The 144179-nt window shown below is 38.5% G+C and overlaps 1 protein-coding gene across 14 annotated transcripts; it reads left to right on the top strand.

Moving 5' to 3' along the window:
- Positions 1 to 21432: 21432 nt before the first annotated feature.
- On the top strand, positions 21433 to 85229 carry EFEMP1 (EGF containing fibulin extracellular matrix protein 1). 14 transcript variants are annotated; one of them, XM_063789064.1, is made up of 13 exons: positions 21433 to 21823; positions 22599 to 22639; positions 22791 to 22967; positions 23091 to 23178; positions 27272 to 27320; positions 27488 to 27874; positions 63788 to 63910; positions 67668 to 67787; positions 68790 to 68909; positions 70490 to 70609; positions 74429 to 74552; positions 74637 to 74832; positions 78309 to 78939. In XM_063789064.1, exons 4-13 carry the CDS (start codon positions 23098 to 23100, stop codon positions 78468 to 78470), a joined length of 1482 nt encoding a protein of 493 aa, XP_063645134.1. In that variant the 5' UTR covers positions 21433 to 21823; positions 22599 to 22639; positions 22791 to 22967; positions 23091 to 23097; the 3' UTR covers positions 78471 to 78939. The 14 variants fall into 14 exon arrangements, with proteins under 14 accessions (XP_063645134.1, XP_016804050.1, XP_016804049.2 ...); XM_054677885.2 differs by lacking the exon at positions 22791 to 22967 and adding an exon at positions 24678 to 24752 and having other exon boundaries at positions 21705 to 21823; XM_063789065.1 differs by having other exon boundaries at positions 21708 to 21823; positions 22847 to 22967.
- Positions 85230 to 144179: the final 58950 nt, after the last annotated feature.

The raw sequence follows: 144179 nt of genomic DNA on the forward strand, positions 1-144179 counted from the left end.
AAGAAGCAGAAACACACTAGGCCTCTTAAGGCCTAGGCTCAGAACTCATGTCTTTCTTCTCATTCTCTTGGCCAAAAAAAGCCATGTGACTAAAGCCAAGAGCTGGAGAAGTATCATCTAACTTTACAGGAGAAACTTGAAACCGCATGCCAGAGGATATGGTTACAGGGACGGGTGACAAATTGGGATCAATAATACAACTACCACAGCATGTGAAACCATGTACAAAAATTGCAGATGTGTAACAGCAATTAAATAGTATGAAATAAATAAATGTGAAAGACAAAATTGTATATCTTTCAGGAATAAACAGAAGAATATCTTTATATCCTCAGGGTGGAAAAAGGCTTTAAACAAGAAATCAAAAGCACAACTCATGAAGTAAAGCTTGATAAATTAAAGAACAACATCAAAAGATATCAAAGGAAATGGAAAAAATAACTCACGAACTGAGAGATGGCATTTTCTGTGGGGGTGTGTGTGTGTGTGTGTATGTGTGTGTGTGTGTGTGACAGAGAGAGAGAGAGAGAGTCTTGCTCTGTTGCCCAGTCTGAAGTGCAGTGGGAGTGATCACAGCTCATTGCAGCTTCAACTTCCCAGGCTCAAGTGATTCTCTAACTTCAGCCTTCCGAGTAGCAGGGACCACACCCAGCTAATTTTCAAATTTTTGTAGAGATATTTTTATATTGCCCAGACTGGTCTAAATCTCCTAGGCTCAAGTGATCCTCCTACTTTGGTCTCCCAAAATGCTGGGATTACAGGTGTGAGCCACCAGGCCTGGCCAGATGATATTAGACCATGGTCATTGACTGGGTTTATATGCCAATGAGGCATTTCTGGTTTACCAAATTTATACAAATCTCGCTTTAATTGATAATCACAGATGCTGTAATTTAAGACCTCCAGCTATAGAGCTTTCATAGTAACTGCTGATATATTACGGTAAATCATCTGAAATAACCAACTCCTGGGAGCACAGCAGAGAAGGAGGAAGTGCCTCTGAGAGCGACTCTCTCCCAGCCTTTTTCACACATAAAACTGACTTAGGATTAGTATCCAGAATTTATGAAGAATACCTTGGAATCAGAAAAGAAAAGGGGAAAACAAACAACCCAATAACAAAGTGGTCGGTCCAAAGACATGAAAAGGCATTTCTCAGAGGACCAATAAATAGATGAAAAAGATGCTTGCCTAATCAGTAATCAGAGGAATGCAAAGTAAAACCACCATTTTACAGCCACCACTGATTTTAAAGTCTGAAAATATCAAACATTAACAATAATGTGAAACAACAAGAACTCTTCAACACTGTTGGTGTAAGTATAAAATGATACAAGCCCTTTGGAAAACAATTTGGCTATTTTTAAAGAAGAAAATATGCATATCTTATGAGCCAGCAATTCTAATCCAGGAATACATCTTTTGCACATATGTGTAAGAAAGTTTATTGTTGCATGTTTGTAATAGAAAAAAACTGGAAACAACAGAATGAATAGTGATTTGACCATAGAGTATAATAACATGCATGCATTAAAAGGATGCATCAACATGGATGATACTGAAAGGGTAATGAATTTCCAAAAAAAAAAAGAAGTCGCAAAAGAATTTGTAAGATATGATTCTAGTTACATATAGTTTAAAAATGAATAAAATTAAATAATACATTGCTTAGGAATTATCTATATGTGGTTTCTAAAACAACAAAGACAATAAGAACAAAATTCAAAACATCTATTATCTCTGGAGAGAACAGGAAATGTGATATAATAGGAGTTCATACAGGCTTCAAAGTTTTGAAAATGTACTATTCCTAACCTGGGAAGTGAGTATAGGGTTACTTGTTTTATTATTATTCAAAGAGTATATGTATGTTATTTATACAGTCTTTTGTATAATTGATATATTTAATTTTAAGGTAAATGTTAAAAGTTTAAGCTGTATATAAAAATATTACAAACATCAAGACAAATGAAAAACTGAAAAATTTTTATATAATGTCTAATAAAGAGTTGTTACTTTTGAAAATTCTACAAATAGATTCAATAGGAAAATAGGCGAAACACTGAAAAAGATCACCCTTAAAAATTACAGCTATACAAGTAAATATATGAAAAGGCATTCAACCTAGTAATTAATGAAATAGAAGTCAGACCAACCATGTATATGAGTAAGTATGAGTGATGAGTATGAGTGAAAATGGCTTTTGCCATTTTCAACTGTGAGAATATTTTAAAAAGAAGAGTATGGAATGAATGATCACTCATACTCAGGAGGAGGGATTATCCACTGGTGTAGTATTTCTGGGGAACAATTTGGTGAGATAGCAAAAGCCTTAATATGTGCTTAATAACCTAGTAATTATGCTTCCAGAAATTCATTCTATGAAAAAATCAGTTAAATGCATAAAATTCATGTATAAGAACAATGATTAGAAAACTCTCTAACAGTATAAAGTTGGAAACGAATCTTCAATAATTAGGGATTGGCTAAATAAATTATGGCAATCTACACATCACATTACACAAGCATTAAATGATAGCAAAGATATGTAATTGTGGAGAGGAAAATTTATTGACAATAAAGAAAAAAATTGCAATATAATAGGCACAGTGTGATGACATTATTTTTTGTTTGTTTATTTTTTAGAGACAGGGCTCTCACTATGTTGCCCAGGCTGGTCTTGAACTCTGGGCCTCAAGCAAACCTCCTGTCTTGGCCTCCCAAAGTGCTGAGATTACAAGCGTGAGCCACCATGCCTGGCCTCCACTTTAAAAATATATATATTTATATGGATAAATAGATATTAAAGGATGTATTTCAGAATGTTCGCGCTTGTTACCTCTGGATGGTGAGATTTGAGATGATTTTAACTTATACCTTTTGGCTTGTCATCATCTTCTGCAATAATCACGTATAAAGAATAACTTTTGTGATGTTAAATATAGTACTTAGGAAAATAATATTGTGGGTAAAAAGTATCAGAAAATACAACTTTTTAAAACTTCACACTTGTCTTTAGAGTGAATCTGGCACTTTTCAAAGGGAAGAACTTGAGGCTCAAGAAGGATTGTGGAATTTCAGAATAACTACAGAACATAATGAAGGTTACCAGTGAAATGATTTTTAAATGCCCTAGCATCATATGGCCACAAATTAATATAAAGGAGCCAAGAAGTCATAAAAATTAAAGTTCACTATCAGGGAAACATTTAGAAAATCTGCAGAAATTTAGCAAATTTTAAAAAAAGTTATCTAGAGTTCAATGATGGCATGTATTAAATATGAGCACCCTAAATATAGAATGAGGAATTATTCTAAGTTATAAATTGGTTATACATTGTGCTTCCATAATGGGAGTTTGATGTATCCCTTGATAAGACACTGTTAATAGTGTAATGAGAAGAAAAACAGAAGGAACCTAAGATTCTAGGGAGATTAGTAATAGGACCTATGGACTTTCACTACCAGTTTATTGTTTGGAATTCAGCCTAGATCAACAATGACTTAGAATTATAGCCTGCACTTCATTCCCAGCAGCTGCATGGTCCCCTGCCCAAAGAAAAAATATTCAATCCAAAGAGCTACCTACCAAGGTGGTTCTTCTACCAGTACCCCACAAACACTGTAGAAATAAAAAGGTCAATCCTGACTTTTGCCCATTCTCTAAATAACTACACATATGTGAAAAGAGGAAATGAGGACATGAAAAATTTGGTGTGGGTAGCATAAATTCCAAGTAATACAATCATCAGTTTTAACTTTTCACACGAGTGTTGGTAACTTTTCAGAAAACCATTCAATGAAAATGAAACAATTTTCATTCTAAACCGTGCTGTAATTAGAAGACAAACCTGGTCAGTTCAAATACTCTTTTTAGAGGTCATTTCAAATTTGATGCCCTACCATAAAAAGTCCAAGCTTTCTACTGCATTTAAACCATGGCATAAACTCCCCAATCATTAACTCCCAAAAAGTATTCCCACTCACATATTTTATATTTCCATAGCAAACATTTTCCCAATTGAATTAAAAGTTTTTTAAATCAGATAATGAACAATCATACTGCAACTTGCTAATAAACATTCCTTAAAGACCCAATTAGTTGAGTCCATTTGACTCATGCTGGTTTTTTATTCAGAGACTGAATTTATGTGGTTGAGACCTGTTCTTTCCTACAGATATGACTTTGAATGGTGATTGAATAATGCAAAGTACACATGGCTAGGATCCCAAAATCTGACAAATTGAGATTATTGCTTGTAGAAATTTAAATTCCAGCTGAGAGCATCTCACAGTTCCCAAGGGCCATCACGAACTGTTATTTATCCATGACTAACTAAGGCAAAATTAGAAGGTAGGGGATTAGGGGACAGGGGTGGGAGGTTATTGGAGGGATAAATCTGTCAGCTATTTAGGGTAAATATAACATTCAGAAGCCATTCTTTCAGCTATAAAATGATTTGGTAAATTTCTAACAGAAGACTTTTTTTCTGGTTATTTACCAAATACAAAGACCTAAAAAAGTATTATAGAATAACATTATAGAGTGCCCTCAAAAATTTACTGGTTTCAAACCAGTATCCTACCAAACTTCTCAAAAAAACTGTATAATCAGAAAAGAAAAGGAAAAAAGACAAAATCAACTAAACCTACTTAAAAGAAAGATGTTACTAAAACTAAGTAGATTTTGCCTGACCCCGGATGTTGACTTTTTATTTTTTTCTAAAAATCAGAGCTCAAATTTGAAATGTAAAAATGAACTGTACTTGGAGTATCGAGTGCTCTTTAAAAATAAAAATATTGCTGGGAGAAATTGGGAGGAGGTAGTTTAGCAGTCTGGAAAAGGCCTGTAACAAACAACAAACCCTTTCCAGGCTTCTAGAAAGCATTCTGAAGACCAGGGACCAGCCTGAAAATACAATCACCACACGAGGATTCAACTAAACATACCCTTGGTTCTATAGAATAACACGACTCCATTTAGGCAATATAAACACTTTGATGGCTAGGCAAAAAATGGGACGAGCGGTTCTTCAGCTACTCATGGATGGCTTTAGAATAAATGAGATTCCTACGCTGGTTATGTCTACCACAAGCCCTCCTCACACTGAGTATTTCAGTGACAAAATCAGTCTTAGGCTGTTTGTGTGACAACAGGTAGCTGGGTCATATAAAAAAACTACTCAAGGGGATTTTTATTGAATGTTTTATGTTTCTTTTTCCCATTACCATAGTTAATTTGGCCCCATTTCTTTCATTTTATTTTGTCTGGACCCTTCCTTTCTTAAAAGGTTCATTTCTTGGTAATCATTCAAATCTACTAACAAGATTCTGATTAGGGACAACCAGTGGATTTTTGGGTTGTCTGATGCCCTCTTAGGTGGAAAACAACAAAACCCTTCTGGTACAAAAAAGTAATCTAAAATGTGCCAAGGTAATAAATTGTCATTCATATATGCCAATAATGCCACAGATGGCTCACTCTTAAAGAGAAGTATGCCTGGAGTCCCTTTTCCTGTGTGGTCATGGACGTGCCCTGAGCCAGCCATGGCCTCTAACAGTTCCCTCTGACCAGAGGCACTTGACTTTAGGTCCAGTCTCTGTGAAGTTAAGTTTCTTCAGGTATCAAACAGACAACGCTGACCATTTTAACAGTGTATATTGACCATTTGAATAATATTATACACAGCAAAGTTGAACACATTCTTAACAGGCAGGCTCAGAGTCTCAGTCTACAGGCCTCAGCTTCCTTGCCTGCATAATGCAGATAGTAGAAGGTCCCACCTCATAGCATTGCTGTGATTAACCGATGCCTAGCAAACAGTGAGCCTCAAAAATTGTGGGCTCTTCCCAGATAACAAAGCTATGCAACAATAAAATAAATTAGTTATAGGAATTTCTTCCTTTCTTGGTTTTCAAGAATATTCTCTACTGGTTAGCACCTGTTGAAAACTTAAATATGTTTCTCCCTTCAGCAGTCGACGTCTGTTTTCTTAATAAAATTCAAAGTAGAAGCATTAAATAATTACCTGAGATTCTCTAGGCATTGTCTGTTATGAAGAAATCAGGGCAGACCTAGGTTTTTATGGGTTTGAAGCATATGCAATTTGGAGGCCCTCTTTCTTTGTTTTTTGTTTTTTTTGTTGTTGTTGTTGTTTTTGTTTTTGTTTTTTGAGACAGAGTCTTGCTCTGTCTCCCAGGCTGGAGTGCAGTGGCGCGATCTCGGCTCACTGCAAGCTCTGCCTCCCAGGTTCACGCCATTCTTCTGCCTCAGCCTCCCGAGTAGCTGGGACTACAGGCACCCACCACCACTCCTGGCTAACATTTTGTGTCTTTAGTAGAGACGGGGTTTCACTGTGTTAGCCAGGATGCTCTCGATCTCCTGACCTCGTGATCCATCCACCTCGGCCGCCCAAAGTGCTGGGATTACAGGTGTGAGCCACCGTGCCCGGCCTGGAGGCCCTCTTTAAGAAAAAGAATAAGAGATTATAAATACAAAATTAGGTGCAAGGCCTTAGAAATTAGAAATACAAAATTAGGTACATACAAGTAAGGGGCCTTGAAGTTTCATTAACTTCATGATAAATCCACCCCAACAGCAGTTTTCACATTAGAAGCATCATCTATTAGTTGCATTTTTTAATGCTTATAACCTGAAAAAAGATAATTTGTATTGAAAGGTAGACAACATAGAACCTGCAGCACAGGTAGGCTGCTTTGCATAATATTATGAAAGTGGAATTGTTGTTAATCAAATAATTTTACATATATAAAAGAGCCAAAGAAATTCTACAGCCAGTATCTTTTATAATGTCAAAAATTCTTGCATGAAATGAGTAGTCTACTTTCAACAGTTAGATTTCTATGACTTATTTTGTTTATCGCTGTGACTATATTCTACTTTTAAGTTCCCTCAATTAGTCACTATGAGACAGAACTTCATGGAAACTTATTTAATCTCATATGCATTATAATTCTTAAATAAAAGACATTAGCCTTGATCATAAAAAGATACTTGATTTTGGAAGAAACATTTTTATCACCTAATTTTTTAAATAATAGTCTTGGAAAATAAAAGTGGCATACATTAAGAGAGAGATTTACATCTTCTTCAGAAGTGGTCCATAAACTCTGACTCTGAGCTTATTTATTTCAGGTCAGCATCCTCCATTCTCATGCAGTTAGAAAAACGATTAAAATTAACAAATGACAAGAAACTAATACAAACTATTGTGTATGATGGTAGACCTATCATTTGTTATTATAGTCAACCTATAGTTCCATACCTAATTCTGAACATTTCATGACATACCAACCTTAAATATTTCATAAATCAAACAACTTCTGGACTTGACAACAACCACTGTCTTTACTCCATCATTTTTTATTCACTCTTCAACCTGCTACACAGTCTGGTTTCCACTCCCAGTCCTCCATACACACAAACTGTTCTCTTCAAGGTCAACAGTGGCCACTGTTTCTAAATCTAGTCTATACTTTACAACTGAAAAAAAAAAATCTCCTGGAAACCCACAAAATCACCCTTTCCTGGATCTTCAACTCCATCCTCCACTATTCCCCTTATCTTGCACCTATATTTAAACAAAACCCAATACAGCACCTATACAGAACCATGCAGCCCAGGTTGCCTAGTTTAACAAATAAGGGCCTTCATGACCAACCCCAGTTTATTTCTCTGGCCTTAATTCCCATTTTCCCTTCCTTAATCTCTACTCCATTCACGACGAACTGCTTATGGATCTCCTGAAGGGTATCTGCATCTTCATGAAGCCATTTCCTCCCTTGGCCTGATTGATGGTTAATATTGAGAGTCAACTTGATTGGCTTGAAGGATGCAAAATATTGTTCCTGGGTATGTTGGTGAGGGTATTGCCAAAGGAGATTGACATTTGAGTCAGTGGACTAGGAGAGGCAGACCCACCCTCAATCAGCTGCCAGCACCATCTAATCAGCTGCCATCATGGCTAGGATAAAAGCAGGCAGAGGAACATGGAAGGACTAGACTGGCTAAGTCTTCTGGCCTCCATCTTTCTCCCGTGCTAGATGCTTCCTGCCCTCAAACATTGGATGCCATGTTCTTCAGGTTTTGGACTCTTGGACCTATGCCAGTGGTTTGCCAAGGGCTCTTGGGCCTTCAGCCACAGACTGAAGGCTGCACTGTCAGCTTCCATACTTTTGAGGTTTTGAGACTTGGACTGGCTTCCTTGCTCTTCAGCTTGCAGAAGGCCTATTGTGGGACTTCACCTTGTGATCATGTGAGTCAATGCTTCTTAATGAACTCCCTATCATGTATACATCTGTCCTATTAGTCCCGTCCCTCTAGAGAACTCTGACTAATACACCTGGATAACTTGTCCCCTAGGACTCCTCTTAGATGTTCCTCCTTATGGGAAGCATTCCCTGGACTCCCAACGTTGAGTTGATTGCCTCTTCCTTGCACTCTCTGTGTTAGCCCCATCAAACTGAGTTATAATTGCCTGTTCAGATGTTTGATAACCCCTCCAGACTGTAATATCATTAATAACAAGGTGGTAAACCCTGTGTTTTCCAAATATCTGTAGGAAAACTAAAGGCTCAACAAATTTTTAAAAAACAGACAATTGTAAGTATAAGTAAATAACACAAGTACACATACACACATCATCCAGATGATTTTACATAGACATTTGACTAAGTTTTAATTTCTACTCATAAAATTCAATTACGACAACCAAAATATATTTAACAATTTCAAATAAAATGCATTAGCAGTTAGCCAGCACATAATCACCTAATTAATTCTGATTATCAAATTAAAAGTGGTATCTCTGCATAGCAGTAAAACCAATAGTTTAATCTACATGACTGCCCATAAATAGTTTGACTATTAGGTTTTCTTTTTCACAGAATTTACTGACTTAATAAGCTACTTGAAGGTCATACAGTCATTGGCTTTATAATGATTTTATAATCTAGGAACAGTCTATTAATCAGTTTCAAATCTATGACTCAGAGCTTTCTCATATAAACCTTATTTCCACAAATTGGAGGCTAGTCAGACTTAATGCGTTACTGCTTACAAATAATATCAGAAATACACGTTCATTTTAGTTTGCAAAGGACTTTTGCATATGGGCGTGTCTTAAACATTCTATGTGTTTTAAAATCTCACCATTGTCCAAATGAAATAGGGATTCAAAAGAATAAGACACATTTGGAAATGTGTACTTTAAGAAATCTAATTGGAAAGACTAGGCCGGGCATGGTGGCCCACACCTGTAATCCCAGTACTTTGGGAGGCTGAGGTGGACGAATCACCTGAGGTCAGGAGTTCAAAACCAGCATGACCAACATGGTGAAACCCCATCTCTACTAAAAATTCAAAAGTTAGCCAGGCATGGTGGCAGGTGCCTGTAGTCCTAGCTACTTGGGAGGCTGAGGCAGGAGAATCACTTGAACTGGGGAGGCGGAGGTTGCAGTGAGCCAAGATTGCGCCACTGCACTCCAGCCTGGGCAACAAGAGTGAAACTCCAACTAAAAAAAAAAAAAAATCTAATTGGAAAGACTAAAACATATACAAATTAACACTACCACACTTCCAAGATCCATTAAGCATTAAGCAAGCAGTCTCTTCAGGTTTTTCAATATTTCAAAGAAAATGGTACCAAACTGGAGTCACAAAAGGAAGATGATAAGCATTTGTTGAAGTTAATTAACAAGGGAATGGGATAAAGGAAGCAGTTTTATTGACAATATCCTTGTGTTGTGCATTCTGTGAGATTCTTCAATGAAACCACAGCTTCTTAGCTAAGTAGACAAACCTAACTAGTCATTCAATAATTCATCCAATAAATTTTTGTTGAGAACCTATTTCATGGCAATGACACAGAAGTAGACAGGACAGAAACAGCCCTTGCATTCACGGAGTTTAGATTTAGAGGTAATGAATATCTGACAGCAGCTTATTACTGCAAAAATCAAACAATCTCTTGACTCTTAGTCCAATAGTGTGCCTTTATCATTTTACTCTGTTATTATAAACAGTTCCTCAGGGCTGGATAACTATCTTTCAAATGTATATTATGTGTCTTTTTTTTTTTTTTGAGACAGGGTGTCACTCTCTCATCCAAGCTAGAGTACAGTGGTGCAGTCATGGCTCACTGCAGCCTTGACATCCAGGGCTCAAGCAATCCTCCTGCTTCAGCCTCCCTAGTAGCTGGGACTACAGATACACACCATCATGCTGGGCTATTTTTATTTTTATTTTTTATAGAGACAGAATCTCACTATGTTACCCAGGCTGATCTCAAACTCCTGAGTTCAAGTAATCCTCCCACCTCAGCCTCCCAAAGTGCTGGGATTACAGTTGTGAACCACCGCACACAGCCTATGTGTCTTAAAGCCAGTATTTTAGACCCATTTCCAATTGGGAGAACAAACAGTCCTCAGTGCTCATGAGACTTCAATGGCTTTTCTCTCTTTCTCTTTCATTCCCAACTCTTTTTCTTGTCTGGTTCTTCCTCTAGTCTAGTGGCTAATAACACCACCGTCCACCTGTTCTCCTGAGAAAGAAACCCAAGAGTCATCTGAACTTTCTTCCTCTCACTATCTTCATGTCCTGAACAGACTGCTTCCTTAACATACCCCAGCTCTGACATCTTCTCTCCATCCATCACCTGAAAATTTCAGATAGGTTTCCAACTGCCTCTAACTTCACACCTCTTCTCAAGAATTCACCCACCACTCCCCCTACCAGCAATGTAATATTTATAACATTTAAGTCTGAGTTATCAATACCCTTTCTAAACTCTTTAATGGTGCCCATCAACCACAAAGTCCAAGCCATTCCTCAGGACCCACTAGTTCACCCTTTCCTGGATCTTCAACTTCATCTTCCACCATCCCCCTCTACCTTGCACCTATATTGAAACAAAACCCAAGTGTTCATGGTTCCCATAAGAATGTTACAATGTCGTTGTGCTTTTGCACATGCTGTTTCCTCTTTCTAAAACATCCAACCCTAGAGGGTTTGTGTGGTAAAACCCTATCTTCCTGTGAAATCTATTTATGAACATGTTTGAAAGAAGACTAAGTGAGAGAAACTCCACATCAAGCATCACTTGCTCTACTAGCCTTTGACTCCTCAAATAGAATTAAGCATTGTCCATCTCCCCTTCCAGAGACTGGGTCTTCTTTGTATCCCTCACACTCAGCTGAGGGCCTGGAGCAATGGAGATACTCAAAAAGCCCTCAAGAATGAAGAGAGGGATGAATATTATATGAGATAAGAAGCAAGAAAACGGGATTCCTGACACAGCTCTGCTATTAAATGTGAGTGGGTATGTGTCTGTCTGTCTGCCTATGTTTCAGAAATTCAATACAATAGAGGAGTGGTATTAGAGCCTTCAGCTCTGAAGTCAAATCATAAAAAGAATACTAATGGCATAGGAGGACAAAGAATTAAAGATCTAGTGCCCGTTTAATGTTTCTAGGCCTTTGATAAATATGAGAACATTAGAATAAGAGGGGTCTGAAAAATGATCCTCAGGCTGAAATATAGGAGACAGAAAACCAGCTCCCTTTACACAACTATGAAATGTTTTATTTCACTTAAACTAATTATTAAGTTGTTCAACTCTAGTTTCAAGGTTATTTGTAGAGAAAGAAGAAAAAAGGAACAAAGGTAGCCTTATTTTCTGTGACCCAGTTGTTAATTATCCCATGTAGATACAATGATGTTGGTTTAAGAAATCTGGCATTTAGGCCGGGTGCAGTGGCTCACGCCTGTAATCCCAGCACTTTGGGAGCCTGAGGCAGGTGGATCACAAGGTCAGGAGGTCGAGACCAGCCTGTCCAACATGGTGAAACCCCGTCTCTACTAAAAATGTATAAAAATTAGCTGGGCATGGTGGCATGGGCCTGTAATCCCAGCTACTTGGGAGGCTGAGGCAGGAGAATTGCTTGAACCCAGGAGGTGGATGTTTCAGTGAGCCAGGATCGAGCCACTGCACTCCAGCCTGGGAGACAGAGCGAGACACCGTCTCAAAACAAACAAACAAACAAAAAAAATCCCAGAAATCTGGCATTTCTCAACAGCTAGTAGAAAAATTAATGAGGGGATAAAAGATGTTAGGAAGGAAAGACACATAGACGATGCTATGAAAAGAAGGAAGATATAGTGATTAGGCACAGCAAGTAAGAGCCAGCATATAGCCAGAACAGCAAAACTTCTCAAAGATAATCTAAACAGAAGTCTAAAATTCACAAATATTCAAAAGCTCTTCACTCTGTGATAAAAGTTCAAAATCCTATTTTTTATCACCAACTAATAGGTCACTTTGCAGACTCAAGTATAATTTGATAGAGATAGTTATACCATGTTTTCCATTATAATTCAGACATATGAGTTTGAATTGAACCAGTGGTGTGGGCCTGCTGCAAAGTGATTTGCATTGAGAGACTTGGAAACCTCTTCGGGAAAACCCACACTTAATTCAATAATAGACACAGCTGTTGGGGAGGAGGAAAAGAAGGTAGCACCATGAACTGAGTGCAGTATCATCACCCGGATTTGTTCCCCTGGCCAAAGCATCACACAATGGTTCTTAAGGAAAGGTGCTTATGAGCCTCTAGGTTCAAGAAGGTGTTTCTGCTATTGACTATGTAAATAGTGACGTCTAATGCAACGCCACTTTGGTGCCCATGTGAAAAAGTCACATATATACATAGAATAAGTATGGAGAGTGAGAGAGAAGGAGAAAGCCAATGGAAACACATAGAAAGTCTGGAAAATATACAACAATGTTAACAATGGTTAATAGTATTAAGCCATTTTTATTATGGATGATTTTAATTTACAGCTTTATACTTTTGTATGTTTTATAAAATGTCTACATTGAGCATTTGCTACTTCTATAATCAGGAAAAAACAAATATTGCTAATGAGTCAATAGGAAGAAGAAAGCTACAGAATGTTTAGAAACATAAGTTCATTTTTAAATGTTGGCAAGTCATGGAAAATAAACTTTTAATCAAGGTGGTCATTTTTAAGCCTATTGTTATACTTGCTTAATATACTTCAGAAGAAAAAGAAGTACTATTTTGTCTAAAATATAGCTTATTCAAACTTTTTTTTAATTTGGTAGTTATTAGTTATTAATTAGCTCTAGCCCAGGATTTCTGGAAGTGTTTGAAAGAAGACTAAGTGATAGAAATTTACCATGTATGTTTAGTATAACCTCATCTTCTTCACTGATTTACATAATTCCTTAGAGAGAAAATAACTCCTTAATATAGCATAAATTTATATTCAACTAAGTCTTCACAATACACAGAGGAGGAAATAAAAACAGTTATTCCTACAATTTTCCAGATATTTAAACCAACTGTCTGGAATTTTAAGACTCAGATTAAGTTTTATTTATGAATCTGAGTGTGACCAATTGAACCATAAGCCATTTTATATCACACATGGTATGTAATATGGTCTCTCCTAGCTAAACGTTCAATTAAAAAAAATGAGGAGGATGACGACAAATATGACACCATGAAGTATCTTTATGATTTATTTTCACAAACATTTGGGGAGTATCCACCAAGTGCCAGGTCATATGCTTTTGCTCAGCAATACAAAGATAAGACTATCAATTTCAGCTCCCAGACAGGTGAGGCTTGGGCATTAGTGAGGACTGGGGCCAATGTCCTGGAAGTTTGCAGCAGGGGCAGACATAAGGGTCACTAGCCCAAGGTCTGCAGAGCAGAGAATTGAGCGACAATAATGTAAAAGGTCATCTCTAGGAGAGATGCCAGAATTAAAGCCAGGCTGGCCAAGTGAATTGTCTTACAGAGGGGGTATAAGATGAGAAGAAGACTCCTAGTAGGAAGCAATGGGACAGAAATCAAAACAGACAACAGGATTCATAGTACAGGGTCAGGTGGAGAAATTTCCCAAGGCAAAGTGCATTCTGCACGAAGCTTTGTTGAGCATATACTGTAATATGGGCTGCTAAGGAGGTAGAAAAACATAGTCCCTGCCTTCCAAAAGATCACAGCCTAGCAGAAGAGAGAGATAATATCCATTTCATTCATGTCTACTCCACCCAACAGCTCCCTAAGGGCTGGAAACATTCCTCAGTCAAATGTGAGTTGGATGGATGGATGGATGATGATAATGAAGATTAATTATGTCAAATCAACAAAGGAGGCTGTAAATAAAGAGATAGGGCAGGGAAGTGGGGAAGTGGAATGCTCCAAAAATGAGGAGTTAAGACTTGTGGTCCTACTCTTTGTTCTGCCACTTACTAGTGTTAACTTGGATAAGTCGTCTAAGCTTTAAATTTCATGAGGGAGTTGGAGAAAATGGCTGCCAAGATCTCCTTTTTGTTCTCTTTCTTTTTAATCATAAAATGAAATTCACCAATTTTAAAATCAGATTGAAAAGTTCTTTCTGATCCCAGCGTTTTTCCAAATGAATTGAACATATTCAAGTGTTTTATAACTCTTGGCCCTTTTAAAAATTAACTATAATTGAAGCATCTTCTTGAACAGAGTTCTTTACAAAACACACACACACACTTAAATCCAAGCAATTTCCTTGCAATATCTCTCTGTGGATATATAAACTTTTAACCTCTTACCTTGAATAGAGTTTCTACATTTGCCCTATTTAGTCAACAATAAAAGTCAAATATGCCATTTTTTATAAATTATCTGCTAGCAGCATATTATAAATTTCAAGCAGAAAAGTTTGTGGGTTATTTTTTAAGCCTTTCCACATTCTACAGTGAGAAAAGTTAGAAGTTAATGCTAGTTTATCAAAATAATTTATGCTTTAAATTTCCTTGAAGAGCAGAGAGAAAATAATAACATCCATTGCATTTTTAGGCTTTGGTCTCAGCAGTTCCACTGGTATAGGATATGACATACTAAGAGAAAAAAGTAACAAATCAGTCTTATTAATGCTATATATTTTTTAATTCTAAATGTCGGCAAATACAAAAATCTATGATTTTGTTTAAACCATTGTTCTCTAAAAATTAATTTAAATATTTTCAAAGATATTTTAAAATCTGTTTTGTTATCTGTAATCAGCATCAAGATATAAGATTAACTGTTCACAAAAAGACAGATGAAGAGCATTTCTGTACTTTTCATCCACTAAGTGAAGGAAAAAATAATTCAAGTAAGGTAAAATAAAGTTGGAAAGTAGAACAAAGAAAATTCTAAAAATCAACAAAATATTATGAAAATGTTCCAAATTGACAAAAGTGGAGTGATGATCCAGTTCTTTAAATTACATATTGAAATAAAATTACTAATTTTCATGGGTATTATTTCTAATTTCATGCTCCATAATACAATCATCCTGAAACCCCATCAGCCTTGATTAGCCAAATGAAGTTTCCGGATATCTAAGTTTGAAAGGAGAGAGTGGGGAACTTGTAGCTGAAAACAACAATTAAAAAAAAAACAGCTTCACATCTGTGTTCGCATCTGAAGTTGCTCTGTAAGATCTGATAACTTGTTAGAAAGCAATCTTTTTTGCAAGGCAGTGGATTTACATCATACATTTTTCTCTCTCCAAGGAAATTCTAATTACTGGTTCCAATCATTTCTGATTGATTTGCTTTTTATTCTTCCAAGGTATTCTCTGCTTTATGATGAAATCAAGCCTTCAATAAAATTCCAAAAATTTTAGAACAATTTACAAGCTCCAGATGACTGAAAGTTTTCTCATGTCCGTTTGGCATTCAGAAAGAGAGTTTCACCAAATATATTCTGAAGAAGAATACATCTGGCACTCACTAAAACAAAGTGACATACTTGAGTATGTCACTCACCAGTGACATACTTGAGGCAAATTAATGTTGCGTAAATGCAAATTTGCCAATATTCTTTGAGGCCAAAGCTGCAATCCAACCTCCATATATTTCAATGAGTCCTCTTCTAATGCGCAGGCCACCAGTCACATGAGTGAATGTTTGGGGCATATTTTAGCAATCAATTTAATAACTACACATTATCTTCTATGTACAAATTTAAAATTGCTTATGTGTAATGTGGATTTTTTAAAGAAAAGACTTAGCATCTGTTGAAGGCTTGCCTAAGTTCATGTCTTCTCTTGGCCTGATGCAAACTCCAAATCATTGACAAAAAGACAACATAGAAACAAAGAATTTTAGCCCTAGAAAAAAAATTAAAAACCATCTCTTTCAAAGACTTGTTTCAGTAATATAAAGCATATCAGAAATCCAAATGTGTATTCATCATAGGAATATTTTCATGGATAATGTAAATTCTGCTATTCAAAAATACTGAATTTTTATGCATCAATAAGAAAGCAGTCCAAGAAAATAAATAATTTAATCAACATTATTCTTGCAAGAGTCCATTACAGGGCTATCAGTAGTGAATGATCCATTTTTATCAATTCAGTAAGAATACTAGTGTTTTTAAATGAATTCTTTCTGTAAGAAGGAGAGGGTTTTTTCCATCAGTTCTGGTTCCAGCCTTGGCTTCTCCTTCAGCAGTTTCCTAGGAGAATATACTTTCACAAATCAAGTGGACCCAAATGTTGCCTGGTTTGGATACATGGCCAGAAACTGTGGGCTAATTCTGTGATTCATATCTTGGTCTCTAGCATGCCAGGGATGCCCACTGTGGGTCCCTGTTGAACACAGTTATTCTACACTTTGATTAAGCACTCTTAAGACTCAGCCACACTGATAGTACATGTTTGATTCAGACACACATTCCAAAGGATACAGAGACATAGATCATAGTGCTCAGGGTGTGATCATCAACATCTGTGAATCTCTTCTAAAATTATGACTTTGTCACCACATACATCTTCAAATCTTCCTTTTTTTTTTTTTTTGAAACAGTCTTGCTCCGTCACCCAGGCTGGAGTGCAGTGGCGTGATCTTGGCTCACTGCAACCTCCTGAGTAGCTGGAATTACAGGCGCGCACCACCATGCCCAGCTAATTTTTGTATTTTTAGTAGAGACGGGGTTTTGCTGTGTTGACCAGGCTGGTTTTGAACTCCTGGCCTTAAGTGAACCACCTGCCTCAGCCTCCCAAAATGCTGGGATTACAAGTGTGAACCACCGTGCCCAGCCCAAATCTTTAAAATCTCAGATTCCTCTGAGCTCAGAGCAATTTTAGGAAGGTGAATTTACTGCAATTTCCACTTGCATTCTGCTCAATCCATGCATCCAGTTTGAATCCATAAAGTTGGACTCCATTAAATAAATCATCCAGCAGGGTGCAGTGGCTCCCGCCTGTAATCCCAGCACTTTGGGATGCCGAGGCAGGTGGATCACAAGGTCAGGAGATCGAGACCATCCTGCCCAACATGGTGAAATCCTGTCTCCACTAAAAATACAAAAATTAGCCAGGTGTGGTGGTGTGCACCTGTATTCCCAGCTACTCAGGAGGCTGAGGCAGAAGAATTGCTTGAGCCCGGGAGGCGGAGGTTGCACTGAGCCAAGATAGTGCCACTGCACTCCAGCCTGGGTGACAGAGGGAGACTCCATCTCAAAAAAAAAAAAAAAAAAATCAAAATTTAAAATGTTTGCTCTCTAGAGACAGCATTAACAAATTGGAAAGACAAGACAAAGACTAGAAAGAATGTTCGAAAAATGTAAATCTGAAGAGGACTTGCAGGAAGACTATTTTTAAAAACTCTTACAACTAATAAGACCAAAAAATAAAGAAATGAACACAAATTTGAAATAAAATATATTGATGGACAATAAGCATACGAAAAGCAAAATTCAACATCACTGGACATCAGAGAAATGTAAAATAAAACCACAGTGAAGTACCACTTACACACCCACCAGAATGGCTAACGTTGTAAATTACTGACAATACCAGAAGTTGGCAAGGATTTCAGGCAAATTGAATCTCACATATTGCTGGTAAGAACATAAAATAACACACTCACTTTATAAAACAGTTTGACACTTTCTTATACTGTTAAACATACCCCTACCATATGACAGCAATTTCACTCCTAAGCGTTTATCTAAAAGAAAACATATCCCAACAAAGACTTAGAAGTGAATGTCCGTAACAGATTTATTCATAAACAATCCAAGTATCTATTAAGATGTAAACAAACAAATCAGGGTATATACACACAATGGAATACTACTCAGCAATAAAAAGGAATGTGTTTCTCATACACCTAATAACAAGGATGCATCTCAAGCAACATGCTGAGTGAAGGAAGTCAGACCCGAAAGAGTATTTACTCTATGATTCCATTCATACGAACTCCCACTGCAAAAAGGCTGCAGGGGAACAAGGTTGTAAACAAGGAGACCAATTAGGAGGATGTTGCAATAATACAGGTGGAAAATGGTGGTGGCTTAGACCAGAGTGGTTGCAAAAGAGGTGATGAGAAGTGGTTCCATTCTGGATATATCATGAAGGTGAAGCCAACAGAATTTCCTGAAGGATAGAATGCAGGATATCTCAGAAAAAGAGAAATCAAGGATGACTCCATGGTCCTGAATCTGAGCAAATAGAAAGATGAAATTGCTTTAACTGAGATGGTGAAGGTGGGTGGAGTAGGTTGGGGGATGATAACAGCAGTTGTGTTCAGTTTGAAACATCCATTAGATGTCCAAATGAAGATAGCAAGTTGGCAGCTGGATATATAGGAACAGTTCCAGGCTGGAGATATAAATTTGAGAGTTTTCACCCCATTTTTCTGGAAAAGTGGCTGGGAACAGGTAGAAAGAGTTTAAGAGAAACAGGAAAAACCATGTGCACAGATCTTCTTACTGTACAAAAAGTAAAGATCCATTTAAAAAAAATCTGGAGGTCATTAATGACTTGGGGGAAACACTAGAATTTTGATAGTAAAAATATTTGATACAATTACCAAAACCCTGTATACTCAAGTAAGGTTTAGGGAGGGTTGTACACCTCCCCTCTGATCTTGTCCAATACTGTGTGGCTTGCTACCAAACTGGCAATGTCTAGGTAACCCACACTGGATACCCCAGAGATAAAGAGAGCAGCTTCCACCTGATAACCTCCCTCTCCTGCAGTCGCTACCACCCTCCCACCTTGGGTCAGCAGGAAAGGAAAGGAGCTTTTCCTCTCCTCCTGAGCTCTGCCTCCTGCTCAAGGACAGAGTCAAAGTTTTAACCCCTTCAGTTTGTAAGTTTTCTCATTCATGAAATTGTATTTGGCCATTTGCTTCTTAGAAGACAGCTGCCTTGGAAGCAAGCTATTAGTATGACTTTAGAGTTGGAGCCTTCAGAGGTAACTGCAATTTGTGTGGTATGATTTGATAAAAACAGAAAAAAAGATTTTTCTCTCCAGATTCCTGAAATTCCACTGAGTATGAAAGGTGAAAGTGAAATGCCCAACTTTGAATGAGCAATATTGGAGATTTCACTAAGTCAATAAGTGAAGAAAAGAGAAGCTATAGATGAAAAAAGAAACCCATAAAAAGGGAGACTTTTTATTATATATTGACAAATTATAGTTGTATATATTAATAGGGTACAAGGTGTTATGATTTTTTAATACAATGTGTAATAATTAAACCAAGCTAATTAACATATCCATCACCTCAAATATTTGACATTTTTTGTGATGAGAACATTTGAAATTTACTCTTAGTGATAATGAAATACACAGTACTCAATTATCAGCTTTATTCACGACACCGTGCAATTGAACTTTAAAAAAATCAAACTGTTCCTATCTTTTTTTTTTAGATGGAGTCTCACTCTGTCACTCAGAGTGGTGATCTCAGCTCACTGCAACCTCTGCCTCCCGGGGTTCAAGCGATCATCCTGCCTCAGCCTCCCGAGTAGCTGGGATTACAGGCACGTGCCTAATTTTTGTATTTTTAGTAGAGATGGGGTTTCTCCATGTTGGCCAGGCTGGTCTTGAACTCCTGACCTCAGGTGATCTGCCCACCTTGGCTGCCCAAAGTGCTGTGATTACAGGCATGAGCCACTGCACCCAACCCTTATTCATCCTATCTAATTGAGGCTTACACTCTTTGACTGTTATCTCTCCATTCCCTGCAACCCTAGCCTCCGGTAACCACCATTCTACTCTCTGCTTCTATGAGTTCAATTGTTTTAAGTTACTTTCAGATACTTGAGAATATGTGGTATTTGTGTTTCTATATTTGGCTTATTTCACTGGGCATAATGTTTTCCACTTCCATCCATGGTGTCACAAATGACAGAATTTCTTTTTTAAGGCTAAATAGTATTCCACACACACACACAGACACATAAAATGGAATACTATTCTCTTTTAAATTTTGTATGCCTAATAATTCATGGTTAAAGGACAAGATAATAACTATTTTTGAGTACCCCGCTGTGGAGACACGATCTCCTTTGATCCTTGCAGCAATGTATAAGGTAAGTGGCATCATCTTCCTTCTATTAATGGTAGAACTGAAGATCAAAGAGAGTGTCTAACTTGCTTAGGGCTACATAGCCAAGTGGTGAAGCTAAACTCAGTCTAGGCTTACTTGATAGTACACTAACATTAAATGTCTAGGAGTAAATACCTAAAACAAACTGTAAGTCTTCTCTATTTACCATACAAATTATTCAAGTGAACTGCCATTTTTGCCTGGCTTGAAAGATACTTTTCAGAAGAATGGGCTCATATACACATGCACGCGTGCACACACACACACACAATGGAATACTATTTAGCCTTAAAAACGCATATATATCTAAAATATGTGTGTACATATTTTATATATATGTGTTTATATATATAATATATATTATATTTGTATACACACACACATATATGCCACATTTTCTTTATCCATTTATCCCTTGATGGACACTTAGGTTGATTCCATATCTTGGCAATTGTGAATAGTGCTGCAATAAACATGAAAGTACAGACGTCTCTTCAACACACTGATTTCAAATCTTCCCAGTAAATACCCAGAAATGAGATTGCTGGATCATATGATAATTCTACTTTCAGTTTTTTGAGAAACCTCCATACAATTTTCCATCATGTTTGTACTAATTTACATTCCACCAACAGCGTACAAGCGTTCCCTTTTCTCCATTCTTGCCAACACTTGTTATCATAAAGGGAGGTTTGAGAGACCATAAAAAAAACCCCACCTCACAATTTTGTTAGTGCAAGTTCTATTTGGCCTATTCCCAACACTAAGCACACAGTAGGTGGCAAATATTTGTTGAATGGATGAATTCTCATTTTTCTCCATTTGTGGAAGCAGACACCTCCTCAAAAAAAAAAAAATCCGAAAGAAAAGGTAAAGGAAACAGTTCTATGAATGGGGGTTAATTTACTCTCCTAGCATTCACTTATTGGGAAAAAAAGTAACAGCAGTTTCTAGAACCCTCTGGTCTCTGAGGGAGATGCTGTGTTCCCCTCCTCAGAGAAGAAGAAAACGCACTAGAGAGTGGGAGCATCCCCAAGGCTGAAGCACATCCAGGACATCACATGTCAACGTGTCCTCTCTGGCCTGGGGTCCCCGCGAGTCTGGGAAACGAGGAGCTGGCAAGGGAGGGCAAGCGGGGGCGGCAAAGAGGGCCCCTGGAGCAGGGGGCGCGGACCTCGCTGCGCTGCGCGCTCTACCGCTGGGCTCGCAACGCTGGGCTCAGCGCTTGCGCCTCCCTCAGCTCTCTCCTCCGCCCCCCTTCGCCCTCCCCCTTTCCCTCCCTTTCTCCTCCTCCTCCTGCCGCCGCGGCCGCTGCCAGACTTCGCCAGATCAGACCCACGGGGCTGCCCTCCCCTGCGCACTCCCCTCGCTGCCCGGGCCCGGAGCGCAGCGCGGCCGCGCAGGTAGGAGCCCCCAACGGGGGGTCGCCCCGAGCGAGCCCAGTACTCACTGGGCCGCGCGCGGGAGAGTAAGTGAGGTGGGGTGAGCTGAGGGGTGTTGAGTACCCGAGAACTGCCCTGGACTGTGCAGGGTGTCTCGGGCAGAGAGGGAGGTGGAGGTGTGCAGCCTCGGAATGCGATCTGTCAGCAAGTGCGAGTACTCGGGTGACATCTGTTGGGATGGGCATGTGTGTGCGCGCCGACAACCAGCCGGCAGGGCTTTGCCCATAAACGTGGCTTTGAAAGTTTAGGGGACCAGTGTGCGAGATTTAAGCCGCACCTGGATTCCATAGGAGCTGGTTAGAAGCTGGGACGCTGAGCAGCTCCAGGGGACCGCCGCGTTAGCTTGCTGTTAAGAAAGGGGACCTCATCTCCCTGCCGGGCCAGGCCGCCCGCCCGAAACTGGTACCTCGGGCTGCGGTGCGATCCCTGGTTCCGGTCCTAGGCAGCCTGAAACCGAAGGTAGCGTGTCGGGGACCCAGACTGATAAGACAAAAGAGAATCAGTCGCTTTGGGCTGCCCCTCCACACAACCTGGGACTTTTAAACAAAGCTGTGCGCAGAGAAAGGCGTGGAAATGCCACTTTGAGAGTTTGTGCTGGGGGATGTGAGAAGCTCTGAGACATGTGAGAAGGTCTAGTATTCTACTAGAACTGGAAGATTGCTCTCCGAGTTTTGTTTTGTTATTTTGTTTAAAAAATAAAAAGCTTGAGGCCAAGGCAATTCATATTGGCTCACAGGTATTTTTGCTGTGCTGTGCAAGGAACTCTGCTAGCTCAAGGTGAGTATACTGGGAAAGCCTTAACGTTCTAGAGAACAGAGTTTTGCAGCCCCACCTCCATCCCCCGGGGTGTGGGATTGGGGGGCAGGAAATGCACCGTCTCCTTTGAAATGGATTACTGTTTTTTCCTTTCGACCCCCTCTTTCTGCAGCCTGCTTTGTAGGTGCAGTATAAAATGCACGCTGAATGTCTTTTGTATGTAAACAGCGTAGCAGGATGGAGTAACGTGAAATGCAATTCTACAGCAGTTTTTACGTCTTTGCTGCCTCGTTCGTTGGCTACCGAGAAGGTTCAGGAGGGGGAGGGGAGATGAGAAAGCAGATTGGAAGTTGAGTATGGTGGAGCCTCAGCCTCTCCCACCCTCCTTTCCTCGCTTGTGCTCACTGCTAAAGTTTTGTTACTTTCCCCGCAGCAGATACTAAACATCAGTTTGTCCTGTATTTTCTTTGAGATTCACAATGTTGAAAGCCCTTTTCCTAACTATGCTGACTCTGGCGCTGGTCAAGTCACAGGACACCGAAGAAACCATCACGTACACGGTAAGGGGTGATGGAATTTGAAATAAGTACGGTTCAGCGGGATTCTGTGACAAAAAAAAGACTTTACACACCCCTGCCAGTGTATTTGGGCTATACTCTGCTGAGGGTGATAAATTAAACAACACTTCATTCATGCTTCATATCTAAGATTCGTTGTAAATTGCCCCCTTGATCCTTTCAAAAGTTCATTGGGCTCACCACCTAAGATAGGAACCAATATGTAATCATTTGTGCAAGGCTGAAAATGGGATCCGTTCAAAAACTAAAACCAAAGAAAGTTACATGTTTCCAAAACATTCAACAAATTAATGGGTGTAAGGAACTGGAAAACCTGGATTCCTACCACATGCAGATAAAACCAATACGTGCAGAATAAGACTCAAGTCAAGTAAGAACGTTAAACACCATAAAGACACATGGCCTTCTTTGTGTACATGACATACATTCTCAAGTAAGTGGCCTTTATTGAATTTATAAAGGCTATATATTCATTCTTTTTGTATAACTTGATAATTCTAATAAATAAAGGCAGACAACAGTTTATGTGTTACCAGGATGCATATCGGCTAAAGTGGTTTTAAAACGTAATGTGTGCAACTCCGTTTTGCATTTTCTAATTAGCGTCTCTGATATTTCCAAGTAATATTTGATTAGTTAGTTGCATAGGTGTAACCAATGTTTAATAAAATATTAAAAAGATCACCTGACCCCTCCCACTGCTACAAATAGTTGTGGTGAGAACAGAAAAGGACAGTACTGACTTCACTTCTGGTGAGTTTGTTTGCACCTCTGTTCTGTGTTTTCTTGTCTTTAATCAGTGTTAGGCAAATGACATTTGTCCTGGATTGGAATATGAAAAACACATTTTTCTACTGCTCCCAGTTTAAAATTAAGTAATCCTACTCGAAAGAATGTGAAAAATTTTTGAAAAGAAAACTCTTCAAAATGAACTAATGTCAATTACTGATAATAAACATTATCTCACTTTTTGGTACCACATTATCCCTAGAATGTTAGTATTCATCTGGCAAATGTTCTTTTCTGTTGTTCAGATCCACTATAAATAAAATAGCTTAATACAAATATTTTGTTAACTTCATGTTAAATGCAGTTGCTTCCTCTGCTGAAGATAAATTAAGCAAGAAAAATGAAGGCATGTGCTGTTTATCTTAAAATGAAAATGTTTTGTTATTCAGACTAAACTTACTGCCTTCTCAGGGAGCTAAAATTAAATTCACTACCCACTTTTATAATCATCTCATAAAAGATTTTACTTCTTTTCCAGTTGCTTATCTTCTATGCCCTTCCCTTTGCTAATCACCTAAATCTTCCTCATTTTTACCAGAGAAGGTTCCCTGTGGCTTAAACATGATAGTTTTAAGACCACTAACTAGGGTTCATTATTATTGTAACAAATTTTCCAGATATGATACCCTTTTGTGCTAAGATTGGGCCTATTCTCCTTTAAATTTTATATGCCTAATAATTCATGGTTAAAGGACAAGATAATAACTATTTCTGAGTATCCCGCTGTGGAGACACGATCTCCTTTGATCCTTGCGGCAATGTGTAAGGTAAGTGGCATCATCTTCCTTCTACTAATGGTAGAACTGAAGATCAGAGAGAGTGTCTAACTTGCTTAGGGCTACATAGCCAAGTGGTGAAGCTAAACTCAGTCTAGGCTTACTTAATAGTACACTGACATTAAATGTCTAGAAGTAAATACCTAAAACAAATTGCAAGTCTTCTCTATTTACCATACAAATTATTCAAGTGAACTGCCATTTTTGCCTGGCTTGAAAGATACTTTTCAGAAGAATGGGCTCGTATCCACATAATAGCCTCATAGTCCTCTTCCATATTAAAGATGGTGTCCATTCAGCTGTTTACTCAACAACTATCTGCATAAGCAATTCTCATCACTATTAAAAGAATTTATTTGTTTACTAAGAAAATTCAGTCTCCTCTTGGAGAATTTAGCCTGGGAAGACAGTGTTGAAAACTACAAAGTTCCTAAGCAAGGACAAATGATACTATTATACAGATTATACAAATTGCCAAGGAAATAGAAAAGCAAGGAGGTGATTAATGTTGGTGCCAGCATATTAGAGGAGACAGAACTCTGTGCTGGTTCTTGAAGGAAGTGATGACCTTGGTTGGATTGATCTAGAAAGGCTGAAGAGGCACCTGAGTCAGAGAGTGGCATAATCAAAAGCTAGAGCTGAAAGCACCTGAGACCAATCCAGGTGGTGATAAGGTCAGATCAGCTGGAACTGGGTAGTGGGAAGAACCCAGAGATGGTGATGTTGAGAGATCTGCAGGTCACTGTGAGGTCTCAGAGAGAGGAGCAACATAACCAAGAGCACAAGAAAGATCATGGGGTCTGTATGCAGCATGTAGAGATGCGGGGCCTTGCCTACTCATGGGCCAGCAAAAGCCTTTCTCGGTAGACATGGTAGAAATGGACACAAAGTCAGCAGAGATGGAAGGAAAATAAGTGGAGCATTCAGCACTGATGTTAAAGTTGGAATCCTGGGTTTCGAAAAAGGTAGTGGTACCTTGAACACTGTTTGGGAAACAAGAAAAAAATTAGTCTGAGAGACAAAGTGAATTTAGTTCTCGCTCCAGTAAGTTTCAGACATCAGTAAAATATCTAAATGGATCTCTGGGCTTCCATTCAGCTATTTCCTTGTCAAGCATCCATTGTGTACATAAGCAGCTCTCAGTTATATTAAAAGAATTTAAGTTTATTTGTTTGTTTACTCCACTTTTGCTCAATCCTTCCTTGGGCTTCTTCCTTACAGTGACTTTCTCAAATGAGCGTCTGATCAGATTGTTTCCTGAGCTTAAAAATTCTTCAGAGGCCTCTTATCGCCTGTAGCAACATTTCTCAAGAAGTAGTTCCTAGACAACCTGTATGGGAATCGCCTGGGATACTTGCTAAGAATTTAGATTCCAGGCCCCCTACCCAGACCTACAGAATCAAATCCTTTGGGTGGGCCCAGGAATCTTCATTTTAACAAGAACCCTGAATGATCCTTAGACACAATAAAGCTTGAGATTCACTGACCTTCAGGGTAGAATTCAGGCTTCCATTCCTAAAGAAAGGCTTTCTTGTTTTGGCCCTGCCTACCTCTGTAACCTCATCCTCCACCTACCCAGAACTCCTTGCAGCTCCTTCCCTTTTCAAAAATTTTATGCCTTTGTCACAATAGCCTCTCTTCCTAGAATTCCCACATTCACCTGGAAAAATCCTGCTCATCCTGTAAAGCCTGATTTACTGTCACCTCCTCTGTCAAGTCTTCCCTTCTGCCCTGCCATGCTCACCCATGCCCCCGGGCAGAGTCCATTACTCCTTCCTGCATACACTTGTAGAAGGCACCTGCCATCTTGCTGCAACTTGTCTACCTATCTGTCTCCTCTTCTGGTCTTTGAGCTGCTTGAGGACAGGGACAAAGTCTGCATCATCTTTGTATCCCCAGGCCCTAAAACTGCCTGGTTTCAGAAGGTGATCCATAGGCTGTTTGTTCAGTGGGTGAACTAGAGAGGAGATTGAAGCTGGGAACTGCTAGGAGGAACACCTCTGTTCCTTAGGAGCTGAAGGTAGGGAGCAGGTCAGGGTGTGAGATGGAGGTGCTTGAATGCTGTAAGAGGATTTAGAGAGAGAGAGAAGAGTCCAGGGCTGGTTGGGGGCGGGGGCGGGGGAGAGGGCGAGGAAAGAGAGAGAATTTGGTCTTTTTTTTTTTTAACATTTCCAATGTGGGAAAAAAGGCAAATTAATAAAGAGCAGTCAGAGAAGTTGGAGAAGATTAGTCTCAAAACAGAAAAGAAGATGGTACTGGGCAACTGTACCAAAAAGAACAGAAGAGTTTAGGCAGCTGATGGTTGAGAATGGACCCCCGAAGCTGTCCAATGCACAGACTTGTCTTTTGAAAAAAAAGCGATAGAATGTTAAACCACCCATCTCATCATATATCTAGGACTTTAGCACAAGGATTGTTGCCATAAGAATGAAGCTTTTAGAGTGATTTCTTAGGGAATGGACACACCAATTAACTGTCTCCTGGCCCCACCTTTGATGTTTTCTTCACAGCAATGCACTGACGGATATGAGTGGGATCCTGTGAGACAGCAATGCAAAGGTGAGCCAGCTTCAAAGACTTCCATGTGATCATTGCCTTCTGTCTCCATCTCTTGTGTCACTCTTCCTGTCCTGTCTGTGTTATACCAAAAAGGCATGAGCATTATAGTTACATGTTTGATTTTTCCCTCTTAGAAGATTCCTGACTTATTTTATTACTGACCACAGATATTGATGAATGTGACATTGTCCCAGACGCTTGTAAAGGTGGAATGAAGTGCGTCAACCACTATGGAGGATACCTCTGCCTTCCGAAAACAGCCCAGATTATTGTCAATAATGAACAGCCTCAGCAGGAAACACAACCAGCAGAAGGAACCTCAGGGGCAACCACCGGGGTTGTAGCTGCCAGCAGCATGGCAACCAGTGGAGTGTTGCCCGGGGGTGGTTTTGTGGCCAGTGCTGCTGCAGTCGCAGGCCCTGAAATGCAGACTGGCCGAAATAACTTTGTCATCCGGCGGAACCCAGCTGACCCTCAGCGCATTCCCTCCAACCCTTCCCACCGTATCCAGTGTGCAGCAGGCTACGAGCAAAGTGAACACAACGTGTGCCAAGGTAGGAATAACTTATTTTCCTAACCATTGAAAGCTTTTGCCCAAGTGCACCTCGTGGTGAGGATGATGATAATTTATTAAGGACTTCTCGCGTGCCAGACATCATGCTAAGTGCTTTGTCTGCATTATATTTAACCATCACAATATTCCTAAAGGGTAGTTGCTGTAGTTGTCATCATTGCTTTACAAATGGGAAACTGTGGCTTAGAAAGTTCATCAGTGGTTCCCAACCCTAGCTGCCCATATTTAGAGTCACTTGGGAACCTTTAAAACTTCTCGATGGCCAAGCTACACCCCAGCTCAGTTAAATCACAGTCTCTGAGGTGGGTTCCAGGCATTGGCTTTTTTTTCGGTTCCTCATGTGCGGCCAAGTTTGAGAACCAGATGTCACACAGGTGCTAAGTGCAGAGCTGACCTTCCAACCCAGGAAGGCGGGTGCCAAAGTCACAGCTGGCAAAAGTCACCGTCAGGTTATTCACTGGGAATTTGAAATTATGCTGTCAAGCTACTCTACAGATGTACCCCTTTGGTTTCTCAAGTTTCTTTTCATCGAACTTGCCACAGACTTATTTTCCTCATTCAGGAGTAAAGAAATGGGGCTCCTGCTTCTCATTACCTTGGAGGGATTCTCCCCCACTCACGTTTATATCTCTTTTAAGCTCTCATTTGACTACGTTTCACTTATATCACTTGCACCATGGCATCATCTGCCTAGGGTTTTCTGTTTATTTTCACAGAGCATACACATCACTGTGTATTCTAGAAACAGCTGTAGGCTCATATTAGCAAAGTGATAAGAATCTGGGGCTTTGAAGACATGTAGGATATTAGCTAACTGAACTGTGCTATGAGATTGTTTCCCTTTCTTCTTGGCAAACCATTTCAGAGCAGCCTGGTGTGGAGACTGTGTTACTGAAATGAGGCCATAGGAGCCTCCAGACTCCTTTCTCCCTGCCAGAGGCTGATTAGGTAGATCCCATAGTGCAGAACTCCATGTCACCACCACATACGTGTATGGCACACGTGGGCCAATGGAAAGGGTCCAGGAGTTCTTACTTTCTAACTGGTCATGTGTAAGGAAGAGAGCACCTTCCTCCCTTAACACCAAGTGTTTCAATAGAGACCACTGAGCTACTACATTAAATGTAAGATGCATTTTCTTGTGCCCTGGGATGCTGCCCCTTATTCACCCGTGTTTAGTTTTATCTTCTGTGTAAAAGATACTCCAGTTTAAATGGCTTAAAAATGAAGCAAGGGGCTGGGCACGGTGGCTCACGCCTGTAATCCCAGAACTTTGGGAAGATGAGGCGGGTGGATCACCTGAGGTCGGGAGTTCAAGACCAGCCTGGCCAACATGGCGAAACCCCATCTCTACTAAAAATACAAAAATTCTCTATGAATGGTGGCACATGCCTGTAGTCTCAGATACTAGAGAGGCTGAAGCAGGAGAATTGCTTGAACCTGGGAGGTGAAGGTTGCAGTGAGCCGAGATCATGCTACTGCACTCCAGCCTGGGCAACAGAGTGAGACTCTGTCTCAAAAAAAAAAAAAAAAAAATGAAGGAAACTTGTCATGCTCTGACTCTTATTTATTTCATATTTTGTTTGTAAGCTTTAAGTACCCCACATCAAGACCTAACCCATGTTGTGATGGTGTCACTTTTCAGAGGGTGCATCGTATTAGCATCTGTTTCGTGTTACTGTCATGAGTCAGAATTCCAGTATTGATGATGAATGCTTCAGCATCTGCTTGATATTCTGATATTGAATTTAAGGATTATGTCAAGGAGATAAAATGATGAGGTTATTCTTATACATGTATTTGGGTTAATACTGATAAAAAAAATCTTGAGTTTATTTAAGATAGACCAACTTTTAATTGTGTTATTTAGTTATATAACTAGACTGGAAAGTTTGGTAGTATTTTTCCCAAAATCAAAAAATTTTGCTGAAAAATTCTTAAGTATCAACTTTTATATACTGAATTATTTTGAATACTTTAGATGTATACTTTAATGGTACTTGGGAGAAAAAAAAACCAGATAAATGAATGAGTCATTTCCCAAAGTAGTTTGTAGACCGTCATTGACATTTATGGTTGAATTCAAGAACAATGCCCAGAACTAAATGAAGAGGTCCTAGAATAAAATATATTCAAGACTTACAACATGTATTGGTTATGGTAGAAACTGTACTGTGATTAATGAAAATAAAATGCTATTTAACTTTTCTAGAAAATATTTAGACTACCTAACAAAGTAAGTTATGTTTCACATAGTAAAACATTTATAGTTCTTTCTTCTTTGGGAATTTTTTTTAGTTATAAGCAGACTATTAAGTGCCTTGCTTATGGAATATGCTAAATACATACCTGTTGACTGTGTGCACACAGGTTATTTCCAACCCAAATTGATCTGTGTAATTCAGCCAGTTTCTAAAATTTGGGATTGGTGTCTATACCATTGAAAGCAGGGTTAAAAGTTTTTTGGAAGGCTTAGGGCTTAAGTTGGATTTCTTCCCACCTCACAGTTTTGCAAAGTGCCCATAAATGTGGATTTACTTAATTGTTGATAAAAGGGGGTTATTTCATATGATAACAACAGGATAATCTGTCTAGGGAATTTGACTAACATAAGTCGAGTCACACTTGTGCCCGTTTCTTATTGAGCTAATCAAACATGCAGTCCAGCTTCTTCTAATTGCCTGCAGATGTATGACATTCTCATTCCAGGCCAGCAGCACAAAATAATATTTTATAACCAATGTGGAAGTATGGGGACCTGTTTAGAACAATAATGTGCTCTAAGGACCTATATTATTGACATCATCATGGAGTTTGAAGAGTCTTCTGTTTTAATAAAGATCTCCACTCCCTTTTAAATGTTGCATATTTATGCCCAGTAATCCAGACACATTTCCTATGGTCTACTGGATAGAATAAATGAATCTTACAGATGAGTCTTATTTGCATAAAAATTATTTCTTTTTTCTATGTATATTTTTTAGCAGGTATAGTTTATCATTATATAACCTAAAACTCAGGACATTTTAAATGTAAGAACTGAAATCTGTACTGTGTTTCAGTCTTCAAATCAATTGTGCCTTTGAATGCACTATACCAGTCACAGATGGCTTCTAAATAATTTAAATAATACCACTAGACATTTTAAATGTACACTATTTTATAAATATATCCTTTAAATAGCTGTCCATTTAACTGTTTAATGAAAACATGATATGTTTATTCCCCTTCATGTATTTTTGGGGGTGTTTTCAGTTTTGTACAAAAACAAGGAGTTTGAAATACAACATAACATTCAAAGATCAGGTCACAGTGAGCAGGTTTTTTTCAGGTAATTTTTTGCTAAATGAGGATCATGCTGTGGGAGCCAGTAACGCTGGGAGTTTCCCATGACTGACATTATTCTTGGCATCTATAAAATGAAGATCATTTCAGTGTTACATACCTGGGGCCATGTATAGATAGAGTTTTCGAAATTAATTGTTTCCATTAGATATCATCTGCCTCAAAGACAACAGATACTCATCTACACCAAAAAGAAGTTGAATGAATGGGGAATATATTATAATCTGTTGATGGCTCACTTTAGTTTTCTACACCTTTATTGCATAGTCTCTTTCTCCTTTTTTTTTGAGACAGAGTCTCACGCTGTCACCCAGGCTGGAGTGCAGAGGTGCTATCTTGGCTCACTGCAACTTCCACCTTCTGGGTTTAAGCAATTCTTGTGCCTCAGCCTCCCGAGTAGCTGTGACTAAAGGCGTGCACCACCACGCCCTGCTAATTTTTGTATTTTTAGTAGAGATGGGGTTTCACCATGTTGGCCAGGCTGGTCTCGAGCTCCTGACCTCAGATGATGTGCCCACCTCAGCCTCCCAAAGTGCTGGTGTTACAGGCCTGAGCCACTGTACCTGGCAATAGTCTCTATATAATCTTTCTAAAGGAGATGGAGTTAGAAATCACTAGATGAAGTTGAGAAAGGATTTTTTAAAATCATATATAACTTTCTAAGACTTCCATTCCTGTATTTAAAAAAAAAAAAGTAATTTGGGAACTGACAAGAAAGAGAAAGCATTGATTGCCCTAATTGAAGAAACTTGTTTGTTTAATTGAACTTTAAAAAAATTAAAACACATGGTATTTTGCATAGCTGGTAATTAAGCCACTACTAAACCCTGTCAGGACTTACAGGCATGACTACTAACTTGGTAAAGAAACTGTGCCATCGAGAAATGAACTCAGTACGAATGCCCAATAAAGTTGATTGTAAAACCAAATCGAGTACAGTACCTGGCTTATATTGTATAAAGTATCATTGAGAAATATGAAAAAAACATACCCTAGGGTTTCCACCATCTCTGTCTACCAGAACTGTCCAGTTTCAAAACCAAAAGCTCCATGTTCCTGGAAATGCCTTTGTCCCAGGCAAATAGGATGGTTGAGCCCCTAGCATACCCATATAGCCAAATCGCCTGCACCTCACAGACAAGAGTGAAGAAGTCCTAATGTTAGAGCCATTTTTTCAGGTTGAGGCATTGCTTGTCCAGTGAGACTATTTTTACAATTTGTTTTGTACTTTCAAAAGACAAACTGCATTGATTTTTAAGTAGTTGGACAGAGTCTTTCTTTGCAGTTGTCGGGATCCCATTTGCCAGTGTGCCAATGAGCAAGTTTCTACATTGTTTTAGATGTTTTATGTGTAGGATGCCTGGACATTAGAACCTGCACACTTAGTTATGTGTCATATGTGTCATACCATGGGAAAGTTAGCAATCTTTTCACATTCCCACCTAGAAAAAATTTCACCACACAGCCAAATTAAATACTATGTTTCACCTATAAATTTTTCAGTTTGCTAAAATTTTTATTTTTTCCAACTTTCAGCTATATTTTCAATCATTTTATTTTGTCATTATTACATGTGATACAGGAGTGAATAGAACACTAAAAAATACATATTTGCCTCCTGTAAAGTCTAAAGGAACAAATTACAGTGTACATAGGGTTCAAATTTAAAAACCTCTATAGTCTTAGGCATCATCCATTTATATTCTACATATTTCTTTATAAACTTAAGGGTAACTAAACTACTCTTTTGAAAAAGGAAGAAGTTATTATCTGTACATCTACCTTTGAAAAGAGGAACTTGAAGTAACATATACAGCTTCTCAGATGCTAGGGATATCTTTCTTTGACTTCTTTCATTTTAAACTTAAGTGATCTTATATCCAGAAGAGAATTAGAAAATCATAGTGTAACCAAGTGGCTTAGATACCTGGCATTGTCATTACCAAATAGCTTTCAAACACTGCCCTTTTGTTGATTCTCATTAATGTCATTAGGGTCGCTGGCTGCATGGGTTAGTTTTGTGAGGAAATGCCTAATTTTTCTTCCATATAATTATACAGCCCAGTGAAGACCTGTGATCTCAGAAAATAGATATTTTGCAAAAGGAAGACTATAATTGAGTAAATTATGATGTTAACCTTAAAAAAAAGTACTTTAAGCAGTAAGAAAAATGGGCATTTAGCCTGCTTACAGTTCTTCATTGTTTTTAGTTGTTAATTATCTCAAGTACCTGAAAATTCTCTTAAGTTATATAAATGGATAAGAGTTGAGTTTACAGGGGAGACAATTATTTTTCAAATAAGCCGATGCAGTGTATGGAAGTAATTGATTTACTCCTAAAAAAAATCTAGCATTGTTTCATAATTTACTTTTCAATATGCTGCAGCCATTAAATTTCTAGTCAATTTATGTCATTTTCAATACGCATTTGTGAGCAGTATTTATAGGTATCTGATTCATACACAGTCAGAAAGTGTTCTTAAAATTGCTTCATAAAAATTGAACGACAACCGTTAGAGGTGGAAGGATAGAAGAGGTCAGTATGATCACTCTCCTGCAGCAGGACTATGCTACACACCTCCCTAATTCAGTGGTTCTCGAAGTGTAGTCCCTAGACCAGATGCATCAAGCATCATCAGGTAACTTATTAGAAATGCAAATTTCCCAGGTCCCACCCCAGACTGACTGAATCAGAAACTCTGGGGCCAGGACCAGCAATCTGGTTCTGGGATTATACTGTTTTAACAATATATTATATAACATATATTGTTATAATAAGACAATTAAATATATTGTTATAACAATGTAACTACATATAGTTATATAACATGTAACTATATATTGTTTTAACAATCCCATAATATGGACGCCTACTCAAGTCTGAGAACCAATGCCTTAACTTAATCTTAACTTCTGCTATATAAATCAGAGGGCAGGGTCAGAATACTTCACATGGGATATGGGAAGCAGTGAAAAGAAAACATCAAAAATATACATTCTGCCTCTAGGGTAAGTTAGTATTTCTATTTTACTTTTCTCACTCTTCTTACTGTCATCACCAATACTCCGATTCCTAAACATGGGTGGCCATGAGTCCTGATTAAGACTGTATCCCTGAACCAAGGACATGATGTATGCAATCTAAAGGAAAAAAGGACATATTAACAAGAAAACAGGATACACATCTCTATAAAACCTACAAATATGCAATCATGTAACTATCCTTAAATTGTCAGTAGGTGAGACTCTAATTTTTATTCTGGCTATGGCAATGACTGATGCTAAGTGATACCTATATCTTCTATAGGGCTCCTCCTTAAGTTCATGGCACAAACTTGTGAGATGAGGCAATGCTGTAGCGGTTCGGTTTGTGTAGAACCACAAAAGAGAAGGAGATTGACTCTGACTTTGACTGTAAAGTATCCTTCAGTCACCAAAGTGATATGAGATCCTTTCAATATCAGATGCACAGCTAACCATCTCTTTCCATTTAGACTCTGTAAATATCAGATATTTGAAGAATGTTCACATAAGCATCTTCTTTCAATTTAAACTTTATCAGAAATTTACTTCCCATCAAAGACGAGGAGATTCTTTTTAAGACTAGTTAACACTTAATCTGTGGAATGAATTTCCTCCTCCCCATTGAAGCAAGAAGAAGGAGATTAGAGTAGAATTGCAAGCCCGGGTAACTTCAGGAAAGTGCACTGGTACTGGCTCATTATTTATTTATCCAGCAGGAAGTCTCAAGCTATATTCCCTGAAATCAACAAGTCACCCCTTTTGTAAGGATTGCCTTTGCACGTGTTGAATTGCTGGCACAATTTTATTCTTTGAAACCAAAGAGTAAACAAAAATTTTCCCAATGTGTTTGATTTTACATGAATGTACAAATAAGTAATTCACACCGCATCTGAAATTCATTAGCATGTTGCTTTTTCCAGGAGGTAATTGCAAATCGCACACTCAAAATAAAACTGATCAAGAAAACTGCATTTCAAATATTGGCAAAAGAAAATGCTGTTATTGCAAAAATTTAAAAAGAATTGCAGGTTTGTAGTTTAAACTGAAATGATTTGTAAACATTTAATAAAAATGAAGTGAATAAATGACATGAAAGGAAGGCTGAATGCCGAGCTGTTAGCATAACTACAGATTAAAAGAAGAAACAGCTAATCAATGTATATAAATGTGTACTAAGTAGACTAAAAAGCTTGAGATTTGCACTAAGTCAAATTCTAAAAGTTCAACTACCTTTCAAATGATTGTACATCTATCCCATCCAGGGTAACTAAGCAGTATTGCAAGTGAAATTGATCAAATGGAACACAAAACCATTCCATTAGAGTTCAGTGAATTCAGTCAAATTTGAGAACCACTTTCTGCTGTAGCTTAATAGAGTCAAGGTAGAAGGAAGGAATGCTCATAGTCTTTAGGGAATTTGTAATAATTGTCCCATGAGTTATCAGAAAATAAAAGAAACAAACAACAGTTCAATAAAGTAACATGAGACATCACTAGAAGTACATAATGAATTGCCAAAAGTAGATGTAAAACTAGTATGTGACACAGGTAGCACCACAATTTACTAAAATACATATTTGGACAGAAAAAGAAAACGTGTTCTCAGAAATGTGGTTAAGGACAAAAGTCTGTTTCCTCACTGGAATGGGGCATTTGGGAGAGAATGATGAGGGGACATTGGGAAATCTGACAAGGAAATTAGCATCCAAATATCAGAGGAAGTAATCATACTGTAACTGCACAGAACAAGTGAGAAGCATTGTATCATGTCCACATTCCATCTGTCCTAGAATGATTTCCCAGGAGAGGTCCCCAGAAACAGTGTGTTTCTGATTGGAATGCTAGCAAGATAAGGTGGGGAAGAAAACCAAATCAGAAAGAACAATTGATGAACCACTTTGCAGAGCAAACATCTATGACTGGTTCCATCCTCAGTAACTCCACCAAAATGCTAATAAATTCATTTAGCTCTGTCTAAACATATTCCAGAACTGCATTCTGTTTTACTTATTATTGAATAGGCAATTAGTATATGTTGTTTGTATAAATGAATAGATTTTAATCATCGGAGAACTCAGACTTAAACCATCCTTGAAAACAAGCTACCAAGTACCATGTGTATATAAGGTATATTTCCCAACTATAAATGTTATACAATATTAGTGTGGTCCATCAGTAATTATTGAAAGAGACTGTTCTGTCCCTTTTAACATGGAGGTCTCAGATACCTTGTCCCCGTTTTAAGCTTATGCTACTTGAAAGAAGGATTCATAAAACCTATTCTTTATATCCTGGATTACTAGGTTTTCTGTAAATATTAGTGACTAAACAGGTTGGTGTTATTCCTAGAGCAAGACTAGTAATTGGGAACACTAGAATTCTTTTTTATTTTCCAATAAGCCATTTAACCAGGGAATGCATTTCTGTATCAAATACATCCTTTCTCAGAAATCTCATGGTGAATAATGAAAATACACTTTGGTTGGGAAAGTGTTAATATTTATGATACTTGAGGTCAGATAATCATAAGCCTGAAAAATATTTTTGTTTTTATAATTTTATTTTTAATTGAAAAATATACATATTTATGGGGTGCAATGTGATGTTTTGATATATGTATACACTATGGGATGATTAAATCAAGCTAATTAACATAACCATTACTTCACTTGTTTTTTTGCAGTGTGAATATTTAAAATCTACTTGCTTAGCAGTTTTGAAATATACACCATATTATTATTAACTGTAGTCACTATGCTATGCAACAGATTTCAAAATCTTCCTGTTTAACTGAAACTTTGTACCCTTTGATTAACGTCTCCCCGTCTCCCCCCATTCCCACCCTCAGCCTCTGGTAACCACATTTTTCCCTCTACTTCTATGAGTTTGACTTTTTCAGATTGCACATTTAAGTGAGATCATGCTGTAATTGTCTTTCTGTAAGGGTAGAAAACATTGATGTGAGCTCTCTGATACTGTGAAGAAACTCAAGGCTTTTGATGAACTTCTGTAAAATAAGATCAAGGGAGAAGGACTCTGAGCAGTCCATCTTACCTTGGACATTTCCCTGGCTAGAAATTATCCTTCTCAAATTTGTTTTTAGAATCCAAGAAAGTCACTTAGTTGTGTACAGGTGATTTAAAAGAAGAGTTTTCTGATCTTGTCCCAAAGTAGAGAAGCTCGGGGGAGCTAGATAAGTGAGAAGAAAAAGTCATAGCTCTCAGGAACCCAGGAAGAAAGAACAGAGCTTACTGAGAGCCCACTGAGAACTGTTAACTAGCTGAGACTTGAACTGTAGGTGAAATAAGAGTGACGTAGGGAAGGGAATCCAAGACAGCCATAAAAACTGCATGTGCTTTTATGTGTGCCTAGTTAAAATGAGAATCATGACAGGAGCTGGAACTGCATGTAGTTAAATCGTTGTGGGGAAGGTGGTGAAATAAGTTTTCACTCTAAACAGCCTTGTGTGTTGCAAGGAATCCAATCCTACTCCCTTGAGTGAAGCCACAGAACACAATCCAAAGTGGGAAACAACTCATGGGGTCCAACTCACTGCCCACCTTGCAGACCAAGTCTGTCACAACCCGGGTTAGGGAAGAATTTTTATTCAATGATGATGTTAGATTTCCCTTGTGAAATATTTTGCAGCAAAGCCCTCCTCTTGTACATACATTCACACCAGCATGCCATTAAATTAACATTTTTACTATTTTCTGAAAACTTATATATCCCAATATTTTCTAATATACCAGAATGACAAAGGGCAGTGTAAGTCTGTTTTTCAGAGTTTGCTGTTGAATCCTCAGAATCGTATTTTTACAATTTGTAAATGTGTGATATCAAAAGATTCCACTTCTAAAAAAGAAAAGAATATCCCAAGAGAAATAACTAAAAGACACTTTAGAAACCTGCCTACGTAGGCTAAATACCCCTTTTCTTGCCTAGTTTATTCTAACTCTTTATGCCCACACATGTGCGCACATACAGATACCTATTCAAGTACATGCCTATACACATGCATATGTACAAACATGTGCACACACTATTTTCAGTAGGAAGGTACCATGTACCAAAATGAAACTGATCATAGTTGATGATGCTTCTGAAATGACTGAATGCAGAGAGAGGTTTCCTCTCATTATTCCTGTAACATTAACACTGGAAACTGCTTTCTGAATACATGTGTTTACCTATCACAAGAGAACAGGACACCCTGGACAGTTAACTACACTTTTTGCTGAACAAAGAATTGTGTTAGATGGATTAAATAGAAAGTGTTGACAAAAAAGAAGTGAAGGTGCTGAGGTATAACCTCTGAGGCTTTGTCATCATATACTTCTGCAGCAAGATGATCATTTCATTACTAATCTTTCTCAGAGATTTGCCTGGATTTCATCCTGACCCACTATTTTATATTGAACAACTTAATTTTTGGCAAAATTGACATTTTTGATGAACTATCATTTAAGGTGGATTCAAAAATGACTTATCTGGGACTGAACTGAATCTCCAAGCTTTTTCATTCTTCAGACTTTGGTAAATTATATAGTCAGGAAGTAGTCTGAAATAGAACTCCACTCAACAAGCAAGGCAGAAAATTCCAGTCATTCATTATGAATTAAACTTTGCAGTAAAAGCTGTGGGCACCTTTTGTTAAAACAGTTCATGTCCTGGAATATCAGAAGAATCTTAATCCAGGGAGGGAGCCAGAAAAAAAAGTCCTCCCATACAAGCTGGTAAAGATGAAGGGTTTTGGCTGGGCATGGTGACTCAAGCTTGTAATCCCAGCACTTTGGGAGGCCGAGGCAGGCAGATCACTTGAGGTCAGGAGTTCGAGACTAGCCTGGCCAACATGGTGAAACCCCGTCCCTACTAAAAATACAAAAATTAGCTGGGCGTGATGGCACATGCCTGTAATCCCAGCTACTTGGGAGGCTGAGGCAGGAGAATTGTTTGAACCTGGGAAGCAGAGGTTGCAGTGAGCCAAGATCACACACTGCCCTCTAGTCTGGGTGACAGAACGAGACTCCGTCTAAAAAAAAAAAAAAAAAAAAAAGATGCAGGGCTTTGTTCTGAACTTCAATCATATGACCTCCCTCCTTCAGTGATTGTCGTGGGTCGGGGTGGGGGGTAAGCTAATGGTAAAAAGAAACTAAATGGAAGAAGGAAATTTAATTGTTGTGCAATTTAAGCAGATAATAATAGTTCTGTAAAACAGGAAAGATTAGTGAATAGCTCATTCAAAAAAATGTTAAATAGCAAAACTATTGTAAATTAGAGCTCAACTCTAAGTAAACTGAAAAATATTTTCATTGATTTTTCAATTTAAGCAGAAAAATGGATTGTGTAAGCATGCCAGAGCATTAGTTTCCAATAAACCAACCTATCACAGAAGGTTAATACACCAAATGGACTATTAGAATGTCAGTCTGTTAGAGAAAGAGCTTATACTATCTAATTTCATTGTAAAAACTTGGCTACAAACAGTATTAGGATTCTAATAGAGCTTTAAAGAATTATTGGAAAATCAGGCTGGGCGTGGTGGCTCACACCTGTAATCCCAGCACTTTGGGAGGCTGAGGCAGACAGATCACCTGAGGTCAGGAGTTCCAGACCAGCCTGACCAATACGATGAAACCCTGTCTCTACTAAAAATACAAAAATTAGCCAGGGGTGGTGGCATGCGGCTGTAGTCCCCAGCTACTCGGGAGGCTGAGACAGGAGAATCGCTTGAAGCCGGGAGGTGGAGGTTGCAGTGAGCCGAGATTGCACCATTGTACTCCAGCCTGGGCAACAAGAGCGAAACTCTGTCACACACACACAAAAAAGAATTATTGGAAAATCTGTTTACAGTATCAAAGTCAGGAACAGGCAGACTTTACACATTACCAAAAGTATTATAAACTTATTATGAAATTTTCTTAGTAAAATACATAGTTTCTGGTTTCAGATTAAAGGAAAAGTTTATAGTGACAAGAGAAAATCAGGAAGACCTTAATAAAGAAGATTACAGTAATTATTTATTTAAAAATGTGAATGGTATTTTGCATTTTCTCCATAGCTTAAAAAAATTGAGTAAAAGTCCTGAGAAGTGGATAAAACTAACTGCAAGCAACAGACCTGTTTATTTTTCAGTGTAAATCTTGATAGGCTGAGAAGATAGGAAAAGAAGAATCAGTGCAGGTTCAAATTCATACCAAGCCTTTGCAGTTGGAGATCCTAAGTTTTGTAATTATTCTAATAGGTAATATATTATTGTTATGCCAAAGCTGTTGCTCAGCAAAAAAAAAAAAAAAAAAAAAGCCACTATCCCTTAGAAGAGAAGAAATAATTTCTCTGTCACAGTTAGGTGAACCTCTGTATTTAGTCAAGGTTCTCCAGGAAAACAGACCCAATGGGATACATGCAGAGAAAAAGAGGGAGAGAGATTTACTGTGAGAATTTCTCATGTGATTATGGAAGCCAAGAAGTCTCATCATCTGCTGTCTACAAGCTGGAAAACAAGGAAAGCCAGTGGTGTAATTTGGTCTAAGTCTAAAGGGCTAAAAAGGGTGTGGGAGATGGGAACTGCTAGTGTAAGTCCCAGAGTCCAAAAAATCTGAGAACCAGGAGTAGCTCCAATGCTCCTTTCTTAAGGGCAGGAGAAGATGGATGTCTCCTTTCAAGAAGAGAAAAAGAAAATTAATCCTTCCTCTGACTCTTTGTTCTATTTGGGCTTTCAATGGACTGGATTACATCCACCTGCTTTGGTGAGGGCCATCTGCTTTACTCAGTCAATTCAAATGCTATCTATTCTGGAAACACCATCACAGACACACTCAGAAATAATATTTTAACAGCTATCTAGGCATCCCTTAGCCCAGTCAAGTTGACACATAAAATTAACCATCACAAACTCTTAACCACAAAGATCACAACTGGGTAACAGCAATTGCTGAAAATTCATGACTTGGTGTTGCTTGCCTATTGGTCAATTTAAAAAATATATACTGCATGCTATTATCATGAAAAACTCAAGCTATTGATGGTACTTCCTGGATCTTCTGCAAATCTCAAGTTTCAGTGACACTCACCCTCTAGCACCACCTACCACCACCACACAGCACTCAAGTATGAAAATCAGTCTTCTAAGGAAAAAGCAAAAATTCAGGGAGTACCTGCTAGGGTAGGGGCCAGGACTATATTCAAACATACATTTGTGGAGAAAAAGCAAAAACGGAGCAAACAACTGAGCCATACCTTTATCTTCCAGGCGCTGCCTCTTACCCTGAAAGACAGGACCCCCTGTAAGAGAAATGACAGACAGAAAAAAAGTTGTGGAATGTAACTGGGAGGGAGAAAGAGAGCAAGACAAGGGAGTTGAGGACAATGAGCAATCACAAGACTATACCAATCAAAAGTAGATTCTCCTAAAGTATCTCATAAGATATTGTAATTACCAACTGTCCACTCATATATGTATGTATACATATATATGTATACATGCATATATATTTGTATAAATGCATATGTCCCTCAAAAGACTGATGAAGGAAAATAGAAAAGGTGACACCTAATAAATCGGTTTTGCTGTTTTTATAAAATTGGCTAAAGAAGTCTTTAGATTTGGGATTCAATTGTTTAATATGTTTTTTAGAATCTCCTGTGTGTTATGCATTATAGATTAGTGCTTCTCATATATTAATGAACATATCAGTTCCCTGGGGAAGCTGTTAAAATGAAAATTCTGATTCTGGGTAGGTCTGGGTTAAGGCATGACATTATACATTTCTAACAAGCTCCCTGGTTTTGTTGATGTATGCAGAACCTGTCTTCCAGTAGCTGACAGTATCCTTCCTACCAAGAAACTGATATGTCTAATGGATTCTTCATCCTCTACTTTCTGCAGCAGCAAATGGGGTATAATCTGGATAGAGTCAAATTTGCATGTGGTTACTTTTCAAAAATACATTTTTCTCCTTTGGTTAGATACTGTTTCTCCAATACAAATTACATTGTAACAGCTATAGCTATAAATCACAGATATTTCCCTCTCTTACTAATTAATAGAATTTTCTCCTGTAGTGGAATGTTTTTATGCTTGAATGCTCAAGAGGATTCCAGAAAGTAGTCTTTGGCAGCAAAGGGTGGTGGAAACCCCATGAAACTAAGCAATAGACAAAAGTTCCCATTTGGGTCTTCCCCTAAATGACTTGCTGACTTTATTAAATCAGTTCATCTTGCTGGATAGTTTTCTCAGCTATTAAAATTAAGAGTTGTCCTTTCAGCTCTTACTTGAAATTATTTACAAAGAACAGGAAAGAGAAAGAGACAGAGAGAAAATGAGTGCACTTTGTCTAGGCTGTAAGCCTTGTGGATCTATGGTGATGATATGGTTCTTGATTGATATATGCCTGGCATTTAAGCTGTTTCCATTGATAGTTCATCTTTGCCTTTTGGATGGCATTTTTATCAGGAAAACATACCGAGGCAAGTCAAAATCCACCTTGGGAAGAATGCAGGTGCATTCTGTGATTATAATAGCATTAATGACGCAGAAGCAAAAAACCAGCTGGTTCTAATCACCTGAATCTTTATTGACAAAACAGTTCACACCTACTACTAGTTGTTTGCTAAAAGTCTGCACCAAATCACTGAAGCTTTAAAAGCTAGATCACTGCAGTCTTTTCCCCAGGCACTGACATGGGTAATTACGGTATTGTGGTTCATGCCACAGCCCCAGACTTCATTTCAATCCTAGCTTGGAAAGGAGTTATTTTTATTTTGGCGCACAGGAAATAAACTTTTTGCACATATTAATATAACCCCATGTAAAATGTAAAGGTGCCAGCACTAAATGTGACCAGCCCTTTGTTATGTTCTTGATTCTTGAATTAAGGTTTCCCATCTTCACTGGAGACGAGTGCCTTTCGGCAAAGAACCATCTGTTTAAAGTCTATGAATTAGTTCATTTCACCTTTTGGAATTTCTTTCAGCCTCCAACTCAAACCATGCTTACAACCAAAGCCATGAGTCTTGCCTGAGTTTATGTATTATTTTCCATCACATATGAACCATAAGGAAGTCTATGTGCTAGTTAATCTGTTACTGCATAACAAATTACTCCAATGCTTAGTGACTTAAAACAACAAACCTTTATTACCTCACCTTTTCTCTGGGTCAGGAATCAAGTTGTGGCTTAGCTGGGTCCTCTGACTTTGGGTCTCTGACAAGGCTGCAGCTCATTCAAAGCTTGACTGGAAAGGATCCACTCCCTAGCTCAAATACTAGTGGTTGCTGGCAGGATTGACTTCCTGCCTCTGTTTCTCATAAATTCTTCCACCTTCAATTCCTTGCCACATACACTTCTCCATAGAGCATCTCACAACATGGCAGCTTTCTTAGCAAGTGAGGGGACAAGAGAAGCTTCCAGCAAGAGAGAGGATGCTAATAAGACCAAAGTTAAGAGTCTTTAGTAACCTAATCATAGAAGTGGCAACCCATCAATTTTGCCACATACTGTTCGCTGGAAACAAGCCTCTGGTGTGAATGCCAAGATGTTGGCATCATTGAGCCATGTCAGAAGCTGCCTACCACAATCTAGAATTAAAATTCTCCCTGAGTTGACTCCAACCATTTAGAGTTAAACCTAGAATTTTAAATGATTTCAAAAAGCAAAATAGGAATTCAGAGCAAAATATACCCCCTCCCCAGCAGTGCAAGAGGCTGTATGACTCATGCAGATAGGCAGCCTAATGGGTGTGGTCAGTAGCACAGGCAAAGAAGAACCTGGCTGTTTCTAGAAGCTCCTTTTGAGTAAACGTAGCCTTTTCTTCACTGACCTGAGTCTTCTAAAATGCTATCAATCCTCCTCAAAAACACTCATAAATGATTCCATCTCCTTCGATTTTAAAACTTGTTTAAAGTCTTTTACTCCACTCAACAAGTAATTTTCATAAAACAAAAACTTTAAGGACAAGCATAAAAACTCTTTATTGCTGATTAACATGTACTCACATGCTTGTTACATAAAAGACATTTAATAAACACTGCTCTTGCTTTATGTTACCTTTTGTCCTAGACATTCCGATATTTGTGTTTGTTAGGGAATCATGGATATCACATTCTCCATCTCTCTCCTAGAAATCCCTGTTCTGTTCTGTTCTGTTCTGTTCACATTTTTCTTCCCACAGTCTATTCAAAAACCTGCTCCTAGAATCATCACCTTTATGTTTAAATATGTTTACATCGTTTCTTTTGCCCCAAAAGTCTACTAGAAGACATGCACTGAACATATCCTAAGATTACAATAAATAGGTTGTTTAAGAGTTAAAACTTCAGAAGCAACAAAATCTAACATGAATTTTCTTGGGGTCCCAAGGAATAGGTATCTCAATAAGAGGCAGGATAGTGGCTTATTTTTCAACAAAGCGGCACTAATGAAGTAGGATAGCACTCTGAGGAAAAGAGGAAAGATATATGACTAAAAATCGGTAAAGGTAGAAACCAATTTAACAATAATAGCAGGACCTATAATATGAGATGGTGGCATGAAGGGACAGCTGCCAGCCACATCCATTTTCCCCATGAAGAATACTCTAGTAGCCAGATTGTCAATTAACCACAGAGAGAAAAATAGAGAAAAGGCTAATTCAGCTATTAGAAAGTATAACTAAAATCCAAAGCAAAGTTTTGGGTTTTTTTTGGTAAAGAAGATAGAAACAGACCAAACATTCTTAAATTGCTTTTAAAAGTGCATAATACAGCTCTGTATGGAGCACAGTACATTTTCTCCTTAGTTTACTCTCCCCCAGATTATTTTCCAGATTTCTCCAGGTGTTTCTCATGCCAATAATAAAAACCTCTGTGAGCCAGTTGAGTGGGTTGTGGGATAAATGGGTGCCTCACAGCCAGGTAGAGGCCAACCCGGAGCATCCCGGGAAGGCTGGTCTAGTCCACGAAGAAGGCAGTGAGAGTTGGTGGGGGGGGATCGTGGGGGCAGTCAGATCTGATTCCCTTTACAGTGAAGCCCAGAGGGGAAAAAAGCATTCTGCTCATAAGATTTCCTCATATTCAGCCATCCATTTGCTAATATATTCTCTTGACATAAGTAGCCCCACTAAATTCCTCTTTCCTCATCACCAACTCTAAAATGACAGTTTAAGGATTATCCTTTCTGCCACTTACCACGAAACTCAGCTCCAAGCCAGTTTGTTGTAGGTTTCTGAACTTAACCGCATAGCTCACAACTGAGTGTCTAATCAATCATTCTATGACTGAATCCATCTGGAACAAATTTGAAGAAGTGGCCATGTAGGTTTCTTTAGGGGAAAAAAAAATTAAACTGAAACCAGAGTTGATTTTTTCAAAAGTTCACAAGAAAAAAAATTATAAAACTTAGCAATGACTTCCCCCCCAGAAATTGTTCATGCTCTCTGAATAAGACTTATTCTGTCCTACCCCATTCTGCATTGCATTTAATCCTTCAGAGAGGTGACCTGTGAATGTGTTGCAGCAGAGTCCACTTTCCTGATAATGAGCTCATGGTCACTACTTGGGTAGAAGGGAAGAGGGATATGGTGTGGCCAGGTGGTCACCATAACCTCATGTTGCTCTTAAATTCCCAAACACACAGGGCTCAACTGAGAGATTATGTAACCAAAAGAGCCTGTTTCTGGTCAATTCTTGCTAGACCACTGGTTTTTGCCCCATACGCATTAAAGGATAATTTAAATAATGCAGCCAGGTAGATTTAAGTACTAGATGGTTTTTAGAACTCCATCTTTCCTTTCCTTGCTAGGCCCAAATTGTTAATGTAAGTTTAGGATATACTTCTCCATATATACCCTTAAGTCTGCACCATCCATGCATTTGTTCGATTTTTAATGATTTATTCATCAGTTCATGCATCAATGCATTCAATTAACACGTGTTCAAATTGTACTAGAAGCCTAGGCACACCACCTTTCTTACAAGGACTTTCTAGTCTGTCTGAAGATGTAACATAAGGTCAGACTTTTAAAAATTAAATGATACAAATAATTCAGCTCAATAATTCAAGTCAACAGACCCTAGTTGAGAGCCTCAGTCCCCACATCATCAGTGGTAAGTGGCGATTACTGAAAAATTCTGGAGAAGTCAGAGGAGGGATTGGTGCTGCCACCAGGTAGCCAGTTAGGACTTTTCTGAGAGAATGGATGTGATGCAGTTAATGAAGGATGAATCAGAGGTGAACAAACCTGAGAAGAACAGGACAGGCTTTGGTGGGTGGACACCCTAGGTGCAGCATAATGGTGACAGTATTGTCCTTGTGTATCAAACTCTCCTTTCATGCCTCTTGCTAGCATAGTTACCGTACGTACAGTACTTGAAAGTAATGCAATTCTTTTTTGAGAAACTCACTCCCTTTTCCATAAATCATACTGACGTCAGCCCTCACCACCACTGTTCCCCACCCCAGTTCCAGTGTCACTGTTTGGGTTGAGGCAAGGCAGGTACTGTGGGTGCAGCAGGAAACAAGATCGGAAAATTCCATTGGAAGACAGTTGAGGTAGGACCCAGAATTCTTGGTTAAGCCATTTAGATTTATTACTGTCACAATTAGTGACAGATTTTGAGCGAAGAGTGACATAATGAAAACCCTATCTCCAGACAGGTGTAGGATGAGGAGGAAAAAAATACATTTACACATATGGTTAAATGTGTTAAATCATCTTAATGGGACTGAGGTGGGGAGCATTAGTGGTGAGGGCCTATGTCAGTCTGATTTATGGAAAAGGGAGTGAGTTTTTAAAGAAAGAATTGCATTAACTTTCAAGTACTGTACATAAAGTATGCTAGTAAGAGGCATAAAAAGAGAGTGTGCTACGTAAGGACTATTTTCTGGATCATAATAATTAGTTTTAAATTATTTATAATAGATAATTCATTATTTTGCCACAGAGCAGCTTCTGCTGTGTGAAACAGTGATTCTAAACAAGTTTGACTCTAAGTAGGGTGAACAGTTTGTTTCTAATATTATTGAGCAATATATTTATTCATAGGTATTACAAAGATAAGCATCAATTACAAATTAACAAGATGGTGTAATTTCACCCCCCACACTTCATGAAATAACCAATTTGGAGTTAAATAGGCCCTTCAATGGTCTACTGAACAATCAGCCTCTCTGCCTCATGCTCACATTCATTAAACTGTAAAATGTTCGTTAATCGTAGTGTATGACTGAAGGAATATGGAGCAAGTCTCTAAATATAAACTATGTCTAAACAGTCTGTTAACAACAATTACTCTTATTTTAGCATGTTTAAGGCAGTCACCCTGCAAAATACGATGAATTCAACCTAAGCAGAGTCATTGTAACAAGGTTTTTGCAATATTGGAAATTATGGCAGGAGGCAATTATCCATAGGCCCATTCTACCCCACAACCCCCCTACCATCCATTCTGCAAATAAGCATGAACTAAAAAGTAATCTGGTTGTAGACAGAGGAAAGCAACAAGTTTTCCTGATACATCTAGGGGAAACATTTTCCAGTTAAAGGTTATTTTTATTTAAAAATAAGAATTTAAAAGGGGTACAGAAAGAGGTTTGGGAGTAGGGGTGAGGCTGGACTGCCAAGCTAATAAAACAAGAATTTAAGAACATAAGAATAGATGGTTTAGTTTATGGATTAATCCAAAAGAATTTTAACTGGATTTCGATCTCACTTCACTAAGTCTTGACTTTTTTTCTTGGGAGACCCCACAGCTAGTTTGGAAAGGTAAAACACCTGGTTTATCCATTTATTGACCTATTTAAGTTTCCATTCTGAAACACTTCATTAATAATAGTCATACCTGTACTTTTCCTTCTCAATGGTGGGGGTCTGCTGGAGATGATGTGTTCATTATCTGGAATTTACTTTTTTAATTTTCTATCAGATTTAGGAACAATAAGATCGGGGGGAAATTGATATTGCTTTGTTAGTTACAGCTGGGGAGATAGCACAAAACCCCAGACTAGGTATCCTGTAGCTGGATCCCTAAACATCATTTCAAAGTGTGAGACTATTCAACAAGCCTGAATTAAGTAACTAGTAAATGCAAAGCATAGTGGGTGCTGAGAATACAAAGATAAAAGCTTATGGGGCCTACCCTCAAAGAGTTCTCAGTCTATGAGGAAGCAGACAGTAATTACAGTGTGACATTTTAAGTCCCATTTTAGTGACTTCCTAGAGAAGGTGACACCAGGCCTCCGTCTTGGCAAGTTGTGGCATTTAGACTTTAGAGAAGTGGGGAAAGGAGAAAGAATGTTCCAGGCAGGGGGAGCAGCATTTGCTAAGGTCATGAGAAGATGGGAAAAGGGAAGAGCAAGTTGTTCTGCATAACTTCAGTGTGCAGTACATGAAGATAGACAAGAGTCAAATCATGAAGGGCCTTGCCAGTCATGTTTTAAAGTTTGGGTTTCATCCTGAAGGTGGTAAGCAGTGATGTAATCAGCTTCCATTTATACAAAATGAAAGATGCCCTGTATCAGTCTGAAACTTGTGTATGCAAATCCACATGAAATGTGCCCTCTTTGCTCACAAAGGAATTAAATGCATCATTTACTTTTAAAATGTATTTCTGAGTTCTCATTTGTTAACCTGTCTGGATAATTTTATTGTAACTAATTACAATTGGTTTTATTCTCTATTTATAATAGTTCTACAGGGGCAAATTAAATATAGATTTCATTCAAGAAATAACACATTTGTATGTGTTAAATTTTTATCAAACATAAGGAGTAGGGAAAATATTTTAGCTCAAGGAAAAGCTACAGAAGTCAAACTAGCCTTAAAAATTGAATCAACATGTAATGCATCGTTTCAGGCCATTTCTAGTTTTTCTCCACATAGAATATAACTGCAACTCTTAAAAGATTTTTACTGTTTGAGGTTTGCTCCATTTTAGAGTCTGTGCTACCACTTACTGGAACACTGGTTTGAAAACAAAATTGTAATTCAGCCTTTGCAGAAGTTGCAAGGAAGTTTTACACATTCACGTTTTTTGTCACAACATCTCCTAATCTTGTAAGACAGTGTTGTAATGATGATATAATTGTGTAAATACTATGGAAGCATCAAATGTTATTTATCCGAACTGTTTTGCCAGTTTATAGTATAAACATGCTAGAATTTATACATCCAGCCTAATGGATATCTCAATTGCTACCTTCAACAAGTTGAGGCTATAAAATTATATAGGCCACTGATACGTGCCTGGGGTTATCCAGCTGTTAGTTTCCCAGTGGAGAATGCCAGACTTTCGTGGTCAGAGCAAAACTCGTTTAGGACCCTGAGCCAGCCAGACAAGGTGCTTCATCCTTAAGGGGGCTTTAATTAAGGATGAGGTGAGGAGCAGCCATTGCCCCAAGTCAGTAGAGTTTCCAGAGATAGTGAGTTTGCTGCAATTGTCTTTCTTAAAAAAGATAATTTGGCCGGGCGCGGTGGCTCACGCCTGTAATCCCAGCACTTTGGGAGGCCGAGGCGGGCGGATCATGAGGTCAGGAGATCGAGACCATCCTGGCTAACACAGTGAAACCCCGTCTCTACTAAAAATACAAAAAATTAGCCGGGCGAGGTGGCGGGCGCCTGTAGTCCCAGCTACTCGGGAGGCTGAGGCAGGAGAATGGCGTGAACCCCGGGGGCGGAGCCTGCAGTGAGCCGAGATCGCGCCACTGCACTCCAGCCTAGGCGACAGCGAGACTCCGTCTCAAAAAAAAAAAAAAAGATAATTTGTGGACACAGCTGTCCTAAAGGTCACCTGAACAAGCTACTTTCTGTGGTGACCTGGAGTTGAGCTGGACCCCCAAGGGGAGTCTTTACTGGTAAGATAGGGAATTTAGAGGGAGGCTTACGGACAAAGGCAGACAAGTGGCAAGAATGTGTTGCACGTGGCAGTAGGTGGCCTGGCTGATGCAGAGGGCCATGTAAGATGGCACTGATGAGATGGAGCCCAAGGAAAAGACAATTTTATGTATGGAACCACCTGTTATGTGGCAGTGAAGATTCAGACCAATCATACAGGACCATCTGCATTTTGTTAACACCCGTGTGCACAGTCACAGGCAGGTCTTGGAGCCCTGGGAGCCTGGCAGCAGCCCAGCATCACTAGAAAGGTGAAGATGGCAGGGACAGCCCTGCCAATCCTGCAAGGAGTGCACTAGAGAGCCTCAGCACTGGGCCAGGGAAGCTGCCCAAGAAGCAGTGTCCAGGGCCCACATACCAATAGAAGGCAGTCTTCACACCATTTCAGAGGTGGCAGCAGTCAGAGTTCTCAAGTTGGAAGAATGGTCTCAGGGGCAAATGCAAAATTCAGTATTTAAGTAGGAAGGGGTCAGAAATGTAGGATGATGATTGATAGGCTAGGATGACAACAGAGAAGGAGTCAGCCTAGCCACGTGATTCATCACCCTATTACCATAAGCATGGTGCTTTTCCTTGGGCCTTAAGTTCTTTCATTTTTCCTATTTGTTAATACTGTCTCTTACAAGAGTAACAAGAAACAGTCACGTATGTACATATCATTTACCTTCAGCTATAATGAAGGCATTTGAAGAAGGTCATTTTGTATTCAAAGAAACTATAATTAACTTTCCAAAAGAATACTTTTCTAATATGCCATGGTTTTACTATATTACTAGCACAGCATTTAAAAAACAAATATTGGCCCAAAATTAAACTCTCCTATCTGATATGACTGAATGAATGTTTCATTAAATACAAGTGGTGTAGATCACCATGCTGCTTAGTGAAGACTCTGCCAACCTGCTTATTTGAAAAGTCAGGCATACAACATTTTCATCTTAAAGTCTAACTCTAAGCTTTGTTCTTAAGAACAAATGACCAGAAATCCTTGTCCTGGCTTTATATGCATTTAACTCTATGAGATTTGAAAATATTCCCTGTTTTTTCATAGTTCTGATTGATAATTTTATTAGTCTTGAAAGATGATGACCACAATGTCCTTAACATTCTCAAAAAAATAAATAAATAAAGGTTGCTGCTGAAATTTACATTTTTCATATCTTTTTCATAGCTAGAACTTGTTCACACAATAGTTCTCTCTCAGAGTTACATGTAGGTTCTAATTAGAGCTCTAGTTAATGTTATGTGTGCTAGGTAGTCTTTATAAATATTAATACTTCATTGCCATGAAGCGATCCTGTAGCCAGCAACAGTCCTTTCCTCTGACAGGACTGATTTTATGGAATCAAATATTATGAAATGCAGAAGATACTAGATTTGTTTTGTTTTGACAGATTTTGTTTTGTTTGAATGTTTTCAATTTTCCTAATGAGAAATAACTTTTAGCAAGAAAGGCTGTGTTTGCCTGTTCTTGTATCCATTCATCTGGAATATGCCAAAGGAGGGGAAGGTCATACCATAGATGCTCCTGTTGATTGAGTGTTAGTCATAAAGACCATATTGAAAACATGACACTAAGCAACAAAACAAAGGTAGGATATTTAATAATGTGAAAGTATATAGAAAATTACATTAAAAACCCCAACTTCCTGCAGTGTTCTTGCTTCCTTCCATCTGTATATAGCAGAAGTACCACCCTGATCCCAATACCAATTTAAGTCTTCACACTGTTAAGTATAATTTATTGAGCACTTACTGTGGACCAGGTACCTCCATTTTGAGTGTGTATTGTTTTAATTGTCCTCACAGTATCATTTTGAACTGAACATTCCCCCACTTCATAGATGTGGCAGTGAGATTTGGAAGAGTAGAAAAGTCAAATAACTTTCCCAGGACACATAACTAAAACGTGATGTTGCTTGGATTTGAACTGGGACCTATTTGACTCTAAAACCTGTGATCTTACCCACTCTTCTGTCTCAAGCATATTTGTGTCAGTGAGTTGTATAAGAGAAAGAGTTATTCTGTGACTCTCAGACTTTCTAAAAAGATCAACAAGTCCTCCCCTGAACTCCTAATTCTTGGTATAATAAATTATATATAAACATTAATTCTTGGTATAATAAGGCTAGTAAAAAAAAGCTAGCATAAGCAACTACAGAAAGATACAATCTCAAATAAAATAACTTAGAACTTAAAAATACTAGCTGTTAGAGAATATTATGATTCCTCTAATTCTGAAACTCATGAAAAGAGATTCGTAATTGAAGGTCACTGACAGGGTACCCCCTTACACCTATCTGGCAGCCTCACAGTCATCCACATTAACCCCATATGTGCCTGAAGCCAAAGGTTTTCACTTAAAAGTTTCTATAAACAAATTATTACATTTCTAGGGGAAAAAATAATCCTAGGCTAATTTTAAAATTAACAATCTGAATTGCTCAATTTTTCCATTTTCTTTCAAAATGAAAACTTGGAATATGATAGACTCCATGGATGTGCTCCATACAGTAACCATTTTAAGTATATATAACAGATCTAAGAACGTAGAGTTTGGTTTTTTTCATCTGTTTATTCATGCCAAGAAATTCTCTTTAAGATTGACTTAGTTTGGCATCAACCTTTAACACATCAACTGCATAACTGGCGTGGGTCTACCTGCCTTTGTACTCTGCAGACACACAAACCATGTATAGGGCATGTTTCTCCACCAGATTTTCTTTTTCAGAATTTGCACTGCCAAACAGACATTAAGCTACTCTAAATTCTTGACAAGTATGTAACTTTATAGGTACACAGTAGTGTATTTAAACATTGAAGAGAACTTTCTATTCATCCCACTCTTCTAACAGAGCCATTTAATCCTATCCAGAAAGATGAGTCCATTTTCAGACTCTCCTTTGATCCTACAGATTAGAGGGAGAGAGAAGTCACCACTGAAAATTGAAAAAGGACGCAAGAAGAAATGGAGATCCATGACCACGGCCCCAAGAAAGCAAGAGCATGTTACTCAGGTTTCCCAAGATCCAAGTTAGAGAGGGGAGAAGAGATTAGAGCTAGAAAACAAATACTTTTAAAAACAGCATTTTGGAATTTATCAAAGTAGGCTTTAATGTCAGATTCATAAAAATGAAACAGATCTCAGAGAATGTATTTTCTGAGAAACTTATTTCTGTCCCCAATGGAAATGTAAAGTAAAATGCCCCAGACTCATTTTAAAGTCCAAAGACTATTTTATATGCTAGCTTTGAGAAGCCTTTAGAATTGCAACACTCACAGGGTCAGAAGTTTTTTTGAACAGATTTTCTTTTGTCCCTTATGGCCTTTAGGCACTCCTTGAGCTAATATTCAGGAGTTATTTGAATGCTGTTGCTTCACAACACTGAAAGTGTTTTAACATAGAGGGAGGAAAATCCCACAGCCTATGTCAACATAATTTATCAACAAATTAAGTCCAAGAATGCATGATAATTTATGGATAACTTGGAGGAAATGGTAACTATGGTATCAATTTGGAACAAAACCAGGAAGTCAGATCTCACTTGATTTAATGTTATCTGAAGGATTTGGGCACAAGTTTAACATTTTGATCACGGAATAATCTTATGCCTTAACATGATGAAGACTGAGTCTTCCTTCCTGAAAAATCCTTAATACAGGACAAGAAATAATGAGTCTAAAATTTCATAACTGTTTTCCTGCTCAAGGAAGAGAGAAGGAATAAATAACCACTGACAATGAAACCTTTTCTTGCTACACTTCATCATGAGGCAAGTATTTCAGATGTTGGGAGATAGATTGTAAAGGTATAAAAGTTAACTTCACAGCTATACAAAGCTATACGTATGTGCACCATGTGTCAAATGAGAGAAAGTATAGATATTCAATGTTGTTGAATCCTCACAATTTTCTATATTAGAGTGGATGCAGCATCTGTTTTTCAATTTTTAATCATCAACATTGTCAAGCTTAGAGAAAAGTTGACTGTACAGTACAATTAACAAGGAACACCCACCGTTCAGATTCAAAAATTATTAAAACTCTGTCATATTTGCATGTAGCATGTTAACACTGTTTTTAAACACAGATGACTAGTCAAATCCCCCACCTCCTGCTGGGATCCACATTGAATCGTTTGTGTATTTCCAGTGATAGGAAACTCATTATCTCCTAATACATCAAAACAAATAATAACCACATTTTCTCTTACACTGAGCGAAAATCTGCCTTTCTTGCATTTCTAGCCATTTATTCTATTTCTTCTTTTTGGAAATACATGGTCAAGATCTTTTCCTCTTCCCAGGGAGAAGAGCAGAAAAAATAACTATTGAGTACTAGGGTTAGCACCTGACTGACAAAATAATCTGTACAACAACCCCCAGTGGCACAAATTTACCTATATAACAAACCTGCACATGTACCCCCAAACCTAAAATAAAAGTTAAAATAAAAAGATCTTTTCCTCCTTCCCTAAGCTCCCTTTCATAACCCTGAAGATGATCTCAGATATAGATCTCATCTATGTTTTCTTCTCTTGTAAATTGAGTACAAAGAAAAAGATAAGGATGATATGAGGAGGTAGGGTAGGGCTATGGGCCTTCTTATGGGCTGGCATTTTTTTTCCATTAATTTTGATCTGTAATATTTTCATTTTCATTCAGTTTGAGATTTCTCAAATTTCAATTTAGCTATCTTTGAACCATGGGTTGTTGTGAAGTATGTCTAATTTTCCAAAAGAAGGGCTTTTTCTAGTTTTGTTGTTGTTGTTGTTTCTATCTTATTTGCATTGTAGTTGGAGAACATAATCTGTATATTGCAAATTTTTGAAATTTATTTAGACTTACTTTAATGCCAGCATATAGCCATTTTCTTTTAATGTTCCCTCAGTATTTAAAAAGGCTATGTATTCTGTACTGTGCTCTATACATGTCAATTAGTTCAAAGGTTTTAATCACATTTTCTATTCATTTCTGAAAACATGTATTTATTCTTTCAATTACTAGGAGAAGTGTGTTAAAATCTTACTGTAACTGCTTGTCAATTTTTCCTTTTAGTTTCATTCATTTTTTTATTTGTCTATACTGAGCCTATATGATTAAGTGCATTTAAATTTAGAATTTCTACATATTCCTGGTAAACTGAAACTTTTATCATTATGTAGTATTTTTTTTATTCTCTAATAATCTTTTTTTTCCATAAAGTCAACCTCTTCTAATACTAATATTGCAAAGCCAACTTTGTTTTGGTTAGTGTTTGCATAAATATTTTCCATCTTTTTTATTTTAATCTCTGTGTCCTTGTATTTAAATTATGTCTCTTGAAACAGTATATTTGAGTTTTGTTTTTTAATCAATTTGACAATTTTTGGTTTTTAGTGAGTGCATTTAGTCCATTTACATTTACTATAACCACTGATATGTTTAGGTTTAAAACTACCTACCATTCTATTTGCTTTTCATTTGTCCTGCACATTTTAGTTTCCTTTTGTTTTCTTGCCTTCTTTCTAAATTGATGGAGTATTTTGTATTATTCTATTTTCCCCTCTATTAGCTTTGTAGTTTTTTTTTTTTTTACCACTCCTTTATTGTTTTTCGTACAGATCATTTGAACATGCATCCGTGACTTATCAAAATATAAGATAAATTAGTACTTTTAACTCTTCCTGCGTGATTCAAGGACCTTAAAATATTTAAACTCTATTCCTCTTCCTGCCAAACTATATATGCTATTATTCTCATGTATTTTAATTCTAAATATTTTATAAATCCCAAAATACTTTACTATTATTGTTTTAGGCAGTCAGTACTTACTTAGATTTATCCACATCTTTATTCTTTTTATTGTGCTGGAATTTTGAATCAAAAAGAGAACAGAAAAAAGAATTTAGTGCAAATAAGGGCCCTGAGGCATATGGAGAAACATTGCGCAGAAAGATCATAAGTAAGATATAATGAAATGGGCAGGAAAATACACACAAGAAAGTAACATTCTCTGAAGGCAAGAGGCACAAAGATATTCTTTATTGAAAAAGCTTTAGGCAGTTAATGAGTTGGAGAAGTATTGCCAAGTTACACTCACCCAATTTAGTAGTATGCCTCAATTTAGTGGGCACAAAAGCTGCTTATTGTTGAATGAACAACAAGCATAATGTAATTGGTTTCATACAATTAGGAGGTCAGCAAGCCATGCTTGTTATAATTGGCACTGCCATAGCCAGGGGCTTATGCGACCTCAAGTGATGATTTGCCTGAAGGAATAAGCCAGGAATGTGTGTGCTTTGGGCTCCAGAGACTTGACTAATCTGGCTGCAAGGCCTCAGGGAGAGAGGCCAAGAATCAAATCACAGTGCTCAGGCAGGGCTTGGTAGACTCAGTTGAATGTAGTCAGTCTCCATTCAGTTCATCACTCACCAGTGTTTGATCCGGAGCCGGGGAAGTGGGAGATAGAGGAGAGGAGAGATCAAGTGGCCGGGAACCAGGAAAACACAATTGAAATGTCAGTGCAGAGGCATCCCATAATAGGGCGGGATCTTAATTCCTCCCAAGGCCATCCACTTTGAAGCAGGTCTCCAGCCTGTGTGGCATGGGCTTAAACCTTCACACAAAGGGTCTTTAATTTCTAGTACTGAGCCACTCTGGAGCAAAGACTGATGTTGCTGTTTGTTTCAAAATACAGGTTTACCTCCACAAGGTAGCAGACTGATGAATGGTTGTTAATATCCCAAATATCAGGGTTTTCTTTTCCCAAACATTTTCTAAATTAATAATTAAGTTTAAGAAGGCCTGTAATCCCAGCACTTTGGGAGGCCAAGGTGGGTGGATCACAAGGTCAGGCGTTTGAGACCAGCCTGGCCAACATAGTGAAACCCTGCCTCTACTAAAAATACAAAAAATTAGCCAGGCATGGTGGTGGGCGCCTGTAATCCCAGCTACTCAGGAGGCTGAGTCAGGAGAATCGCTGGAATCTGGGAGGTGGAGGTTTCAGTGAGCCGAGATTGCACCACTAAATGCTAGCCCAGGCAACAGTGCAAGACTCCATCTCAAAAAAAAAAAGAGTTTAAGAAGGAAAAAAAAAGAGTTTAGCTGGGTATGACATACTCACAAAGATGCCAGAAAATACTCCTAACAATTAACAATCATTTAACAGTAGACAATGTTGTTTCCTTGAGATTCTGAAAGCATAAGCTTCATGTTGCCAGTGGGCAAAAACAGCTGAAGAATGAGAGGTAAAGCCTTTGTTTCTTTGCTCTTCCTCTGTTTCAGCCTATGACCCATTGGTTCATCTGGTTTATGTGTAGTACAGATGAGTCACAGATTGGTCGTTCACATGCATTAGTTGGTTTTCTTCCCCCATGTTCATGAACTGTATGCCTAACCTCATCCAATCATCTGGCAAATGAACACTGTTGTCCACAGAGGAAGCTACGTGAGGGGGGTCCATTTGCAATGCAAATCCGTCATCATTGCTAGAAAAGCAATTCGAAGTAGCATGATTTTTTTCCTATGAGAACAGCATATTGTAAAGTTCTGATAGAACACAATGCAATGCCAAGGGCTTCTAGGACACTTGATTTCGCCACTCTCTAAAACAAAGAAATGAACTATCAGGGAGGCTGATAATTTGTTGATTTTGGTGATATTTTTGTTTATCATTTAAAGCACACCAAATTGTTAACAATCTGTTTTGCCAGAACTGATAAGAATCTAGAACTATAAATCTACTGCTGGCCATCGATTAAGACAGTTCTCTCTTGTTACTTAATATTAGTATTTATTTTCTCCACTAGAACTGCTTAGCTTGAGTGAATTCTAGCTGATAATTTCAGAAGGGTGAAAAGCTAACTAGAACTGGGCATTTGGCCCAGATAAATCTGATTCCAGTACTATGAAAGAAACAGCAAGGGAACTAGAAAGTCTTTGACAAAAAAATGTTGATAATTGGCTAAAAACTGGGGAGGGAAACAGAAAACTTGGAGAGCTATGAATGTTATTCTAAGTAGAAGAAAGACGCAAGGGAGGAATCAAGGTGCTGTGACATTAACAACCCTATCTTTAAGGCTAAAAAAAATTAAAAACACCTATAATTTCACTTAAAACTACTCTCCAGAACTCATAGGAAATAAGTCTTCCTCAGGACCTAAATTGCAGAAACAAAATGGAAATCTGGGGTTTGAATCTCTGCTCTGTGTGACCCTGGGCAAGTTCCCTCAACTGAGTCTACATTTCAGTGACATCCTTTTTTTTCTTCATCTGTAAACTGTGGATGAAGTAACTACCTCTTCCACAGGGCTATTAGGATTAAATAAGAAGCTTTGTAATTCTGCCTTCCCAATCAAATAATAGATCTTTTTATATTGCTAAGAATTTACCTATTTTTATACCAATTAATTTTAGAATGTTACCAAGTTTGTATATGAATCTGTATAAAATATTATACACTTTTTTCTAAATCAGATTTCAATCTACATAATTTATTATATTAATTACTCAGGTTATCATTATCAATAGCAAATACTGGATGAGTAAAACAGTAGTAAACTTCAGTGCCCTCAGGTCTTGCTGAAGTAATTCTTACCTTCCAGGATTATATTGAAAAACAAAATACTCCAAATACCTCTAAGACCTTCACTCAGTGAGTCCCTTTTATTTAAAAAGTTTCAGAGAGTAAGTAAAAAGAGTACTTTGGTAGGAACTAGTTTATCACCCTGTCCCTAGAAAGGATTGGGAGCAATCATTTTGAGCAGGTGGGTATCTAAATCATTAAGAATGTTGGGAGGAAGGAGGCCAATGGTAAAGAAGCTCCTCCTTCTAACAAACATGAATCCTTTACCTTGACCATTTTTCTACTTTACTCCATTTATGAGATTAAATCAGTTTGATTGAGGAAGCTAGGTATAATAAGGTTTTAAATCCACACAGATCAAGAAGTATCACCAACTTGAATTTAACCACTATCTTTTCTTTAACCACAAGAGTTCACAGGATAGCACCATTAAATAATATTTGCAAAGCATGCACAGTGCCCCACACAGAACTAGTAAAGATACGGTTATTTTACTCCAGGGGTTTACAGTCTGGAAACAAAAAAAGTATATTGTGAAGAATCTGAATACTTTTAAAAATCTGTGTGTTATTGTTGAGGATAGACTCTATTTCAGAGATGGAGAAACAAAGAGAAAAAATTGACACCATGACCCTAGATCACACAGGGAGTGACAGATTCAAAATAATTTCAGTCTTCTTTGTCCTATTACTAGTGCATTCTCATCACTAGTCTACAGTGGCTTATTCAAAAGTAGTTCTAAATTATTTCTTAAACCAAAAGCAGCACAAATTATAAAAGTCTAAATGGTACTCAACACCATTCAAGGTGCAGATAATTTTTGCCCATGAAAACATGCTAAAGGGACTCCATGTTGTGGTAAGTTATCAAATTATGGAAAGAACATTGCAGAGATTAAAATGTTGCATAAGAGAGAGAAAGCAGCATGAGTCAGGGGTTTGGGAAATATGAGTCAGACTGAAGGGAAGGAGCCAAAAACATAGAGAATGAGGGCCTAAGCAGGGACTTAATGGACACCACAGAGACGTGGACAAAGTTGTCTCCATTAACTTTGAGAGAAAATCAAATGTGCGGTTCCCTAAACGTGGGGGTCGGTGTGACAAAGAGGCTAGAAGAGCTGAGCAAAGATTAGCCTGTGTTATTTAAAGCAACTAACGGTGCCAAAGTCAGCAAGAGAGGGACCTACAATAGTATAAATCACTAGGAGGGAGCACGTGGGCACATTTTTGAAAAATGAGGGAATCACCAAATATTGCCATTAGCTATTGTTAATGTATTAGAATGACGAAATGTGTTGTGATATTTTAGGAAGCACTATCTATTATTTTGTTCTTTGGTAATGTTAACATTAGGCTCTGTCTGCATAGTTCAGAGAGACTCCTTATGTTGTTCAATCCAGACTCTCTAATCCTGCCTTTAAGGCCTTGAATTTTGTTCACGACAGATCTAGCATTTCATGATCCTCTTCAACCAGGCACTGCACCAGGCTCCTCACACAGAGCCCCGGCAGCTGTGCTGACTCCATCTGTCTGCCATTCTTCTCATGGAAACCAGTTTTGTCTTATCAGCATTTTCTAATGTGAGCTGCTTTCTGCCTAGAAACAGCTTCCTTTTCCTGGCAACCCATGTATCTCGTCTTCTTCAAAATGCAGTGGAGAACCCACCTCTTCTGGCGAATCTGCTTTATACCTCATAGCCTCTGCACTCCTGGACTCACTTGCTCAACATCATTTTTCTTTTACTAACATCTTACTGATTTTGCTGTGTTTCTCAGATATACCTGTTACTCTGCTTCATACATTTTTAGCTCCATTAGGTAAAACACTGATCCTACTTTTCCTGAAACTTTAGGTACCAATTCTCAGCAAATGGTAATAACTCATTTATCCATTTATTGCACAAATATTTATTGAAAATCCACCATGTTTCATGCACTATCCTAGGCACTGGGAATACAGGGGGGAAAATAAGACATAGATCCCCCATCCCCACCCAAAGAGCTTGGGTCCAGGTCCCAGGAAATTTATTAACTGACTGCCTGAAAAACCAAGTGAGCTTAACTGTCAAGGATAAATTATAATCATGCAAAAACAACAAAAAATTTCTCCCCATAGTAATTTGTCCTAGATTATCAGGAAAATCATGGCTGACCTGAGTAGTTTCCCTTATAAATAAAGCATGGCTTTTGCTAATGCAGATATTCTCCCATACAAATGTAGGAAACAGATTTTTCTTACACACCATGGAGATACCTACAAAAGGCTGTGTTTGCACTATGGGAAGTCAGGAGCAAGTAGAGGGCAGTGGACTGTCATCAACACTCCTGGGAGAGCCAGCTTTTCCAGAGCATCTGCACAGGGATGGGTATTCTGCTTTGAGTTTCTGACATCATTGTCCATTTTAGTAAATTTTGTATCATAGTGAGCTTTCTGGTATTTATGACAAATGGAAATGCATAGAAGTAGAAAAGCCAAACATAACGGAATTTAACAATGTATAATAATTTTATATGACTTTGCATAGATGTGTAAATAAGTAATTCCAGGATCTTAAAGTATAATTTTCAAAATAATATTGTGTTATTTAAATAAACTAATAAATTGACATTAACGTAATTGAAAATAGGTCAAAGAAATTCAGTCTGTTTATAGCCTTTAGCATTAGATAAACCACCAACAGCAAAGGAGACGATAAATATTCTAAACCACAGCCAGAGAAGCCATAAATGGAAATGTAGTTAGTAGCTGCCTCCTGGTCACAGAGGTCACTTTTTTGACAATTTTATGAGTCCCGGTAAGTAAAATGTGTAATCACCAGTCAGTCCTAGGTGAGGCAAGTCTTGTTGCAGCTTTGTTTGGGTTTTGGTGGAGAAAGGGAAGGAAAGTAGTGGCAGTGAGCACAGTGGTATTTGTTTTTTGTTGTTGTTTGTTTTTATTAATTTAACTCACCTAATATTTTTATTAAATAACCCACTCAGAAGGTAAACAGACCTCATTCTTAAGAAGGAGTAGCACAGGTTTTTGTGTTTAAAATCTACTTAATGATACATTAATTCCACTGGAAATGTTAGCCTATTTATCAGACACTAAGAAATGAGCAACAAGAAAGTAGGAAGGAAGTCATAGGGCATCAGTTGTAGGAATGCAGCGGGGTGGAGGCAGTTTGCAGATAGATGTCAAAAAGAAAAGCCTCAGTCACTGCTGAGGCCTCCCTTAGAAAATGCAGCAGCCAGCCCAGGGCCTTGATCTGCTGCCAGAGGAAACTTGCCACATCTGAATCTAACATTGCCGTATCTCTCAGGACTGTTATCACTGCAAATGCTGGCAAATGTTCTTGACATAAAACAATAGATACTCTGCTGTCATTTCTGCATTAACGAGTCATAAAGCTCTGAAGAAACCCCAGTAGAAAGGTTTTCATCAAGTGCATCTGAGAAAATAATAAAAGACACAAAAAACAGCAGATAATTTCAAAGCAGGATTGTTGCACCATCGCATAGTACCTAAAAAGGACAGTTTGTAATCACTGATTTGAAAATAATACTAGTAGTAATTATAATAAATTTCAAAACAAAACAAAATAACAAAAACCTTAGCCAAAACTTTAAAACCAAGTTCAAAGAATTACGTAAGTGGATGCTTTATAGATTATTATCCAATAAATAGCCATACATCACTCAAGTATTTTTCATCTCCCCTCCCTCTTTCTTATCGAAAGAATCTCTCTTATCATTTCCACACCCAGCTAAGTGAAGCTGATTTCTGAGGACAACCCTTTTACAATCTCAACTTCATATATTATTATACTGCATAGTGTAAATGCGCAGTCCTCCTTGAAAATACAGAAAAGTGAAAGGCAAACCAACCTCAGGGTCTACTCTCAGAGATTCTTAGAGGGAAGACAGAAATTGGGTGAATTTTTTATTATTGATTCTTTCCCTACTTTTTCTTCCAACATACTACCATGAGTCTGCCACAGTGATGATCTAAGACCCCTGAAATCTGCCTCAGGGGTCTTAAATCATCACTGTGGTAGACCCAGGGTAGTATTTTGGTTTTTATACAAAAATTGTCATCTAGGAATCACAAGTTTTATGATATTGTTAATGAAGCTTAGAGTGGTTGTTGAAGAATGATGAAATTATATGATCCTTTTTTGGGTACTACTTAACTTCATGATATAGGAGAGCCGAATGAATATAAAAGTGATACAGATAAGGCAAAATTAGATTTTACTTATAAATTACTGTAAATATGAATGTACACACACAAATTTATATCACCTTTTGATCTGAAAGAAATTTCTTATAACTAGTTCATTATGCTATCACTGAGCATTTTTTACTTTTCTAGAACTGTAACCTGCATACTCATTAAGGCACATTTAGTAAATTATTCCAAGAAGTACACTGCTTTGAGAAAATATGGATTTTTAAACTACACAGGCTAGAGGAATATGATCAAATTGAATCCTTTGCATTCTGAAATTTGCAATGAAAGATTTATACATACATGTTGCCCTGCTGTTTGCAAAAACAAACAGCTACAGGGAACGTATAATATTAAAGGTTGATTACACCCAGTTATTGGTTAGATTTTTAGAAATTTGTCAATGGAAATTATCTCAAATACAATATATTGGATGGAAAAGCAAGTATCATACAATCTATTAAAATTTTTAACATACAAAACAATACCATATGTTCTAATGGATGCATCCCTGTCTAACAAAAGTACAAAAACATCTCAGGGAAGGATTCATTCCTACCGAGACAGTGGTAGCTGATGGGTCAAGGGATGAGGATGGTGTGAGGCTTTAGCTGTATCTGAAATGTTTCTTAACAAAACAAAATGAGCCAAGACCAACATGACAAAATGTTAGCATTTGTTAAATCTGAGCAGTACTCACTGGTATTTGCAAACTTATTTTCTGAACACTTGAAATAATTTATAATTTTAAACATTTCCAATGTAAGAACATTATAAACTTTTAAGAATAAAGTAAAAATTTAGCTTAAGAAGTGGCAAAAGGGAGGAAATATCAACATCTTCACAACTGACAATTCTTTCTGTGTTGCGTGTCTCTGACAGACATAGACGAGTGCACTGCAGGGACGCACAACTGTAGAGCAGACCAAGTGTGCATCAATTTACGGGGATCCTTTGCATGTCAGTGCCCTCCTGGATATCAGAAGCGAGGGGAGCAGTGCGTAGGTAAGTACCACAGTGCAGTGAGCACGGTCCTGTCTTGAGTACCTTAACTGTTTCAACCTCAAGCATTCCAATCAAAGCATTCATGTTTCTTTGGAGAGTGGTAGCCAATAATTCGTTATTCTTTTATAGACTACCAATCCATTTTCCACAATAACAAGAAACAACCTTAAAGGTTGAGCTATTCTGGATAACAAAGTGTTGGTTAAATGTTAGACGAAGCAAGAGCAGAAATTTGGGGTATGAATGGGACAATAAAAACAACCACAAAAAAATTTAAATTTGCTGTTTTGGGGGCCATCGCGCTAACACACTGGTACTGTGGGCTTCATTCACCATTCACTGCTGCAGAGCATAGCATAGCACAGCACATAGAGCAAATGGTGGAGATGCATTCCAAGCACCAACCCCAGCTCACTTTGAGACCTTGAGCAAGTTACTTAAATCCTGTGCCTCACTATGTTCACTTGTACTGTGGAGATGATACTAGGCCCTACCTCCAGAGCTCATGTAGGGAATGCTTAGAATAGTGCCTGTCCCTGTGCAGTAAAGCTGTTTGCTATCATTGTATTCTGAGTCAACAGATGGGTATTAAAGGCTCTTTATACTGCAAGCCTTTGTAGGGTACCATGAGTACAAAGCCAAGTTCAGCATGTGCCTCTGCTGGAGGGCCTAAGAGCGTGAGCTCCCTGACAGCAAGACCAGGTCATCTTGTGTCACTGTGGTCTCCCCAGTCCCTGAAGTGTGCCCACCATGTGATGGAGGCTCTATGCGTGTGTTTTGAGTGAATGGAAGATCAAAGTATGAGGAAGCCAACTGGCAGATAGTGAAGTAAAATACAGTACTCTGGGCTCAATCATGAGGCCCAGCACTAGGCATGAAACTCTGACTGTCCATTTATTTACATACCCCCTCTTACCACAGATCAGTGAAAAAGCCTTATTTCCTCTTAGGAACAGAGGGTGAGGATGTGGGGACAGACAACCAGCGTCAGTTTTCGCCTGAGAATGTGAGCTGTTGATGTTCACATGTCAACACTGAGTTCCATGTGGGCCCCAGCCCAGTTCTGTCTGCCATAGGGCTGTGCCTAGATGCTGGGGTTAGTGCCCAGCCTCTGAGGAAGGCCCAGGGTTTGCTATAAATGAAGCTGTGATTTAAAAGAAGAGTGTGTAGAAAACTCCAGAGATAACAAAGTTTGGCCATTGTATTAGACAGGAAAATAAATATTTGAGGGCATAAAAAGTACAGAAAAAAGAACTAATCCAACTTAGTGTGGGGTGAATCAAAGATAATGGAACATACGGTCACAGCCCTTTTAATGTGGTAGGAGGAAATATTCCTAAACTCAGATCTAATCATGTGTCTTCCCCTCCTGCTTCCCTCACTGAGAGAATCAAGTCTACATTCCTCGACAGAGCATGAAAGGTCTTGCTCAATCTGATCATTGTCCAGTTCTGTTGCATAAACACCTCTCCCCCACCACAAAATATTACACCCCAGCTTTATTCCACCAGTTCCCCACACACATCACACAGTGTTACTTACACTTTGGTGCCTCTATACAAGCTCTTTACACAACAAAAACATTCCCTCCTGGCAAATTCTTATTTCACTGTCAAATCCTAGCTTAGGATCACTTCCTCTGGGAAGCCTGCTATGATTTACCCAAATATAATTAGTTGCTCCTCCCCTGTGCCAGTACTTCTCAAATTATGATGAAGGATACTTTTTTGTAAATTTCCAATCTACGGCAGACCAATACTTCTGTAAAGCACAATAAAAATAATGTTGCGCTAATGTCAAATTGCTATTTCTAAACATGTACTCTCAGTTTCTGGATTTATTCATTGCAGACTGGTCCAAATAGCCCATGAACCAGCAGCAGTCAGCAGGCCACACTTCAAGTAGCATGGTGCTCCCTGGGTCCCATACACTCCTTTCTATTGTTGATCTTCTCATTCCATGGAATAATTTGTTTCATGCCTGTCTTTCATACCAGACAAGGCAGAACACATGTATACTGATTATCATTATAAACTTGGGGTGCCAAACACAGTACCAGCAAATAAGAATGGTTCAATGAATGTTTATTAGTTAAGAAGACATGCATCACGTATTCACCAAATAGTTATTGAGGGCTTACTGTGTAACAAGCATTGTTCTAGGCACTGGGATAGTAGTAAACAAATTTTACAAATTCATAGCCCTGGTGGAGCTATTAGAAAGTATAATACCATTCATACAAATTAGCTATCAATACTAGCACCTGATGATAGTACTGAGGACTAGGAAGCACCTATGCTAAAATTGCTCTTAATTAGTGTGAAGTTTCGATTTATTCGAATAATGTTTATTGAACACCTACTACTATGCCAGGCCCTATTCCAGATCTAACAATGAACAGACAAAAAACCCTCTACCTCCACCTCAAGGGGAGAATGCCATGCACTATAGTGAGGGAACACACAAGAAGCAAATAAACACATAACACAATGTCGAGTACTGTTAAGGACTACAAAGAAGTCTAAAGCAAGGTAAGGGAATAGATAGGGCAGAAGAACCTATTTGATATTGGTGGGAAAGGTGGCCACCCTGAGGAGGTGACATTTGAATGGACACCTGAACCAAAGTAAGGGGAAAAGCCATGTGAATATCTTCTTACTATTTATTTCAGTATTCAAGTTAAATCAAATATATCTTGCAGCTTATTAGCTCCCATTTATGTTTACTTGCTTTGTGCCAGTAACTTTGCCTACATTATGTCTTGTAACCCTCCCAATAATTCTACTTACAGAAGAGGAAATGCAACCTCGAGAGGTTAAGACCAAGCTAGTAATTGCCAGAACAAAGATTCAGACTCAGGTTATCCTGAGGCCACTTGAGCACACTACTTAATTTTAGTTATTAAAGTACCAAAAGAGCCCAGCATAAAGGTTTGTTTTGTTTTGTTTTGTTTTGTTTTGTTTTACCACAAGGCAGTGTCACTATATAGCATTACATTGTATATGCATAATGGTTGTTTTAAATTACACATGCCATGTTGAAGTTGTCACAAAGTGTAGAATCATGAATTAATGAAATTTTATTATGCTTCTAAGATGTTAGTCCCACTTAGCAAGTTCTTAGTTGAGCATTTTATAGTTAAAAATATTTATATGAGAAGGACACAGGCTGGAACACTTCATCAAAGTGTCAAAAGAGCACTCTCAAGAGGTAACTTATTTAGCATCCAATTCTTCCACAGTGTTCTTTTATTTGATACACAAAAACGTCCTAAGATACACATGGCAAGCCTTGCTATCCACATCTTATAGAAGAAAAACCAAGATACTGAAGGCGTAAGTGACTTAGCCAAGGTCACCAGTTGAGCACAGCCCACAACTCTTTCTTCTTTGTTTTGTGCTGCACCATGCACTTCAGTAGTTCTTTTTTACTTCTGTAATTATATATAAGCTTTTAGCTCCCCAAACTGACATCTTATATATATATGCAATAGTCTCAATTATTTTGTTTTCTTTAAATCTCAATCCACCCACCAAGTTTATTTACCACTGAATGGCATGAACATTGAGTCTTTGTTCTTAACTTCTTAACTCAGAATACAAAGTATATTTAAAATACATATACCCTAATTTTAACAAAATAGGAAATTATTACTTTTAAAAAGAGATTTTCTCTACATAGGTTTTCTAGATAATGCTTTTCAGAGAATGCTAATTCAATAATTTGGTTCTCTTTGTGTGTGTGCCTGATAACCTAGACATAGATGAATGTACCATCCCTCCATATTGCCACCAAAGATGCGTGAATACACCAGGCTCATTTTATTGCCAGTGCAGTCCTGGGTTTCAATTGGCAGCAAACAACTATACCTGCGTAGGTAAGCCTTTTGAGAACTTGCTGATTTCTGTCTTCACAAAAGGAAACCCCATGCCATGTTGCAGTATTTCCAGTTTTCTATGTTCTTGAGTAAATAGTTTCCATTGACTTCCCTTCAGCAATCATAAAGCTTAAAAGATAATAACCAATCTGTGTCTTAAAACACATCAAGATGTGAACAGAAAACTTTTTAACTTTGGTTTTAGTTCTCCTCTGTGGATAGATCAACAAATTTAAACTACAAATCAATTGATATACATACACCAGTCAATCAGCAGTGTGTGATATAATGCTGAAAGTGCCAAAGGGGTTACTACAAGTTCAAGTATATAAACTTTCCACTGAAAGTGCATCTGATTTTTACATGCCTCTTCTCCCCTTTCAGAATGCAATGTCACGGCACACAATTAAAAGATTGGCATGACATGGAAAAAATCTAGTGTAGGAAAAATGCCTTTTCACAATATTTTCAGTGCTTTAGAGCATTGCAAAACTCCGTATGGGTCTCAAAGGCTTATGTTATAATTGTAATGGAATTTAACAGAACCCATTTAAAAAGTAATAAATAGCACAGATAAATCTTCAGTACAGCATGCTGAGAGACCATATCAGTATAAGTGTCTTATATCAATTATTTATAGAATTGGCATTTTGTATCTGAACAACAAAAGAAAATCGATACTGGAATGTATATTTATTAGAAGCATTAAATTCCTTTGGAAAGATTCATCAAACATCAAACTAACTGTCATTCCTAGAAAAAATATTTTGGTATTTCCAAAACAAGTATATGACAGACGTTTGAAGTTGTTCCAACAAATATGAAACCTAAATGGATGTTCTCCAGTGAGCTTCTGCAGGGCAAATAATTCAGCTAGGGAATTACTCACTTGTCAGCAGATGACGTAGGTACAAAAGAGTAAGGATATGTTTAAAGTCTATATATATATGTGTGTGTATATATATACATATACATATATATATATATAAAACTTTTTTTCAGATATAAATGAATGTGATGCCAGCAATCAATGTGCTCAGCAGTGCTACAACATTCTTGGTTCATTCATCTGTCAGTGCAATCAAGGATATGAGCTAAGCAGTGACAGGCTCAACTGTGAAGGTAAAACTCTTCCCAGATAGTATGGAATAAAGTCCAATTCCTGTGACTGCTGTTGTTTTATCTGATTATGTACCCGTTTATGAAAACAAATGCTTACCCATGGGAATTCTGTTCTAAAATCCAGTTAATGTAGTTCAGTTGTTACATTGCCTTTTTAGAGTGTTGCCAAGAAAAAGGAAAAGAAATAAAAATAACTGAAATATTAGGTGCAGGCTGGCTCTAATAATTAGAAAGGGTGCTCTAGCATGTTGCGTCTCAGTGTGTTATCCAGTGACCAGGTATGTCAGCACCTCCTGGGAGCTTATGAGAAATGCAGAATCTCAGGCTGCAACCCAGACCTCCTGAGTCTGAATCTACATTCAACAAAAACTGCAGGTGACTGGTGTGCACATTTAAGTTTCAGAATAGCCAAGTGCATGTCAAAACATTAAAATAAAAATCAGGAGATCTGGTTTCTGGTTCTATTCCTGCTACTGTGTGACTTGGGCACATTTCTTGAGTTGCCTGGGTTTCACTTTCCACATGAACAAGAGGAGGGCCATTTAACTAGATTCATGACCTTCAGGGTCCATTGCATGTGCACATTTCGTTATATAATTCAAAAGGCATTAGACATCCTGAGGGGGATGCCACAGACACTTGATGTCCCTGACCTCCTCACGGTTCACTCAGCTTTACACAAAGCTCAAACCCCACCGAGAGAGGCCTCACATCATGCCATTACACTCAAAACTGAAAGAGGCTACCTCAGGACAGCTGCCTCTGCCCTTCTGAGTAAACTGTAGGGACCTCACTATTCAGAAATGCAAAGCATTCTTCCCCTGAAAGCCAGATCCTGCCAAGCTGTCATTCTGGAAGCTTGCACAGGTTAGGGGACTTGGCATTCAAAGCTCAAATGAACTTGGCTTCAAAGTCACCCAATTTCTGAGAAGACAAACATGAACTCTGCATCCTGGATGGGTCTGCAGAGTCCAAAATGAAGGCTGTCAACCACAAGCCAATTCATTCAGTAGTGTAGTTAGGTCCAGGATTAGCCAAATTGTCAGCAATGATTCAGTAAAAGTCATGATAAGAAAAAATTTTGTGCTATGAAGTCATAGAGGGAAATAAGCTGATATTGTTAGAATTTGCCTTTTAGCTGCTTATAAAGTTTTGTATTTCTATTTCAGAATTTGCAATACTTTTACTCTCTTTAGCTCACCTCAAAAGTGTATTACTTCCTCTGGACTGTTGAGCAGAACAAAAAAATATATATATATATGTGTGTGTGTGTGTGTGTGTGTGTGTGTGTGTGTGTGTGTATATATATATATGAAACCCAGGCAACTTAAGAAATGTGCCCAAGTCACACAGTAGCAGGAATAGGACAAGAAGCCAGATCTCTTTATATATATAGATAGATAGATATAATTTTTCCTCCTTAAAATATAAATAATTTTAATTATATATAATTATTTTAATATAGATATTTTAAATCTTACATTATATATATATATATATATATATATATATATATATATCCAAAGTAGTGGTGCACAAACTTTTCAACTCTGTGTCCTTTCTCTTGTCTAATTCAACAGACATTGATGAATGCAGAACCTCAAGCTACCTGTGTCAATATCAATGTGTCAATGAACCTGGGAAATTCTCATGTATGTGCCCCCAGGGATACCAAGTGGTGAGAAGTAGAACATGTCAAGGTAAGTTTATTTTTTTTTTTCATATGTTAGGTATTTAGTTTTAACCAGGAAAGAGACAAGAGGAAGTTATAGGATTCTCCTATAGACTTTCATTTTTCCCACTTTCAATATACAATTTAAGCTCTTTTTTCCCCTGTTCATCATAAAATATATACATCTCATAAAGAGGTGATTCTATGCTAATGCCGACATTTTTCGTCCTTAAAAGATAAATAATTTTAATAAAATATTGATATGTATTCTATGTAACCTACATAATCTCTTTGAGATACATCTTCAAATCATCCACTGGAAAAGATTCAGTTATTAAAATGTTTCACCTGTGAGTTTGAGTTTAGAGCATAAGCTCAATATGTGAGTTAAACATACCTCCATCCAGTCTTAGCTCTCTAAAACACAAGGATTATAAATTGCGTAAGAATGTAGGTGCTGAGAAAAGTCAGCCTAATATGTTGTAAAATATACTTGAATATTTTAGAGAAAACTACTAGCCCCAAAATAGCTAATGACCTTGGGTCCAGTTTCAAAATAAACATTCAGATGATCTTCACACCTATACGTAAGTGGAAGAGGCAGCTCCCCACAATGGTATGATTTCAGAGTTTCTCAGGAAGATCTAAAAAAAAAAAAGACCCTACCTCCAATGTTGCATGTAGTTGAAAATTTTCTTAACAGGGAAAGGACTGTCAGATAAAACCAAAAACGAAGAAAATCCTGGAAAAGCTAGTACAAACACTTAAATTTACACAAAGCAACAAAAGAATGAAAAATGACCAAACTTGACAGAAAACCTGTTTGAATCCCAGCTCCACTGTATTCGGTCTGCACAATCTTGAACAAATTATCAAACTACTCTGAGCCTCAGCTTCCTCATTTGGAAAAGGGAGTTGTGGGAATTTAGTGGAATAACATACATAAAAATAATTTGTAAACTATAAAGCTTGTACAGGTCAAGGTGTTTTTATGAAATTTACTTACCAATGTAAGTGACCAGTAGTACATCTTCTGTAGAGAGTCCTTTTTAATCAGATTTGGAGTGAAGGCACACAAGGACAATAAAGATCCTGTTAAGAAAAGAAAGATCAAGGAAAGGAGACACTGGGGATTCTCAGTCTATATCATGATTTTACAGGAAAATATTAACTTAGAGGAAATCCATTACCTGGGATTTTATAATAGGCACACAATTTTTCAACTAGACTCCAACCACTGAGTATGAGCATAATCAGAATGTAGTTCATTGCACAATGAACATCTTTATAACCCTTTCCAGGTTACTAGAGACTTTATAAATGTTAATTATGGGAAAACATTGCATTCCAATGATTTTACTTACTGAACCCTAATTGAGACTTTCAACATGCATATTACATGCAAGAAAATGTTAGCTAGTGGAATGTCTTAACAAATTTCTCTGGAGTCCTTCAAACAAATATCTATGTGTTTCTGATCAAAAATTGATTTGATGCTCAGCAAAAGACAGAAGCAGATTAATGCACGGTGGGATCCGACCTGCCTAGCCTATCTATCTGGAAACATTTATATCTATTGTAATTAAAGGTGGAAAATGCACCAAAATTGCAAGTGGGGGATTCCTAAATGTTATATGTTGAAGATATGCAGCTTCAGAATGTTTGGTTAAGCCAAAACACTTTTTGTGAAAAAGACTTAGCATTCTTCTAAAGTATAAAGCAATTGCTTTCTCCTACGGAAATCATTCCTTCTGAGCCTTGTCCACAGGAATAAAATGAAATTGAAAGTTTTGGATTCTTAACTTTCTCTAAAAGACTTATTTTGTGGATGAAATAACTGTTCTCATTTCACAGGCCTATACAAATGAAAACTGTGTGTGTGTGTGTGTGTGTGTGTGTGTGTGTGGAGAGAGAGACAGAGAGACAAAAGAATACACATACACATAGACACACACTCATCAAATATTTTGAGAGTATTAATTTCTGAAAAATCTTCCAGAATGATTAAGGTGATGATTATGCTAGGCTGTACATTAATGGAAGTAATAAATGAAATTATAAGGTTGTCTTTTGCTTCTGTTGGACTCCATATAACAAATAAGTTTTAGTTTTACCTGTACCTAAACAGCATCTTTATTTTTCAAAAAAGTGGAAAATACTGAAAGGATAAGTCAGTTGTGATTACATTTGAAGAATCTAAGTTTTCTTTCTTCAGCCATAGCCAGCCCAAGAAGACACTTTTTGTAACTGTCTCTTGGAGACTACCTAGCTTTCCCAGTCTGTTCTTGAGTTCCAGATAACTTTAGCCAGTTTGGAAGCTAAAATACTTTTTTTTTCCTCCAAAGTCAAGGCATGAATTATTTAGAGTATATGAACTTGAATGAGCCACTAAACCCTTCTTTGTTTTTCATCCATATCAAGTGGAAATATCTTTCTCACCTACCTCCACACAGTTTGTGTGAAGAGCAACTTAGTTCAATTTAATATTTCTTAAAAGCCAGATGCTCTATTGCATTAATGCTAGGTGATGAAAGGATTAAAAGATGGGTACAATAACCCTTGCCCTCAAGGAGTTTACAAGCTAATAGAAGGGTTAAGCTAGACATGCAGATTGTAATAATGCAAAGCAGAAAGCAATAAAGGCCCTTAAAAAAGAACACCGGGTATGAGAATTCAAAAGAGATCATATCCCAGCACCTAGCCCATGCTTGGCTTACAGCAAGGATTCAGTAAATTACTTATGGAATGAGTAAATTCATGAATAAAAATATCTCATTGTGGAGAAGGAATGATTCAGAAAAAGTTTACATTGAATAAAATATAAATCACTATTCAAATGTAAAGGGAGACAGACATAGAGATGTAGATATTAATTTTATTTTTATTGTTGTTGTTGTTGTTATAAATGTAATGGCTCTCTAGTAAAACTGTTCTCTCAGATGTCATCTGGAGGCTTCTGATTCCCAAATTTAAAGTCAATCTTTGTCCAGCCTGAGGTAAACACAACCCTTCTTCCCAGGATTCTCTCTCCCTCTGACTTCTTTGGCATTGCCTTTTCCTGGGTTGTCTCCCTGCACTGACAGCCTCTTCCTTAACTTCCTCTTTTTCCTTACAGTCCTAAAATTGCTATGCTCTATGAGGTGGAACACTTCATAGTTTCACTTCTTGTGCTGTGCTTCCTCTGGACAGTATAATCCACTCCCAGCATGCTTCAGCTTACTGAAACCACATTTCTAGCCTTTTCCTTTCTCCCAAGTTCCTGAAAGAGATGATAAGCTGCCCTCCATAGTTTATGCTTCCTGATTTCTCAGCTTGGAAAGCCTTCCCTGCCCCAGCCATGAAAACTCCATCTAACCACCACCCTTCAAGGCCACGTTGAGATGCCTCTTCCTTCCTTCAGCCTTCCCTAATCCCCCTGGCAAAATTACCCAACTCTGCTCCACATGCCCCAGTATACTTATCTATCTCTTACTTAATTCCATTTTACTTTCTAAGTAACCATATACACATTCCCTCAATTATAATGTCCCTGAGGACAAGAACTGGTGTTTAACTTTTATATAGGCAGAGTCAGTGGTTAACATTGGGGTTTGAATTCAACAGATGAACAATAGGTGCTTGATAAAATATCATGAAATGACACCTATTAATCTGCCTAGAATGTCTCAGCTCTGTCTGTCCTGAATTCAATACAATGAACACCCAGTCTTGTGTCTAAAAGCAGGTTGAACACAGTCCAGATGCTCTCACACCTCCTTCCTTGCAAACAGAATCTGCCAGTTATATGATTTAATTAGATCAGTTCATTAGTTTAGTTAGTAAACTCTTTGACCCTACATCTCTACAGATATAAATGAGTGTGAGACCACAAATGAATGCCGGGAGGATGAAATGTGTTGGAATTATCATGGCGGCTTCCGTTGTTATCCACGAAATCCTTGTCAAGATCCCTACATTCTAACACCAGAGAAGTAAGAAAAATCAGAACTTTTGAAAGTGAGGATTTTCTGGTCTTACCAAGCCAAACTGCTGAATACTTTTGTTTGTCTCTGCAGCCGATGTGTTTGCCCAGTCTCAAATGCCATGTGCCGAGAACTGCCCCAGTCAATAGTCTACAAATACATGAGCATCCGATCTGATAGGTCTGTGCCATCAGACATCTTCCAGATACAGGCCACAACTATTTATGCCAACACCATCAATACTTTTCGGATTAAATCTGGAAATGAAAATGGAGAGTTCTACCTACGAGTAAGTATCCCGAAGGCAGCCTTAACTATTGAGAAAGATGGGAGTTTGTTGTTGTTGTTGTTGTTGTTGTGTGGTATCCACATGTGGAAGGAAAGCAAACATTTAAAGCGTCTTATGTGTAGGCATTGTGTAAGGCCTTCCAGCTACATTATTTCATTTATTCCTCTTGGTAACACTGCCAGATAGATATTAATATTCGTCTCCATTTTTTACAGAGGAGAAAAGTGAGATGCAGAAAGATTAAGTAGCATCCCTGAAATCACTCAAATATTAAGTTTGGCAGACTCTGATAGAGTTGTGTGTGACCACGAAAATACAAGCCTCCCATCCCCCCGCCTCTGCCCCCCCCAACATACCCCCCAAGTAGGTATCACTAATCATTGATGGTTAATTAATTATACATAGACATACATATAATTCAAACCCAAAATAATTCCTGGAGCTCCTAAAGAGTTTTTCAGACATCATGAATTCATCATTGTTACATTCACAAGACAGTTTGTGTTCACACCGAAACTAAAACCTGTAAGTATGTGAGAAGTGACCCCACCTCCCTGCACAGTATGTGTCAGTAGTTGTACCATTCTTGCCAACTTCTGGGCTGGCAGTATGGAGTCATCTCGCTATCTTTCATTGCCTGTGTGAAATCTACTTTCTGAATTCTGCCATTTCCCTCTTCACACTGTCTCCTGGGTTATCTTTGCTTCCTCACATCCCTATCTCTCTTCCTATAAACTGGCTCCCGTCACTTCCATGATCCCTTCAGTGGCTTCTGAGCTGGTCTCCCTGACCCCAAAGCCTCAGCCTTCCAGTCTCCCTACAAAATCTCAGCAAGTTCATTTTAGGTTAAAATTTGGACATATTTTAAATACGGCTCACCACTTCATGTGAAAATGATGGCACCCTACCAAGCAGTTTGCAGAGTTACGGTAACTGTTTCATGCTAATGATGTTATTCATCCAGTTACAATTTTCTCAAAACTCCTTTGGGCACTCTTTATTTTTAATCAAATTTTAAAGCCAATATTTCATTTTGAGAATATGAATTAAATTGGGAAATTCATCCTTGTGGTACAGTTTACAGATTTTTAATGTTTACCCATTTATCCTGTTTTTTGATATATTAATTTCCCATATAGCTCCAGAGTTATGTGATATTATTTCTTTGCCAGTATATTAGAAAATGATTAATTTCTCATGACCAACTTCTGAAAAGAAAGACCCAATGCAAAATGCAATCTATTACAATTATTTTTTCGAATAAAAAAGAATATAGTTCTTTAACATTTGATATTTTAAATTTGACATATTCTTGATATTTGTAAGAAATTTCCACTGAATGAATTTTACACAATTCAGATACTACCAATTAACTAATTCTAGCCTAAACAAATAACATTATTTTTAAATAACAAAATCTTTAAAAATAATTTTCTATTTTGAACTTTTAGCCATAATGTAAGAAAATAAAATTTTCTAGCAGAATAATCAAAGAGTGAAACAAAGTTCCAACATGTTTTTTCTTTGCAATTAAACATGGCACTTTTACAGTTATTTATTATTCATATCAGTGCATTTACCGACTTCATATTTTCAAATCAAAATACAGTGTTTTTCTCCAGTGAAATCCTTATTCTCATGACTGATAGAAAACATTGCCAATTTTGATAGTTCCAGAGTTAATGTTAAATTATTTGAAAGAAAATTATTTAAAATAATAAAAATAGACATTTCAAGACTATTTCTTATCACATAATTCAAAAAGTACTTGGATCAAATCCTACAGAGTTTCTCCACTAAAATTCTACTTGTGCAGAGGGCATTGAAACGCATGAAAATCAACAGCAGGTTAGTTAGGTTAATTAATTAGGTTAATTAAGCACCTACTACATGCTCAGCTCTATGCTAGGTGTCATGAGGAATTAAAAGGACATGTAATGCACATTTTCTGATTTCAAGGAGCTTTAAATATTATTGTGTAGAAAAAGTTAACATCTATGAAAATAGAAGTGGGGCAATTTTGTGCTTAATTCCATGGTCCAGATACATCAAAAAATCAATGTGGGCTGTCAAAGAAGGTTTCTTGATAGTCACGAGTCAGCCTGATTCTTGAAAGGATATGTGGAATATAAAATTTTATTTATATTCCTTTTGAGAAAATACTGAGAAAACCATCTTCCCTGGAAAAGAGAACGTACTGTAAAGAAAGTACATGAAATTGAAGGTTGAATATCCAACATCCCCCACACTGCCCCAGTGTCTCTGCTCCCTTACTGAGCCTTACTATTATTCTTCATAGCCCTATCACTACCTAGTCTAGTATTCACTGAACTATGTCATCCACTAGAATATGAGCATAATGAGAGCAGAGACTACACCTGTCGGTTCACTATTCTATCCTCAGCACATAGAATGGTACCTGGCACATACCAGATGCTAAAATAAAATTTAAATGAATAAATTAATTCAATCAACACCTTCAAGGTGTTATTATTACCTACAACTATTGTTTACAAGAGGTATGCACCGTGGAAGATCCTGGAGACACGACAATGAATAAAGCCAAACCAGTTCCTGCCCCCGTGGAGCTTGTAGTCAAGACATTGAACAAGTGATCAGAAAGATGCTGACTGCTGCAGCAGAGGGTTGCAAGCTGCTCATGAGTATATAACAAGTAGCCCTAACCAAAGCATTCTCTCCCTTGGTTTAATGTCCACCCATTGAGGTGACTGCTAAATCCTAATCCATGACTCTATCCCTTGGCATTCAAACTCACACGTCCACTTACCTGCCTCTCCAACCTCATCTCCCTCCACTCACAAGAGCCCATCACATTATTCATCAAAATGAAACTGCACCCAGTTCTTCTGAACATATTACTTTACAAAACTTTCATTTATGCCTGGTGACTCTCATCAGGCATTCAAAAGCTTTCCCTCAGTGCTTCAGGGCTCTTCCTTTTCTTCCCTTTATACATACACCTTTATGTATCTTCATACGTACCCTGCATAACCTCATATATCTTAGCATTTACCATATTCTGTTGAAAAACTGTTTCCATTTCTCTTTGCTTACTAGAATGTAAACAGATGCACAATGTTGAGAAAATGAAAAGTGACAGCTTTGTTTACAAGTTTAGAAATTATCAGATTCTCACTTAAGCTCTAGTCTCTGTAAAGTCCACAACTACTCAATAAAAGTGAAGAAAAATGTTAACAGAGAGGGAGGAATCAAAAACAAAGAACTATTTAAAAAAAAAAAAAAAAAGCAAGTCCTTGAAACTTGGAGCTAATGACTGTATTAGACAAGGGATAAGAGCCAAGAAGAGTTGAAACCAAGAAGGGACCAAGTAGTGGCTCTTTTATACCACCTTCAAAATTCTCCCCCTAATTCTTATAGGAGGCATACTAACAAAGCATAGAAACTCCAATCCAAGAAAATTATTCTCTTCCTTTCTCTATTTTCTTTTATTTTAGCAAACAAGTCCTGTAAGTGCAATGCTTGTGCTCGTGAAGTCATTATCAGGACCAAGAGAACATATCGTGGACCTGGAGATGCTGACAGTCAGCAGTATAGGGACCTTCCGCACAAGCTCTGTGTTAAGATTGACAATAATAGTGGGGCCATTTTCATTTTAGTCTTTTCTAAGAGTCAACCACAGGCATTTAAGTCAGCCAAAGAATATTGTTACCTTAAAGCACTATTTTATTTATAGATATATCTAGTGCATCTACATCTCTATACTGTACACTCACCCATAATTCAAACAATTACACCATGGTATAAAGTGGGCATTTAATATGTAAAGATTCAAAGTTTGTCTTTATTACTGTATGTAAATTAGACATTAATCCACTAAACTGGTCTTCTTCAAGAGAGCTAAGTATACACTATCTGGTGAAACTTGGATTCTTTCCTATAAAAGTGGGACCAAGCAATGATGATCTTCTGTGGTGCTTAAGGAAACTTACTAGAGCTCCACTAACAGTCTCATAAGGAGGCAGCCATCATAACCATTGAATAGCATGCAAGGGTAAGAATGAGTTTTTAACTGCTTTGTAAGAAAATGGAAAAGGTCAATAAAGATATATTTCTTTAGAAAATGGGGATCTGCCATATTTGTGTTGGTTTTTATTTTCATATCCAGCCTAAAGGTGGTTGTTTATTATATAGTAATAAATCATTGCTGTACAATATGCTGGTTTCTGTAGGGTATTTTTAATTTTGTCAGAAATTTTAGATTGTGAATATTTTGTAAAAAACAGTAAGCAAAATTTTCCAGAATTCCCAAAATGAACCAGATATCCCCTAGAAAATTATACTATTGAGAAATCTATGGGGAGGATATGAGAAAATAAATGCCTTCTAAACCACATTGGAACTGACCTGAAGAAGCAAACTCGGAAAATATAATAACATCCCTGAATTCAGGACTTCCACAAGATGCAGAACAAAATGGATAAAAGGTATTTCACTGGAGAAGTTTTAATTTCTAAGTAAAATTTAAATCCTAACACTTCACTAATTTATAACTAAAATTTCTCATCTTCGTACTTGATGCTCACAGAGGAAGAAAATGATGATGGTTTTTATTCCTGGCATCCAGAGTGACAGTGAACTTAAGCAAATTACCCTCCTACCCAATTCTATGGAATATTTTATACGTCTCCTTGTTTAAAATGTCACTGCTTTACTTTGATGTATCATATTTTTAAATAAAAATAAATATTCCTTTAGAAGATCACTCTATCTTTGGAGGTTTTTCAGTGTAGTCAGTAGCCCCCAATATAATTTTTATATCTGGGATAAACATCAGTTATAAGTGCCAGCGCAAGAACTACCATTAGGTTTTTTTTTTAATAAATAAACTGGGAGATGAGGAAGCAAAAATACAGTTAAAATCATGCCACAAAACAGCCAACTTTTTCTTAAGTCTAGTTTCACAGCATATATGCATAACCTCTGTCACCAGGTAATCTTGCTGCTAAAACAAATACCTCTCAAAGAGTTGACTCATGTGCAGAAATTGCCAAAAAGAAAGTTCAGCAAAAGCCCAAGGAACAAAACACAAACTCCTTCTGTGAGAGTAGGGGATGGGCTCTTAAAGGTTAAAGGGGCACAGAAAGAGTGGAGAGAGAACAGATCTGACCAAGGGACAGCACAGAAGCAGAGTCAACCACCAGCCACAACACAGCAAGACTGTTGAGTTCATTCCTCTTACCCTGTCTACATGATTGCTTACAGTCAAGATAAATTACAGCTTGATCTAAATGTTTCCATTTTTAATCAATCTAGTGATTTTCCTACATACAAAAACAGCTCTCAAGTGAGAGTTGGGAATAGCAACAGTTAAAGAAAAAAAGCCTAAGACCTTCTTCCAACACATTTTTCCCTCTTAAACAAGAAAACCGGTCTTGTCTATGGCTCCCCAGGGAATTGTAGAAGAAACAGGAATCTCTGAAATGTTTATGCTAAGCCCTGGCCCTCAATTTTCTACCTCCAAATATATATATATATATATATATATATATATATATATATATATATATATATATATATATTTATTCTGGGCCTGCGGAAGCCATTAACTGCAGACAAGATGTTTGCCCTTTTATCCCAAAGCCTAGTCCTACCCACAAATTACAGACACAAGGAAGAGGGTTGATACTGAAGTTTCACTGAGGCAATTTCTTTGTTCTGTTGTGATAAAATTCACCATTTTAGACATTTTAAAGTGTACAGTTCAGTGGCATGGAGTACACTCAGAGTGTTGAGCAAATATCGTCACTATCTAGTTCAGGGGCCCCCAACCACTCCCCCAACAACTGGGCTGCAGACTGGTACCTGTCCATGGCCTGTTAGGAACTGGGCTGCACAGCAGGAGGTGAGTGGTGGACGAGCATTACCACCTGAGCTCTGCCTTCTGGCAGATCATCCCAGCATTAGATTCTCATAGAAGCATGAACCCTATTGTGCATGCAAGGGATCTAGGTTGTGTGCTCCTTATGAGAATGTAATGCCTGGTAATCTGAGGTCTGAGGTGGAACAGTTTCATCCCCAAACCATCCCCTCACCCCTCCCCACCCTCATCCCCCACTATCCCCACCCATGGAAAAATTGTCTTCCACCAAACCTGGTGCCAAAAAGGCTGGGGACCACTGATCTAGTTCCATAACATTTCATCACTCAAAAATAAACCCCATACCTGTTAACAGTCACTCCCATTTCCCCTTCCCATAAGCCCCTCTGGGAGTCAACATTAATCTACTTTCTATGGATTTGCCTATTCCGGACGTTGTATATAAATAAGATCATACAATAATATGTGGCCTTTTGTGTCTGGCTTCTTTCACTCAGCATGTTTTCAAGGTTTAGCCATGTTATAGCATGTGTCAGTACTTCATTTCTTTTTCCAACTGAATAATATTCCATTGCATAGATCTATCGCACTTTGTTTATTCATCAGTTAATGAACATCAGCTGATAAGCTGTTTATACCTGTGATTATTGTTTTTCAATCTTGGGTGTCAAAAAGAAACTGTTTCCTAGACTATTCATCCACTAGTTTCACAGCCTAAATTCACCCATTTTTAGTTTGGCCTTTGACTAAAAAGAATAGCAAGTTTAAAAAAATTGTTTTAATTCATGGAAGCAAAAACCTGGAAAAAGCTTTGAGAAGCTAATACATGAGTTCCTTTATAGGTGCAATCATCCTCAATAAACGTAAATATCTCATGCTCTCTTAATTTGAAATTGAAAATAAATATCATGTCTAAAAACAAATCAAAGCAGTAGGACAAAATTCTGCTGTTTTCAAACTACACACGATTCTTTCCTTCCCTCCATGAAAATCACTGATTTAAGCCTGCTCCCATAGATGAAAATTATGGAAATAATTTATTGTCACAGTCATTTATTATCATAATTGTCTCAGCATTTATTGAGAAAATTCTAAAGTAATTCCTTCCAATGTCTAATAGTGTGATGGTATAGAAGACCCAAGAGTCTATTTAGTCTTGATTCTAAAATAACCAGCCAAGAGATCTTGGGGAAGTCACTTAGCTTCTCAGTACCTTGCTTGGTTTCATCTATAAAAGTGGGATATTGAAACAAGGTGTTCCTCCAGCTTTGAAAACCAGGTGTGGTGGCTCCCACCTGTAATCCTATCACTTTGGGAGGCCAATGCAGGTGGATCACTTGAGCCAGGAGTTCAAGACCAGCATGGACAACATAGCGAAACCCCATCTCTACAAAAACATACAAATATTACTGAGGTGTGGTGGCATGTTCCTGTAGTCCTAGCTACTTGGGAGGCTGAGGTGGGTGGATTATTTGAACCCAGGAGGTAGAGGTTGCAGTGAGCTGTGAGTACACCACTGCGCTCCAGCCTGGGCAACAGAGCAAGACCCTGTCTCAGGAAAAAAATTTATCTATATCTATATCTATATATCTCCCAGGAATGCACCATTGAAAGAAGAGTTAGCTCTATTTGCCAAATCTTTGAAAGCATCTGAGTCTTCTTTGTACGCAGTGACTATTAGAAAGCATTATCATTGGTGGAAGAAAAAAATGAATAGTGCCCACCAAAAAAAACATATCTTCACTTTATGGTCTCATTATTAACGCTGAGCACATAAGAAATAATCCAATTTAACTATGTTTTTTAAATTGCAATTCAAACAACAATTACTTTTAGTATTCACTCTTATGCATGTTTTTGTTCCTTTCCACTGAAACTAATTGCAATCTGATTACTCATGTTAAACTGGAAGTCATTTTACCTTATTTCACCAGTGGAAAAAATGGCCAGTCATGAGTTCCCACACTTCCAAACATGCTTTCAGGGAAATGCCTATGTTTTTACTCAGTGAGCCTCAGTAATGAGGACTGACGTAGATGTTTCCAACACTTCACTGTTGTAATACCTGTGGCCTGGGCTCTGAGACTTCCATGCTCTCTGACTGGACACAGTTATTTTTTTACAGTGGTTAGGAAAGACCTCTTGGTTGTTAAGCTCTCTAAAAGAGAATAATTTAACTTCAGCTGCCAAATTTCCCTCTTAAGTAGTTTCTTTAACAACTGGCAATCTCCATCTCCTCCAAATATAAAATATCTCCTATTTCATACCCTTATTTTTAATAATAATAGGATTCTAGAACTTAGATACCATCCTGTAAAAAATCTCTTATTTTTAAGACTTGCACAACATCGCAGTTTGTTGAGCAAGAGTGCTATGCCTAGAATGCAGTTCTTATGACTTAGATTAGGGCTCTTTTCATTGGCCATACTCCAAATTTCAACACCAACAAGCAATCTCTTTCCTTTTAAACCCCTTCTTGAACAGTGTCCACTCCACATCATGGGCCAGCCTTTCTGGCTGCATGACTTTTTCATCGCTGCTTTCACATGCAATCGGATTGAAATAACATAGATACCACCAACCTGATTCTTATAACCTTCTTGGACTGTAGTTTATTGTTCTCTTTAACTCCAGACAGGCAGAAGTAATTGTGTTACCCAAAATACTCCTGAATTCTGGAAACTGAAATGCAAACACCAGTCATGTAGACCTCACTATAGTTGAGAGGACAGCAGTTTCCAGAAGAAAAGAGGCCATTAGTAGAGATCCAGATGGATCTCTACCAATAATGGGGAGCTTTGAGAGCAATAGTGATTGATATGGTTTGGATGTTTCTCCCCTCCAAATCTCATGTTGCAATGTGACCTCCAATGTTGGAGGTGGGGCCTGGTGGAAAGTGTTTGGGTCATGGGGTGGGTCCCTCATGACTGGCTTGGTGCCCTCCCTGCAGGAACACATTCACATGAGAGCTGGTTATTTAAAGAAGTCTGGCTCCTCCTCCTTTCCCTTGCTCCTGTTCTGGCCATGTGATATACCTACTTCCCTGCTTCGCTTTCCACCATGATTGTAAGCTTCTGGAGGTCTTCACCAGAAGCAGACGGTGGTATCACATTACCCGTATAGCCTGCAGAATCATGAACCAATTAATCCTCTTTTCTTTATAAATTACCCAGTTCAGGTATTTATTTATAGCAATGCAAGGGCGGCCTAACACAGTGGTGAAGATAGAATGAGTCTAACACTCCCCTGGTCCAAGAGCTGGACAAAAAAGCATACAGCGTCCTTCCTGCTGTAAGGATTATTATAAAGCCAAGGGTAAAGAACATTGCCGTTCCTTGACACTGGTTAACATTCATTAGGTGATTTTCGAAGGTGCAAATATGTACAAGGAACATCATCAGCTAACAGCTTCTGTTTTAGAGGCCTAGAGTAAGACAAGATATGACACTATTAAGAACTCAGTCCTCAATGGGGTTTTAGGTTCTTGCACATGTGAAAATGGCAAAAATACATAGGTATTTTTTAAATTATAATTTTAAAATATAAGTATTGAAGAGTAGAAATCAGCTAGAAACCAATCCCCATATCTAGTACATGTACTAATTTCTACCACTCTTCATTTACAAGGGAGATGCTTTAGTGAATTCAAATGATGGAAATGGAAAGATTGTTCAGTACCCTAAGGCCACCTGAACACAGCCCAGTGGGATTATTATTTTTGGGGAAGCTTCACAAATAAAAGTTTATTGTTGAATCTTGTTTCCATGACTTCAAGCAGTTGCTTGTGTTTTGAATAGTTATGTATGCTTCTAACTTTCTAACGCTCCTTTTAAAATATAGAACAGCTGCTGGTCTGCTCATATGTTATGCATAAGAAGCCCACAAGGGACAAGGCCCTCTATTAATATGTTGAATTATTTTTAACACAGTTATATTTCTATCCCAAATCATCATCTCTAAAAGATGGCAAACTTCCATCTTCCCAGCTGGGGGGAGCACCTGCAAAATTCAAACCCAAATTGTGACACATCTGGTACCCAAAAACCAATCTTGTTTCATCTGGCCAGCAGACTAAAATATCAAGATCGTTGAACAGAAACAAGGCAAAAAGTTAACTGCCTCTTATATGCAGTCAATGCAGATGTCTAGTTAAGCTGTTTATATAGTAAGCGCATGTGTATGTTAACGGAGCACAGACCCCTTTAATAAGCCAGAGTTGGAATATAAATGCAAGAGAATTTTAAAGACCTGAATGCAATAATTCAGTTCTTTTTTATCTTCCCATAGAAACTAAAGTAGTTTCTGCAAAATCTCAGCATGATATTTAAACAGATGCATATAACACAAACAAATGATTTTGTTGAGTTGAGTATCTCCAAATTGTTTATTTCCTTTAAAAACCCCATTTTATGTTTTTGTATTTTAATATTTACATTATGTTTCTTTAAGTGGTAAATTACTTGCAAATGGCTTAAACAAGGTGTCTTGGTTTGTGTTGCCCCAGATGCAGATTCGGACATAAAAACTGAGTTCTGGTAGGTTGAGAGGTTCTCTTGGGAAGCAAACTTGAGTGAGTGGGGAAAGTGAGCCAGAAAGAGATGCCAATGAATTCGTGAGTAAATGAGTGGATCACCTCTGTGAGCAACTGTAGCTCAATTCCTCTGATAAATCATATGGAACTCACCTGAGAAACATTCCACTAGAGGCCACATGGGCTGCAGCATTTATCTACCAACTCCCGTCCCTGTGGTAAGTGTTGCCCATACACACTGCCTGCAGGAGGGTGTGCTTCCTCATACTGGAGAAAGCCCTCAGGCAGAGGGTAAGAAAGATAGGGGTTTGATAGAGGATGCTGTTGGCAAACTAGAAACTGCTACTGCACCATGCAGTAAACTCATATGGCTAAGGAGATCTGCGGCAGACATCAACATTTGCTGACTGATGCCAGTGCAATGCTAGATGATTCTGACAAATGGAGCTTCTGTTACTTACTGGCTTGATGGCTTCATATCACATAAATCTCTTCCTTGACCTTTTTCTGTTCATTCTCCCATCTTTTCTTCCTTTTCCTCTCTCATTCTCTTCTTCTGCTCAGGCACTAACCATGTCCAAGGCTAATGGACATGGTTCAGCCAATGACACTGAATTAGATTCAAGGACACATATAATACTATGCAAAGTGGTACTGTATAGTTAATACCATGAGCCTATCTGATTCTAGAGCTCATCACAAGTCCAAATGCAGAGTACTAAATAGAATGAGTAGCCCTTCAAAAGTGAATGTTCAGGGAAGCTAATGAAGCTAAAGCTTCAAGGCTCCTCCCTTGCACCAGCCCCTTCCAAGGTCCTGAAAGGGACCCTATGTTCACATAGTTATATATTTTTGTAAAATTTGTATAATACATTTTAGCTGTATTGGTTAGAATTACTCTTTCATCTTGGGCTCCCCCCAACACACTTCACATGTCACGTGGCTCTGAAGTGTGTCAAAAGTATGTTTCAGATCCAGCCTGGGAAAGTGGAGTTAGGAGAGTGTATTTAGTTTGGATTTAGTAGGATATATTTATATAGTTAACATTCATTTCTATGTATGGTTAATTTGAGCTCCTGTCTGGGGTAGGAATAGCCTCTAGAAATATTCCCACCACCCTCTGTGTTGACCATAGCTGACAGCATGCCCAAAAGTTCAGGGCCAGGAGTCCCATCACACTATAACATTCTACAGCATCCAACAATGGATGTAAATAGCAGAGGAAAAACAAGTTTTGAAATATGCAGAGCTATAAATTAATCTATGGAAAATCCTTCCATTCACCAGACATGTAAAATAATAAGCAGAGGATGTGGTTTTAATCAATGCCTACTCATGAATATACCTAATTATGCAGCATATACAACTATAAATGCACCATACCATGAAAATATTTTCATATATTTCTCTAGGAACTCACCAGAAATTATTCTGATAATAAAAAGTGAGTTGTAACCAAAAAGATGTCCAGATAATACCAAAAGTGATCATTTTTGAGAAGAAGAAATAAATTTCAAATAGAAGTAATAAATAGACTCTTGAGTTGATTAATAAATTAATGGAGAGGACTATGAATCATATGAACACACTGGGGAAGAACATAAATGTCCTGCTACTTTGATCTAGAACACTAATATCAGTGAAGGTAACAGAAAACTGGTAATTATACACCACAACAGGACATCAGAACTCACTGGCTAATGAGTGTGACCATTTCAAAGGATATTTAAGAGTAGTCCCTGCACAAGAACACTTGGAGTGATCTGAACTCGTATAGATCTGATATGACAGAAATCTGATAGAGGTTCCCAAATCTGAGAGCAATATCAAAAATTTGCATGATATTGTAATAATGAATTGTGAAATCAAAGAAACTTTTATAAACTACCAATTTAAAAAAAACTTAACCAGGCTAGAGGAAAACCTGGTTTATTTTACTGTTCTTTCTACAGAAAATAATACAAAATTGCATTTATTGGCAACCAGAATATGCATTAAAAAAGTAGGAAAAAAGTATTACAAAGGAGTGTTAGGCAGTTAATTAACAAAAAATGTTATTTTCCCAGACTTTGAGATTTTTGCTGTATTTATCAGCTTTTAAAATGTATAATTTATTGTAATTTCTTACATCATTCTAAATAAAAATTTACTTTTGTGTCTAATTTTGTACTTACAATTTTATATATTTTTTTCTTTAAAGTGAGCCTTCAAATACATATAAGCTTCATTCAAAACCTGGATACATCCCTGGAATAAGAGCACAAAGCAGTTCTGCCACTAGCTTAAATAGTGCTTTTGTGCAAATTGGAAAGGACACATATTCTGGGCCTTGCAATATTTGACTAGGCAGAAAAAAGGTACATATTGTAGGTACAGGAAGTGGCCCTTTATTTCAAACTTTCCCCACTGCCAATAGCAACATTTACTCTTGTTAATAGCAATTGTAGATTAAAGAGTTACCGATGTCTGGCTCAAGCTTAAGAGTTGAAAAATATATTTCAACCCTTGGTCTCCACAGATGAGTTTTTCTCATGGTGCTTCAACATTCTATTTCCCCTGCTTGTCTCTTAGCAGTGATTATCTGCCTTGACTTCCCTTTAAGATCTATTGACCAGCCATTAATAAAAAGGCAAAGACCTCAAAGAGGTCAATCTGTGACTGTCTAAACCCCTGATCATACCCCAGCTCCTGGATCTTGCCTTATAATTCTAGTATCATTCACTTCAATAAACATTTTACTGGGCATCTGCCCTGTGCCAGGCACTATGTTAAGTACTAAGGAAGCAAAGATAAAAATGGCATGGTCTCTGACCTCAAAAAACTTACAATATGGTGCGGAAAATAAACAATGTTTTGGGTTCCATTTTTTTTAAAGTCACTATTTCTCGACCATCTATTATTCATAAGCTGCTTTCAACCCCTTATCTGACTCCTCACATTCACCCTGTGAAGAAGGAATTATTAGTTTCATTTTACTGGTGAAGAAACAGATTCAGTGATTTGTTTAGGCCCAAATATCAAGCAGGGGCAGAACCAAGACTGGAAACAAGATCCGTCTTTCTCCAGAGACTGAATATGTTCTTAGGGGAGCATAGCTGAGGGCAGTTAACCCTGATCAGAGCAGGTCAGTGAAAGCACCCTGTGCTGATCTTAAAGGTAGAATAGGATTTCTTCAAGTAAGGAAAGGGTGTTTCAGCAGAAAGGAATTTATGCACAAAGGCAAGGAAGCAAAACACAACAAGCAACATGTCAAGAAACCTCGTAAACCTCGTTGTTCCAAACACTCAACCAAGATCCTGACTCCTAATAATGAATCATGTGGTGAAAAATCTCACTCCATCCATCAGTTTATTTACCTAACCTTTTTTCTCTCTTTCCTTACTCCTCTTCATAAACATGGATACAATGGCTGTTTAAACACCATATCTACTTTTAAGGAATATACAGTTTATTGGAGAGACAAAGTAATCAAATAATCTTACAGATGAATGTAATTTTAGAAATTACATGTTAATATACTTTGCACATTGCAACTGTGACACGTGCTACAAAAAAAGGAACATGGTGCTATAGGAGCCTATAAGGAGAAACTCAAATGACCTACTCAAGCCTCCCTGGAAAAGTGTCTCTTGAACTGAGATCTTAAAGATGAGTAGGAGTTAACTACATAAAATAGGTAGGGAAAAACATTCAGAAAGGGATCTGCTCATGCAAACATCCTTTGGAGGGAGGGAACATTTTCTGGGACCCAGTCCAATCAACCAAAATACCAGTGTAGCTGGAGCCACAGATAAGGCTGGCTACAGTATAATCTATAAAGAGTAAAAACACAACTTTAAAGTAAAGAAGTAGTAAAGAGCAAAGTAAAGAGTAAAGACACAACTTTAGAGTAAAGAAGTTGTGTCTTTACTCTTATATCAATGGGAAGGTATTTATTTTAAGCAGGTAAGTAACAATCAGATTCACACTTTGGAAAAATTCCGTTTAGCCTGGAGATAGGTTGGAAGTGGGCTCAGATGGATGCAGGTTAGAAAGCTATTGCAGCAGCCAGGGGAAAGATGACATGTTAACTTGGGCAGGAGTGTTGCTAGAGAGCATGAGAAGTGAACAGATTATACTGTATATAGGAGAGGAAAACTAGGACTTAACAATGGATTGGAAGCAGAAAGTGAGGCAGAGGAACATGTTGAGAATGAGTATAGGTTTCTGGCTCCCATAATCTGATAGGCAGGCAATTGTTTCCAAGTAGAGATTCATGGATCTATCTGAGCTTCTCCCATGTTGGAGCTCTATCACCTTCAACAGCTGACTTCCAAGGTCACTGTGCTCATCCCACATCAGGAGGTGGGTGGGAAAAAGCATGAAGGATAGAATCTGAGAACTTGTTAGGGGGAAGGTGTGGAAGGTGCTTACATCACTCTGCTCTTCTTCCTTTGGCTGCAAGGAAGGCTGGGAAACAGAGTCTGGCTATCTCTCCAGGAAGAAGAGCAAACAGGTTTGGTCACTAGTTAGCAGTCTCTGCCTCAATGGGCAAGCTAGAAAATGAGCATATTCTTTATTCCGGTCATGGAAGTGTTCCATGGGGACAGAGAACAGTTTTCTACCTGTCGGATTTGTTTACTTTCACTTATTTCTCCTTGTCCCTATAGCTCTTTTCTTTACAAAAGTAACTAGAGTTCCACACTTGCATATATTCATTTTTAATGGGGGCAAATCACCTTTCCAATACTATTTATTTATTTAGTAGATATTTAGTTGTCTGCTATCTTAGCCTAGTTGTTTACTTCATGTCTAAGGACGGCAGGAACAAAGACAACTAATATTTTATTCTTAAAAAGTGGGGAGGAGAGGGGTAATTAGAACTGGGTTTTTAATTTATAAGAAAAAAGTAGGCATAAATATCATTTCCTTGGTGTTGTTTCTAATGACCAAATAAACAAAAACAGTTTAAATGTACATAACGAGAAATGGCTAAGTTAAAATTACGGTACACCTGTATGTAGAATATTGTGCAGTGATTAAAATCATATTTATAAAGAGAATTTTTAGAGTGGGGAACGTTTACAATACAGTGTTAAGTGGAAAATAGCAGGAAGTGCTATCTCACTTACATAAATATATATATGTAAAGAAGATAGCTAGAAGAGAGGATTTTGAATGTTCCCAACACAAAGAAATGATAAATGTTTGAGGTGATATATATATGCTAATTAGCTTGATTTAATCATTACACATTGTACACATACATCAAAATATCACTCTGTACCCCATAAATATGTACAAATGTTATGTGTTAATTAAAAATAATAATTTAATTTTTAAAAAAAGAAGAGTGCATAACCAAATGTTAACTGTAGTTATTAGGTTGGTGCAAAGTAATTGCAGTTTTTGCCATTAAAGGTACTGAGGTAGGATTATATTTCTGAGGTAGGTTTAAAGGAACAGTATATTCCCCCTCTCTGTACTTTCCTATGTCAGAAACTATTTTGCAATAAATTTCAGATCAGATTTAAAAGTTCTTTTTAAAAATTCAAAGAAATTCAAGGAAGCCATAGGAGATTGAAAATATGACAGGAAATCACAGCCGGGTCATATGCATGCTTCCCAGGCAAAATGGGCATTAAACTAAATTGGAGGTTCAGTCCCAAATCTTCCATACCAGAATCTTCCATATGAGTGCTTGTTCAATACTGTTGTAGTATGGAATCCACCAGTCTCATTAACTGAGGACTTTAACATCATAGTGTCATGCATGGATTCCATGGACAGATCCATCAGTTCTGACCTGGCAGGGAGGGCAAAGTAAAAAACAGAACTCAGGCCAGAGGGTCAGTCTTTGTGATACGTTTTGGATCTCTGTCCCCACCCAAATCTCATGTTGAATTGTAATTCCCAATGTTGGAGGTGGGCCTGGTGGGAGGTGATTGGATCATGGGGGCAGTTTCTCTTGGTTAACACCATCCCCCTTGGTGTTGTCATCAGAGTGAGTTATTGCAATATCTGGTTGTTTAAAAGTGTGTGGCACCTCCCCACTTTCTGTCTTCCCCATCCTGCTCCAGCCATGTAGGACGTGCCTGCTTCCCCTTCGCATTCTACCATGATTGAAAGTTTCCTAAGGCCTCCCCAGAAGCCATACAGCCTGTGTAACCATGAGCCAATTGAACCTCTTTTCTTTATGCATTACCCAGTCTCAGGTATTTCTACACAGCAGTGCAAGAACGGACTGATACACTTGGGTAGATGAGGTGGGGTAAAAATGCCAAACTCATGGTTAAGGAGAATCAAGGAGAAAGGACAGAGATTGGCTACAATAGAACAGTCAAGAAGTACCAGACACCAAACAAGCAGATCCAACAGGCAAAAGCTGTGGGAGCATATTGAATTCAGAAGTGTTAAGTGAGGTTCAGGAGCAAGGATTCAGGTGCTGGGCAGTTCACATTAATTTCCTAGGATGAGATTTAGGCTAGTGCCTAACTTAAATATCTAAGGCCCACTTTTTCTTGCCTTCAAACTTCATACAGAAATGGCTTAGTGTCCAAATATCTGAGTAGGCATTTTCCAAGAAAGGCATTTCTAATGCCTAGATATTTAAATAGTAATGATAATAGCAAACATTTATTGAGCACCTATTATGTAGTGGCCTCACACTGTGCTAAAGGCTTTCTGTGCTTTACAGATACTATCTCATTTTATTACATGAGCACTTCCTTCCCATTTTAAAGATAAAGATACTTGGTCTCAAAGAAATAAAAGACTGCCTAAGTCACAAAACTAGATATGGGTGGAGCCAGGTTTGAATCCAGGTCAGTTTGACTCCATAACCTGCAGTCTTAATCATGTCTTTAATGATCAATGGCTAACTCTTTGTGATCATTGATGTTTTCTGAGTTTCTTTTTAAAAAATTTTGATGTGAAAGTTGTCAGAATCAAGATAGAATCACTTATGTTAAAAAAAATAATAATAAACCTCACAAATACAGCCAAGGAAGTTCATGAAGAGAGATCTCATTCATAAGTGCCTAATAAAAACTATCACAAAAGACTGTGAAAACTGCAAACTTGCACAAAAAAAAACTTCAAGGTCATTTGCCCAGCAAGTGCTTGTGCAGTTTGCATTGGTGTCACCCTTGTTATTGATCCTCATAGCCAAGGATGCTTTTCTCAAAACATTTATGTAATCCTCCTCATTTTTCTTTTAAAAGTATTTGTCTTCCTTTACTTCCTGAATACGCACATAGTTTATTATGGCATGTGTGTTTCCATTGCGATACCCTATTCCCAAATAAATATCATTTTCTTTTGGAGAGCCCCTCTCTGTTCTTTATTTAGATTGACATATAAATGGTGTCAGAAATGGGACCTGGAGGAAAATTACTACTAGAAGGAATAGATGATTCTTGAAATGTGTATGGAGTACTCACATGAGCCCTTTGAGCTCTCTGCTTCCATGGCTCACTTTTTCTGCCCTGATGGTCTTCTCTTAGGCAAATCCTCCCTCTTTCTGGTAGAAGATCTTAACTTCATTTGGGATCTCATTTGAATAAGGCTGCTTTAATAAATGACTTTACATCCATCCTGGGATGATAAAAGACATTTTGTATTTTCTGGCAAGTCTTTTCTGGTATAAAGACAAGCGTCTTTCTGGTTTGAGTACTCTGGTTTCTACAGAATTTACACCCTGTCTGTAAGGCACGTCTTTTCTGCTGAATTTACTCTTGGTTCTTCCTGTCTGCCTAATTTAATATTTTGTTTTATTCACATACCTAGGTTAAAATTTTTGTGAACACTCTTATCTTAGTTTCCTTTGGTTTGGTTACGTGCATCTGTAAATGATTTGTCTCTTTTCCCTTGCCTGTTTCTGAAAATCTTCTTAGAGCAAAATAAACATTCTAAATGGTAGATGCAGGATGGCTAAATAAAAGCAACTAGGTTGGTTGCCATCATCTTGGTCCAAACTCCTGACATTCTCTAACAGAATATACAGGATTTTATTTGCTCTTGAGAGATTAGTAAGAAATAGAATGGTATTCCTAAATATTAAGGCATGCCAAGTTTTCTGGAACTCTAGCTGGCTACATATATTGCTCATTCTCATACACATTTTTAAACTGATGGACAAATTACATTGAGAGAAATTGAGAACTCAGATGATTAATGTTCAAATTATGGTTTTAAAACCCTGCAGCTACAGAGTTAACATGTACAGCCTTCTGAGTTCTTGTCTACTCTACTTTTTTTCTGCCTACTGTGAATATGCTGATGTTTTTGCTGGTATTGAGATAAAACTCACTGTTTATGGCATTTCAGCAAAGAGAGAGAGGGAAACAAGTCTTAAATAGCTTTCAAACCAGTTACAAACTATTACAGCTCCATAGTAATCAACAACCCAGACCTAAGAGTCATCGCCCCCCCCTTTTTTTTTTTTTTTTTTTTTTTAGAGACAGGGTATGGCTCTGTCACCCAGGCTAGAGTGCAGCGACCAGATCATAGCTCACTGCAACCTCTAATTCCTGGACTAAAGGGATCCTCCTACCTGAATCTCCTGAGTAGCTGGGACTACAGGTCCATGCCACTGTTCCTGGCTAATTTTTTTTATTATTTTTGGTAGAGACAAGGTCTCACTTTGTTGCCCAGGCTAGTCTTGAACTTCTGGGCTCAAGCAATCCTCCCACCTCAGCCTGCCAAAGTGCTGGGATTACAGAAATGAGCCACTGCACCTGATCCATCCCTTGTAATGTAAATTTAGGTTTGCCTAGCTAACAATTTTTTAGGGGGATGGAAGAGTTAATTGAAGAATTGACAGTCTAAAAAAGAACTAGATAAACGCTTATACAAATTAGGCTCTTGGATAAAGCAGGTCAAAATCTTGAGCTCACAGCAATAATATAAGGTATCTCTGTTTAGCATAAAAATTGCTTTTGTCTATCATGCAGGAATCAAAAAGAAAAAGGCAGAAAAAAAAACCCTTTTAAAATACTTATTTACCTGCATTGATTAGTCAAGAAAAACAGACTAGCAAATAAAAAATAGATTCAAGGCTACTTGAGAATGTTGTTTTTTTATACAATTCAGCCAGTCTCAACTAAAATGTAAACATTGAAAACTTAACCCTAAACTCATCTGAAACTAAAAAAATGTTGGGGGGCCAGCTTTTAAAACCAAACTGGTGTGGTAACTGCTTTAGTCAGGATTTTAGTCCATAACTTTCATTACATTATCTATTGGAACAAATGAAGTTTAGCCATGTAAACAAGCTTCTTTTTTCAGAAATATAATTTAGATCCAACTATCTTTTACAAACCAGTGAATTTGTACATATTACTAAAATTCGAAAATGAAACCGATATATTTATGTGCATATATATATGTTTATGTGTGTTTATACATATGTACATGTATTATATGTTGTGTCTACATGGTGAAATAGGGCATAGTTGGCCAAAAATTCCCTAAGGAACTCTACTTAGATTGGCTTAGATAAATGAGCACTCATATAAAATAATACTAATTAACAAATGCATTTTAGTTAATGTGACTTAAGCAAATCTTTAATAAATAAGCTGGTTTTAAAATTATTGGCAAAATCAAAATAGAAATGTCTTCAGAATTGTCAGCATACTTTTTGTCCTGGGTTTACTGATCAGACGGTTTTATATATTTGTCCTTGCTAGAAGTTTTAAGGTATCAAAATTTGACACAAAGTTTACAAAATTATAAGCCCAGCCTAAAACAGAATGATCTTTGCTTGTGCAATTTTTTGATAAGTAACACTAATTTAATATTGTTGGCTTAATAAAAATGACTGTAGCTTCTGAGTTGTCAACAAAATACCAATGTATTTAACTTTAAAGTTCTTAGTTGGGTGAATATCTGATATTAACAGGCTATAAAAATGGTTAACAGGGATAACTTTAAATGATGACTAGCTTTGTCTAATATTTCAATTTTCACACGTAATCTAGGTAAATTTTTAAAAAACAAATAAGTTAGATAATGTAAAAGAGATAAATGTTTATCAATCAACTTTTCATGTAATTTGAGATTTTAAAGTTACATTGAATTAAGCAATAGATATCCACTAAATGTCTGGGATGAAATTTCCAAAGAAAACCAAAGCTAAAACATAAATTTCTCCAGCCTGGGCAACATAGTGAGACTTCATCTCTACAAAAAAAGAAAAAAATTTAAGTACCTGAGCATGGTGATACATGCCTATAGTCCCATCTGCATGGGAGACCGAGGCAAGAGGATTGTTTGAACCCAAGACTTTGAGGCTGCAGTGAGCTATGATCATGTCACTACTCTCCAACCTCAGCGATAAGAGTAAGACTGTCTAAAAAAAATTTTTTTATACCCTTAAATTGCTGAATATAAATATAAGGGTTTTTATAGAAAGACTAAATATATTTGCATTTATTAATAAACGTAAAATTATGTTGTAATTATAAAATGGTTCTCATCTATAAAATACTGATATGTGACAAAGAGTTCAAAATTACTCAGGACCTTAAAGTATGCAAGACTACTAAGAGCTAAAATTCTAATTAATATATATAATTCTGTATACAAAGTGTACCAAAAAAATATGGGATGAGAAAAGTTATAAGAAAGTCATTAAAAAATGTGTTCTTATTAGAAAGAAGTAATTTTGTCTAATTCAGAGGTTATTTAAAGGTTGTTTCAAAATACAGAAACAAGACATAAAGAAACCAGTAAGTAAGAGTGAGAGATATGAAGAAAGTTATGGAGTTTAAGATGTATTTTTAGCAAGGAAGTTTTTTAAAAAGAGAACACTTTTGTATGAGGAAGAATCTTGTGTGATAAATTTTTGTCCTAAAGTAAAATGGTTATTTATGAAAGAGGAAGTACAGGACAAAGCAGAAAGTCTAAACATGTCACATAAGGTCTCAGTAGGTCATAATAAAGTTTATGAAGGATGGATTATGAATTTATGAAAGAATTTTGTATATGATCTAATTGGCTATAATCAGAAAGGAATTATTTATGTCTTTCCAAAGGTTGCATTTGATATTAAAAATACACTAATACGAAACTAAAACTGTGGTCCTCTGTGTTACAACAACAACTTTTTTTTTGAGACAGAGTCTCACTCTGTCGTCCAGGCTGTAGTGCAGTGGTGAGATCTCAGCTCACTGCAACCTACGCCTCCCAGGTTCAAGGGATTCTCCTGCCTCAGCCTCCCGAGAACAACAACTTTTCTTAAAGTATTGATCTGCTCATAGTAAAGTTGCAAGAGGTTTTGATTTTAAAATCTAAAATCTGTTTCTTTTATGGCCATCTTCTAAACTGCAGACAGTTTCCATTTCTGCCACATTTCTTTCCTGAGCTCAATTTTTAATTTTCCTAGTTTCAGGCTGGGAATGCTGTTCTCTTCATTTAGAATGGTACTTTCATTTATTCCGGTATAATTTTCCTCATAAGCTTCTCCAATTCATATCTCAGAAGTTCAACTTTTGCTGTATCTCGAAGCACGTGGTTTACAGGTTATGCATCATTGCCTTCAGCTCTTTCTCCCCTTGAGAAGGCCCAGGATGATAACTTTCTCCTTCAACCTTTCATTAGCTGGTGGAACGTCTTTTTTCCCACTTCTAACTCTACTGTTATCACCTGACACTAAAATGCTTATCTTGAAGGCCCAGAAAAGCAATGTTTTGCTCCAGTATAACTTGATTCTGGACTCTGGCATTTGTTGATGTATCTGAATTTTCCATGTAACCAGTAAATATCCTGTGCTGTTACTAAGAACCATATATTCCCCTGCTCAAAGTACTAGTTTTCTTGTTTACATTCCTCTATAGTAAAGTGTACACTTATGACCTTGGACATACTTCTTCCTGTGTCTGATTAAATTCAAATACTCTTTTTTAAAAATCAAGTTCATCTTCCAGTTTATCTAAATAAGCTTCCTACAAGAAAAAGCAATCACATTGCAGGGGATTTTTCTTTACCTTTTTTGTAACTGGCCTAAAAAAAAAGAATTTATATTTCATTAGGATAATTTCCTGTGTCCTCTTTATTAGGTTTTTTATTACTTAGAAAAACTGAGCTTTGAAATGGTTAAGGTTTTGCATACACCTAATTTTCTGTGCTGTTTTCAAAGACTTTTGTTATCACTGTTTAAATAAATGACTTATTTCACCATGACCTGTGATCCTCTTTTGAGTGGGTATTTTTGACCTTTTAATATTTTTGTCAGGCTTACCCAGGATCACAATTATAAATCAAGCCTTTTTGATCTAGAATTCACTTTGGGATTTTCCAGTTGAGCCCCTGGAGAGCCTCAAAGGATACATCTCTTATCTTGTAGAGATATTAAATGATTAGTATTATTTGGTAAATTATATAGGAAACATTGTCAAATAATAGGTGACTCTATATCCTCTTTCAGTTACATTTATGGGTATATTATTGAAAAAAGTATTTGGAAAATTATATGAATTCATAGAAATATAATATGTTAGTGATAATTTTGGTTATGTTAAATTTTCATAAAAGTTATATTTGTGTTGATATTGTTGATGTGAATACTCTAAAGATTATATGGAATTTATAAAAGTCTTGATGTAACTCAGTCATGATTCTGGTTGTTAATCTTAAAATACATAATAGAAATAACTAAGTTTCCTTGCCAGTTGTGAACTCTCATCAGTTTTAACCATGACTATTCTAAGTTTTTGTCATCCACAGTTATTGTTTTGATTTTTCTCTAAAAGCATCTGCAATCAGCTATAATTGCTTTTCTTTTTTATTTTTTTTGTTTGTTTTAAGACAGAGTCTCGCTCTGTCACCCAGGCTGCAGTGGTCTGCAGAGCCACAATCTTGGCTCACTGCAACCTCCACCTCCCAGGTTCAAGTGATTCTCCTGCCTCAGCCTCCCAAGTAGCTGGGATTACAGGCACCCGCCACCATCCCTGGCTAACGTTTGTATTGTTCATAGAGACAGGGTTTCACCATGTTGGCCAGGCTGGTCTAGAACTCCTGACCTCAGGTGATCCACCCACCTATACCTCCCAAAGTGCTGAGATTACAGGCATGAGCCACCACAACTGGCCTATAATTGCTTTCCATGAAAAAGATTCTAACAGTATGTTTAAGATAACACAGGTTTCCAATAACTTTAAGATCAACAGACTAAATAAAATTTTCAGAACTATAATAAAGAAATTGAAGAATTCATGAAACTGCTAATGAAGATCAAACAGAACAAAAATTAATTATGCAAGATTAAGTAACTAATGAAAATAATGTTTTTATTACTGTTAGTAGAAACATTACTGGTTCTATACATAAATGTGTTGTTTCCCAGATTTAAGGAAATTTTCTCTCTTAAGCTATCTATAGTTTACAGCAATTTGGTAAAATATAATTTTGTGAACAAGAATGAAAGCATTTGCTTTTGCTCCTTACTTGATTCTTCCAAAATTCAGAAACTATTTGTAAGTATTCTGATGGCAATATGGTTACTTGTGTAACTCTAATAAAAAGCTGCTCTCTCTTTATAGCAGGTTACAATTGGAAATATTGGTTATATTGCCAAGATTTTAGTGTCATATTTGAGAATGTGCATAGAATACCTGGCTTCCCAGCCTTACAGCGAGTACATTTAAAAATGTCACTCTCTGACAGGCCCAGGAACCTGAAGACTGTAGATAAAATCTAAAGTCTGCCTTAGCTTGGCTGCCTAGCCTCAAGAGGCTTGTAAATCTGAAGTTTCTATGTGATCAATGTAAAGAGAAGAAGTTATGTTTCTAAAGAAAAGCTACAATACACCTGTTATTAGACTGTAGCCCTGTGCATTGTTTCCAAGTTCTTGTTATCTGCCTATAGACTAGACTATCTTCTCTTTTTAAACTTTGTGTCTGGTACTTGTTAAATTTTTGCAGAAATATAACTCCTAAATGCTGTCCCAGTACTTTGAGATGATGGGAAAAGACTATAGAACAAGGTTAAACTTAATAATGAACTCCAAGTAGGCTTAGCCTGAGAGCCTCTCCCTTCAAATCTCCTTTGTTGCTCAAATGTGGCTAAAAGAGTTTTAACACTGACTGCTAGCTGCCATTCACTCTCTCCAATATGGGACCAGACCAGAAACCCAGGACAGGCCCATCCTGGCACAAAGGGCCATCAAAATCTAACTACAGGATGATTGATCAACAATGTGTTTGGAGAGAGATCTTGATCAAAAGTGGGAAATGGGACAGGTGCAGTGCTCACACTTAAAATCCCAACACTTTGGGAGGCCAAGGCAGGAGGATTGCTTGAGGCCAGGAGTTCAAGACCAGCCTGGGCAACATAGAAGGAGCCCATCTGTACACTATAGGTGTGTTGACACACACCTATAGTCCTAGCCACTCAGGAGGCAGAGGTGGGAGAATCACTTGAGCCCAAGAGTTCGAGGCTACAGTGAGCTATGACTTTCCAGCCCAGATGACAGAGCAAGACTCTCTCTCAAAAAAAAAAAAAAAAAATGGCAGCAGTGGGTGAAAATATGAGAGTTGTTAGAATCAAAATATAGTCACCCGTGTTAAAAAAAAAAAAAAAACCCTGACAAATAAGGCCAGGAATAAATATGAAGAGGGCAGTTCTCATTCATAAATGAATGATAAAAACTATCACAAAAGATTCTGCAAAAACTGCAGACTTGCACACACAAAAATACTTCTTCGAGGACATTTCCCCAGCAAGTGCCTGTCTAACTTTGGGCTGCTGTCATCATTGTTGTTGATCCTTGTAGCCAAGGATAATTATCTCAAAACAATTATGTAATTTTCCTTATTTTTCCTTTAAAAAGTTTTGTCTTCCTTTTACCCGCCTGAGTATGCACATAGTTTACCATGGCACATGTAAAGCAAAGGTTGCCTCATCAAAGCTAAAAAAAGACTGTGCAATTCCCATTGCAATGCTCTATTCCCAAATAAATATCATTTTCTTTTAGAGGGCCTCTGTCTGTGATTTAGACTAACAGCAATAAACCAAAAGTAGGGCTGGAAGACATCATAAGTAAGTAAACTGCATTAAGGTCTTTGGTCTCTGTTAAAGTAATTGTACTAATAGAAAACTATTTATGAAAGTTAATTTACGAAATACAGAAGTCTTCTCAGCACCCCTAACATCACATGATGGAAACTGGAGATGACTCTTCTTCCCCATCTCTAGACAAGGCAAATAAAGAAAAAACTAACTTTACACTAGGAAGTGCGTGCCTCTAGTCCCAGCTACTTGAAAGGCTGAGGCAGGAGGATCGCTTGATCCTACGGTTCAAGGCTGCAGTGAGCTATGATCGTACCACTGCACTCTAGCCTGGGCAACAGAGTGAGACCCTATCGAAGAAGGAGGAGAAGGAGAAGGAGAGGAAGAGGAAGAGGAAGAGGAAGGAGAAGGAGGGAAAGAAAGAAAGAAAGAAAGAAAGAAAGAAAGAAAGAAAGAAAGAAAGAAAGAAGAAAGAAAGAAAGAAAGACAGACAGACTAGGAATATCTAGGCAGCTATTAAAATTAGTCTGTTTTCATGAAGGATCTAAATGGAATAGGTAAGGCATTAAGCAGTTACAATGTCTAATTTAAATTGAAAACACAATACACATACCTGTGAGATTCTTTTTTAGATCACTGAAATGCACTTCCTTTAGACCAAACATCTAAAGGACACTGTTAAATATAAAGTTTAAACATAAAAATCCCTTATAATGCAGTAAACATTTATGTGGGCTGAAGAATATATTCAATTGTGTAGGACTGAAGAATTGATAAAACAGTAAGTACTCCTTTGTATGCTTCTTAGAGATTAATGTAGAGCTGTTGAATATCAGTTGCAACTTAATAACATGCTCAGATTTTTGCATTTTTTTTTTAATTGCTCAAGATTTGGCACGTTTTTTTCTGTTGAGTGAAAGCCCATGCATGCAATTACCTGTGAGGAAAGCTATAGACACGTTAGGGCCACTTTGCCTTAACAGAAGTAGCTGTACATTATGAATTGCATATTCTCCATCTCTGGTCCTAAATCTAGCAGGCCATTCCAAAAGCTTCCATGGGGGCTTCAGCATATATCATTTACTTCCTGTTCCAAAAAAAATAGTTCCTTAGACAGCAATTCTCTTCTTGTTCCCAAAAACCGTTTCAAACACTCTGTGATGAAATTATGCAAAGGAAACAAAACAAGTGATCCTTTGGATGTTACAAAATGGCAGTCAGGAAGTCTAATAGCAGCCTATGACCACTTGGGAGGAGGATAAAATTAAACATCTGCTCAAAGACACAAAAGAAATTTTGTTGACATTGTTTTTTTAATGGTCCAAGTGTCGATCTGAGGATTCCATTTTGAAGTCACTGAAGTTATATCAAGATACATTTTTTATTCAGTGAGAGTGCTCAGAGGTGGGTGGGGCAAGTTTCCATGTCACACAAATAAAAATAGATGATAAATAAAAAGAAGAAATGAAACATGATGTAATACAAAGCCATTTAGCTCTGCCAGATGCTTCTGTAGCAAACAAGGAATACCAGCAAGTCAAATGCATGTCCTGTTATCTTCCCATAGCTTCAGTAATGAATTATTTGGTGTGAAAGCAAGCTTGGGCCCCAGCTCTTGACAGTTTTATAGTCCTTGGTCAAAGTTTTCAACAGCGTTTGGGGCAGGCGTGACTAGGCAGCTAGATTACACATACTGAATTTCCACTTACAGATACACAATGTTTACTTTTCAGGGTGAGCCAGTAAACCAGCTCACCAATTAGGCCACACATTCTTTATGCCTCATGAAAGCTAAGCAAAGACTGTGGATGTAAAAGCCTCAGAAACACATGCAGCTGGAATTTCCTCCAATGTGCCGTCATATAATCTCCATGAAAAAGACTCTCAGTGACCAGTAGCCTTCTGTATCACAAGCACAAGTGTCTCTCGAGTGGAGAGTTCTAGTTCTGTGGGTTCTGAAGACCCACATCCAGGCAGATGAAAGGATCAAACTTCAGAAACAGAGGCAAAGTTTTACCAAAAAATCACCTAAACTCCTTTATGCTCCCTATCATTTAGCCTGTCATTCAAGTTTCTCCGCAATCAATTGTTCAACTTTTTAAACCAAACTTTCCTTAAATGAATCCTATGTTCCAATCAAACTGATCTTCTCATGGTATTCTAAATATGCAGTATGAATTTCTACCTCTCTGTCTCTGCTCAAACCATTGGCTCCACTCAGAATGTCATCATCCTGCCCTCCCTATCTCTTCTTCCTCATCATAAATCTAACACCTGCACCTAGACCCCATTCAAAGGCAACCTCCTCCATGAACACTTCTTGGCTACAGTGATTTCTGTCTTCTCTGGCCTCTTGCAGCATTAACTTCTTTTACACAAATTTGATGCTAATACTGCTACATGAACATCTTCATATCATCATAGAACTTTTTATGTATGTGTATTTTGCCCTCCCAAAAAACTGCCCAGCCACCTGTAAGCCACTTCTACTTGGGTGGCAGTCATACTGCAAATTCACCAAATCTACACCAAACCTATATCCTTCTTAAATATCTACTGCCAGAACCATCATTCATACATTTCAGCTAGGCTCAAAATTATGAAATCACCTTTGATTTTTCCATATTCCCCATATTCAATTAGTCACCAGGGCCTGGGAATTTTAGCATTAACATATCTCTTGCAACCACCGCTTTTTCCATTTCTGCTGCCAACACCCCTGTTCAGGCCTTTATTTCTTCATCTGGACTATTTCAATAGTCTCCCAATGGCCTCTCCATCTGCAGTTTATCCACCACCTCCAATCCAATCTGAGCATACAACTAGACTAATCTTCTCAAATACAGCTCTGACTCACATGATTTATCTGTGTAAACATCTCCAATGGCATCCCAAGGCCTACCAAATAAAGCAAAACTTCCTCAATCTGGCCTGAAGTGGGCCCAGTGTAGTGGATGTGGTAATGCCACCCAGATCCTCCTCTACCAGGATAATCATTCCCCTAGATACCAGCAATGTTGGCTTCTGCCAGGTCATAGTTGAACCCCTTGCCAGAAATCGCCCTTGGCAAAGGAGCAGTTTGTCCTGAGTTCGCCCCCTCCCCAGAGGTAGCCCACATTCAATGACTGATTGCTGTGAAGATACACAGCCCCAGCCCCTTGCCTCAATTCAGAACTTTGTAAGGTTATGCCAGCTTCTAATTACCACATGGGATCAGCTGAGAGCCCTGTTGCAATTTCATTTCAGTTCAACTTCACCTTCTGCCATATCCTGCCCCTCTCACTCCCTCACTCTTTCACAGGAGTTAATCCCAAGAGCACTCCCCAATAAATTGCCTGCACTGGAATCTTCATCTCACAGTTTGTGCTCAGGAAACCCAGTGTAAGACACCCAACCACCTTTCTTTCATATCTTCCACTCTTGTCTTTTGTATATCCTCCACTCCAGTCAGTCTGGGTGATCTGCCACTCCTTTAAGCCATCTCATGCATTAACACTCACTCATTCATCCAAAAAGTGTCTACCGATTATCTAGAATGTTCCAGACTCTATAAGGAGTATTGGCCTAAATGAATATAGACAAGTAAACAGGCCAGTAGGATACAGTAGAAGCAGTGATTTCCCAGCTAACATCAGAGAAAGAGCAAGGGAAAAGAGTGTGCTAGATAGGGAAGAGTGTGCACGGAGTCTGAGAGATAGGAAAACCTGCCTGGTATGTGAGTGAACTGCAGGTGCACTTCAAAATATCTGAAGCTCAGGGAGCTTGAGGAGTGGTGGCAAGAGATGAGGCAAGAGAGGTCAGCAGGTCCAGAATGAGAAAGACAAGAAGCCTTATTAGGGACCTGGACACTATCCTTAGAGCAAAGGGAAGATATTAGAGGGCTGTAAGGAAAGAAAACACAATGATCGTATTTGTGCCTTAGAAAGATTCCTTTGGCTACAACGTAGAGAAAGAATTACCTGGAGGGAAAGTTGAAGGGAAATGGCTACTGCAGTCATCCAAGCAAAAGATGATGGTGAGCTGACCCAAAAAGGTAGCAATAGAGATGGAAAGACCTGGACAGATACAGAGATATAAAACAAAATAAAATATAAAAGATCTAGTGGTTCTTTACATGGAAGGTGTTGGGGAGGGAGGAGTCAAGATTATACCATGGTTCTGAATTGAATAACTGGGTGTACGTTATTCACTAAGATAGGAAACTGAGGAAGATGCAGATTTGGGGAGAAAGATAATGGGTTTGGTTTTGAACATGCAGAACTTAAGGCATTTAAGTAAGAGCTGTGTATATGAATGTGCACAGCAGAAAGTTAGCTATATAGGTCTGAACTTCAAGAGGGCAGCCTGGCTAGAGACATAGGCAAGGCATCATCAGTATATATATACACTCATAGAAACCTGGAGATGAGATTGACAAGAGTCATCAGAAAAGCGGAAGTAAACACAGCAGAATGTGGTGTCTGAAGCCAAGAGAACACTTCAAGATGAAGCAAGTGGACAACAGCATCAAATATTGCTCAGGCCAAATAGAATAAGGACTAAAAAGAGTGTCCACTGATTAGAAAAGCCACTGTGCCTTTGCTCAAACTATACCCTTGGTTTGGAATGTCCTTTCCCACAACCAGAAACCAAAGAAACATTTTCCATCTTTCAAGGATCTGCTCAAGTTACCTCACATTTGCATATGGCAGTTTAGTGAACATCATCACGTTACCTCATTTACTGACAGTAAGATCTTGAGGGTTAAGACCATCTCTTATGCCTCTTGGCATCCCCTTCAGCTCATTAAAATGTAGATGCTGTAGGTTCAGAAAAGGAGCCAAATGTGCAAGAAAAGGTTCATCAAAGAACAGAATCTAAGGGTTGGAAGAGCTGATCCACAGGGCAGAACCATTGCCTGTCCCTGCCAGCAAGAGGGTACACATAGGACAAGCCGCTGCCCATGTGGGAAGAGTGATGAAGAAATTTCCTTTACTGTTTAGAAAGGAACTCTAAATAGTCTTTATCCTTATATGCAAACTTAGTAAATGAAATGGTAAACAAGACTTTCCTGGCTTTTCATTGTGACATTAATTTTGTGGACCAGTTTAGTGCTAGATCTGGAACAAAATACCCACATCTTCCAAAGCCTGGCTGACATCACTTACCCAAAAGGGAGGCCATGAATAGCCACTGATAGCAGGCATTCATCTTCTGAGTTTTTTGTTTTGTTTTGTTTTTTTCTGGAGCGTAAACATCTAAAAAGGAAAGGCTTTTTGAACTAGGTGCAACTGCCAACTTCATTTACCCCCTCATATTTAATGAGCCTATTTTGCTTTATGAGTACTTCAAAAGAGCTGACAGAGAGGAGGAGGCTATGAATAGAAAACATGAAGCAACTTGCTGAGCCCTCATTGTGAGGTCGACAGCTTGCTTTGTCATACCCTTGCAGACCTACGTTTTCATGATTCCTTTTTCAAACACTTATCGAAATCCAAAGCAGAAGAGAATTCTTGATCTCCTCCAAAGTGTCAACATGAAAGAGAATATTTTAAGGCAGCCTGAGGGAGATGCGGTCACCAGCACAGTAACAACAATCAAGGTGGTAGTAATGCGGTACATTTTTTTGGAGGCATTAAGCCCAGTCCTCCAAAATTTGCTGCACAGCTGCAGGGATAGGAAATATTCTGCCCTTCCCCCATTCCTGCCTAAGCAACATTCCTGTTGAGTTGTCAAGAGGCCCTGGCATTTAGAACATTGGCAAATATTTACTCAACACCAGTAGAGTACTTTAAATACGGCGAGTCCTCAATGGTGGAGACACTCGACACCACTAACAAATAACCCTTTGAGCAGTAGCTTTTTATAAATGTAGGGAGGACAGAGTAGAGCAGATAAAAATTAATAAGGGTAGGAATTCCCAGCAGCTTCAATCTGGAATATGATGCCTAAAGGAATTTCAAGTTAGTAAGTTTGTAAATATGTATTAACACTAAGTACTGCAGGATTCTGGGTGGCCGCCTCTTTTCACCACCTCATTTTGCCATTTTGGCACTGCTTTCCTATTAATGTTGTGTATAATATTGCACACTTCAATTCTGGGTGTCTTCACCCCTTATATTGTGGTTTCCACTGACAACCAGAGCAGGTTAAAAACAAATGATCCACTTCACACTGATCTATCCCAGATTGCTCAAGGATGAATAGCATCATAAACGTGGAACAAGCTGTATAAGGAGAGCACTTCAGGCAGGAGAAAGAGTCAGCTAAATCTGACACCCAGGAAGGAAATTAGGATTTAGTCCAATGCCAGCATTTTACATCATTTTTTTTAACTTAACAAGCGGAGACATGAGTTTTACCAAGATCACATAATTATAAGCGTCTTCTCAGAATTAGTTTTACTCTCTGTGTTTCCTCTGTTTTTAATACCTATAATATTAGAACTCGATCGCAATATAACTGCATGCTACACTTTACAATCTTGTTTAAAAAAACATTTATTTTAGGTTCAGAGGTACAAAGGCAGGTTTGTTATATAGGTAAACTATGTGTCACCAGGGTTTGGTATACAGATTATTTCATTATCCAGGTAATAAGCATAGTGCCAAATAGGTAGTTTTTTTTTAATCCTCTCCCTCCTTCCACCCTCCCTCCTCAAGTAGGCCCCAGTTTCTGTAACGTGCAGTATTTGATATTCTGTTTCTGCATTAGTTTGCTTAGGATAATAGCCCCCAGCTCCATCCATGTTGCTGCAAAGACATGATCTCATTCTTTTTTATGGCTGCATAGTATTCCATGGTGTACCACATTTTCTTTATCCAGTCTATCATTTGATGGGCATTTAGGTTGATTTCATGGCCTTGCTATTGTAAATAGTGCTGCCATGAACATATGTGTGCATGTGTCTTTATGGTAGAATAATTTACATTCCTTTGGGTATATACCCAATAATGGGATTGCTGGGATGAATGGTAATTCTATTTTAAGTTCTTTGAAAAATCACCACACTGCTTTCCACAATGGCTGAACTACTTTACATTTCCACCAGCAGTGTATAAGCATTCTTACTCTGCCATCTCCCTACCATATTATTTTTTTACTTTTTAATAGTAGCCATTCTAGGCCAGGCATGGTAGCTCACGCCTTTAATCCCAACACTTTGGAAGGCTGAAGTGGGTGGATCGCTTGAGCCCAGGAGTTCAAGAGCAGCCTGGGCAACATGGCCAAACCCAGCTTCTATAAGAAATACTAAAATTACCCAGGTGTGGTGGGCATGCACCTGTAGTCCCAGCTACTTGGGAGACTGAGGTGAGAGGATTACTTGAGTCCAGGAGGAGGAGTTTGCAGTGAGCCAAGATTGTACTGCTGGAGTGCAGTGGTACAATAAAAAACAATAATAATAATAGCCGGGTCCATTCCAAGATGGCCAAATAGGAACAGCTCTGGTCTGCAGCTGCCAGCGTGATCGATGCAGAAGATAGGTGATTTCTGCATTTCCAACTGAGGTACCTGGTTCATCTCATTGGAGTTGTTTTGACAGTGGGTACAGCCCACAGAGGGCAAGGCAAAGCAGGGCAGGGTGTTGCCTCACCCAGGAAGTGCAAGGGGTTGGGGGGATTTCTCTTTCCTAGCCAAGGGAAGCTGTGACAGACAGTACCTGGAAAAACGGGACACTCCCACCCAAATATTACGCTTTTCCCATGGTCTTAGCAACTGGCAGAGCAGGAGATTCTCTCCCGTGCCTAGTTTGGTGGGTCCCACACCCACAGAGCCTTGCTCACTGCTAGTGCAGCAGTCTAAGATTGACCTGCAAGGCTGCAGCCTGGCGGGGGGAGGGGCGTCTGCCATTGCTGAGGCTTGAGTAGGTAAACAAAGTAGCCGGGAAGCTCGAACTGGGAGGAGCCCACCACAGCTCAGCAAGGCCTACTCCTCTATAGACTCCACCTCTATGGGCAGGACATAACTGAACAAAAGGCAGCAGAAACTTCCGCAGACTTAAACGACCCTGTCTGACAGCTCTGAACAGAGCAGTGGTCTCCCAGCATGCTGTTTGAGCTCTCAGAATGGACAGACTGCCTCGTCAAGTGGGTCCCTGACCACCTTGTAGCCTAACTGGGAGACACCTCCCAGTAGCGGAGGACAAACACCTCATAAAGGTGGGTGCCCCTCTGGGACAAAGCTTCCAGAGGAAGGATCAGGGAGCAATATTTGCTGTTCTGCAATACTTGCTGTTCTGCAGCCTCTGCTGGTGATACCCAGGCAAACAGGGTCTGGAGTGGACCTCCAGCAAATTCCAACAGACCTGCTGCTGAGGGACCTGACTGTTAGAAGGAAAACTAACAAACAGGAAGGAATAGCATCAACATCAACCAAAAGGACATAACACACCAAAAACCCATCTGTAGGTCGCCAACATCAAAGACCAAAGTTAGATAAAACCACAAGGATGGGGAGAAACCAGAGCAGAAAAGCTGAAAATTGTAAAAACTAGAGCACCTCTTCTCCTCCAAAGGATCACAGCTCCTCGCCAGCAATGGAACAAAGCTGGACGGAGAATGATGTTGAGGAGCTGACAGAAGTAGGCTTCAGAAGGTCGGTAATAACAAACTTCTCCAAGCTAAAGGAGTATGTTCTAACCCATCACAAGGAAGCTAAAAACCTTGAAAAAAGGTTACACAAATGGCAAACTACAATAAATTGTATAGAGAAGACCTTAAATGGCCTGATGGAGCTGAAAACCATGGCATGGCATTCATGATGCATGCACAAGCTTCAATAGCCAATTTGATCAAATGAAAGAAAGGATATCAGTGATTGAAGATCAAATTAATGAAATAAAGCAGGAAGAAAAGACTAGAGAAAAAAGAGTAATAAAAATGAACAATGCCTCCGAGAAATATGGGACTATGTGAAAAGACCAAATCTACATTTGATTGGTGTACCAGAAAGTGACGGGGATAATGGAACCAAGTTGGAAAACACTCCTCAGGATATTATCCAGGAGAACTTCCCCAGCCTAGCAAGGCAGGCCAACATTCAAATTTGGGAAACACAGAGAACACCATAAAGATACTCCTTGACAAGAGCAACCTCAAGACACATAATTGTCAGATTCACCAAGGTTGAAATGAAGGAAAAAATGTTAAGGGCAGCCAGAGACAAAGGTCGGGTTACCCACAAAGGGAAGCCCATTAGACTAACAGCAGATCTCTCGGCAGAAACCCTACAAGCCAGAAGAGAGTGGGGGCCAATATTCAACATTCTTAAAGAAAAGAATTTTCAACACAGAATTTCATATCCAGCCAAACGAAGCTTCATAAGTGAAGGAGAAATAAAATCCTTTACAGACAAGCAAATGCTGAGAGATTTTGTCGCTACCAGGCCTGCCTTACAAGAGCTCCTGAAGGAAGCACTAAACATGGAAAGGAACAACCGGTACCAGCCACTGCAAAATCATGCCAAAGTGTAAAGACCATCCAGGCTAGGAAGAAACTGCATCAATTAACGGGCAAGATAACCACCTAACATCATAATGACAGAATGAAATTCACACATAACAATATTAACATTAAATGTAAATGGGCTAAACGTCCCAATTAAAAGACACAGACTGGCAAATTGGATAGAGTCAAGACCCATCAGTGTGCTGTATTCAGGAGACCCATCTCATGTGCAGAGACACACATAGGCTCAAAATAAAGGGATGGAGGAAGATCTAACAAGCAAATGGAATATAAAAAAAGCAGAGGTTGCAATCCTAGTCTCTGATAAAACGGACTTTAAACCAACAACGATCAAAAGACACAAAGAAGGCCATTACATAATGGTAAAGGGATCAATTCAACAAGAAGAGCTAACTATCCTAAATATATATGCAGTCAATACAGGAGCACCCAGATTCATAAAGCAAGTCCTTAGAGACCTACAAAGAGACTTAGAATCCCACACAATAATAATGGGAGACTTTAACACCTCACTGTCAATATTAGACAGATCAATGAGACAAAAGGTTAACAAGGATATCCAGGACTTGAACTCAGCTCTGCACCAAGTGGACCTAATAGACATCTACAGAACTCTCCACCCAAAATCAACAGAATATACATTCTTCTCAGCACCACATCGCACTTATTCTAAAATTGACCACATAATTGGAAGTAAAGCACTCCTTTGCAAATGTAAAAGAACAGAAATCACAACACACTGTCTCTCAGACCACAGTGAAATCCAATTAGAACTCAGGATTAAGAAACTCACTCAAAACCACACAACTACATGGAAACTGAACAACCAGCTCCTGAATGACTACTGGGTAAATAATGAAATGAAGGCAGAAATAAAGATGTTGTTTGAAACCAATGAGAACAAACACACAACATACCAGAATCTCTGGGACAAATTAAAAGCAATGTGTAGAGGGAAATTTATAGCACTAAATGCCCATAAGAGAAAGCAGGAAAGATCTAAAATCGACACCCTAATATCACAATTAAAAGAACTAGAGAAGCAACAGCAGACAAATTCAAAAGCTAGCAGAAGGCAAGAAATAACTAAGATCAGAGCAGAACTGAAGGAGATAGAGACACAAAAAACCTTCAAAAAATCAATGAATCCAGGAGCTGGTTTTTTGAAATGATCAACAAAATTGATAGACCACTAGCAAGACTAATAAAGAAGAAAAGAGAGAAGAATCAAATAGATACAATAAAAAATGATAAAGGGGATATCACCACCCATCCCATAGAAACACAAACTACCATCAGAGAATATTTTGAACACCTCTATGCAAATAAATTAGAAAATCTAGAAGAAATGTATAAATTCCAGTACACATACACCCTCCCAAGACTAAACCAGGAAAAAGTTCGATCTCTGAATAGACCAATAACAGGCTCTGAAATTGAGGCAATAATTAATAGCCTACCAAACAAAAAAAGTCCAGGACCAGTTGGATTCACAGCAAAATTCTACCAGAGGTACAAAGAGGAGCTGGTACCGTTCCTTCTGAAACTATTCCAATCAATAGAAAAAGAGGGAATCCTCCCTAACTCATTTTATGAGGCCAGCATCACCCTGATACCAAAGCCTAGCAAAGACACAATAAAAAAAGAGAATTTTTACCAGTATCCCTGATGAACATCAATGCAACAATCATCAATAAAATATTGGCAAACCAAATCCAGCAGCACATCAAAAAGCTTATCCACCATGATCAAGTGGGCTTCATCCCTGGGATGCAAGGCTGGTTCAACATATGCAAATCAATAAACGTAATCCATCACATAAACAGAACCAATGACAATAACCACATGATTATCTCAATAGATGCAGAAAAGGCCTTTGACAAAATTCAACAGCGCTTCATACTAAAAACTCTCAATAAATTAGGTATTGATGGAATGTATCTCAAAATAATAAGAACTATTTATGACAAACCCACAGCCAATATCATACTGAATGAGCAAAAACTGGAAGCATTACCTTTGAAAACCGGCACAAGACAAGGATGCCCTCTCTCACCACTCCTATTCAACATAGTGTTGGAAGTTCTGGCCAGGGCAATTAGGCAGGAGAAAGAAATAAAGGGTATTCAATTAGGAAAACAGGAAGTCAAATTGCCCTGTTTGCAGATGACATTATTGTATATTTAGGAAACCCCATCGTCTCAGCCCAAAATCTCCTGAAGCTGATAAGCAACTTCAGCAAAGTCTCAGGATACAAAATCAATGTACAAAAATCACAAGCATTCCTCTACACCAATAACAGACAAACAGCCAAATCATGAGTGAACTCCCATTCACAAATGCTACAAAGAGAATAAAATGCCTAGGAATCCAACTTACAAGGGATGTGAAGGACCTCTTCAAGGAGAACTACAAACCACTGCTCAATGAAATAAAAGAGGATACAAACAAATGGAAGAACATTCCATGCTTACGGATAGGAAGAATCAATATTGTGAAAATGGCCATACTGCTCAAGGTGATTTATAGATTCAATGCCATCCCCATCAAGCTACCAATGACTTTCTTCACAGAATTGGAAAAATCTACTTTAAAGTTAATATGGAATCAAAAAAGAGCCTGCATAGCCAAGACAATCCTAAACAAAAAGAACAAAGCTGGAGGCAATCATGCTACCTGACTTCAAACTATACTACAAGGCTACAGTAACCAAAACAGCATGGTACTGGTACCAAAACAGAGATATAGAACAATGGAACACAACAGAGCCCTCAGAAATAATACCACACATCTACAACCATATGATCTTTGACAAACCTGACAAAAACAAGCGATAGGGAAAGGATTCCCTATTTAATAAATGGTGCTGGGAAAACTGGCTAGCCATATGTAGAAAGCTGAAACTGGATCCCTTCCTTACACCTTATACAAAAATCAATTCAAGATGGATTAAAGACTTACATGTTAGACCTAAAACCATAAAAACCCTAGAAGAAAACCTAGGCAATACCATTCAGGACATAGCCATGGGCAAGGACTTCATGACTAAAACACCAAAAGCAATGGCAACAAAAGCCAAAATTGACAAATGGGATCTAATTAAACTAAAGAGCTTCTGCACAGCAAAAGAAACTACCATCAGAGTGAACAGGCAACCTACAAAATGGGAGAAAATTTTTGCAATCTACCCATCTGACAAGGGCTAATATCCAGAATCTACAAAGAACTTAAACAAATTTACAAGAAAAAACAAACAACCCCATCAAAAAGTGGGCAAAGGATATGAACAGATACTTCTCAAAAGAAGACATTTATGCAGCCAACAGACATATGAAAAAATGCTCATCGTCTGTGGTCATCAGAGAAATGCAAATCAAAACCACAATGAGATACCATCTCATGCTAGTCAGAATGGCAATCATTAAAAAGTCAGGAAACAACAGGTGCTGGAGAGGATGTGGAGAAATAGGAATGCTTTTACACTGTTGAGGGGAGTATAAATTAGTTCAACTATTGTGGAAGACAGTGTGGCAATTCCTCAAGGATCTAGAACTAGAAATACCATTTGACCCAACCATCCCATTACTTGGTATATACCCAAAGGATTATAAATCATGCTACTATAAAGACACATGCACATGTATGTTTATTGCAGCACTATTCACAATAGCAAAGACTTGGAACCAACCCAAATGTCCATCAATGATGGACTGGATTAAGAACATGTGGCACATATACACCATGGAATACTATGCAGCCATAAAAAAGGATGAGTTCATGTCCTTTGCAGGGACACAGATGAAGCTGGAAACCATCATTTTCAGCAAACTATCACAAGGACAGAAAACCAAACACTGCATGTTCTCACTCATAGGTGGGAATTGAACAATGAGAACACTTGGACACAGGGTGGGGAACATCACACCAGGGCCTGTCAGAGGATAGGGGTTGGGAGAAGGATAGCATTTGGAGAAATACCTAATGTAAATGACGAGTTGATGGGTGCAGGAAACCAATATGGCACATGTATACCTATGTAATAAACCTGCACTTTGTGCACATGTACCCTAGAACTTAAAGTATAATAATTTAAAAATAATAATAATAATAATAATAATGGCCATTCTGACTGGTATGAGATGGTATCTCATCGTGGTTTTGATTTGCAATTCTCTAATGATTTATAATGTTGAGTATGTTTCCATATGCTTGTTGGCTGTGTGCATGTCTTCTTTTGAAAAGTATCTGTTCACGTCCTTTGCCCACTTTTTAATGAAGCTCTTTGTTTTTGCCTGTTGATTTAAGTTCCTTATAAATGCTTGTTACTAGATCATTGTCAGATGCCTAGTTTGCAAATATTTTCTCCCATTCTGTAGGCTGTCTGTTTGCTCTGTTGATAGTTTCTTTTGCTGTGCAGAAGCTCTTTGATTTAATTAAGTCTTGTTTGTCCATTTTTGTTTTGTTGCTATTGCTTTTGCCATCTTCATCATGAAATCTTTGCCAGGGCCTATGTCCAGAATAGTATTTCCTACATTATCTTCCAGGGTTCTTATACTTTTAGGTTTTACATTTAAGTCTTTAATCCATCTTGAATTGATTTTTGTATATGGTGTAAGGACAGTGGCTAGTTTCAATTTTCTGCATATGATTAGCCAGTAATCCCAACACCATTTATTGAAGGAGTCCTGTCCTCAGTGCTTGTTTTTGTCAACTTTGTCAAAGATCAGATGGTTGTAGGACTGCGACATTATTTCTGGACTTTCTATGTTGTTACATTGGTCTATGTATCTGTTTTTGTACCAGTATCATGCAGCTTTGGTTACTGTAGCCTTTATTGTTTGGAGTCAGGTAACAAGGTAACATAATGCCTCCAGCTTTGTTCTTTTTCTTTAGGATTGCTCTGCCTATTCCGGCTCTTTTGTGGTTCTCTATGAATTTTAAAATTTTTTTTGTAATTCTGTGAGGAATATCATTGGTAGTTTGATAGGAATAGCATTGAATCTGTAAATTGTTTTGGGTAGTATGGCCATTTTAACAATATGGATTCTTCCTATCCATGAGTATAGAATGTTTCCCCATTTGTTTGTGTTATCTCTGATTTCTTTGAGCAGTTTTTCATAATTCTCATTGTAGAGATCTTGTACCTCCCTGGTTAGCTATATTCCTATGTATTTTATTCTTCTTGTGGTTATTGTGAATGGGACTGCATTCTTGATTTGGCTCTCAGCTTAGATGTTGTTGGTGTATAGAAACGCTACTGACTTTTGTACATTAATTTTGTATCCTGAAACTTTGCTGAAGTTGTTTATGGGATCTAGGAGTTTTGGGGCAGAGATTTTGGGGGTTTCTAGGTAAGAATAATGTCATCTGCAAGGAAATTGGCCTGAAGTTTTATTGTTCATTGTCGTGTCTCTGCCAGGTTTTGGTATAAGGGTGATGCTGGACTCATAGAATGAGCTGGGGAGGAGTCTCTTCTCCTCAATTTTTTGAAATAGTTTCAGTAGGAACAGTACCAGCTCTTCTTTAGACATCTGGTAGAATTTAGCTGTGAATCCATCTGGCCCTGGGCTTTTTCTGGTTGGTAGGCTTTTTATTACTGATTCTATTTCAGAACTCATTACTGGTCTGTTCAGGGATTCAATTTCTTCCTTGTTCAATCTTGGGAGGTTATATGTTTCCAGGAATTTATCTATTTCTTCTAGGTTTCTTCCAGTTTGTGTTCATAGAAGTGTTCATAGTAGTCTCTGAGAGTTCTTTGTATTTCTGTGGGGTCAGTGGTAAAGTCCCCTTTGTCATTTCTGATTATGTTTACTTGGATCTTCTCATTTTTTTCCTTTATTCATCTAGCCAGCAGGTTATCAATCTTATTTATTCCTTCAATGAACAAACTACTGCATTTGCTTATCTTTTGTATGGTTTTTCATTTCTCAATTTCTGTCAGTTCAGCTCTAATTTTGATTATTCCTTGTCTTCTGCTAGTTTTGGGGTTAGTTTGCTCTTGTTTCTCTAGTTCCTCTAGATGTGATGTTAGGTTGTTACTTTGAGATCTTTCTTTTTTATATAGATCTTTTATATAGATCTTTAGCACTATAAACTTGCCTCCTAATACTCCCTTAGCTGTGTCCCAGAGATTCTGGTATGTAATATCTTTGTTCTCATTAGTTTCAAAGAATTTCTTGATTTCTGCCTTAACTTCATTTTTTACCCAAAAGTCATTCAGGAGCAGGTTGTTTAATTTTCATATACTTGTATAGTTTTGAGTGATTTCTTAGTATTGATTTACATTTTAATTGTTCCATGATCTGAGAATGTATTTCATATTTCAGTTTTTTTGAATTTGCTGAGGACTGTTTTATGGCCAATTGTGTGGTTAATTTTAGAGTATGTGCCATGTGCACATGAGAAGAAGAATGTATAGTCTGTTGTTTTTGGGTGAAGACTTCTGTAGATAACTGTTAGGCCCATTTGGTCAAGTGTCAAGGTCAGGTCCCAAATATCTTCATTAGTTTTCTGCCTCAATGATCTGTCTAATACTGTCGTGGGGTGTTGAATTCTCCCACTATTATTGTGTGGTTATCTAAGTCTCTTTCTAGGTCTCTAAAAATTTGCTTCATGAATCTGGGTGCTCCTGTATAGGGGGAAAATATATTTAGGATAGTTACATCTTCTTGTTCAATTGAACATTTTACCACTATATAATACTCTTCTTTGTCTTTTCAAATCATTATTGGCTTAAAGTCTGATTTGTCTGAAATTAGAATAAGCAACCTGATTTTTTGTTTCCCATTTGCTTGATAGATTTTTCTCCATCCCTTTACTTTGAGCCTATGGGTGTCATTGCATGTGAAATGGGTCTCTTGAAGACATCATACAGCCAGGTCTTGCTTCTTTATCCAACTTGCAACTCTGTGCCTTTTAATTGGGGTACTTAGCCTGTTTACATTAAAAGTTAATATTGATATGTGCAGATTCAATCCTGTCATCATGTCATTAGCTGGTTATTATGCAGACTTGATTGTGTGGTTGCTTTATAGTGTTAATGGTCTATATACTTAAGTGTGTTTTTGTGGTGGCTGGTAATAGTCTCTTGTTTCCATATTTAGCATTCCCTTAAGTACCTTTTGTAAGGCAGGCAGGTCTGGTGGTAACGAATTCCCTTAGCATTTGGTTTTCTGAAAAGGACCTTATTTTTTCTTCACTTATGAAGCTTAGTTTGACTAGATGTGAAATTCTTGGTTGAAGTTTCTTTTCTTTAAGAATGTTGAATACAGGCCCACAGTCTCTTCTGGCTTATAGAGTTTCTAGAGAAAATTCTGCTGTTATCTTAATGGGTTTCCCTTTGTATTAATAGGTGACCTGCCCTGTCTTTCTAGCTGCTTTTAATATTTTTTCTTTCATGTCAACCTTAGAGAATCTGATTATATGTCTTGGGAATGATCATCTTGTATAATATCTCACAGGGGTTCTCTGCATTTCCTGAATTTAAATGTTGGTCTTTCTAACAAGGTTGAAAAAATGTTTGTAAATAATATCCTCAAATATGTTTTCAGAGTTGCATATTTTTTCTCCCTCTCTTTCAGGGACACCAATGAGTCATAAGTTTGAAATGGTCATTGCAAAATTATAACTGAGACAGTGAAAGAGATCTGACCTAACCGAATCCATCTTGCCTCTAACCTCCAAGCTGTCCTTGTTCATTTCTAGGCATAGGCCAAACTAACTTTGAGAGGAACTTAGTTTATAGTTCAGCTTTGAAACAAAGATGATAACGCTCTTTCCCCAAACAAACCCCCTTCCTACCTGGGGAATAGACTGTCTTTGTAGGACTAACAAATAAGCCACATGATTAGAAATTATGGTTTAGGAGTCATGCAGCTGGAGGCTGCAAGATTCTAAACCTCCCCAAATTGCTCCTGGGGATAACATCACTATTATAAAACCTAAGATCAGTGCTTGAGATATTTTGCAGACCCTGTACTAGATGGATCAGCTGGCTACACCTAGATCAATAAACTGGACCATCTGGTCTGACTCAGGAACTGACTCAGCACTAGAGGACAGCTTTACCTCCCTATGATTTCATCTCCAACCTGACCAATCAGAACTCCTGATTCACTGGCCCCACCCCCACCCACCAAATTATCCTTAAAAACTCCAGTCCCCAAATTCTCAGGGAGACTGATTTGAGTAATAATAAAACTCTGGTCTCCCGCACAGCCGGCTCTGCATGAATGACTCTTTATTGCAATTCCCTTGTCTTGATAAATCAGCTGTTTAGGCAGCAGACAAGGTGAAACTGTTTGGTGATTACAGGTTGGGTCTCTTCACATAATCTCATATTTCTTGGAGGTTTTGTTCATTCTTTTTACTCTTTTTTCTTTATTTCTGTCTGACTGAGTTAAACTGAAGACCCAGTCTGAGTGCTGAGATTCTTTCCTCAGCTTGGTCTATTCTGCTATAAATACTTGTGATTGCATTATGAAATTCTTGTAGTGTGTTTCTCACCTCTATCAGATCAGTTCTTTCTTATAATGGCCATTTTGTCTTTCAGCTCCTGTATCATTTTATTGTAATCCTTAGATTCCTTGGATTGAGTTTTGACTTTCCCCTGAATTTCAATGATCTTCATTCCTATCCATATTCTGAATTCTATGTCCGTCATTCTAGCCATTTCAGCCTGGTTAAGAACCCTTGCTAGGGAACCAGTGCAGTCATTTGAAGGAAAAAAGACACTCTAGGCTTGAGTTTCCAGAGTTCTTGCACTGATTCTTTCTCATCTATGTGAGCTGATGTTCCTTAACTGTAGTGTAATTTGAAAATATAATCAGCTGACTTCATTTCTGAATGTTTTCAGCATGCCAAAGTTTTGTGCAGGGTCTTTATTTTTAGCTGAATTCTTGTCCTTGGTTTCATGAGGGGTTGTATTAGCAAAGTATTTTTGGTGTTGAACTTTAGACTGCGATCGGGTAGATGGCGGTTAACGTAATGGCCAGTAGGTAGGCTCTTGCTCAGTCACATGGCTCTTCTGCATCTCCTCATGTTTGCAGCTGTGCTTTCTCTCAGTTCTCTTAGAGTGCGGGCTCTTCTTCCCCTCAAGTGCTGGCTGCAGATCTTGGCTTGACACTCCTGGGCTGCACACTGCAGCCCTCGAGCCAGCTCAGGTTTTACGTTCCCTTCCCAGCTTGGAGGCAGCGGGGGAAGGGACCTTGGCAGTGGTGTGGCAGAGGGCCTTTCACTTGTGTCTTGGGGATCCATCCCAAAGAAATGCAGAGCCACTACCAATTAGTGCAATCAGTCCAGGGTGGGGCAGCCATGTTGTGGGCCCAAGCCTGGAGGCCCTCCCTGGTGATGAGCAGGAGGGTGCAGGCGGCTCATAAGGGAGGTGGACTGGCTTCTCCTTAGGGCAGCTGTGGCTTGCTGGAGGTGTAGGTAAAGCAGTTAGGGTCTTTGTTCCTTCCTCAGTCCAAGGGAAGCAGGAGCAGTACCACTGCAGTGGCAGTGGCAGAGGGGCTTTCAGTTGCCTCTGGGAGCTCCACTTCAGAGAAATGCAGAGCTGCTGCCAATGGGAATGTTCAGTCAGGGGGTGGGGTGTCTGTGCAGCTGGCCCAAGGTAGGGGGCAACTGGTGAAGAGCAGGCAGTTGGGGGTTCACAGGGAGCGCAGACTGGGATCCCCTTCATATGGCGACTTTGACATGCTGGTGCCACAAGTAAATCCCTCAGGCCCTTTGTTCCTTCCTCAGTCCTAGGGCAGCAAGGGCAGAACCGCTGCAGTGGCAATGGGGCTGGCGGGGCTGTCGGTTGCCTCAGGGAGCTCCACCCCAGGGAAACACAGAGCCACTACCAGTGGAAATGCTCAGCTGGGGGTGAGGTAGCTGCTCTGTGGTCCCGAGCTGGGAGGCCCTGCCTGGTGAAGGGTGGGAGATAGGGGCTCACAGAGAAGAGAGACTGGGCTCCTCTCTGTATGGTGGCTGCAGCATGCTGGACGTTCCAGCGAGGCAACCAGGTCCTTTGTTTCTTCCCCAGCCTGAGGGCAATAAGGGCAATACCACTGCAGCTTCAGTGACCGAGGGACTGTGGATCATGTCTGGGATTTCCTCCCCAGAGAAACGCAGAGCTGCCACCAACGGAAGTGTTCAAGCAGGGGCAGGGTGGCTGTGCTGGGGTCCCAGGTCAAGAGATCCTGCGCAGTGAGGAGTAGCAGGGGCAGGGACCCGCATGGAAAACTGTCTGGCTCCTTTTCCGTAAGGCAGCTGCACTGTGCTGGAGCCCCGCGTGAGTCCCTAATCACTGCACTCCTCAGCCTGAGGGCAACAGGAGCAAGGGCTGTGGAGTAGCGAAAATGGCGACCCACCTGCTACCTCTGGGAGCTCCATTTCAGGGAAGTGCAGAACTGCTACCAGCCCAATGGTCCAAGCAAGGGGTGGCTGGGATTCCAGGTCAAGAGGCCCTGCCCAGTGAGAAGGCGCTGGGCTGGGGACCCATGTGGAAAACAATCTGGCCGCTTTACTGTAAGGCAGCTGTGCTGTACTGGGGGTCCCTGTGAGTGCGTAATCACGGTGCTCCCTCCAGAGCCTGAGGGCAACAGGAGGGACTGCTGTGGAGCAGCGAAAATGGCGGCCTGCCTGCTATCTCTGGGAGCTCCGTCCCAGGGAAGCGCAGAGCAGCTAGTGGCCTGAGAGATCAGCTGGCGCTGGGTGGCTACGCTAAGGTCCCAGGCCAGTGGACCTTGTCTGAGGAGGTGCAGTGCAGGTGAGCCCTGCAGTTTGTCCACTGCACAGCCCCGTGGGTGTGGTCTCTATCTTGGTGGTGTGGGAAGGAGCCTGACCTTCCCTGTTGCCGTAACTGCAGCCGCTGGTGTTGGGGTGCCCTGGGATCCAAGGCCACCAGCACTCTGCATGTGCCTGAGTGGCGGCTCCACCCAGACTCCACCTAGCTCTCCCTGTCAGTCTGCAGGCCCCGGTTGGGAGAGGTCATGGGTGTTCTCCTGAGCCCAGTGTTGCAAAAGTCCCCTGGCAGAAGTGTGGGTCCCCAGGCACTCTGACTCACTCACCATTTCCCCATGTTGGGGGCCTCTCCTGGCTCCGTACCACTCCCGGTGGGAGGCTCTCCTGTCTTACTCGTCTTTGTTCTCCGTGGGTTGTGTTGTTTCCTCGCTGAATCCCAGAGTGTCCACCTGGATGATCTAGTTAAAGAGCTAAATTAGCCAGGCGTGGTGGCGGGCGCCTGTAGTCCCAGCTACTCCGGAGGCCGAGGCAGGAGAGTGGCGTGAACCCGGGAGGCGGAGCTTGCAGTGAGCCGAGAATGCGCCACTGCACTCTAGTCTGGGCGACAGAGCGAGACTCCGTCTCAAAAACAAACAACAACAAAAAAAAGAGCTAGTGTCTGCTTACCACTTTCTTCTGTTTGTGAGAGTGGCGCACACTAGCTGTTTCTAGTCAGCCTTTTTTTTTTTTTTTTTTTTGACACGGTCTCGCTCTGTCGCAGAAGCTGGAGTGCAGTGGCGAGATCTCGAGTTACTGCAGCTTCAACCTCCCGAGCTCAAGTGATCCTCCCGCCTCAGCCTCGGGAGTAGCTAGGACGGCAGGCACGCAACACCAGGCCTGGCTTTTTTTTTTTTTTTAATTTCTTGTAGAGATGGCGTTTCCTTTTGTTGCCCAGGCTACTCTCGAACTCTTGGGATCAAGCACTTGTCCCGTCTGGCCTCCTAAAGTGCTGCTGGGATTGGCACGAGCCACCGCCCCTGGCCTAGTCAGCCATCTTAAGTAGAGGGATCCACAATATATTTTCCATTTTCTAATCTTAATCACACCAAACACACACACAGCCCACAGCTGACTCAGAGGCCTTTAGGAAGAACATGGACATAAAGATTAAATAATTTAGGCAGGAAAGAACATTCTCAAGACACCAACTATATGTTAAAATGAAGAGAAAGTTATTTGGATTAAGCCAGAGCATTCTCTCCTATAGCTAGCAGTAATAATAATAAGTAGAAATTTTTAGATGCATTATGACATCTAATCCTGACTAAAATCCTGTGAAGTAGGACTGTTATCCCCATTTTAGAAATGACGAAGCCAAAGCTTGAAGAGGTTAAGTAATTTCCCAAGGTCTTGGAGGTCCTGTAGCTGATAAATGAGAATGCAAGCATTTGAATCTAATCAGTCAGGCTCCAGTAGCTTCCTCTTCACTACTAGGCTGCACTGCCTAGGTTTAGGCTTAACATACACAAGTAAACAACATACATGAAAGTGATTTGCAAATCAGTTTCCCAGAACTTCAAAAAAGTTTCATTCTACATACAGAATTTGGAAATTTCCTTATTTTATAGTATGTCATAAAATTTCTGACCTAAAACAGTAGAATAATTTCGACTCACAATTCTCAAGCAGCCTTTTCTATTGATGTGCTGCATTTTATTTCAATTGCTAATTTTTATAACTAATTAATATGATTGCTCCCAGCTTAAGAACTATAGCTCTGCACTTATTTTAACATTTTTCAAGAACTTGGATTTTTTTCTTTACAAGATTGCTTTTTTTTAACTAAACATTTAGCATCTGTATCTTTTGGTCATCGTTCATAACTTGTTGTATTTCTCATAATTTATTAGTGGAAATCGTGCTTAGTTTCAGAACAACTCATGCAGATTGGAAATGGGTTTACTTTCTGTTAAGAGTAAATGAAAGATTTTGATAGTGACCACTTATTTTATCAATGGGAAATTAACTATCACTCTAGGTGAGCCCTTTGAAATGGAATATGAATTTTTTTAACGGACAAAATAGGAAATGACTTCTTTGTCAAATACTTATCTTGTACTTTTAAGCTGATCAGAATCCTCCAAATTATGAATCACTGTCAAAATTTTTAAGTTCACTTTCAAAATAATTTAATTCAATGGAATTTATTAGATGACTATAATGTGACTAACTAGTAAATAGCAGTCCCAAACAAATATCTACATTATGTACAAGCAGAAATAAGAGAGTTACTTATTGATTAAATGTTAAAGATCAGCCAGTTTTTAGCTCTTCCTTTCCAGGTTGGCTATGGGTCCCGACTAGTTAATTTTTTACTAGTTTTCCAAATAAGATAAAATGAAAACTTGACTTAAAGAAAAAGAAGTAAACTAGGCATGCCAATTAGCAAAGTACTTGTGATGAACAGGACCTCATATTAGATGCTGATAAAATATACCTAAAAATTCAAAAATAGGTCCCAAATAATTTTACCACACTGTTTGAGTGTTGTCAATTTTACTCTGCATTTTTTATTGCCTTAAAATTGTATATAGCTGAAGTATACAACTTGATATTTTTATATACATTATGAAACAATCACCATAATCAAGCTAATTAACATATCCATTCCCTCATATAGTTACTTTGGTGTGTGTGTTGGGAGTGAGGGGCTGAAAAACATCTACTGTCTTGGAAGTTCAGGTGTATAATACAGTATTTTTAACTATAGTCACATTGCTGTGCATTAGATCTCCAGTACTTATTCATCTTGCAAAACTAAAACTTTATACCCTTCAATCAACATCTCTCCATTTCTCCCTCCCCCGATCCCCTGGCAACCACCATTCTACTCTGCTTCTGTGAGTTTGACTATTTTAGATATCAGATATAAATGAAACCATGCAGTATTTGCCTTTCTGTGTCCGGATTATTTCACTTAGCATAATGTCCTCCAGGTTACTCCCTATTATTGTAAATGGCAGATTTTCTTCTTTTCTAAGGCTCAAGAATATTCCATTGTATATAATATAGACCACATTTTATTTATCCATTCATCTCTCAGCAACATTTAAGTTGTTTCCATTTCTCCGCTATTGCGAATAATGCTGTAAAGAATATGGGAGTGCAAATATCTCTTCAAGATACTGATTTCAGTTCCTTTGGATTTATACCCAGAAGTGAAATGGCTGGATCATATGGTAATTCTATCTTTAATTTTTTTAAGGACCCTCCATACTATTTTTCATAATGGCTATGCCAATTTACATTCTCACCAATGGTGTACAAGGGCTCCCTTTTCTCCACGTCCTTGCCAACACTTGTTATAGTTTGTCTTTTTGATAGTAGCCCCTCTAACAGGTGTGGGGTGTTACCATATGGTTTTGATTTGCATTTCCCTGATGACTAGTGATGTTGAGCATCTTTTTACATAGCCATTGGCCATTTCATTGTCTTCTCTTTGAGAAACATCTGTTCAAGTCCTTCCCATTTTTTAAATCAGGATGTTTGTTTTCTTGCTATTGATTTGTAAGAGTTATTCTTTATATATTTTGGAAATTAACCAGTTATCAGATATATAGTTTGCAAATATTTTCTCCTATGCTCTAGATTGTCTTTTCACTCTATTGGTTTTTTTCTTTGCTGTGAAGAAACTTTTAGTTTGATGCAATCCTACTTGTCTATTTTTACTTCTGTTGCTTGTGCTTTTGGTGTAATATCCAAAAAATCATTGCCCAGACCAATGTCAAGAAGCTTTTTCACTATGTTTCCTTGCAGTAGTTCTGTGGTTTCAGGTCTTACATTTAAGTCACTAATCCATTTTCAGTTCATTTTGTATATGATATGAGATAAGGGTCCAATTTCATTCTTCTACCTGTGGATATCCAATTTTCCCAACACTGTTTATTAAAGATGTGATCCTTTCCCTATTGTGTGTTCTTGGCACCATTATTGAAGATCAGTTGACTATAATGTGTAGATTTAGTTCTGGTCCCTCCATTCTATTTCACTGGTCTATGTCTGTTTTTATGCCAGTACTATGCTGTTTGGATTACTATCAGTTTATAATATATTTTGAAATCAGGAAGTGTGATGCCTTCAGCTTTGTTCTTTTTGTTCAAGATTCCTATTGTTTTTCAGGGTTTTTGTGGTTCCATATAAGTTTTAAGATTTTTTTCTATTTCTGTGAAGATTTTAATTGGGATTGCATTGACTCTATAGATCACTTTAGATAGTATGCACATTTAAATAATATTAGTTATTCCAATCCATAAACACAGGATGTCTTTTCATTTATCTGTGTTTTATTTCACTTCCTTCATTAGTTTTATAATTTTCAGTCTAAAAGTGTTTCACTTCTTTTTTTAGTTTATTCCTGTGTATTTCATTCTTTTGCTGCTACTGTGAATAGAATTGATTTTTCAGTTTATTTTGTATGCAATTCGTGGTTTGTGTATAGAAATAGAACTGAGTTTTGTATGTTGACTTTGTAACTTGCAACTTTACAGAATTCTTTTATAGTTCAAATAGTTTTCTAAGTCCTTAGAATTGTCTACAGATAGAGATGATTTTACTTTTTCCTTTCCAATTTGGATGCTTTTTATTTTTTTCTTGTCTAATTGTTCTGGTTTGAACTTCCAGTACTATGGTGACTAGAAGTGGCAAGAGTGTACTCTGTGCTATTTTGATCACCTTTTTATGGTGAGAGATATACTGAAGTAAATTTCACTAAATCATTATAATTCTTTTTTTTTAATTTTATTATCATTATACTTTAAGTTTTAGGGTACATGTGCACAACGTGCAGGTTTGTTACATATGTATACATGTGCCATGTTGGTGTGCTGCACGCATTAACTCGTCATTTAGCATCACGTATATCTCCTAATGCTATCCCTCCCCCTTCCCCCACCCCACAACAGGCCCCGGTGTGTGATGTTCCCCTTCGTGTGTCCATGTGTTCTCATTGTTCGATTCCCACCGATGAGTGAGAACATGCGGTGTTTGGTTTTTTGTCCTTGTGATAGTTTGCTGAGAATGATGGTTTCCAGCTTCATCCATGTCCCTACAAAGGACATGAACTCATCCTTTTTTATGGCTGCATAGTATTCCTTGGTGTGTATGTGCCACATTTTCTTAATCCAGTCTATCATTGTAGGACATTTGGGTTGGTTCCAAGTCTCTGCTATTGTGAATAGTGCTGCAATAAACATAGGTGTGCATGTGTCTTTATAGCAGCATGATTTATAATCCTTTGGGTATATACCCAGTAATGGGATGGCTGGATCAAATGGTATTTCTAGTTCTAGATCCCTGAGGAATCGCCACACTGTCTTCCACAATGGTTGAACAAGTTTACAGTCCCACCAACAGTGTAAAAGTGTTCCTATTTCTCCACATCCTCTCCAGCACCTGTTGTTTCCTGACTTTTTAATGATCGCCATTCTAACTGGTGTGAGATGGTATCTCATTGTGGTTTTGATTTGCATATCTCTGATGGCCAGTGATGATGAGCATTTTTTCATGTGTGTTTTGGCTGCATAAATGTCTTCTTTTGAGAAGTGTCTGTTCATATCCTTCGCCCGCTTTTTGATGGGGTTGTTTTTTTCTTGTCAATTTGTTTGAGTTCATTGTAGATTCTAGATATTAGCCCTTTGTCAGATGAGTAGGTTGCGAAAATGTTCTCCCATTCTGTAGGTTGCCTGTTCACTCTGATGGTAGTTTCTTTTGCTGTGCAGAAGCTCTTTAGTTTAATTAGATCCCATTTGTCAATTTTGGCTTTTGTTGCCATTGCTTTTAGTGTTTTAGACATGAAGTCCTTGCCCATGGCTATGTCCTGAACCTTATTGCCTAGGTTTTCTCCTAGGGTTTTTATGGTTTTAGGTCTAACATATAAGTCTTTAATCCATCTTGAATTCATTTTTGTATAAGGTGTAAGGAAGGGATCCAGTTTCAGCTTTCTATATATGGCTAGCTAGTCTCCCCAGCACCATTTATTAAATAGGGAATCCTTTCCCCATTGCTTGTTTTTGTCAGGTTTGTGAAAGATTAGATAGTTGTAGATATGCGGCATTATTTCTGATGGCTCTGTTCTGTTCCATTGTTCTATATCTCTGTTTTGGTACCAGTACCATGCTGTTTTGGTTACTGTAGCCTTGTAGTATAGTTTGAAGTCAGGTAGCATGATGCCTCCAGCTTTGTTCCTTTGGCTTAGGATTGACTTGGCAATGTGTGCTCTATTTTGGTTCCATATGAACTTTAAAGCAGTTTTTTCCAATTCTGTGAAGAAAGGCATTGGTAGCTTGATGGGGATGGCATTGAATCTATAAATTACCTTGGGCACTATGGCCATTTTCACAATATTGATTCTTCCTACCCATGAGCACAGAATGTTCTTCCATTTGTTTGTATCCTCTTTTATTTCATTGAGCAGTGGTTTGTAGTTCTCCTTGAAGAGGTCCTTCACATCCCTTGCAAGTTGGATTCCTAGGTATTTTATTCTCTTTGAAGCAATTGTGAATGGGAGTTCACTCATGATTTGGCTCTCTGTTTGTCTGTTATTGGTGTAGAGGAATGCTTGTGATTTTTGTACATTGATTTTGTATCCTGAGACTTTGCTGAAGTTGCTTATCAGCTTAAGGAGAATTTGGGCTGAGATGATGGGGTTTTCTAGATATACACTCATGTCATCTGCAAACAGGGACAATTTGACTTCCTCTTTTCCTAATTGAATGCCCTTTGTTTCCTTCTCCTGCCTAATTGCCCTGGCCAGAACTTCCAACACTGTGTTGAATAGGAGTGGTGAGAGAGGGCATCCCTGTCTTGTGCCAGTTTTCAAAGGGAATACTTCCAGTTTTTGTCCATTCAGTATGATATTGGCTGTGGGTTTGTCATAGATAGCTCTTATTATTTTGAGATACGTCTCATCAATACCTAATTTATTGAGAGTTTTTAGCATGAAGGTTGTTGAATTTTGTCAAAGGCCTTTTCTGCATCTATTGAGATAATCATGTGGTTTTTGTCTTTGTTTCTGTTTATATGCTGGATTACATTTATTGATTTGCGTATGTTGAACCAGCCTTGCATCCCAGGGATGATGAAGCCCACTTGATCATGGTGGATAAGCTTTTTACGTGCTGCTGGATTCGGTTTGCCAGTATTTTATTGAGGATTTTTGCATCAATGTTCATCAAGGATATTGGTCTAAAATTCTCTTTTTTGGTTGTGTCTCTTCCAGGCTTTAGTATCAGGATGATGCTGGCCTCATAAAATGAGTTAGGGAGGATTCCCTCTATTTCTATTGATTGGAGTAGTTTCAGAAGGAATGGTACCAGCTCCTCCTTGCACCTCTAGTAGAATTCGGCTGTGAATCCATCTGGTCCTGGACTTTTTTTGGTTGGTAAGCTATTAATTATTGCCTCAATTTCAGAGCCTATTATTGGTCTATTCAGAGATTCAACTTCTTCCTGGTTTAGTCTTGGGAGGGTGTATGTGTCGAGGAATTTATCCATTTCTTCTAGATTTTCTAGTTTATTTGCGTAGAGGTGTTTATAGTATTCTCTGATGGTAGTTTGTATTTCTGTGGGATCAGTAGTGATATCCCCTTTGTCATTTTTTATTGCATCTATTTGATTCTTCTCTCTTTTCTTCTTTATTAGTCTTGCTAGTGGTCTATCAATTTTGTTGATCTTTTCAAAAAACCAGCGCCTGGATCCATTGATTTTTTTGAGGGTTTTTTGTGTCTCTATTTCCTTCAGTTCTTCTCTGATCTTAATTATTTCTTGCCTTCTGCTAGCTTTTGAATGTGTTTGCTCTTGCTTCTGTAGTTCTTTTAATTGTGATGTTAGGGTGTCAATTTTGGATCTTTCCTGCTTTTCCCTGTGGGCATTTAGTGCTATAAGTTTCCCTCTACACATTGCTTTGAATGTGTCCCAGAGATTCTGGTATGTTGTGTTCTCATTTGTTTCAAAGAACATCTTTATTTCTGCCTTCAGTTCGTCATGTACCCAGTAGTCATTCAGGAGCAGGTTGTTCAGTTTCCATGTAGTTGAGTGGTTTTGGATGAGTTTCTTAATCCTGAGTTCTAGTTTGATTGCACTGTGGTCTGAGAGACTGTTATAATGTCTGATCTTTTACATTTGCTGAGGAGTGCTTTACTTCCAACTATATGGTCAATTTTGGAATAGGTGTGGTGTGGTGCTGAAAACAATGCATATTCTGTTGATTTGGGGTGGAGCGTTCTGTAGATGTCTATTAGGTCTGCTTCATGCAGAGCTGAGTTCAATTCCTGGATATCTTTGTTAACTTTCTGTCTCATTGATCTGTCTAATGTTGACAGTGGGGTGTTAAAGTCTCCCATTATTAATGTGTGGGAGTCTAAGTCTCTTTGTAGGTCACTCAGGACTTGCTTTATGAATCTGGGTGCTCCTGTATTGGGTGCATATATATTTAGGATAGTTAGCTCTTCTTGTTGAATTGATCCCTTTACCATTATGTAATGGCCTTCTTTGTCTCTTTTGATCTTTGTTGGTTTAAAGTCTGTTTTATCAGAGACTAGGATTGCAACCCCTGCCTTTTTTTGTTTTCCATTTGCTTGGTAGATCTTCCTCCATCCCTTTATTTTGAGCCTATGTGTGTCTCTGCACGTGAGATGGGTTTCCTGAATACAGCACACTGATGGGTCTTGACTCGTTATCCAATTTGCCACTCTGTGTCTTTTAATTGGAGCATTTAGTCCATCTACATTTAAAGTTAATATTGTTATGTGTGAATTTGATCCTGTCATTATGATGTTAGCTGGTTATTTTGCTCATTAGTTGATGCAGTTTCTTCCTAGCCTTGATGGTCTTTACAATTTGGCACGATTTTGCAGTGGCCGGTACCGGTTGTTCCTTTCCATGTTTAGTGCTCCCTTCAGGAGCTCTTTTAGGGAGCCCTGATGGTGACAAAATCTCTCAACATTTGCTTGCCTGTGAAGTATTTTATTTCTCCTTCACTTATGAAGCTTAGTTTGGCTGGATATGAAATTCTGGTTTGAAAATTCTTTTCTTTAAGAATATTGAATATTGGCCCCCACTCTCTTCTGGCATATAGAGTTTCTGCCGAGAGATCCGCTGTTAGTCTGATGGGCTTCCCTTTGTGGGTAACCCGACCTTTCTCTCTCACTGCCCTTAACATTTTTTCCTTCATTTCAACTTTGGTGAATCTGACAATTATGTGTCTTGGAGTTGCTCTTCTCGAGGAGTATCTTTGGTGTTCTCTGTATTTCCTGAATTTGAATGTAGGCCTGCCTTGCTAGATTGGGGAAGTTCTCCTGGATAATATCCTGCAGAGTGTTTTCCAGCTTGCTTCCATTCTCGTCGTCACTTTCAGGTACACCAATCAGATGTAGATTAGGTCTTTTCACATAGTCCCATATTTCTTGGAGGCTTTGTTCATTTCTTTTTATTCTTTTTTCTCTAAACTTCTCTTCTCACTTCATTTCATTCATTTCATCTTCCATCGCTGATACCCTTTCTTCCAGTTGATCGCATCTGCTTCTGAGGCTTGTGCATTTGTCACGTAGTTCTCGTGCCATGGTTTTCAGCCCCATCAGGTCCTTTAAGGACTTCTCTGCGTTGGTTATTCTAGTTAGCCATTCGTCTAATTTTTTTTCAAGTTTTTAACTTCTTTGCCGTTGCTTCGAACTTCCTCCTTTAGCTCAGAGTAGTTTGATCTTCTGAAGCCTTCTTCTCTCAACTCGTCAAAGTCATTCTCCATCCAGCTTTGTTCCATTGCTGGTGAGGAGCTGCGTTCCTTTGGAGGAGGAGAGGTGCTCTGATTTTTAGAGTTTCCCGTTTTTCTGCTCTGTTTTTTCCCCATCTTTGTGGTTTTATCTACCTTTGGTCTTTGATTATGGTGACATACGGATGGGTTTTTGGTGTGGATGTCCTTTCTGTTTGTTAGTTTTCCTTCTAACAGTCAGGATCCTCAGCTGCAGGTCTGTTGGAGTCTGCTGAGGTCCACTCCAGACCCTGTTTGCCTGAGTATCAGCAGTGGTGGCTGCAGAACAGCTGATATTGGTGAACCGCAAATGCTGCTGCCTGATGGTTCCTCTGGAACTTTTGTCTCAGAGGAGTACCCGGCCGTGTGAGGTGTCAGTCTGCCCCTACTCAAGGGTGCCTCCCAGTTGGGCTACTCGGGGGTCAGGGACCCACTTGAGGAGGCAGTCTGCCCATTCTCAGATCTCAAGCTGTGTGCTGGGAGAACCACTACTCTCTTCAAAGCTGTCAGACAGGGGCATTTAAGACTGCAGAGGTTACTGCTGCCTTTTGTTTGTCTGTGCCCTGCCCCCAGAGGTGGAGCCTACAGAGGCAGGCAGGCCTCCTTGAGCTGTGGTGGGCTCCACCCAGTTTGAGCTTCCTGGCCGCTTTGTTTACCTACTCAAGCCTCGGCAATGGTGGGCGCCCCTCTCCCAGCCTCACTGCAGCCTTGCAGTTTGATCTCAGACTGCTGTGCTAGCAATGAGCGAGGCTCGGTGGGCGTAGGACCCTCCCAGCCTGGTGCAGGATATAATCTCCTGGTGTGCTGTTTGTTAAGCCCGTTGGAAAAGTGCAGTATTAGGGTGGGAGTGACCCGATTTTCCAGGTGCCGTCTGTCACCCCTTTCTTTGACTAGGAAAGGGAATTCCCTGACCCCTTGTGCTTCCTGGGTGAGGCGATGCCTCACCCTGCTTCAGCTCACGCATGGTGCGCTGAGCCCACTGTCCGGCACTCCCCAGTGAGATGAACCCAGTACCTCAGTTGGAAATGCAGAAATCACCCGCCTTCTGCATCGCTCACACTGGGAGCTGTAGACTGGAGCTGTTCCTATTGGGCCATCTTTGCTCCACCCCCCAAATCATTATAATTCTTTGACCAAGTTTCTGCATACATACTTACAGTATTTCTAATATTTCCATTTTTCTTTTTATTTTCTGATACTATTTTTTATCAGGTCCATTCTCTTGGGGGTAAATTTTACAACAAAGATTTTTTTCATTTATGAGGTTTTCATCTATATCTGGTTTTCCTGATTCTACTGATTTTATCTTTGGCCATTTTGCTTTCTTTTTGTGACTGCTTTTTCATACCAAGTAAGAATTTTGCCATCTACGTTTTGCTAAGAATATTTTATTTATCTCTTAAATTTAGTAAAAAATACATTTTATCTGTGATGTTTTAATTATTAAAATTATTTCTTATTCATTATGTATTTCTGTAATATTCATTATTGCTTAGAAATAACTGTTGATTCATGATAATATTGTGAGAAATTTCTCTCAACTAATCCAGGATTGACCTGTCATTAATGGTTAGCCAGTTGGGTGGTTTGAATACTTCTAATCACTTTTGTATCCTGTGAACTGACTATGTTACTGACTGAATTATTTTGGCCAAGTTGCTTAACCTAACTACCTGACTGTGACTGAGTTTTCTTATCTATAAAATCAGGCCAGTAATAGTATATGCCTTATCAAAAGTATTACAAGAAAAAAATACATGCAGAGCACCTAGAACAGAATCTGGTGTGTAGTAAGTACTTAATAGATAATAGCTATTATAATTCTTAATATTGTTATTAGTGGTAGAGAAAAGAGTAGATGGAGGGGTCAAAATGTCCTCAATGTAAACATGATGGAGTCAAAATAACAAAATCAAAACAGCAAGATCAAAAATTGAGATCAAAATATCCTGTTTCATTTACACATGATATCTCATTTGCAAGACCCCCTTGAAAGAGAAAAAGAAGAAACTCTCATTATTATCTTCTCTATCATAACTTAGCAACCATTTCAGTTTTAGGAATAACTCTATACTAAGTTCATTAAGCTAAAAATATAATGCAACACAGTAATTCATAGCAAAAACTGCTACCTCCGCATGCTTTTTTTCCTATAATAATTGCTCAAGGTTCCTAAAAGTTTCAATAATAATGTCTACTTGTTTAGCAGTCTGCCCTTCTCAATATGTTTCACACCTGTGGCCCCAGTTGATCCTCACAACCACCCTGGAAAGCTGATGAGGGCATTAGAGAGATATGATAACTGGACTTCGGGGAAATTAAACATTTGCCCAAGGTGCACAATTACCTAGGAAGTAAGCCAAAAATGGATGTTAGCTCTTAAAAAATATATCTCAGTTTCAAATGTTTGAGGTCCTCTAATAATTCTCATGATGTTTCCTACGACGTCAATGTAAAATATTTTTGACATGTAAATCTGATCACCTCTCCTAGCCTACCCCCAAAAGTACTTTGATGGCTTCTCATTGTTCTTAGGATTTAAGACTAAAATAATCTGTAACATGGCCTTTGTGCCCCTGGATGACCTGGCCCTGCTGCCCTTCTTCTTACTGTCCCCTGTGGCTGGCTCATCCTCACTCTATTCTAGCTGCACTGGCCTGTTCTCTCCATCCCTCCTATCCCAGAGCTTCAGCACTTGGCCACTGCCTCTCAGGAACTGCTCACCCCAACCTGCAACCTCCAAGTAAGTCCTTTTCTTCCTTCACTTTTCTTCTATCATCTCATGACTATGTCAAACCCACATATTATATGCTCAAATAGCTCCATGTACTTCCCATTTTTAGCCCTTATGACTGATAGAATTTTTCATGTATATTTGTGGTCATGTGGTTACTGTCTTGCCCACTAGACTATATATTCCAGGAAGGTGGGAGCACCATACCTGGCTTTGCTCACCATTGTTCGGCACTGTTTAACAATGTGCCTGGAACAGAGTACGTGTGCTATGGAACAAACAAGTACATGAATCGCCTCAAGAAAATAAGTAGATTCAAATTGATGCTTATCTCTTGTGGTATATAACTCTGCAGTCTCCCTTTCCAGTAGCTCCCATCTGGGCATGGTTTCATAGAGGCTCCAGCTCTTTCACCCTGAATGAAGTCTCACCAGAGGAATCCCAGGGAGGGCATGGCTTGCTGTAGATATTGATGACCTCTAATTTCCCAGGAAGGCTTAAAGTTGTCATATTGGTGGGAAAAGCCAAGGTGTGCTAGAGAAAGGCCTTTTAGTTACATTCAGAGTTAATCCCACCACAGTTACTCTCCCTTCTGAGAGTTAATCTCCTCTCAGATAATATAAGGATTTCTGACCATCTGATAGTATTGATCTTTTGGTCTCTCTAAAAACAGCTAAATCTCCTTATGGCTTGGGAATTTTTTTGTCTGTTTGCTTTTCAGTTCAGTGGAACTTATGAGGTTCAACTATATTTGAGTTGGAGAATCTAAATGAACAAAAAGAGCTTACCTGATCCACCAATCTGAAAAGTATTTCTTCATGGAATCATGGTATCCTAAGGGAAGAATGGACCTAAGAGAGATCTTAATCCATCCCCTTTCACACCTGCAAGTCCAAGTCATTCCATGTCTCACTAGAGTTCCCTTGAGCTGGGGCAATCTGTTCCATGTACTTTAGGGGGACTTGGAGCAAAACTTCATGACAGTTCTGTGATAAAAGAGCAAAAGAAGGTTGTGTCTTTCCCCAAAGGTCTAGAGAAATTAGAAGAGAGGGTAGAGAAAGGGAGGGTATGTGGAAACAGGAGTTGAGGAATGGATAATAGGAAAAAGAACAACTAGGGAAAATAATAAAAATGGAAAAAAAACTTTTAAAAATTCTGGAAACATGTGCAAATTGAGATAGCCCAGGATATGAGTCAGAGGTGGCTGGGTTTAAAAAAAAAAAAAAAAAAAAAAAAGACAACTGAAGAAAAATAAGGAAAATGGTTTGCTGTTTTTGTTGTTGTTGTTCTCTTACAAGTGTAAGTTTATAGTTATTAAGCAAAACAAAAATTAGCATTGTTACAAGGTATTGTACATGTAGGGGAAAATTTTTGAGGTAAAATATGAGAGTCTAACAATAAATGTAAATCATATTTTAAAAACTGAAGATGCAAAATAAATATATCTTACATTTGTTTTTAAAGAAATCACATTGAGCAGCTAAGAAGATCCCTTCCAAAATGTTTCAGTTTCCTTCTCTTCACTGGCTTCCTCACAGTGTGTTCACCCACACACCCTGATGTTATTGGCACGTAAATCAAATCTTTCATAAAAATCAGAAATAAAAAGTATATGAGCACAGGAGGTTCCTGATATTGGCAAGCCTCCAATCCACACATACTCCTGGGCCTCATCCACGAACATACTTTAAGAAGTCCATTTGTTCTTAATTCAATAATAAGGAAGGTGTTACCAGCCCTAATTTATGTGTACTAATGTACTCTCCATAAGTAGCAACATTTCTCTAACAAATTATTATAGAATTGTCATATGACATATTGCTGCAAGGTGTATAAATGCTTCCTAACTACCAATTTGCAAGCAGGCAGTGACTGAAGCATCAGAAGATTTGGAAAATCTGGCTCTATGTGTTTGTGACCAACAGTAACATAAGAGCCTATGAAAGGATGTACCATTGCATTGGGTGTGACATCAGAAGAGTGAAAAGTCATCTCTTATGAGAAACTTGCATGCAATACAGACCACTCCATACCTCAGGAAGATCTAACGATGACCAACCATAAAGCAAATAAGGATTCTCTCAAAAAACAAACAAACAAACAAATAAAATCTTTGAAGGGGACAAGATGCAGATCATATAGAATAATCTTAGCTGAAAAAATGTCCAAAAGGAGTAACTCCCTTCTGCCAGAGGCTGACTCCCAGGGACGGGCTCCCAGAGCAGTCTTCAAGTCTGTTGACTTGTTTTTTCAAGCTGTTAATGTAACTCGCAGCTACATTGGTTTGTTTTGTTGTTGTGACATGGTCTCCATAGATGTGCATTGAAATTGTGCCCAACTGCACCAAAGCCAAGAACCATGCAATCTGGAGGTTGTGCAAGCAAGATTACAAGGCTCCAAGGTATCCAGTGCCTGTGCTGCTCATCTCCTCTGCTTACCTCAAAGCTTTGCATATTCGGCCCGGGCAACTGAATGCCGCATTGGGACCAGATGCAAATGCTGCAGGAAAGCGACTACATTTGCAGAGAAGCAATATGGCTTTATCTTCCAATCAGGGCTTCATTTGCAAGTCTAGTAAACAGTCACTGATAACTGGGGTGAGTTTAGTAACAGGATTTTTTGAGTTACCCCTCTTCCTTTCTGTACATAGCCCAACTTGCTCATCTTTATTTCTCACAGGAGTCCAATATCCTCATATTTTCTTCTTCCCCTGTCCTTCTCAAAAAATATCTTGATCATCTCATTCATATCAGACTTAACAAATACAAATACAGGACATCCAGTTAAATTTGAATTGCAGATGAAGAACAAATAATGTTTTAGTGTAAGTATGTTCCATGCCACATTTGGGACATACTTTTACTATAATTTATACTAAAATTTGTCATTGCTTATTTGAAACTCAAATATAACTGGTTCTCCTGTATTTTATGTGGTTGCCCTTCACTAATGAATAAATGACTTGTGGTATTTTTACCTCTCCTAAGGATATTGACTGAATCTTAACTTAGGGTCAAAGTCCCCATACCATAAGCTAAATTAATAATTAGGAGATTTTTGCAACAGACTAGAAGAAAAATATATCAGGCAAGCAATCACTTATTCCTAGCCATAAGGAGTCGTTTTTTAAATTGCAAAGGCCTCCACCCCAGAGCCAGAAAACATAGTTTGAGTCTTACCTGTTTGGACTTAAGGCTACTTATCAACATTTACTTCATATCAGACAATGGGATTGTTCATGTTACCTGGTGCTCTATTCATCTAGATGGAGAAAATATTATTCAGAGATATAACTGTGCCCCAAAATATCTATTCCCATAGTGTCTTCAGCAGATTAGAGACACAGATTGTGACAGGTAAGTATCCTAGGCCTTAGCTCTCATCAACAAAGACTTTTCACATGTCCTGTGCATGGACAGGGCCAAGTATGAAATACCTTCAAGTCCTCAGAAAACTATAGACCTTCAAGTCTATAGTTAGAGAGTGAGAGAAGGAGGAGGTGTGAAAAGAATGGTAATGAGAGAGAAAATAGGGATGAGAATGGGAAAAGACAAAAAAGAAAATAACTAATTATAAAATGAGTAAATAGGGAGTGAAGAGGACACTTTGGCCAACCCCAATTGCCCAGAATAGGTGGTTACCCGCTGGTGTGGGTTGAGGATCTCTGGAAAGAGACTTATGGAAGATACCAAAAATGGGCTCATTCAATATCCATTCCAATCTCCTTCTAAAATGACTTCCCGTGAATTGCAGAGACTGGTAAGCTAAAAACTACTTTTCTTCCAGGCTCCCTTGCAGTCTGGGGGTGTTTTAGGCTGCGTTATCAAATGCACTTTCAGAACTTGAATTCAGAACTGGGTGAAGCAAGGAAAGAAGCTGGGCACAAGTTGTCCTTCCGCTACTGCAGAAGGCTTCTTAGCTTCCCAGTTTAGCAGAATTGGCTTCCGGACCACAGCTTTTCCATTGACTGCTAGTGCCCAGATCAAGGCAAGTGAAGCAGTTCCTTTGATTATTCAGTTATGGTATAGCTTCAGAACTCATTTCTGGAGGCTCCAGCCCAGCGTCTGTTTCTTCAGCCCACAGACCAGTTTTGTAGACCATTAAATACTCTGTCGTTAATGCATTACAGCTTGAGCCACCTACGGTAGGGTTTGTTCTCTGCAACTGAATGCTAACTGATACAAGCCACTGCCCCTAAAATATCTATTCCACTAGCCAAGCAGTCCTGAACCAGAGATAATTTTGCCATCTACCCAGGGGACACTTGGCAATGTCTAGAGACATTTTTGGTTGTGACTGCTGGATGCTGGGTGGGGGAGTGGTTGGTAATAAGTGTTGTTGGCATCAAGTGGGTAGAGAGAGGCCAGGGAGGTTGCTGAACATCTGACAATGCACAGGACGGCTGCCCACAACAAAGAAGTATCCAGCCCAAATTGTCAATACTGCCAAGATTCAGAAACCTTTCCCTAGCAGAGTACCTAGTTTGAAAATGTGTCCTTAAAAAAAGCAATATTTGCAATATTTTAGCTTTGAAAGCATCCTCTTTGACAATGCAAACAGCCATCAAAAAAGTGCAGGCAAAGTTTTGTTTTCAACCAATGTGATGTTATATTTTTCTCTTTATTCCAAGATTTACATGAGTTTTACATTTTAATATTTCTGAAACCATGGCATGACCTAAAATTAAGGTGTACTCATAATGTGGTGATATTTTTTCTTGTTCATTCTTTTTTTTTTTTTTTAGATGGAGTCTCACTCTGTCTCCCAGGCTGGAGTGCAGTGGCATGATCTTGGCTCATTGCAACCTCCACCTCCTGGGTTTGAGCAATTCTCCTACCTCAGCCTCCCGAGTAGCTGGGATTACAGGTGTCCGCCACCAGGCCTGGCTAATTTTTGTATTTTTGGTAGAGATGGGGTTTCACCATGTTGGCCAGGCTCGTCTCGAGCTCCTGACCTCAAATGATCTGCCCACCTTGGCCTCCCAAAGTGCTGGGATTACAGGCATGAGGCATCATGCCTGGCCTTTTGTTCATTCTTTTTTTAATCAAAAAGTTGTTATTCAATCTATAGTATATCTCAGAACTGGTGGCATCTTAGAATCAAGGAACTAGAGTGACTTAAGCAGGTTATTTTCCTGAGGACAAGCTTGCCATGCTGCATGCAGAAGAGGAGTGCTGAAGGTGGGTAAAGGCACCTGGGGCTCATCCTGGCTGCACAATAGAATCGCCGTGACACTTTTTGTTGACTTTCGTAGGAAACCCAGGCATCAGTATTTTTTCAATTCTCTGTGCAAACCAGGGTCAAGAGCCACTAATTTAGGTCACCTTGAAGATGGAGAAAAGGGAAGAAAAGGGTGCCACTATTAGGAAACACAAAAAGTGATGGCAGACAACCAGACAGACTTCAGAACTTCACTCTCCTGTCCAGGACCAGGCTTCATTACTATTGCCAATTTGCTAACACTCCAGCCTTACAGCTCCTGAGTAACTTTCACGATCTCTCTAGGGCCCCAAGAAAATTACAATTGAAGAATTTAACTAATAATGGTTTCTGACAAGAAGAAATCAAATATGCTTTCACCTACTCCAAACTCAGCACATATTCAGAAGCAAGATGTATCTTATAAATACATTTCCTATAACTTGTAAACACCTCATTTCCACCATAAAGTCAAGCTCCTGGCTTGAATGAAGAAGTGCTCAGTATTTGCTGAATTGAATTAAATTCACTCCCTCAGGTGTTACTGTCCCTTTTAAAGGGGAGAACAAAATTCAAGACAACAATAAGGGGTGCAAAGGAACTAGCCAATTCTAGTTACCTTCTTTACCTAGCAACAGAAAGAGACCTACACAGGTGCAAATAAATGTTGCCTCAGATATTTGCTACCACTGCCAATATCCCTATTTATTTGTTAAATACAAAAAAAAAAAAACCCAACACAATAAATTTTACAGTGTCTCCCAACTGTCTCAAGACCCAGAGTATAGACTTCTAAACCCAAACACTGGATAAGATTCTCAAGCCATGCTTTGCTATACCCATAGGATGTGTTTAGGTGGACAGGCCCTGATATTGCCAAGGAGTTGGTTTCAAGCAGTAGAGTCTGAAACTTTACCCTATCTTTTTAGAAACAATAATTCTCACAATTCCACCAGAGTCAGTTTTCCTTTGTTTTACATTTATTTATTTAGAGAGTTCTAAATATATGCTGGTCTGTTGAAACAGTCTCTGGGACCAAGTACGATAAAAACATTAATTAAAACACACAATTAGAAACACCCAGCAGCGAACCTGGAACAGCATCAAATGAGCTCTCCCGTTTAAATGTCAGTCATAGAAGATAAAGCCTGCGGGTGACCTGCAATGTGGTCCCCTGGCTTTTCTGTGGATTCTTAACTGATGCTGAGGTGAGCACTCTCTGCCGATGGATGCCCATACCCAATCAGTCCATTTCTCTCCTAACTCTTTATTTGGCACAGACTCTTCCTGCCTCTTCTTTTATTCTGCAATGGACTAATGAGAAATTCACAGAATCCCCAAGCTTGGCAGAGATCTGGGCACGAGAATCTTACATAACAGTTGGGCTTTGGCAGGGCAGGACCAGAAGGGCTGGGAGCCCTCAGCTGAAGTGTGCTCTGCAATTTGTGGGCATTGTCACTCTCTCTGAGACTGTATACCCTTGCTTATGGCTCTGAATACTTCAGAATCCAAAAGCAGCAGCAGAATTAACATGGAATGCACACAGCAAGAGTCAAAGGGAACAACACTGAGGGAATAGCATAGATTCAGAAAATGTGAACTCTTCAGATTTGGAGGTGGGGAACCCATCTACAAAAAAAAGAGGTAGGAAACTTTCACTCCCTTGTGACATAGAAATTCCAAATTTGTTTACACAGTTAATTCGGCACGAAAATTTTGAATCTAGCACAGACCTGTTAAGAAATAAGATCTTGTTATTTGCAGACATGTTCTGTCAAGGGATTGTAACCTGTGAAGGATGCCATCAATGGGAAATATGACTTTATAAATTCCATCTTTTTCTTAAAGGCTCTCAAGTAAAACAAAAGCAAAAGATTTTGGCTTCCTTCTTTTATGTATAATTTCCCACAAACCTCCCATCTTAGAAAAACAAGAAAAGAGATGTAAAAAAAAAATAGCAGATCAATTCTAGGTAGGAATAGTATTTCAAAAGTGGTGGGAACTTATTATTTACTGTTCCACTGGATTCTGTATTATTCATTCCTCTTTATTTTTCCTTAATGACAAATGTGCCAATATCTTATTACAAAGAGGCTACCACCAAAGTAGATAAAAACTGCCTTTTATCAAACATCTGGCCCACATTACATCTCTGGAGCCCCTTTTCAATCAGCCACAGTGTTTTTTACAATTTTGTGATTTCATCAAATTGGCTGAGTCTCATGTGCTGCCTGCTACTACATTCTGAAGTGCCAGGCTGGTACCTAAGAGGAAAAATAACATTTTTCTTCACTCTTAACCCACATTCTGACTTCTCATGCTGAATTCAATCTTCAGCTAATTAGTTCAAGAGCAAGCAACTTTAACCGAGATTCGGTATTACTTTCCTGTTTCTGAGAGCTGGGCTTTCCCCAAATGTAGCTCTCTTGTTACCCTTTGCATTTTAAATAAAGCCATTTTGGAGCATAGCTCTTGTTTTTCCTTTAATATATGCACCCCTTGGGGCTGCGCTGAAGCTTTTGATGGCTCTCTGCCGGCAGTCAGGGCAACAGGACGTCTGCAAGACCCAGCTTTGTCCTGCAGTTGGCATTCATTGCACAGCCCAAGCTGAACAGGGACATTGCAAGTCAATTTTCTCAGAAATGCAGGGTCCCTAGTACTCTAACATAGAGTCTCGAATCTCACTTAGTTTCCACCATTTCATTTTGTTTTAAACATGTAGTATTTCCTTTATTGATAGTTTATGGAATAAAGTTATTCCACAGAAGTCAATTTTCAGATTAACTGAAAACTCAATGTTAGAGTTTGTTGGAAATTCTTTCTAAAATGTTAAATACTTTCCTTGGTCTCAAACAAGGTACACTAAATGTATCTAACTTTTTCTTGATGATTTAGGGTCATCTTTAAACTATCTCATTACATAGGGGTATAAAACAATAACAAATGCATAGAATGAGTTGCCCCTACATTAAATTGCCCCAGGCCACTATGCTTCCTTTGTTACTTTGGCAAATTTTTGTGTTTTATTTTTCTCTCCTTCTGTACTATCAAACTATCCATAGTCATTCTGCATTGATGTTCTTGTATCAGTCTAGAAACAAACTTTGGGTTTATTGCCTCCAGTTTGCAGATGGCTAGAAACCTAAATAAACAAATCTGTTGCAACAACATCTCCATTAAAAATACATCCGTTCTAGAGTTATAGGAGGTTCTATCTTCTCATGTAAATGCACGACATCTATTCTGGTTGTATAAAGGTCTTGAGGACTTAATTCCAGCTCATTATTCATATTCCACAGAAGAGAGGTTACCAAACACTTGTCTCTGGATATTTCACAGTTAAGTTCAGTGGTCAGCAATCAATTTGTTCACCATCAAAGTTCTCCTCTTTCCTGATTGTTCTTATCTTCTCTTTGTCTGATTCCTGCTTTGAGTCATTTTCAGTAAGCATTACATTATCCACCAACAGGAAAGAAAGCATGAAGGAAAGAGCAAAACATTTTAATCTATGCAAATTGAACTTCAATTTTTTTTTGGTGGGGGAGGCATGAAAGTACATTGAAATTTGAGATTATTTGAACATTTTATTTTTCTAATTTGCTTCTCACCAAAATGGAAGCCTGAAGCTTGGCTGTGACACAGGCACCTACCACTTTCTTTCTTTTTTTTTTTTTTTCTTTTTTTGAGACAGAGTCTCCCTCTGTCACCCAGGCTGGAATCCAATGGTGCAATCTCAGCTCATTGCAACCTCTGCCTCCCGGGTTCTAAGCAATTCTCCTGCCTCAGCCTCCTGAGTAGCTGGGATTACAGCCATCTGCCACCATATCTGGCTATTTTTTGTATTTTTAGTAGAGACAGGGTTTCACCATGTTGGCCAGGCTAGTCTCGAACTCCTGACCTCAGGTGATCCACCTGCCTCGGCCTCCCAAAGTGCTGTGATTACAGGCGTGAGCCACCGCGCCCGGCCAACCACTCTTATATGTAGCATTCTGCCCTACTTATAAAAGTCTCAACCCCTTTGACTAAAATCCCAACAGCTTTTTGAAATGCCTGTTCAAGATGATCCAGGCCAAGTTGACTTGGAGTGTCAAAAGAGCCCCATAGAAATATAAAAGCTTTTATTCAACACCACACTGAATGATATTGGCACTGGTCAGGAATAGGATGACCAACTCAATCTGGTGTGCCAAGGACCATCCTAATTTGAAGTTGAAAGTCCCATGTCCTGGGAACTTTCTCAGTCCTAGGCAAATTGAGACAATTGGTCACCCTACTGGAAGGTGAACCCTCAAAGGTCTCTCGTGTTTTCCCCCAGGTGGAGCTTTTATCTTCAAAGCATTTCTAAGAATTCAGAGACATCCATCTTCTTCTTTTCTCTTTCTGCCAAGTCAGTCTGGCTAATTCTTTCTTAGAAACATGTCTAACATCAATCCCGTCTTTTCCTATTGCCACCAGTTTGGGCCTTTATCCTCTGGTCCTGGGTTACTTCCATGAAGTCTTCCTGTCTTCTCTCCAGTAAACATGCTACTCTCAGATTAATCTTTTTAAAACCCTGTTTTGCACAAGTTCCAGTTAAAGTCCCAGCTCTTCCATAAAGTCTGGCATCTTCCTGGGCAGGAGGGAAAGAGTGAGCAGGGCAGAAGAAAGGCGTGGCAAGAGGTATCAGCTGCTCAGTGCTGGTAAGAGTGCTGCAGGGCCAGTGGAGGGATTATTACCTCCCAGAAGCTGCTAAGGAGCAAAATCAAGACAGGCTGCAGAGCAGAGACAGGCAGGGAACTAAGGTCAGTAATATAGAAAAGAGGTCTGAGTCAATCACCAAGCTAAAGAAGCCTAGCCACAGATATAAAACCCCATTATCAAGGTGAATACCCAAGAGCTTGGGTGCGCTGAGCCCAGCACAGGAGAAGTAAGAGGGGCCATACCAAGCAAATCTGTAAGAGAGCACACTTTGCCCTACAGCTAGTTCAAGGCGAGGCTGACTCCAGGAGAAGGGAAAGCAAACTGCAGTAGCAGGAACTGCCTGTGTTATCCTTTCTGCAGTTAGCAGGTACTAATTTGGAAAGCTGTTTATATTTTAATATATGCATCCCTTAAATGCAAAGACTACATCTAAGAATTCTCTGTATTCCCCACACCTAGCACAATGTGTAGTCAATAAATATTTGATTTAAACTATAATAAAAAATGCTCCCATATTCTAAAGGCCATGTGTGCAGGAAACCATGAGAAGGTTACAGTGACTCCACTTCTGTTTAGGAATTCTGGAAGCCATCTGCCTGGTTGGTGTTTAAGATACACTAATCAGCAAGTACAGAGAAGGCTAAAATCCTCCCTTTTCTCTTTTTAAAACTTCAGGGCACATTTCAACTTTCCTACTTCCTTTTGTATCTTAGTTCGAACCCTGCATACAAGAAGAAAAAAATTTAACAAAACAAACTACCTTTCACCAAGGCTGCAAACCAAGCCCCAGACCCAAAATATCCATATGTTTTCATGCTATAGTGTTTATTAGTACTTGAAGTTCAACCAGAGGGAATGAAAAATTGATCTAGTTGTTCAGTTTCTCAACTTGAGAGTTGCCAGCACACATGCTAAATCACTTCTTGAGCATATGTTGTGATGTGTTCATGCTGAGAATCCCTTTAAAATGATCCAGTCTTAAAAGACTTTGCTAAGAATATATTTTTCACTCAATATCATTTTTTAGAAGATCTAAGTTAAAATCAAGGCCTACTATTCTAGCTTTATAAATGCAATCACCTTTCTTTATTGACTGATTTATGAAGTCCCTTGAGTAAACGGGGGGGTGGAAAAAGTGATAGTTAAGACTTACAAATAATGTACTGTTGGAAATAGCCTCAAGTGAGAGCTTTGTTTTAAGTGCCAAAGTAAACACCTGCAACTATAAAGCGAGGCTACTGTATTTTGTTTTCTACCCAAAAAAATGTTTCAGGTAATTTTGGAAAGTCTCTGGAGAAAACAAAAAAGGAGGGCCTCAAAATAAACCTCTGATAGGAATCTGCATGTCATGCATAATGCTGGAAATATTATTCACCTGAAGAAGACAACTACACTAAACTT

This window comes from Pan troglodytes, chromosome 12 (genome assembly GCF_028858775.2).
Source record: "Pan troglodytes isolate AG18354 chromosome 12, NHGRI_mPanTro3-v2.0_pri, whole genome shotgun sequence".
NCBI lineage: Eukaryota > Metazoa > Chordata > Mammalia > Primates > Hominidae > Pan > Pan troglodytes.

Bases quoted from the DNA above. Each gene is read 5' to 3' on its own strand.
- EFEMP1 (XM_054677885.2), top strand. From the start codon at position 23,098: ATGTTGAAAGCCCTTTTCCTAACTATGCTGACTCTGGCGCTGGTCAAG. The intron at 23,179-24,677 runs GTAAGGGGTGAT...TCATGGTTAAAG, and splicing joins AAGAAACCATCACGTACACG to GACAAGATAATAACTATTTC. The intron at 67,788-68,789 runs GTAAGCCTTTTG...ACTTTTTTTCAG, and splicing joins AAACAACTATACCTGCGTAG to ATATAAATGAATGTGATGCC.